The 144,179-nt window shown below is 32.0% G+C and overlaps 10 protein-coding genes across 24 annotated transcripts; 6 read left to right on the top strand and 4 right to left on the bottom strand.

Annotated features, from left to right (window-relative positions):
* The first annotated feature begins 1,852 nt into the window (after positions 1-1,852).
* Positions 1,853-9,656, top strand: LOC148604678 (mitochondrial ornithine transporter 1-like). Of its 5 annotated transcripts, XR_015915756.1 has the most exons (8): positions 1,853-1,927; positions 2,455-2,623; positions 3,837-4,245; positions 4,799-4,971; positions 5,346-5,507; positions 6,243-6,386; positions 6,817-7,867; positions 8,266-9,656. XR_015915756.1 is itself a non-coding variant. In XM_088547488.1 (7 exons), the coding sequence occupies exons 2-6, from the start codon at positions 2,482-2,484 to the stop codon at positions 6,368-6,370; spliced, it is 1,014 nt and encodes a 337-aa protein (XP_088403614.1). In that variant the 5' UTR covers positions 1,853-1,927; positions 2,455-2,481; the 3' UTR covers positions 6,371-6,386; positions 6,817-8,286. The 5 variants fall into 5 exon arrangements, 4 of the variants coding, with proteins under 4 accessions (XP_088403614.1, XP_088403615.1, XP_088403616.1 ...); XM_088547488.1 differs by having other exon boundaries at positions 6,817-8,286; XM_088547489.1 differs by having other exon boundaries at positions 1,863-1,977; positions 6,817-8,286.
* Positions 9,657-10,758: 1,102 nt separating this feature from the next.
* LOC148604677 (uncharacterized) lies at positions 10,759-17,996 on the bottom strand. Of its 2 annotated transcripts, none has more exons than XM_088547485.1 (2): positions 17,894-17,996; positions 10,759-16,224 (listed from the first exon to the last, which is right to left on the bottom strand). In XM_088547485.1, the coding sequence occupies exon 2, from the start codon at positions 16,214-16,216 to the stop codon at positions 14,576-14,578; it is 1,641 nt and encodes a 546-aa protein (XP_088403611.1). In that variant the 5' UTR covers positions 16,217-16,224; positions 17,894-17,996; the 3' UTR covers positions 10,759-14,575. The 2 variants fall into 2 exon arrangements, with proteins under 2 accessions (XP_088403611.1, XP_088403612.1); XM_088547486.1 differs by having other exon boundaries at positions 17,847-17,985.
* Positions 17,997-19,928: 1,932 nt separating this feature from the next.
* On the top strand, positions 19,929-20,597 carry LOC148604676 (uncharacterized). Its single transcript, XM_088550213.1, has one exon. It carries the CDS (start codon positions 19,929-19,931, stop codon positions 20,595-20,597), a length of 669 nt encoding a protein of 222 aa, XP_088406339.1.
* Positions 20,598-27,595: 6,998 nt separating this feature from the next.
* LOC148604675 (sodium channel and clathrin linker 1-like) lies at positions 27,596-48,342 on the bottom strand. Its single transcript, XM_088549130.1, has 20 exons — positions 48,155-48,342; positions 47,703-47,767; positions 47,082-47,134; positions 46,716-46,788; positions 46,138-46,329; positions 44,740-44,811; positions 44,241-44,291; positions 43,872-43,942; positions 43,441-43,531; positions 41,873-41,964; positions 37,465-37,551; positions 36,582-36,771; positions 36,038-36,109; positions 35,526-35,600; positions 34,884-35,032; positions 34,213-34,405; positions 32,432-32,568; positions 30,903-31,137; positions 29,412-29,500; positions 27,596-27,846 (listed from the first exon to the last, which is right to left on the bottom strand). The coding sequence occupies exons 1-20, from the start codon at positions 48,198-48,200 to the stop codon at positions 27,738-27,740; spliced, it is 2,142 nt and encodes a 713-aa protein (XP_088405256.1). The 5' UTR covers positions 48,201-48,342; the 3' UTR covers positions 27,596-27,737.
* Positions 48,343-48,492: 150 nt separating this feature from the next.
* LOC148604674 (coiled-coil domain-containing protein 22 homolog) lies at positions 48,493-63,583 on the top strand. Its single transcript, XM_088548993.1, has 16 exons — positions 48,493-48,566; positions 51,323-51,494; positions 52,006-52,138; positions 52,589-52,719; positions 52,989-53,073; positions 53,730-53,899; positions 54,255-54,461; positions 54,763-54,825; positions 55,356-55,595; positions 56,045-56,161; positions 56,789-56,890; positions 57,228-57,335; positions 58,584-58,679; positions 59,244-59,303; positions 59,598-59,672; positions 60,401-63,583. The coding sequence occupies exons 1-16, from the start codon at positions 48,517-48,519 to the stop codon at positions 60,515-60,517; spliced, it is 1,926 nt and encodes a 641-aa protein (XP_088405119.1). The 5' UTR covers positions 48,493-48,516; the 3' UTR covers positions 60,518-63,583.
* A 5,809-nt stretch (positions 63,584-69,392) lies between these two features.
* Positions 69,393-84,197, top strand: LOC148604673 (uncharacterized). Of its 2 annotated transcripts, XM_088548306.1 has the most exons (4): positions 69,393-69,665; positions 73,253-73,403; positions 78,513-79,173; positions 79,671-84,197. In XM_088548306.1, exons 3-4 carry the CDS (start codon positions 79,027-79,029, stop codon positions 81,915-81,917), a joined length of 2,394 nt encoding a protein of 797 aa, XP_088404432.1. In that variant the 5' UTR covers positions 69,393-69,665; positions 73,253-73,403; positions 78,513-79,026; the 3' UTR covers positions 81,918-84,197. The 2 variants fall into 2 exon arrangements, with proteins under 2 accessions (XP_088404432.1, XP_088404431.1); XM_088548305.1 differs by lacking the exon at positions 73,253-73,403.
* A 5,026-nt stretch (positions 84,198-89,223) lies between these two features.
* LOC148604672 (malignant T-cell-amplified sequence 1 homolog) lies at positions 89,224-95,798 on the bottom strand. 2 transcript variants are annotated; one of them, XM_088549636.1, is made up of 5 exons: positions 95,698-95,798; positions 93,925-94,077; positions 91,634-91,734; positions 90,935-91,136; positions 89,224-90,582 (listed from the first exon to the last, which is right to left on the bottom strand). In XM_088549636.1, exons 2-5 carry the CDS (start codon positions 94,059-94,061, stop codon positions 90,501-90,503), a joined length of 522 nt encoding a protein of 173 aa, XP_088405762.1. In that variant the 5' UTR covers positions 94,062-94,077; positions 95,698-95,798; the 3' UTR covers positions 89,224-90,500. The 2 variants fall into 2 exon arrangements, with proteins under 2 accessions (XP_088405762.1, XP_088405761.1); XM_088549635.1 differs by having other exon boundaries at positions 95,751-95,798.
* A 2,332-nt stretch (positions 95,799-98,130) lies between these two features.
* LOC148604671 (RWD domain-containing protein 2B-like) lies at positions 98,131-101,919 on the top strand. The gene is made up of 3 exons (XM_088549550.1): positions 98,131-98,336; positions 98,955-99,204; positions 100,845-101,919. The coding sequence occupies exons 2-3, from the start codon at positions 98,965-98,967 to the stop codon at positions 101,514-101,516; spliced, it is 912 nt and encodes a 303-aa protein (XP_088405676.1). The 5' UTR covers positions 98,131-98,336; positions 98,955-98,964; the 3' UTR covers positions 101,517-101,919.
* A 2,735-nt stretch (positions 101,920-104,654) lies between these two features.
* On the bottom strand, positions 104,655-123,444 carry LOC148604670 (SMAD family member 9-like). Of its 2 annotated transcripts, none has more exons than XM_088549547.1 (6): positions 123,276-123,444; positions 114,428-114,852; positions 111,901-112,101; positions 111,150-111,296; positions 110,317-110,541; positions 104,655-109,487 (listed from the first exon to the last, which is right to left on the bottom strand). In XM_088549547.1, the coding sequence occupies exons 2-6, from the start codon at positions 114,840-114,842 to the stop codon at positions 109,087-109,089; spliced, it is 1,389 nt and encodes a 462-aa protein (XP_088405673.1). In that variant the 5' UTR covers positions 114,843-114,852; positions 123,276-123,444; the 3' UTR covers positions 104,655-109,086. The 2 variants fall into 2 exon arrangements, with proteins under 2 accessions (XP_088405673.1, XP_088405674.1); XM_088549548.1 differs by lacking the exon at positions 123,276-123,444 and adding an exon at positions 117,390-118,119.
* A 127-nt stretch (positions 123,445-123,571) lies between these two features.
* On the top strand, positions 123,572-142,565 carry LOC148604669 (glutathione S-transferase C-terminal domain-containing protein-like). Of its 7 annotated transcripts, none has more exons than XM_088549540.1 (15): positions 123,629-123,731; positions 126,594-126,677; positions 127,920-128,292; positions 129,875-129,910; positions 130,259-130,329; positions 131,560-132,034; positions 132,344-132,564; positions 133,633-133,699; positions 133,962-134,058; positions 134,912-135,024; positions 136,646-136,690; positions 137,130-137,219; positions 139,973-140,179; positions 141,841-141,904; positions 142,377-142,565. In XM_088549540.1, exons 3-15 carry the CDS (start codon positions 127,930-127,932, stop codon positions 142,532-142,534), a joined length of 2,007 nt encoding a protein of 668 aa, XP_088405666.1. In that variant the 5' UTR covers positions 123,629-123,731; positions 126,594-126,677; positions 127,920-127,929; the 3' UTR covers positions 142,535-142,565. The 7 variants fall into 7 exon arrangements, with proteins under 7 accessions (XP_088405671.1, XP_088405665.1, XP_088405668.1 ...); XM_088549541.1 differs by having other exon boundaries at positions 126,594-126,693; XM_088549546.1 differs by having other exon boundaries at positions 123,642-123,682; positions 126,594-126,693.
* The last annotated feature ends 1,614 nt before the right edge of the window (positions 142,566-144,179 follow it).

Raw genomic sequence — 144,179 nt, 5'->3', positions numbered from 1 at the left:
GCTTCTCTGGACTTTACCTTAACTTTAACCTGCAGAGGACTATATATCAGCATGATTCTACATATGTCAGCTCACAATCCTCAGAATGGCATGTGGGGTTAGCAGACTTGCAGTGCAGTACTGGTCACCAGAAGTGAAGGGTCTATAAATAGCATGGGAAATCCCAGTGTTTTCACAAGATAGGGGTATATTTAAAAATCATTATGGAGATTAGGCCTCACATCACAAGAAGCAAAATGCACCTATAAAATGTACAGAAATGTTTTTCCTTTCAGAAACTGTTTAAATTTTTTAAATAAGATGAGAACTTTTTTCACAGCACTATGAGGAACAGGGGTAATTTCTGCGTAGGACTATTTTTGCGTACGTTCCAAATGCTCATTGGTTGAATTGGTGGTCTGTAACCTTTATAAAGAGTCACTTTTTGTCTTAGAAAAAATAAATAACTATACAGGTTTCTTCCTACACACATACTGAATGCATTTGCAAAGTTTCAGTGAAATGTGACAAGCACTTTTTTAAATATTTGATTTTTAAATATAGGGTAACCAAGTTGTGCGAGCAAAAAAGTGACAATATTCTACCATACTTAAATGCATTAAATATTTGCAAAGAACTTTTTCTGACTTTTCAAATAAAAAATATCAATCACAACTTGTTTTTTAACAATATTAATGAAGAAATAGTTTTAAAAGTAATCATTTTCTGAGAAATTGGTCTATTTTTAAAAATTTATTTCTGACATGCCTCCCCCTTTTTCTTGATCACATGTCAAAAATCCTAAATCTTTAAATTTTCACAAAAGGTGATATATTTGGCTTTACATTTGTAAATACAGTGTTTTCACATTAAAACATGACCAGTAAAGGGCACCTAAAGCAAAAAAAGTTCTCAGTAATGGATTTTCCATGTTGCCATAGGGGAATGCTGATATGGCCTTAACCGCAGTAATGAAAGTGAGTTTTTCCTCATTTCTAACCTAATTTTTGCTCAAATCTACACAAAACTTGATTTCAAGTGCTTATTACCACCATATTTAGGTAAATATAGCCCTCAAAGTTTAATATTTGATATTTTTACTAAATTTTCTACACTTTTTACAAGATAGGACATGAAAATAAGCCAAAAAGACCAATTTTCCATAATTTGGACCTATAACTTAAAAAAATGCATATTTTGAAGGATTTTTGTAGTGTATTCCTCTCATGGCAAAGTTAACAAGATCTTCAAGTAGTTTAAAGCTATTTCAAGAAACTTTTCATTTTGCCATTGCTTCAACTTAAGGCTAAAAACCACCAATTCCACTTTCCATAGGCTTCTATGCTAATTTCACAATATTCAATGGCTTCTCTGGACTTTACCTTAACTTTAACCTGCAGAGGACTATATATCAGCATGATTCTACATATGTCAGCTCACAATCCTCAGAATGGCATGTGGGGTTAGCAGACTTGCAGTGCAGTACTGGTCACCAGAAGTGAAGGGTCTATAAATAGCATGGGAAATCCCAGTGTTTTCACAAGATAGGGGTATATTTAAAAATCATTATGGAGATTAGGCCTCACATCACAAGAAGCAAAATGCACCTATAAAATGTACAGAAATGTTTTTCCTTTCAGAAACTGTTTAAATTTTTTAAATAAGATGAGAACTTTTTTCACAGCACTATGAGGAACAGGGGTAATTTCTGCGTAGGACTATTTTTGCGTACGTTCCAAATGCTCATTGGTTGAATTGGTGGTCTGTAACCTTAAAATGGAATATTGTTATTTCGTTCTTCACTTTTCGTTTCGCTGTTTGTAAAACCGGTCCTAAACGGAACGACCAATCAAAATAAAGGAATTTGGAGGTGTGTAGTTTCACTTTCTCAAGGACAAGGTCACCATTTTTGTAAACACATTGACTTTCAACTGACATGTGAATCTTGGTATCAGTTTACTTGTTTGAGTTATTTTTCTGCAGTTTAGAATTCTTTAAGTATGAAAGTGAAATGTCTGACGTTGTTTGTAAATACCGACACTTAAATACACTTTCGTTTTGCTTATTCGGTCGTGAACTATGATCTTGTCTTGCCTATTATCAGGAACAATCTAGTTCTAATCTAGATATATCTGGAACATGTGGCTCTTTTGACAAGCTTTGTTCTAATGTAGTATAATTGTTTGTTATTTTCATTTTGTTAATTGTTTTTATATTGTATATCGTTTTCAGGATAAAATTATTATTGACGAGAGAATCTTTGACATTTTTTACCACCTCTAGCATTGCTGGAATCTCGAATCTCTTACCTTAAGAAAATTTTGACAGGACGATTTCCTGCTTTAGAATTTTCTTCAGGCAAATTGTTTTGTCACTGGCCTGTTCCCGAGTGGTCAAGGGTTTATTGCTTGGTTGCAGAGGTATAATGGTGAGATCAATCATGGTCTTTCATTACAGTGGATTTTTATATTGTAGTGTTTTGTTCAGTGATATAGAAATACAATGCCTGAAGATCACCCAGTCCATATAGCAGTAGTAGAAACTGTCCCAATAGTAGATATACCAGATCCTACCCATGATGGACCTATATTTAAAAGAAATCCAGCTGCCGATGCTGTGATTGATTTTGTTGCTGGCTGTAATGGTATGACTTTAGAATGTTATATTAAAACAACACAGAAACCCTATTTTATGTCCCTGTCTGTACACAGGCATTGTAGTCTTCAAGCTATGTTGTCTGCCTGCCAGATTTTAACTGAGGTTGGCTATAACTTGTTCATATTTAATGGGAATGATTTGGAAGTTGCTGTTTACAACTTTTATCAAAGTGACTTAGTCACACATAGTAATTCATATCTCAAAAAAGCTATGGTAGCACACCAGTGTTCTTAATTCCACTTTTGTTTTTCATACATTAAATATTTTTATATAAAAAAATACCCTGGTGTGATATGGTTCATTATAAGTTATTTATAAGACAGCATTTCTTACATTTAAGATAAACTATGATGAAAAATGTTAATCCAAACTTTGACTGTTCACCATATCTTTTTTCGTGTAAATTGAATTTCACTGACCCTCTATAGAATACTTTGCTTAATAATAACCATACTTGTCCCATTAAAATCAGTTCAGGGTCTAATGAATATTTTAACCATGTAAGTTCTTTATTGATAAAATCGACTTGTGGTAAGCACAGAACCCACACTCATACAATATGGCAGAGCTTGCTGAAGTTCCACAGACCTTTTGTACCATGCTTTGAGATTGCTTACGAACCATGATTTAAAAATTTCTTCTAGTTTAAATAGTAAGTGATTTAAGTAGCTCTCCAGATAAGAATCATGCAAAATATGATTCATGGTTGGAAAGCCAACATATTTTTATTTTTGATATTTTGTTAAGAATATTATAGTTAAAAGGAATTGATGTGGTTTTTCATATAACTCTTGTTCCTAAGGGATCAAAATTATATAGAATGTACTGTAGAATTCAAAATTAAGGGAGATAACTCAATAAATGAGACAAAAATACAATAGAAACTGTTGGATTTTCTATGTAGGTTATCTCCTAAGAGCAGAAAATTATACATTCTGTCATATAGACATATAAAGCAATGTAATAACAAAAATAAAAATGTGTAGCCTTTTTTGGGATGCAACACATATAACAGATTTTGCATGATTCTTACAAAGACTGTTACCAGTACTTAAATCTTTTAAGATTGATCTGGTCAATATCAGCATAGGCAAAGTTGGTGAAAAAGCTTAATGCAAACTTTTATTATGTGTCTTGGAAAATAAAAACATATTTTTAGTTGTCTTTTGTTGTTGTTAAGTTATTTTTCATGAATTCAGGTGGGATTGCTAATGTGATTGTTGGACAGTCACTGGATACAGTCAAGGTCAAAATGCAGACATTTCCTGACCTCTACAAGAATGCATTTGATTGCTTCTTCAAAACATTCAAACAGGATGGCATTAGAGGTCTATATGCAGGAACTGTGCCAGCATTGACGGCTAACATTGCAGAGAACTCAGTATTATTTTGTTTTTATGGTGTGTGTCAAAAACTTGTTATGCTAGGATCTGGTAAAAAGGATATAAAACATTTGAATCCTTTTGAGAATGCCATTGCTGGCAGTGGGGCTGCATTCTTCTGTTCCTTTACACTGTGTCCAACAGAGTTGATAAAGTGTCGTCTGCAAGCAATGCGAGAAATGGCTACACAAGGAAAGCTAGAAGGAGGACTGGAAAGACTTAAGATGTAGGTTACTATAAAACTGTATTACAATGTAACCTGCAAATTTTGGCTAAATTTAGCATCAAATTGTTTTTTTTGTTGTTGTTATTTTGCAGTCATTAATAAACTGCACAAAATAAATACTCCAAATGTATATTGTATAATGTAACAACGGGAATTTGTCGTAAACTATTCAAATATAATCAGCTAAAAATTGGGTACTTTTGGACTTTCATAGCAAAAAGTTTGCAAATATTGCCAGTGGTAGGCATTCATCGGCGTAATAAAATATGATATGTTATAATAATTTTCTACCCTACATGATTTTACATGTATTTAATGCTATTAAAGTAGAGAGCACAAGACAATGACTAGATGAAAAACAAAAGCACTGCTCAAACTTTAAAATGTGGGTTTAGGAAGACATGTAGTGAATGACAAATCTTACTTGTTGAACTTATATACAAAACAAAATTGTGTTGTTCAGCAGGATAGGGATTTTGAATAGACCTTGCTCATGTTTTAATGTTTCTTTTCCTTCCACACTCAGTTAAGATCAAAGAAATACATTTTGCAGTGGTCCATTTGGTTTGACCAAGGAAATTGTCAAGGCTGAAGGTATTCCAGGTTTATTTAAAGGTTTGACCAGTACAATGGCCAGAGAAATTCCTGGTTATTTCTTCTTCTTTGGAGGTTATGAGGCTAGCAGGCATTTTCTGACTCCCCCAGGCAAAACTAAAGATGACATTGGTAAGAAAATATATTGGGAGTTTTGAAAAGCAGGCTGAAATTAAATAGATATCCATAATGAATTTATTACAAGATGTATACCATTATTATAGCTTGGTAATAGTCAGATAATTCATGTTTCCTATTCAAAGCCAAATTCATTTACATTCTTTTAATAATAATCATATTTTACTGCTTTATTTTATAATGGTGATTTAATATATTTTGAATGTATTATACATGTATTTTGTGATTCCTTTAATTTTTTATATGAAAGTTGACCTAACTTTAGATAAATTTGTAAGAAATCAATATGATATTCTTAACTCAAAGAAAAATAAAGAGCCATATTTGCTTCCAGATGCTGATAAATACTTCTTTTGTATTCACTTAAGGTACATTAAGAACTATGCTATCAGGTGGTATAGGAGGTGTGGCTCTGTGGACAGCAATTTTCCCCACAGATGTTGTAAAATCTCGAATCCAGGTGGAGAGTACAGTGGGAAAACCAGCTCCTGCCTTTTTTAAGACACTGACACAGATTTATAAGGAGGAAGGTTGGTATATTTGTCTCGTTACTACAGCTATTCCATTATAACATATGAGGTATAAGGGACACTTTTAAATTAAAAGAGTTGTATAGACTTAGCATTGCTTCTATGGGCGAGTCCACTGCCAAAAAAGTCTTCCCATGTACCTCTTTATGTTTTAATAGAACAGCCCTTATACATGTACATTTAAGGATGTCAATAACTGTAAGTGATGTTTCACAATAGATTTACTGTAAATCAGCATATGTTTCACTGGTTTACATTTGTTATTTTGCATCTTTAATGTGTCTTACTGGCTAGTTTGAAGCTGTATATTTCCATGACTAATGATTTAGAATGAGTTGAATCTTTTCATGTGTTAAGATTCTTAATATTTGTTTTCATTATATTTTATTTTTTAAAGACAAAAATTAGCAAAATTAGATCATTAAAAAAATATGTCTGGTTTAAATGTGCTAATCTAATTTTGCACTGTTTTTTTTTTCAAAGGATCACTTTTATGCAATTAATTGACATGTTGAAAATTTGATGAAGATTGATCTAGCAAATGTATTATGAAAAGAATCAGCATTTAGCTTATACATGTAGATAAAGGTGACCCAAGGTGGTCTGGAGAGTCTGACATCTATTTTTTGAAAGGCACTCATGATAGATTCCTCATATTTCATGTAAAAAGATGATGAAAACAATTCTAATAAAAGTTGACAAAATTAGTTTACATTTATTATTGTATGTTACTAGGTATAAGAGCCTTATACAAAGGATTAGGACCATGCTTGCTCAGAACTTTCCCTTCATCGGGGGCACTGTTCCTGGCTGTAGAAGTTACCAAAGATGTTATGTATAATGTTTATGACAAAGTTGTTTGATGGTCAGTTATTTAGGGTAAGTTTGTATAATTGTTTTAATTTTCATAATTATACTTAACAGTTCTTTTCCTTTATACTTTAGAACTGTAAAGAAATCATGTTAAGTACATTTATAAGCTCATCTCATTAGATATAGATGTAAGCACTTTTAGCACACACTTGCTAAAGTATAATAGCAACTTCACTAAAATCTAGGAACATTGACAAAATGAGCCGGTAGGGAAACAGCAAATGCCCATTCAATGTATGATTAAATGTATAAATTTAATGTTTGGTATAATGTATTTATAAATTTTAGGTTTGATAAAATGTATGAAAATTAATGAAATCTAGAAAATGAAGCTCTGTATATTTTACTGTAATGCTTCTGTTGCACTACAATAGCTTTTAAACTTATGGACTCTATAGAAACTGATGTGGATTCTCATTTTTTTTTTATTTTTCAGTGCATCTCAACCAGCCTGTATGTGACAAAAAGGGATTTACAATGTAACAGAATCTCATGTTGAAAAATTGGGGTTGATACTCTTTTTAAACCCAGTTTCTTTTGTTTTGTTTCGTTTTTGTTCAATTTTTAAAACACTAATGCCATTCTGATATATCAGAAGTTGAATTTGAGATACGTAGGAAGTTTTTGTAGAATTAGGACCTTTAAAATGAATCTCAAAATCTCAACTCAGGTTCATAGTAAAGTGATTAATTAATTAAATATTTTACTTACTTGAGTGAGTAAGTGATAGGTTAATTTCTTTTCGACCTGAGAGGCATTAATTACACACTTTAAGATGATGTGAGCCTTAGTTTTTAGTAGAGGTTGGAAGAAATTTTAAAGAGAAATTTAATGTAACTCAGAATTGGATGATGCATGGTTATGTCATTTTTTCATTTTATTTATACAATATTTAAATCATTGTTTTGATTGCATATTTTAATAAATGTATACATAGACAATGACAGTGCACTGACTTGACATAAAACGGATACATTTATATGGATGAGGCTTAGGACCAGGGAAAAATGCAAAGCTGTGATGAGCATTTTCACTGGTTTGAGCCAGTTTTGTATATCAAAATACTCTACTATCGTCTTTATACTGCAACAAAATTTGAAACAAAAAAGTGTCACCGTATAGATTGTAAAGGGGGGATGTATTTGATATAGTTATTATGTAGATCGTATGCATATATGATCCGTACTTGAATTTGATAGATTATTAGTTGTTTATAATCTAGAAGGGGGATGTTTTGTTTATATGTTATCAATCACTCATCATATCATTCGTCATTCATTCATATTCATCATGACGTACATGTATTTGTAATCATCATGACGTACATTTAATCAATACGACATGAACTATATTTTGACTTTATACAGTATCGACATTCCCGCGCCACGGGCACTGCATGTCTTACTAACAAAATATTATAAAATCAATAACAATTGAAAATTTGCTCACTCCACAATAGTCGACGGAGGACGCAAGTCGCCGTTCAGGTACGAATATTTATTGATTAAGAAATTTATTTCATTTCTAAAATATTTTATTTGGAAACTTTATCATTCAATGAGATAAAGTTTAATAAGATTGATAGTAAGTAAATTGGATAAACGTTTTAGCTATTTGGAATTCATATAGTTTCAATTTGACAATAATCATTATTCTTTAGTTTAATAATATTTCATTTCAATTTCCGTAATTCATTTTCACAAATTTATGCAAAGTTAAAATTCGTATAGTTCATTCATTTCATGTTAGTTTATCATTCAATATCGGCAAATGATAGTTTTTGTGCATCGATACTCCGTAAATACACATTTATGGAATGTGTAGATCTTGTGCATTATTTTCAGGTTACGCTGTATTTGGCAAACATGTATATGTTTATTTTCAGACAAATAAAGTTAAATTACCAGGACGACTTTTTATGCAGCCATAATACAAATATTTTGCCGATGTCCCGGCCCTTGTATTTTGACCTGCGACAAAAGGATGTTTTGAGCAGGAATGTTTTTGATTTGAAGCAGACAACATCTTTTCAACATAAAAACATTGTAACATTTGTGACGTCTCTACAGAAAGTTCTATTCAGTCAGTGATCATATATCACTTGTAAATATATGCTCAAATAGAACAGTTGCAGTATCAAAATATTTTCACAGTATTTCTCAGCAACTGCTGCTTGCTGTTTGGTATTCATGGAACAGCAATCAAGTACCCATGTTGATCTTACAGGTTTCAGAAATTAGGCTCACCAACTTTGTTAAGCAATTTGGTTTATATTTGTGAAACAGTCAACATTTCACCACTTTTCTCAGCAACTGCAGGTTCTGCCTCTCAATATTATTTATTCAACTTCAATTATAGCTTACTGATTTCAGATCTGTGGCTTCTCAATAATTCTGTTTAAAGTATTGTGCATTTTTCAAACATTTGTGTTAAGTGGCAACATTTTTCTCAACATCAATGGATGCTTGTTTTTTTTTTTCAGCATCAAATTTGAAGTGTTCATTTACATGTTTTTTTTTAATTTATCATTTAGCACAATTGTCTTGAGAAGACAAAATGCAACTTAGAATGCTAAAAACTGTCAAGGACTATTGGTCTAATTGGAGCAGTAGCTCACAAATCTGTTCTTTTCTAGTGCATTTTATGACCAATCAATTTACTCTCTCGATAGATATTGGAATTAGTTTTATATACAGATTTTTTTGTAACACCTGTACCTCAAATTGTGGAGATTCACAACATAAAGGAATTTTATATGAATATTCAAGATTTAACAATCTTGAATTTGCAGGATAATTTTATTGATGAAATTGTGATCTTATGTTTTGTAGTGATTTTTTTTTTTGTATACCTTCATGTTGACATCATTATAATGGTGTACTACTGTTTTATTAGTACACATGTTTAAATAGTAAGTCAAAAACTCTTTAGGTACAATGTTTGATTTGATGATAGAAAGTTCTCAGTAGGGCTTCAATTTTTTTGTTCCTCAATAATTGGACTAGTGGAAGGGGCCATACATACTATGTGGTCTTGGGCAGGTGTTGATTTCAAAATCATATTTATCTTTCATTTTATAGATGTGTGAAGTGTTTTTTTTCATTTATACAAAAACTATTTGTTATCAGTATATAATGAGACTGTAGGGTAATTTCCTTAATGAGAATTATAGACTTTGATGTCATCTAAAACTATAAAGCAGTACATGTACTACTATGAATTTGTTTGATTGTAAAAGACAAAGTGATTTTTATTTGATTAAAATCACCAATTTTTTATCGTTATTTTTTGCTATTAAGTTTTTGAGTCAGTGGAGAACATGTACCATGCTTTTGAAAGATGAACTCATTTTAAACTGTTCAATGGATTTTTATCAGATTCTTTTATGAAGTTAAGCATCACATTTACATGTAGTCGTGTGCAAGAGGGGATAACTTGTGTTCAATGTTGATATTGAAGGATTTCATATAGTGAGCGGCTCACAGTATTTTGAAGTATACACACACCTTGAAATGATTTATTTAACAAAGTTTAATGTTTCCAGCCTTTCATATTGTTGTACTTTACAACTTTAGTAGCCACATGAAAACTAGAAGAAATTGCCCTACTGACCATAATTTTTTAAATAAGATGTTAGGCTCACATAAAGTTCATGCATGACAAACCCTAATCACACACAAACATGTACTTTATATCAAATTTCAAATATCCAAATGCAAGATTCTCAATATAACACTGATGATACATTATGCAACATTTGAAAAAAAAAAAAATAAACAGATGTCTGGCAAGTAGAGGTAAATGTGTTGGCTGTGACCTGATCTTCATTATCTATCATACATTACACAGGAAAAAATTAATGTTATAAAACATATGGAAACTGATGTTTAAGACCAGCATGGTAATAATGTATTTTTTTTTTCATTAGTCAGAGGCATGTGTTTCATGGTGGTCATAAACATAAGAAAAACATACCTTTTTCAGATGTTATAAGAACATAAACTGCATTTTTTTCTGTGTTGCTGCAAGTATAATTCAAATAACTTCCATGAAATGTTTCAATTTAGCAGACAGAAATTGATGGGACTACACAACAGCAGTAAAACTTCATGCCTCTGCACCAATTAATAGGGCATTATAATTTTTTTCTAACAAAACACACTGATATAGAGAAAAGTGCCATCTAAACTGATTTCTTTCCAGAAACTATTCACATTACATTTTCAGTTAGCAAGCATCTGACTTCATTTTATTATTTTTTTTTAAAGTCTATTAGTCTACACCAATTACACAACCTGCTAAGCAGAACCAATCTAAATTACAATACTGAGAATCCATCTGGTTATATATATTCAACCTATCATAATAAGAAGACAAATTTAATCTCAAAACTGTTAAAACTTTAATAAAATCTGTTGCATATATACAGTTCTGTGTATCACAATATAAAATGGCAAGACCCATTCAAAAACATGAATAAGTTAATCTACATCTCTTATCATTCACCCTCCATTTCATCAAGACTGTAAGCATGTGCCAAAAATAACTTATAACAATCTATATTTTCACATTAATCCTTATAGTGGGATGTTACAACAGTTATTGTTCTTAGGCTCATTGGGGACATAACATTGTTTCAGTTCTCCATTTGTAACTGTTTCTAGGAGGTTAAACTGAGTACATTGGTGAAATAGATAAATAGCAAAATAAAAAATAAAATGTGTTTGAAATAAAGCATTATCTTTTCCAAGACTTATGCCCTGTAATATTTTTAATTGTTTATTTGTTTTTTTAAACATATTTTAATGAACCAGTATATCCCCAAGATCTATAATGGTGTAAAAATCAGACAAATCTGAGCACATGACATTTTGTATCATCCCACCTTCGAACGTAAGATTTAAAAAGGGAAATCTTACACATACATGTATAAAATTTTGTTTTTGTTGAAAATAATTCAAAATTCAGTTAAAGGCATTATCTGTACACAGCTCAACCTCAGATACATAAATAATGGGTTCTAAATTACTTTGACAAATTAAAAATCACAAGTTTCATTTCAGTTTCAAAAAAAAAATGTCACCCATACAGTTTTAACAATATTAAAAAAAAATGCATCTTGAAGCTTTAAAAAAATAAATATAGCATTATATTAAGATGTTTTATTATTGTGAGTATTTCTGCACATGAATAGCAGTCTTGCGTGAAATTAATCATTACATAAAAACCTATGGCTGACCACAAATGCAGCTAACCACATGTTGTCAATGTGGTAAATCTAGTGTAAATCTTAAGTGTGCAAAATTGCAAAACTACAAAATAAATAATAAATAACGGGACTAGTTAAAATGCACCTAAATCAATGTTATTTAAATCACAAATTTGATTCATATACGTAACTACTTACTGTAAATTCAGAAATCACTAGTAAAGTAGCTTTTTGGCTAAATTAAATGTTAAAATTGTTACAACAAATTGACATTCAAACAAGTTGAAGGACTCCATAGATTTCTGAATTAACAGTTTTACAATACATGTACTTTATTAATTCCCTAATAAACAAAAGAACAAATAAGAGAAAATACTACAAAGCATATTAAGAAAAAAGCTCCTGTAATTTAAAGTTTACTTTTTAAAAAGACATGTATGAAATGTTACAAAAATGTAAATATTTGTAGTACATGAATAATGAAAAGAGAAACTTGCTTATCATGGATTTTGAAACAAAAGCATTTGTTCACAGTCAGAGTGGATTTCAAGCATTTTTTTTTGGTCATTTAAATTCACTACTACTGTATCAGTGAACAGACTCATTCCTGAACCAAGTTAATACAGATTTTAATGTAGCCTCAATAACCAAGGATCTACATGTTAAGATTAGAGTCTGGCTACTATCACTGACTGATTTTAATTTTACTGAAACTGATTTGACAGGAAGCATAAAACAAAATGCAGAATACCAAAATCAGACTAAATGGAAATAAATTTACTGTGAAGAAACCTTAAATGGTTCATTTCACAAGAGAAACATTATGAGAAATGAGAATGGAATTGACCATCTTTAGAAATAAAAATCATAATTTCTTTATACACCTCAAACATTTCTTTATGTTGTATTCTGCAACATTCAATAATAAACTAGTAATTTGTAACTGTGGCAAGGCAATAATATAAGCTTTGGCAAAAATCTATGTTAAAAGTAATATTAACTTTGACCTTTGATCTACTGACATAAACATCAAAACTTTCATCTATGTAATTCTACCAAGGCAAGCTTAAGTTAAACTTACATCTGTGCAATTTATAATTTTAATAATAAAACTACCACGACAAACTTCAGTTATCAAGCAACCACCCTTTTTCAATAAAGACAAGGGAATTTAAACTTGATAAAGTTTCCATAATGATTCTATCATTATAGTGCTTCATTTTAGTTCCAAGGGTTTGTTCAGAGATGTCCATTACAGCAACATATTTTAAATGTTTTAAAATTGTATCAAGGGGAGGTAACTTATGAAATATTCCTCAGAGAAACAGGTTTTTACATAAAAATATATCAAAATGATACCACCCAATGCACCTCTTTTTAGACAAACATTTTGATATGCATTTTGATAATACAGGAAAACATAGAGTACTAAAATAAAGGTCAAAAGACTTTAAAGTCTAGTGAAAGCACTGCATTCTATTTTGTTCATTTATGCAATTACCAACTTTCACAATACATGTACCTTATATAATTATAATACATGTACCTTGTACAATTACAATACATGTAAATTGTGGCCAAACACTTACATATAGATTCTAATTAATATAATCTCTATATAAGCTTATATTATCAAAAGTATGAAAACAATACAAAAATGTGAATAACACAGGTCAACACACACACATCTAACAAACACAATAACAAAATAAATTATAAATAGTGAAAACATGCTAAATAAAAAAATCTAACAAAAATGCAAATACTAAATCACATAACAACCTTTGTTTAATCAGATCAGAGGAATAGTATTAATTTTTCAGACCTACTAACAGTTTTTAATTTGGACTTTCATTACATATAGTTTTGTGACATCATCTTGAAAACAAAAAAATCTGTAACTACAAAAATGATAAATCTCTCTTGATTTAATCGCATCTCTCTTATTCAAAATTTCACTTTTTAACACATGAATTCAACATTTATCTGACATTAAATTGTTGTGGTAATGAACATACATGTGTACATGTACTTTAATAATAGCACCTTAGAAGAATGATACAATGTAATGATGTCACATATATAAACAGTCTTAAAAATTATTTTTTATAAACTTTTCATCATAAACATTCAATCATGACTGAATATATGAGATCAGTTAAAAGTTTATAGGCATGATTTTATGGCAAAAATGAGCAGACAATGACAGGCTTGTAGGTTCCAACACAAATTATATGTACTGTAGATATATGTAGGTCTGTAAAATCTTAGGCAAGTTTTTTTTATATAAAAAAATCTTGAGTTTCATTAAAAAAAAGTTTTTCCTCAAATCTTCAATTTCAAGTGATCTGATTGGTCAAAATCTAAATTTGAGATTTGTTATGAAAGAGGGCACATGTCTCCTAAGAAGAGTACAGCAAAATAATGGTAGACACTTATTCCAAAGATTCTCCAATTATTGATATTTGAAGGAGTGTATTTAAAATTAAACACCCATACATACATGTACATCTACAAGTACCTGTATAGGTGTAACCTTCAAGGTAAAATATGGTAACATAGGATAAGCATATATATAACTATTGGGTACTTTACCAAGAAAAATCACAAATTTATCTTATATTACAAATGGTACTAAATGCAGAACAGTGAGTGGGACCAAAATGATACCCCTCTTTCATAGGACTGGTTAAACAAAATGATAAATCTTTCTGGAAGAAATTTGGGGCAATAGTTTCTTTTTTTTAATATGTGGTGGGCATTTTTGTTAAAGATAAGGTCATATGTAATGAACATTTCAGACTTTGGGAAAATAAAAAAAAATAGCTCTTCCTTATGTGTAGATATGTTCATGTACATGGAACACACAGCTTTCTATTCTCAAAGGACTTTTGTAACAAATGTTTTAATTACCTACAATGTACAAATTAAGAGATGGCACAAGATTATATGACCTTTGGTCTAGATGAGCTGTAACAAGTGATTTTCAGCATGGTGTTGACATCTCATATGTTGTCTTCACACCATGAGTTTTTAACAAATGGCGACATCTACTGTCAGATCGAGTGAAGACTTTAAGACAAATATGACATTTGTATTGGCCTTCTCCACCTCCACCACAAATGGTCTTTTCATGTCGAGATCTTGTACACTTTAGAGTGAAACCCTTTCCACAATGCCGGCAAAAGTATTTCTTTTCCTTATCTGGACTGAAACTAATACTTACAGTCTTAGAACTTTGTTCAGAGTCAAGTGGTGACAAATTAGGCAAGTCAGGCAGCTGATCCTTAAGTCCTTTCTTGATTATCAAACTACTGACTTTCTTTGCTCCTTTACTCTGATTCAGCCTATGTTGTACCAGGTCAGGTGTATAGGGTGAAGAGTGTGTCATGCTAGCATTATGAAATCTTGGGGATATTTTGGACTGAAATTCTTTTGTTCCGTGGTCATAAGATTCAGCAGCTCTTTGTTTACAAAAATCTGCTATTTTAGACAAATCAATTTGTCCTATAGAAGGCCTCACTGTATAACCATCATCTGCACTTGTGACACTGTCATCATTAGAGTTCTTACTTGGGCTTTCTGAAGAAAAATCAACAACTTTTCCATCAATAGTGATAATTCTATCCTTTGCTTGGTGCTGTGAAAATTCAGTTTCATTGTCCATTTCATTTTCTAATGGTAATTGTATCCATTTTCTTTGAGGCTGGGTATCAGACTCAAGATATTTGTTCGCATTATCCTCTAATCTGTTGCCCTGGTCATGTCCATCTTTGCAATTTTCAGCAAGGGATGGTTCATCATCACAACCTTCAACTTTGACAATAACATAGCCATCCTGAAGCGACTCTGTATAACTTGGTTTCCCTTGAGACCTTTTTTCCAACGAATTTACAACAGTGGGACAAGAATTTAATCCAGATAAATCATGTTCATTATATAAATTAATTCCAGATTTTTCTTTAGACCTTTCATCTGAATGACATGGATTCACTCTAGATTGATCGTTCTGATGACACAGATTTGCTTTGGCAGGTTCAGCATTAGAAATTTCAGTGGCACTTGAAATGTCATTAGAAGAATCTGATGAAACCTCTGCTTCTTCAGCATTTTTGATTCGTTGCACAACTTTGAACATTTTTCTTTTTGATCTTGTAGGAGTCTTGTCTGTTGAGTTTGGATTCTTCTGACAGTCAGAATGTCTCATACTTTGGTTTTGTACATGCAAGTGAGGATTTCTTGACTTTAAAGTTGACTTAGTTTCATTGTATGAATTTTGCATGCTATGTCTGTCCATTTGTAAACCTGGATTTCTCTGACCAAAGAATAAGCCATGATATGGATCACTTTTACTCAGAGAAGAATCATAATCTTTAGGCACATCAGCTGCTTGAGAAATGTCTTGGTCAAATGAGCTAGCTCCAAAACTATTCAAGCAAACTCTTTCATGAATTTTGACAACATGCTGGTCTGGGCTGTTTGGGAAAGAAATACATATGATACCGTCCACTTCCAAGTTAGGAGCACATGCTGCATAATTTGTTTGACATAAATTAAGTATGGCTTTCTGAAGTAATGTGCTAACATGAGTCTGTCGAGACATTCTTTCAAAATAAGTCTGTTCCATTTTTATATCTGAAAAAGAGAAAGATTTACATATCCATGAAATGGATTGAGAATTTCTGTTATAATACGATCACATAATATAAGTCATGTACTCAAGTCAATGTAAGAACTCATATCCTAGACACAAACAGATACATTATCTAAATATCAATGTTCATATACATGTACATAACAGTTCTTGAAGTAATTTATTTTGCAAATCTTAATCAATCATTAAAAAGATGTATTGCCACCTATTCTTGCCCCAGTTTAAACTGCATTAACCCAGTGCAAATATTATATTCTTTTATTTCCAATCATAACTTGTGAAAAGCTTTTGTGCTTTCTCATACACAAACCAGAAATAAGTAAAGAAGTTTAAGGTGACATGCACTTTTAAGTTATACAAGTTTTTTTTTCTGTGAAAATTGTTTTCTGGCATAACTTATGAAAGCTTTCTGGATTTTCATGAATCTTGTACCAGTTAACCACTTTGGGTAAGAAAGGCACCATTTAATGATAGTGTCAGTAGGTTGAGGTTCAAGGTCACATGTACTTTTAAGATATACATTTTTTGTTGTGAGTTGGAGGACTTGGAGCAGTGCTCTCAAATAAAATTCATATGATGATTTCTGATCATATATAAAATCATAAAAACAGTCAAAATAATTTTATTTTCAAAACTACATATAGCAAACATTTTCATCCCGACATATACACCATACCTCCTCTCAATATATATAAACAAAATCAAATTTGTGGAAACGTGGTAATGTTCTATACTGATACAGGCATTTTCAAGTGAAAATATTAGATTAAACAATTCCCAAAATACTGATAAAACATCAATAATTTTCCTCAATTGACCTAAGGTGTCTTTTCCCAATTTAAAAACCCATGTAAAATCATTCATAAAATGGTAATGATGTGTACAACGATTACATCATTAAAGTGAGTCAGTTGATCAGAGTACTTCTCATTAAGAAACAGTGGATTGCCATAAAAAAATCTTAATAAATTTAATCTATGACTTTAAAATCACAGAGTGTTATTTCAGTTGCTGTGATGTTGTTACCCTTCAATAATTAATTGAAATGGTTCAAAAATTAACCCCCAAACACCAATTATTCTCTAATATTGCTTGTCAAAGTGCTTAATATTGTGTTTCTATTTAAAATTACACTACATTTAAAAAAAAAAAAACTTTCCCAATAGTGGATAAACAGGCACTCTTCGCTGATCCCAGAAATGTTATACCAATAAAATTACAAATATTTAGAATATCTTTTGCCAACTCCAACTGATGAAATTTGGCAAACATTTTTAATGAAAGAAATCAATTTAATTTAAAAGGGAAATGATAATTGCTTTTCTCACACTCATATTGAATTTAAACAAATTCTTTTTCCCCTCCAATTCCAAATGCTAAAGCAAAGTGTCATGTCTTATCTACTCACAGGACACACCGATCTATTATCAATTTTTAATACACCAAGTTTAATGAAATGTCAAAGGTAGTACATCTTTTAGAGAGCGAAAAAGAACTGCCAGAATATCAGTGACATTCTGATGTCTTGGGATAAATTTTCGGTTCAATACTGGATAATTGAATTGAAAGTACATAAATTAGTTTAAGTGAGTGTAATTAACACCTTTAATGGCTTGAACTTGTGTTCTCTTTCAAATTGTACACTCTTACGTTAGCACACAAAGGAATTAAACCATTTTCCTGCAAGAACCATAAAAGGAGATTTCACTCCAGGAACATCTTGGAACAGGAAGTAATCAACGACAACAGCGCCATCTCTAAAAAAGAAGAATAAAACCGATAACGGGAAACAAAGATTTTCCGAAAATAAACTATGGAAGCCTGTGGTAAACATTACAGGTTACAGACCACCAATTCAACCAATGAGCATTTGGAACGTACGCAAAAATAGTCCTACGCAGAAATTACCCCTGTTCCTCATAGTGCTGTGAAAAAAGTTCTCATCTTATTTTAAAAATTTAAACAGTTTCTGAAAGGAAAAACATTTCTGTACATTTTATAGGTGCATTTTGCTTCTTGTGATGTGAAGCCTAATCTCCATAATGATTTTTAAATATACCCCTATCTTGTGAAAACACTGGGATTTCCCATGCTATTTATAGACCCTTCACTTCCGGTGACCAGTACTGCACTGCAAGTCTGCTAACCCCACATGCCATTCTGAGGATTGTGAGCTGACATATGTAGAATCATGCTGATATATAGTCATCTGCAGGTTAAAGTTAAGGTAAAGTCCAGAGAAGCCATTGAATATTGTGAAATTAGCATAGAAGCCTATGGGAAGTGGAATTAGTGGTTTTTAGCCTACACAGAATGTTAGTGAGAATCTTTGACTGACTTTTTATTGCTAAAATGCATTCAATACCACATGCACCTTGGTCACAAATGGTTCTCATTATTTCTGTCTGATTCGTTAATCTGATCAAAAATCCCTTTTTGCCAGTTTCCGAGTCCATTTATTGAATAAAATCAGAAATATAAAGCTCATAAATATTCTCAAATAAGGCAATAGAGTATGTAAGTCTCGTCACGTGACTCCGTTATTTCATGAGAATGGGTCCTCATCTCCCATTCAAATGCATTGAGATTCGTCATTAATATAGCATTGAGTTCAATGTTAAACTGAAACTAGAACGGGACTTACCAACCCTATAAAAAGACGATGTCTACACCATCAATTCCCCCAAGTGCCAGCATATATTCAATACATGATGCTTGTAGTATAATTAAAGATAGAAGTTTCTTTAAATACACTTGTACGTGGGCTGAGATAACCCCCCCCCCCGTACACCCCCACTCATCAACTAAAATATTATTTTCTGGTACCCTTATTCCTCCCATTTACGAATGTTTTTGTCGCCAAAAATTAACTGAAGCATTTTTTTTTTGGCTACTTTTTATACCTCGTTTAGGAAAAAATCTATTTTAATTCTACGAACTTCTTCCTACAAAACAAAGAAAACTGTCATATGTATGTATCATCATGTAGCCCAATATCTCAGCTTTACAATGGTACCAAAAAAGTTCCATTTCAGTGGCGTATTTTTCAGTTACAAGCTGACAATAATAAGGTTTTGTTTTTGTTTTGTTTTTTTTTTTTTAAGGGAATTTTCAGAATTTATATTTCCTTCCATTTCACCTATAATTGGCATTTTTTTCAAATACAATATTTCAAATTAGCTTTTGTATATTCAAATATACAATTATACGGTTTGTTCCCGTTCTGCCCACTTTTTAAAAATTATATTCTCATTCTGCCCACTTGCAATAAATAAACAATCAGGTACAAGTTGTTGTTTTAGTAATTATAGTCTGTTTTTAATATTACATGCAGTTCTAATTATCTTTTTTATAATTTCAAATTTGTACATAGATGCATAAATATTTTTTTCTTTTATAACAAAATATCTTTTTTTTCGTTTTACATGCAGTTGTAATTTTCGACGACAATAACAACCAAGATATGCGCATTATTGCTTTTGCAACATCAGAAAATTTGATTAACTTGGCAAATGCCAACACCTTATACTGTGACGGAACTTTCTATACATGCCCGTCTTTATTCAAGCAGATATATACTATTCATGCCATGGTGAATGACCAAATGTATCCACTACTCTTCGCATTTTTACCAGGGAAAAGCACCGACATCTACTTCAGATTATTCACGCAACTCAAAACTACTATGGAACAACTTCAGCTACAACTTCAACCAACTTCAATTTTTATGGACTTCGAGACTGCCGCTCATAATGCAGCTACAAGTGTATTTCCAAATGTGACGATAAAAGGTTGTTTCTTTCATTTCACTGAAGCCGTATGGAGAAAAACCCAAGAGACAGATCTACAACCCGCATATAAGAACAACGTTGACATTCAACAACTTGTCAGAAGAGCTGCTGTGTTGCCACTCGTACCACTAGACCAAATTGAAGATGTCTGGTTCAATGCCTTGAATGAACTGGAAGACATCGATACACCTCCAGGAACTACTACATTTACCGATTACGTCACAACACAATGGGTAGAAGGTACTCCACAGTTATGGAACCACTTCAGCAATGACGGTCCTAGAACAACAAACCATTTAGAGGGGTGGTATAACAAATTGAAGAAAAAAGTCAACAACGCACATCCAAACATCTTCACCGTTATCCGTATGTTCAAAGATATTCAGGCTGCAAATGAGATCAAGCAAATCCAACACAACGCCGGTGGAACTATTCGACCAAAAACCAAGAAGTACCGTACAATTGACAGCAGATTAGTGCAGCTGAAAGAAAGACTCACACATGGTAACATTACAGTTATTCAATATGCTGACGCAGCATCACACCTTCTCCATTTAGAGTGATATGTGACATTGACTTCAGATACTATTTGTGACATTTAAGTTCTTTATATATGAAAGTCTAGTGCAGTATGTCTAATTGTATGTTTGTGCTACTTTATTTATTTCAATGGTATGCAATTTTGTTTAAATTGTTGGATATGAATACTTTTGTTACCTTGCCTAATTTAATTAATCATAAATGTATGTGCTTTATCAGTGCTTATTTCAAGTTTAATGTTGTTGAATAAATTATATATATTTCCACAAAGTTTCTTTTTCTCTTTTGACTTGAATTAAATTGATCAGTGGACAACAGGAAGCAGATACTTAATACAAAATTATGGAGTAAAAGCACATGAGACCACAATACAGAGTATATAGTTATTTTAACCGACATTTCCAAAAAAAACAAAACAGTTATACCAAACATAGCCATTTAAAATGACAAGAAAAACACATTGAGTTGCACATGAGACCACAATACAGAGTGTATACTTATTTTAATGAGCTGACATTTCCAAAAACAAAACAGTTATACCAAACATAGCCATTAAGAAAGACAAGAAAAAACACATTGAATTGCACTTAGACCACAATACAGAGTGTATACTTATTTCAATGAACTTATTCCAAAAAACAAAACAGTTATACTAAACATAGCCATTAAAAAGACTAGAAAAAATCACATTGAATTGCCAACAAACAGTAAAACAGACTATAGGTAATTATCTATTGTTCTCTAATTAGTGTCATTACATCTGCATTCCCATTCTGCCCACAATATTTTTACCTGTAAATTTCAAAAGTGGGCAGAACGGGAACACACCAATTATACAGTGTCTTTGCTTTGCAATGAGCTCAAGTAATAACTATTGGAACTTCTGCAAGTCCAATTAGGTGAAAAATTGCCACCCCACACATAAAAAGAATACCTATAAATATGAACTAAAATTTTTAGCACATAATCCATGTAAAAGAGACATGTTGGGTACTATTGTTTTAACTATAGATGTATTCAACATATCTGCTCATTTCAGGCGAGTTTTGTTTTCAGTTTCAAGCTGACAATAATGAGTTTATTCATAAAATTGGGAATTTTCGGATTATGATATTTTCTTTCATTTCGCTTGTAATGGGCAATGTTATCAAGTACCCTACTTCAAACTTTCGTGGCTTATTTATGTAGAAAATTAAATTGTCTATCGAATGATACCAAATTTGAGACTTTTGACCGAAAAATCGATAATAGCATTTTTCTCATTTTTTGATAAATTACGACTACGAAAATCCTCAAAATTTATCAAAAATACCCCAGAAGTATAAATTGTGATAATACTAAACAGAAAATACCAAATAAGCCATTTTTTACTGAATCATAAATACTTCAGGGGTTTTGACGTTGAAAAATATGTCAATTTAAGCGATATTTGGGCGGGGTAGGGTACATTTTTTTATTATTTTACCGCGAAACCCTAAGTGTTATCGCAACTTTCTTGGTACCATTGCAAAGATGAGACATTGGGCTACATGATGATACCTAAATTTGTTTTGCACATGCTATCCCAGGAAGGCTAAGATGCTCAAACAATTGAGTCAAAAAAATCTTGGCTTTTTGACCCATTGGGGTACAAATATAGGCTTATACTGAAAAAGAATCCGCGAATATTCTTTGGCGAAAAATTGATTCGGTAATGGGAGGTATAAAGGTACCTAAAAATCACCATGAAGTTGGTGAGTGGGGATGCACGGTGGACCCACCCAGCCCATGGACTACATGTCTATGAAGATAGTAAAGAAAGTGGAAAAAACGGAGATTGTTCCTCAGAGACAACTGCTACAGCATACCCTATCCAATGGTGAAAAGGTGTACTTGATTACTATAGCTTTATATCTGTAGGTGGGATTCATAGGGAACGGGCCCGACGCCATTAAAAAAAAAAGATTTTTTTGCATCAATCTTAAAATATGATTATTATAAATTCTACGCCCCAAAATGTTCCATGCTTCGCTTCGCTCGATTGTATTCGTTAAGACAGTATTTTTCATAGCTGATTAAATTCCAAAAGTCATGTACTGTTTATTTATTGTTTGAATTTATGCACCCGTGAATTGCAAAAATATGGATTAATGAAAATCGTCTCCAAATTAATGTTTCTATAAACATCAAGTCAAATCAAATGAACCAAGTCGGCAAGTCGGTTGGCAAGTTAAGTAACAAAACAACATAAGCTCTGAAAGGGCTTTTATAATAGACATTAAATGAATTATATGTGTACAGTGTATGCATACATTTTGACAGTAATGAAATGAAATATAGACAATTAAAAATATGATGAAGACAAATAAACGTGTATACATAAAAGCGCTATTGGCTGACGAAATAGCAATGCTATATATATGGCATGCCGTATTTATATTCATTCCAATTCGTAGATATTTTATATAATTTAAAGTAGATATCGTCTTTTTTATAAGAAATATAATAAGATATATAAGATATCTCATAAAGTTTATGAAATATCTTGTAAACTTTCTTTTATAAGATATCTCATAAGATGGCTTATACCAAAAACGTTAATAAGATACCTTATAAACTACATAAGATATCTTATTAGCAAAATTATATAACTTATATCTTTTATTATATATCTCATAAACTTTATTAGATATCTTATAAAAAAACAAAAGATATCTTCTAAATTATACAAGATAATAAACATAAAAACGGTGTGCCATATATATATGAGCAAGCCAGTAGTGACATGGGTAAACATTACAGCATAAATAAAAGCAAAAGATTGAAGCAAAACCAAAAAAAAGAGAAAAAAAAAAACAGCAAATAATGTGTCCGATCATGAATTAACAAATTAAGTTTTACAGGGCAACGCAGGCTAAGCTTGTAATATCAATTGTATCATTGAACTCTTTGATTTAAATTCGCCATTCTGATTACGAATGACATTCAAAAATAACACCAAAATGCATGCGGCATCGTAGCAGTGAGCCAGTTTGTATACTATTCAGGTTCGTTGTCAGTTTCCATGGAAAACATAGATGAATGGAAGCAAAAGTGTCCGACATCCTGCAGAATCGACGTCCAGGTCTATATTGTTAGTCCAAACTACAGTAGCTGAAATAAAGCCTAGCTATCCTTAGCTGCATGTATGTCTCAACTCAACTATCTCTTTGAGTAGCTATATATCTCTTGTGCTAACAATATTGCAAAGACACATTGGACTGTGTAATCATAATCTCTAGTTTCTGGGGATCTGATTCCAGAAAATCGTAAAATCTATGAATAAAATTTCAACAGTAAAATATATGCACTTTTAAGTTCCATAAGCATCTACAACCCTATTATCCGCGATAGCGTATAATCAAGGGACACGCAGGAAACAAATATTATCTCACAGCGAGTCTTGCCACAAGTTAACTATCTCTCGCCGGGAGAAGAAACTGACCTATAAGAAACCTTAACAAGAAATTTCAAAGTCAATGGACCGTGACTGCGGGGGCATATGTGTGAAATAGATATGACACTTATGAATGATATTGTATGTTTATGTTTACACGGACCTATATTCAGAAACCTTAACATGATATAAAAATCTCACAGAAAAAGTCATCAATAGATCGCAACTGTGAAGGCATTTGATAGATATGGAATTGTTGTGATGCCAATGCATCTGCATACCAAATATGTTTGAACTAAGCACAAGTATATTATTCGAAGGTGACACTTTATAACAAGTCAAAAAATGTTTTGAATATTTTGAATTCATTAGTTATTATATACATTCAAAAGAAGTCAGTTTGCAATTTTTGAATATTTTTCTGTTCTTTTTCGTTTATGGTTAATTGGAGTCACCTTTTTTTGGGGGGGTTATGATTTTGTTCGTTTGACGTTCAATTTGTTATAGTTTGTCAGGTTTTTTTTTTATTTTGTTTTATTTTGTTGTTCTAAAGTCACCAACGTTGAGAGCAGGTCTAGTGGCCACTCGACTCCTTCCGAATGCAGTGGCGAGTCCAGAGAATCACCTAAGAGGGGACACAAAATATAATTGATAAACACATTTAAATGCACTCATTTTCACACAAAAATACCCTATATACTTTCAGAAGTTTTGCAAATTGATAATGGGGCGTGGATGCCCCTATTATTTGTCTGCATGACGCTAAGGGGGTACATACTTTGTGTAATCTGTAACTCAAAACGTATTAAACCAATACTACTAGTATTCAAGCTTTGCACAGTGTTCGTATCCATATTAGAGATGTGAACTTAGTCTTGCTGTTGTGGAGAAAATTGAACTTATTATAAGTAAGGGGGTTTTTAACGTCCTTGACCACCCTGTCAGGTCTCGCACGGACGGGAACTTATTATATATTGTCGGCATCTTTTATATATTCATCATTGTCACCTTATGTTCCAAATGGTACATTTTGTGTTATGTGTAACTTATAAAATATTTAACCAAAATTATTACTTTGCAGTGCTTATACACATATGGAAAATATGCACTTCATGATATGGACAAAGTTGACATTTTTTTAACAATTGACCTCAGCCATTTTCAGCAGTATATTTAGTATGCTAACATTAGTTCATTACTTTAGGAATTTTGTAAACCATACTGAAGTTTTTTTTTTTAACTCGTTTTATCATATTGAAGATACCTGTATGCTCCGCGGAGATAGCATTTTAGAGCATCATTTATGCCTCTCCTGGATGTATTTTATCTAAAAAAAAAAAAAAAAAAAAAAAATTGGCAAAATTAAGTGCAGGCAAAAGCTTTTTTGCCTAACGGCAGCTACACGCCTGCCATTTATCAGTATAGTCTGAAGGTTTATAAAATCGGAAGTTTCCATGGCCAAAACATAAATTTTCCTGATTTTCGATAGATAGTGGGTATTTGCTTTGGTGATTCAGATCTGCATCATTTAAAGTTATTATTCTGGATTACCCGTGAAAAGCTGAGCATCATAATTTTCGAGAAAATTATAGGCAGACTTATAAATAAAACTAATACATAAAAATTTTGTATTTACATTTTCAAGTACCGGTAATCCATTCCTGATAATACAAATACTATAAACATGAAAACTAGAATAAAACTTTGACAGTCATTCTATGAACTGATCAAAGTTGAGAATTAATAGTGGATCATATAAGTTGTTACTAAAATTTACATGTATCATTGATGCTTGGGCTCAAAAATAAATGTTTATTCACCTCGCAAATTCAAATGGTCTTACTAAATAGAAGAATTGGACATTATACCCACCAGCACTTGTTTCTATCAATGAACGGTTTATACTATCAAATATGAATAACAGCTATAATTATTCATATTAGATAGTAACCTGCCATTGTTAGTGCCTGTGATTATATATTTACATATTTTTCTACTGGTTTATGGATGTAGTAATTTCATCATTTGCATGTATATTCTCTGAGTGTTGAGTATGAACAATGTGTTTTGCAAATTCAATTTACACAATGGTACTTATTGGTAACTTGATCAGAATATGATCACCACTTACAATCTATCATTCTAATCAGGCAACAACACTGTATGACTTTGTAAGTCGGTCTAAGAGCTCAAAAGAGCTCATGTTCGTCTTATAATTGTTAATCTGTGTATATTCGATGCAGACTTTAAATAAAAACTTTCATGATAAACAAATTGGCTGTTTACATTTCATATGTCAATTCTAAAATTGGCTATTGTATAGGTTGAAACAGTAAGGAAAACTTAGTAACACATTCAGTTTGTAAACATGAAGTTTTCTGATAAATGGGGGTTGACTGGTATATGAACAAGGGTACATACATTGTACTTGTAAGAAGTAGAATTGGGCATATCCATGATTTTGGGATTTGGGGGGGGGGGGGTATTAATGGCCAAGTAAAGCGAGGCAAGAAAATTGGGGGGGGGGAGGGGGGGTACAATTTGTGAAAAATCAAGATTTCATGCAAAAACTTTTTTCCCCAATTTGAGGGGGAATGTACCTCTGTTTATATATACTTATACCAGAAACACAAAACTGCTGTTCCTCTTACTTATGTAGTTTTTATTGATGTCTTATACATAGAAAATATATCAAAATACAAATATAGGTGGACGGACTCTGATATCTGTAAAATCATAGCACTCTTTGATATGTCAGTAATTCAGTTATTTCAATTATAAGATAAATTCTACACAATACTATAAAGTACTTTCATTTGAGGGTATAAATTTTCAGAAATATTTCAGTTAGCTACATTTATAATTGAATTCTTGTATTTTAATAGAGTATCATCACTTCTTAGTTAATCTTTCATTCTTTACTTAGCAGTTTCAGTTCATTTTTATACTGAACAATAAAAATCACAAATATTAAGTAGTTGTTTTTGTAAGAATCATGCAAAATCTGAAAAATGTGATACACCCCAAAAAAAGGCTACATGTTTTTGTTTTTGCAATTAAGTTGTTTTATGGGTCTATACTATTAAATGAGTAATTATTCATTCTAATCTGCCTGCTCTTAGGAGATAATCAACATTGAAAATCCAATAGATTCTATTGTATTTGAGTTTCATTTACAGAGTTATCTCCCTTAATTTTGAAATCTACAGTGCATTCTGTATAGTTTTTTCACCTAAGAACACGGGTTATATGAAAAACTGAATGTTAATTTCTGTAAATTATGGCAATTCAAACAAAATATCAAAAATAAAAATATGTAGGCTTTTTACCCATGAATCACATTTTGCATGATTCTTAGCTGGAGAGGTAATTAAGATCCCACAAACAATAATACTTAGACAATATTTTGATATGAACAGCCACAGCTTGAACTAATTACAATGCATGTATAATTAAGTAACCATTGAAATTTCATACTCAAACAATACATGTATTTGTCTACATGACAATTAATGTCGATCGAAGTTTTCAAAATTGGCAGAAGGCAAATCTTAAACAATCATATTAGCTGTGTTGTGTTCTGAGTATTTATACCAAGAATGATGTTGATAGTATGTATGGATATGTTTAATGGTTCTTTTGGAGAACCAACAAACCATCTAATGTTTTGTTTCCCTTCACTGATCAGATTCAGGGCAGCAGTGACTTGATTCCTGAGATGTTAATTGAACAGTATATGTTACATTTGTCATCTATCAGAAAATGAGTCTTCTTTGTTTCCATTAAGATAGGATGAATTATGTAGCTTAGATTTGGGACTAGATGTTAAATCTCCCAGCATTAAGGCATCAGCATTTCTGAAAAAAAAAAAATCATTAATTGGTTGATACCACAAACAAGCTATAAACAGTTAAACAAACTGCTGTAGAAGACACAAATCCTCTCCATTAAAACAAAGACCTTTTGACCTTGGACCTGGGGAATTAAAAGGAAGCCTTGCAGTATGTAACAAGTTTGGTAAAACAAACATTCAATTATGACAACATCTGAATGTTCAAAAAGATGGACAGACAGAATGGAAGCCTTACAATATCCCTGACACAACTTCATAGGCTTAGCTACAATGTTAAATGTTACAAGAGGATAATGTGTTTATTTTTTTATGTACATAGTGGAAGTATTATTCCTGATTGGTCATCCACTTACAGGCAGAATGAAATGATGTTTGAGTAAACATGATAATTATTCTGTTATTAATGTTTATATTCATATGACATCATCAATCAGTATAAATTTTCATCTTATAACTGTGTAAGGGATTTCCATGATTAAAATTATACAGATGGAGAGATTAAAAAGGTAGTAAAGCCAACTTGGATTCCCGTGTTACCACAAAAACAAATTCTACTGAAAAAAATTGTAGCTCATAGTACAACAATCCAAACTTTCCTTATAATCATAACAAGAATTAAATGAAAAATGTACCATAGAATTCAATTTGAATTATCAAACATACTCACCCTCACATTTTAACTACAGGGTCTCTTAAGAATCGGGCAGTGGATGATAAGTCTATGTTTTGTGTCAACTTCCTTAATAGTGTACATACATGCAGTGTGTCTCATGCACTGATAATGAACATTTCAAAGACAGATAATTCTGTCAAAAATATCATTTTATTAACATTCTATAGAAAAATTGGTAAAATAGTATTGTCAGATCAGTGGGATTTTGATATGCATGTTTCTGATTTACTTCTATTTTGCCTGACTCTTACAGAAATTTACACTTATTATTGTGTTTACAACAAATAGACTATTTATATGATAACATGAGTTAGTTAATATGTGAGTAGGACAAAATATACATGTGAATACACCGAAAGAGAGAATCACCCTGAATTTCAAATTGACCATTGATGCTTCCAACCTTTACTGCTAAAATGAAATATTAATATAAGAAATCATTAAAAAAAATTGTAAAGTATTTAGGCATCAATGAAATAAATGGACAAATTTAAAGTTCAGTTAGTAATTTCATAGATAATACATGTGCTTAAGTCAATGACTTTGTGGTTTCAGAAAATGATTTTTTGTCTCAATTATGCTGATTCTAAGTTCATGAATTGAAGTTATGGAAAGTGAAAAGGGGTTAAACCTACGTGTAAAAAGCAAAAAGACATTTAACAAAAGTGGACTAACAAAAGTAAAACCAACATGATGATGTTATGAAAAAAATCATTACATAGAGCTCATATGTTATAGATTAAGATTGTGAGGTAGGAAACCTCATAAAGCAATGATTTCATAAGACAATGGTTTGAGGATTTAATCAGTAGATTTTGAATAAGATAGTAGAATTTCAAGGATCAATAACTGTTATCATATAAAATCTTCTAAAATATTCCCTTCATCACACTTACCTATTTGATCTTGTTGATGCATTTAATTCAAGCAATAAACTTTTCCTTTCATTCTGCATCTGTCTCTCTCTCATAGAATGTCTAGCAAGCTGTGAAAATAATGTTGGAATCAAAAACCAATAAATCATATCAGAAATTTATTTGTTTGAAAATTAGATTCTTACCAATGTATATCATAATAGAAAGTACAAGTAACTAAAAAACCAATACACAGATAATTTTTTTTATTATTAAGAAAAGACTTATGTAAGTTTTACCCTTCTTATATGTGTATATAAGAGAATAAAGGCAGATTCAAAATGTCTTTGTAAACAAAGAAACTAAATTTAAATTTGACCAGAGTAGATGTCATCACCTTTTTAGTTGTAAACTGTTTTCCAACTTACCTGTATCTATCACTGTTTTTCATTTAAAGATTATTTAGCGTCTATGTGTTATCTTGGTGTTAAGATATGACTTGCCACATCTTTCACTTTTGCATGTTTACATGAGCATGGAGTCTAGCTAAAATGCTGGTTAATTTACTACAGTATAACCTGTTTTGATGCCTCTGAAGCAGAGGGAGCATACAGTCTAGCTAAGTGTATATGTTATATGTCAATAATACATTTTCAGTGGAATTATTGATAAGAATCTTGAAACAACTGATGTTTCAGTATCATTATGATTTTTGACAAATAAATCTGTATACAAAGTCTCATAGAATATTATTTCTAGAAAGTGTCATTCCAGAAATTGTTATTACTTTCAAAAAGAATACTCTCTGATATAAAAATATCAAATATATATTTGTGTTAGAAACCACTAGTTCACAAGGTTCTTTTTCAAACAACAAGTTATATAGATATAAAATTACAACTTCATTAATCTTTATTCATTTGAGATCAAGTTTGGAAAATGTCTCCAAGTGTTCATATATACTGTACAATGATAAAACCTAGTTAAGCACTTGTTTCTATTCTACAGCAGTACCTGTTTTGATGCCTCTGAGGCATAGAGAGAGCAGGGAGTCTAGCTAAAACACTTGTTTCTATTCTACAGCAGTACCTGTTTTGATGCCTCTGAGGCATAGAGAGAGCAGGGAGTCTAGCTAAAACACTTGTTTCTATTCTACAGCAGTACCTGTTTTGATGCCTCTGAGGCATAGAGAGAGCAGAGAGTCTAGCTAAAACACTTGTTTCTATTCTACAGCAGTACCTGTTTTGATGCCTCTGAGGCATAGAGAGAGCAGGGAGTCTAGCTAAAATACTTGTTTCTATTCTACAGCAGTACCTGTTTTGATGCCTCTGGGGCATAGAGCAGGGAGTCTAGCTAAAACACTTGTTTCTATTCTACAGCAGTACCTGTTTTGATGCCTCTGGTGCATATAGAGAGCAGGGAGTCTAGCTAAAATACGTGTTTCTATTCTACAGCAGTACCTGTTTTGATGCCTCTGATGCATAGAGAGAGCATGGAGTCCAGCTAAAACTGGTTCCTATTCTACAGCATTACCTGTTTTGATGCCTCCGAGGCTCGGCTTTCAGAGTCTCTGACTCTTTCCTCCATCCTTCTGATATTTTTAGCATAGTCTGTAATCATTCTCTCTGCTTCAAGTGTCTTTTCTTGACTCTCCCTTAACAATGATGTCAGTTCATCATTTCGCTTTTTAACATGACTAAGTTCTGATCTCACATCTTTTAATTTCTGTTCAAATTTTTCTGTAATTGTCTGACATTCTTCTTTCCATCTAAAAATAACATTATGAACACACTGCCAATGTACCATTGTGATCATCCAAATTTTCAGACATTTGTTAAGAAACATTATTAATTCCCCTCCCCAACAAAAAAAAAAAAAGAAAAACCTAATAAGACAAGAATGCTACGCGTAGCCATATGTCCCCGCCGCTGTAGAAAGAGTTGAATTACAAATGTTTGACACTTCTATAAATAGCAGATTCAAAACTTATGTGCTTTCACAAGTCCATGTGGCAATTCAAGGTTAATGTATCTTAATGAATCAAATTAAGTTAGGTTAAGAATTCTTTTTACAAGAAAAAAAAATCCACAAAAAAAGAAAGTGAAAAATGAACAAAGTCCCATAACTCCCATAAAACTTGTCGAATCATAATAGCGGTTAAGTATGGTCAACTACATATGGTGGCAAACAATCCTACAAAATTTGGTCAAATTCCGTTCAGCAGTTTCTGAGGAGTTGCGGCCGCAAGGTGTTGCCATGCGAATAATGTGAAAAATGAACAAAGTCCCATAACTCCCATAAAACTTGTTGAATCAAAATAGCGGTTAATTATGGTCAACTACATATGGTGACAAACAATCCTACAAAATTTTGTCAAATTCCGTTCAGCCGTTTCTGAGGAGTTGCATCCACAAGCTTCAGACGCACGGACAGACACCAGCATTTCTATGTCCCCGCTCCGCATTGAGGGGGGGAAAATGAACATGTAACAGGACTTTATGTATTATTTTTAATTTCATGTCACTTTCGACATTTATATTCAGTTTAACTTCTGTTTTCTTCAAGTAAACATGGCAGCCCAGTCAAAAAAAAAAGAAAAAATAGTGATAGATTTGCCATAAATTTGAAAAAAAATCTGTATTCAAATCTCAAAAAAATTAAGTAGCAGTCTTTATTAAAATCAGACAGAAGTTGATTCCTTCACGTCAAATACTCACTAAACTCATTTTTATTTCTTATTTAGGGCAGTTACAGACCTCATACCAGTCTTAGTTTTTCCTTTGGTTGTGCACTTGAAGACAAAAAATTATATAGATTGTACACGTAATTTGAAATTTCCAAGAGTTATCATTCTTGATTTGGTTTGTTTTGGTTGAATTAAGTAAGAGGTTAATGTATGATTATCTCAATACACATCTGATTACCGAAAGGACCATCCTAATGTGAAAATATAAAATATGTAGAACAAAAAAAGCATCATTAGTTTGGTGAGGTTTTTCTACACCATGAATCACTTTCTTAATATCCCAGAAAACTAATTGGCACACCCAATGTATACTTACCTAGCACACATTCTCTGTTGTCCTGTCAACAAATTTCTCAATTCATTAACAGTTTGTCGACTAGCATCCTCTGAACACTGTAGTCTAGTTTCATAGTCTAATAATCTCTGCTGTTGTTCATGTTCAAATATGGTCATCTGAAGTTAAAATACTTCAGTTTAAAACATTGGAAAACTATTGTTGATAAAAATATAAAACAGATTCAAAGACTGAAAAATACTATTCAGGTGATATACATGTGAATCAAGCTTCATATGAAATTAATGTGATTTTCAGATGACACCCATCTGAAAGTAATGAGAAATACATGTAATTTTGCCTATTAATGGTTTTATGATTAGATTAAGATTTGCACCAAGGTACATGTAAATTAAAACAAACATAATAAGTTATGACTTTTAAGATATTTATTAATTCGATCCTCTAAGGGGATGACCATTTCATTCTGACAGGGGGGCACATTTTGAAGGGTCAAAATATTTATTTTTGAAATTTTGTGGGTCAGCAAATTTATTTTCAACCACATCAGAGCAAGATTACTTATTTCCATTTCACTGTATGAAGTTTCTGGACTGAAGTCAGACAATTATTGATTTTCTAGGAAATGTAAGGCAGAATCTTTACTAACAACTTTTTTCTGGTCCCCCCATCAGAATCAAATGGTTGTCTCCTAAAGACATGCCCAGAAATCTATAATTTCACCCTTCCAGACTGGTGTAAAATCATTCAACAAATGAAATATCATTGTCAACATTTGACTGATTTTTTATATTATAAAACCTAAAACAACAGGTATTTACTTGTACAAAAGTTTGCAATGGCACATTTCATGTTAAACGAGAAATCTCTTAGCAATGTCTCACTTGTAATATCCCCGTTTGTTTTCATCAAACAGAAAGCAGATGTCATATGAGTATGAAAATGCAGTCCATGATCTGATATACCCATATGAAGCTTTGCATAAAATATTTTACAGAAGCTGAGAAATCTGCTATGGAATGATGAACACCGATCAAACAGGCATCGAGTGGGAGTATAATGATAATAGAAGAACAGCATTCCAATGTCCCCCATGAAAAAAAAATATGTGGAAAACTTAAAATCACTGAAATTTTCATAGTCCAAGGTCATACATTTCATAAAAATAAATCAACTGTAACCAAAGTCAAACTAAACCTATAACTTCTCATAGTTTAATTCTCAAAAGATAAAATCAATTGGTAAAAGCATAACAAAAAAAGTGTGAAAACTGTAAATTCACTGGAATTTTCTGAGTCCATGAGCCATAATGTCTGTAAAAATCATTCAATCGTAACTAAAGTCAAACTTAATCTGTAACTTCGTAATATGTCCACATACCAAAAACAAACTTATTTGGTAAAAGCATAACAAAAAAAAGTGCAGAAAACCGACAAACGGACGGACGCCTGGCATTTCCATGTTCCCTTGGGACGCGTCGCGGGGCACAGCAAAGACTAATGTGTGCAAATGATGAATACCCCGGCATTCATTTTCAAGTTAGCCTATTTTAGCCAACTACTTTGTGAATGTATAAGCCTAAAATATAGTGTCAGCAAAACTGATTTTTAATACTATGATAAATATAGTAACTTTAAAAACCATAAATTTAATGTGTTTATTTGACAGAATCCATTAAAATCAGCAACCAAGAAAATAAATATTAACTGTATATCTTGGTTGTGGAAAAAAGTTTAGTCTCTAGTTTTCTTTCTAATGGGAATTTAACAAAGTGTTCTCAAAATTGAAGAACAATACCATACCTCTTTCTGACATTTTCTTAAAGCCGCCTCCTTTTCTTTCTCGGCTGACTGCATGCGTTTCTTTAATTCATCATTATCCTTCTGAAGTCTCATCCTATCATCATTAAGAAATTCAAATTCTTGTTCCATACCCGACATCCTCTCTTTCAATTGTGCCAACTGTACATCTGTTTGACTTGATATCTGTTGGTTGCTAGTTTACAAAGAAATATGAGTATTTTTCTTTATTTTTTCTACATTTGCCGTTCTATTTTGTTTGTTTGTTTGTTGGGGTTTAATGCCCAAGCAGCAATATTTCAGCTATATTCAGGCGATTAACATGAAGTGGATGATAAAATGAACATGAAATGATAATGAAATGAAAAATGGGATGGGACACAATGATAATGGGGTCAAGCAATTTTGATTGCCACTGGAAATAGGGAGAGGTGGGTAGGATCGGGCAATTTAGCCTCCTTTCTAGTAAATGGTGGTTAAATAAATGCCTGACAAAACCTGGGCTTTCACTCTAATCCAATGCAATATATGGAAATATAGAGAATGTGTTCTTTATGATGAACAGACAGACAAAAAAAACATGGCTTTGTCAGACAAAAGGGAAGATATAATTTTCTTTTTTGCCCAGTCAAATAGAAATAATATGTTCTTCCATGGTAAGGACAAGGACTTACTTCATGTTAGCCTTCTTCAATTCACTCTGTAATGTTTCAACTTTGACCTCAAGGTCATCTCTTGACCTTTCAGCTGCAATCGCTCTCCTATTCATATCTTCAAAAGATGCTTTGTCTTTAGCTACAGATACTTTTTGCTCATGATGGAACTGAAAAAGAGCAACAACTTTTAATTAAACATAATTATAATATAGATAGTAATAATTCATTGAATGTTTTCTGTGTAAAAAATAAATGGATAATTCACACTGTGAAATAAATTTGGTAAATTCACTCTAGGAATTTCTCCCACCAAAACATCACAACAGGAATATCAATCCTCAGATCAGAAAATTTAAAATTCATGTTGAAAATGGTAATAAATCATGTCAAAAAAGCTTGAAAATTTAATTTGTGGGCTGAACAAGTTCTGCACACTCATTAAATCTTGGTGTTCTTCAGCACTCATGTTCATAATTTGGTTATTTACTCTCCAATTCGTTATCCTACTAAAATATTGTTAATTAAGTCCTAAAATTTGTATTCTTATCCTTGAGTATATAGCCAACATTATAACACTGAAATTTAAAACTCTTCTATTCATTGTATACAACTATGACAGGACAATTATTGCAAAATTTGTTTAAAAATACATTAACTAACCTTTTCTAGCTCAGACTCGACATTTCTTTTGTCTCTGATGGCTCTCTGTACCTGTTCCCTCAAATCTGCACTATCCTGAGAATTAATTATATTACTATAATGCAAATTTTATTTTATATTTCTTTGCTAACAAAATCAGTTTGTTAGTAGCAGTTTAAGCAAATTGCAAATTCCTTTTGTATTTTAAGTTACTGAATCTAACAACAAAAACTTCCTCAATTCAATGCATGAATTTATACATATCAAGAAGCATAAATTCCAAGAAAACGTCAATATTACAATCATTTCAGAAGAATGTTTAATTTTCTGTTTTTCATCTATATACCTAAATAATAAACTTTATATAGAATTACTTGTGGAATGAAAATCTGGAATGAGCTTCGGAAAATAAACATAAATAAAACATAATATCTTAATATATATTTTAAATCCATAAAAATAGAGCAATTGAATGGGTTTTGCTGTCTAAAATAATCTACCATCAGGTAAGAAGTTAATAAATATAAAGTTACCATTTCAAAAGTATTGAGTTCTTCTGTTAGTTTAGTTATTCTTTCATTGCACTGGTTTCTGACAATGTCAACCTACAAAAGTACAAAATGAAAATAGTGAGTTAACATTTAACAGGGGAAATGGATTACATATAGAGATACACATGTTCATGGTGTTTACATATGATTACCTATCAGGTACTCATGTCATAATTGTTCAATGATTGTTAAAATATCCCTTTGTTGTGTTTTCTATAAAAAATTAATCCGTACATAAAGACCATCTGTTTAATGAGACAGTGATTACTCTCCCTTCGTAGGTCACTTAGGACAGGTTTGATTTTATATGTAAAATAAAGTCCCAAGTACAACTTCCTAAATTAAATTGGTCACAATTCAACAGCTGCAGTCACTTTGGGTCCAAAGACATTCTAAAGGTACTTCGCCTACCAAGACATTCTACAGTTATTTTGGGTACCAAGACATTCTACAGTTGTTTTGGGTACCAAGACATTCAACAGTCATTTTGGATACCAAGACGTTCTACAATTACTTGAGTACCTACTTCCTGTCTTGTTTTCATTCCAGCTTCATTAATAAGTTTACTAATGGCATCCTGAAGTTTGTCAGCCTCCTCTTCTCTCTGTTTTAATTCTATCTCTGCCTGTTCTTTCTCCATCATAGCTTTCTCTACCATCTGGACAGCATCTCTGACCTGGGATACAGCATCTAATTCTCTTTTCTCTAAATCTGCACTAAAATACATAGCATAACAATATATATCAGATACAGATGACAGGGCCCATCGTATTAAAAGTCCTAAATTCAAACTTAAGTCTTATCATTCTTTGCAAGTTAAGGTCTACAAAATAGCATTTGTTATAAGTTCCTGTGATTATGGTGACCAGATTCTACCCTTCTAAAATCATATAAATATGGAATCATGCCATTAATTAATAAACACTTTTATCAAGCATACAGGAGCTGAGCTAAGAACCACCTAAAATGGCCCGGATATTTAAGAAGAAATTACAAGATGCTGTATATTCCATAGAGATTGAGTTGAAATATTTTTTTTAGTTAAAAGCAGCCACTCTCACATAATTTAAAAATGACATTTGCCATTTCAAAATATTCAAAGTAAAATATTTCTGGGTGAAAAATGGCACCATACACCAAATGAAGATAATATACCATAAAAATGGATCAGCCCAAGTTAAGGGAGTTTTAGTTCATGTCTTTTGATAACTTTTAAACCAAAACAAAACAGACCACACTGAAAAAGATACTCTGACCCACTCTCTGCCTATGGGAAAAAAGCTAATTTTCCAAAAAAAGTCTGTAGCACATGTATTCAAATCATAATTATATGGAAAATGTAATATGACCTACATAGCATCCATAGCCCCCTCCTAAAAATCATATGGTTTACACATTACAAAACTTACTGTCTTGTTCTGGATTCTTTAATGATGGCTTCCATACCAGCTTTATCTGTCTTAGTTTCTTCTAGCTCTCTCGTCACTTGAGATAATCTACAAACATACCAATAATTTCATATGTTTTTATTTATAAACATTATGATTTACTTTTTCATGCCATGATAAGCTTTTTTCTATTCCATGGCACATCTCCAATTCATAATTATTTTCATTAGTTATAAGCTTGCAAGAAATCGAAAGAAACTCCAATAATTAGGACTCTATACAACAACTGGTCCAAAACACATGATTAAAATCTACATTACTTCTGTTTCTTACCATGACAAATAAATACCAGATTCAGCAATATCTTTCAGAAATGAATACTAGTAGATTATAATATGAAACTACAATAAAGAGGTCTTGGCCAAAGGCCTTCCACTGGTTTTACATATTTCCCTATCTAAATCTACATGGTCATTTCTTCAACATCCTGTTCGCCATTAACTCCATAGAGACATTATGACATAATTCCATTGTAAATGTCCCCAGTGCCATTATGACGTCATACCTCTGTTGCTGTCAACATGCTGACATTATGATGTCACAACATTGTTGATGTCACAATAACTGCACTTTTGTTGAAGATAAAGAAATAACTTTTGATCATCATGTTATTCCTAATGTGAATTCTTTGTGAAGGAAAATTGGAATGTAAATTATCTTCTTTTCCATATGTTTTCCTGTCTTGGTTTTGAAATGATGCCCTGCTAGATATGTAAAATTTAATTTTACTCATACATTGTTGGTGTTTTGAAGCTGTATTTGCTTTTAATATACATTATCATATTACTAATGACTGGAAGAACTTATTTATAAATTATTTATTTTTTAAAGCCAACATGTATAACACTATTAATTCAGCATAAATACAGAATACACCATAAAACATATCACCAATTGTGTTGGTTTTTGTTGTGAAATAAGTGTTGTAGGTAGAAGTGAAAAGAGAAATTGTTAATAAAAAAGAGATGAAATGATGAAGATACTGAGCTCTGAATAAAAATTTTATATGAAACATAGTAACTAAGAAATTTATTTATTTAACATATTTGCACCTGATGAAGGGTATAGATGTATCAAGATAAAAACTCATAACTATGCCAAAGTTGGTTATTGTTTTCTACACACTTATTTTTCACAGCAATCATTCTCTCTAAATTATACCTATACTTCAGCTTCTCTTTAAGGCCTGATAAAACTAATTGTGATTCAAAATATTTTGTACAGTAAATGTAATGTTTGATCCATTGTAATACATTGTTCTGTTGGTTACCTTTGCAAACATAATGAAAGATTCCCAGTAAGAAACTTACATTAGTAAAAGGAATGCTGACATCGTTTTCTCGAAACCATACATTTGTTTCCTCTATAACTAATGTAGGACATGTTCAAATTCCCATAACAAATGCACAATTGTTTCACTTTCATTTTAACAAAGAAACACAAAAAGGGTTGGAGACCTTATTAATCTTATATAAAAACTTGTTTGTGGCTAAAATTCTATGATTAATTCTGTATCGTAACCAGTGTAACTTGAAATTCTTTTTAATAATAAAAGGAATTATATTGACCTTTTTCCAATCTATATGGTTGTTTACATCTAATATAATTTCCCACTTGACATTTCCAGTAGAAATACAATCATGAACACTACAATAAAGAGCTGCGCTTTAAGCACATGATATACCACTTGCCCTCTTAACTTGTCCTTACGCTTTTAATGATTTTATATGATCAACTGGAAATACTGTGGGCCCTATCAAATATCCCCCCACCCCACCCCCCCCACCCCCCCCAAAAAAAAAAAAAAAAAGTAAATAAAAAATACACAAAAAAATTGGCACCACCAAGGCTACCTCAAGTTTAACTAAGTTTGTTGTCTTGATTTTTCACCCATACATTTGTATCTTCTTCAACACTTTTCTGACAAGGTTACCAAGTACCTTTTATATTTATTAGTTGATCATCATAACAAATGGTCCGTTCAACAATTTTTCAAGAAATAAAATTTCCTTGGTCATTTCCACCTCTTTTTTTGAGTAAAACTTCATAATATGGAAACATGAAATTTGACATTTATATATATTGAAAGGCAGCTTACTTCAATAGATATGAACAATTCACCAAAGTTTCATAAATGTTGGTGGAAGTGCTTTTGAGTAATTGTGTGAAAACTTGAAAATTCCCCTGTTTAAAGTATAAAAATTCAGAACACGGAAATAATAAATCTGAAATTTTTAAAAATCAAAAGGGAACTTAGATTATTAGATATGAACAATTCACCAAAGTTTCGTAAAATTAGGTGAAAGTGTTGTAGAGTTCTTGTCCGAAAACTTGAAAATCCCCCTTTTTTTAAGTAAAAAAGTTCATAACAGGGAAACATAAAATCTAAAATTTATAAAAATCGAAAGGGAGCTTACCTCAATAGATATGAACAATTCACCAAAGTTTCATAAAAGTTGGTGAAAGTGTTTTTGAGTTATTGCCCGAAGTGTGGATGACAAACGGACGGACAACGGTATACTATAATACGTCCCATCTTAAACGGGCATATAAAAATACATCATATTTTGCCTTTCAAGGGCAATAACTCAACAAGAAGTCTTCTGACAGTTTTGACCCAATGAAACTTTTGTAGGTCTTATCATGAGGATCATTTCATCAAACAAAAGTTTTTTTCTATTATAGTTTTCAAGATATTGGCTGAAAACTACCAAAAAAAACCATCATATTTTGTCTTTCAAGGTCAATAACTCTAATCAAGGAGTTGTCCAACAACTTTCAGGGGGCTTTTTTATGCCTTAAGATCATTTCATTAATTGAAATTTTTTATAATTGTTTTCACAATAATGGCTGAAAACTTAAAAGAAAGTCCAATTTTTCCTTTCAAGACCAACAACTCTAACATGGAGTTGCCCAAAATTTTTTATCCAATACATACTGTATTAAAGCTCTTCAAGCTAAAGGAGGAAGATAACATTTATTTTCCAATATCTCTTATGGTTTTTGAGATATATGTAAAGATATATGTAAAAATTGGTGACTTGACCCCTGTGGTCTAAAAATTGCAATAGCAGCCATGTTTTACTCTTAATCTATCTACTTGATTCAATTTTCAAAGTAAATACCTTAAGGATGCTGGTGACCAAGTTTGGTAATAATCCAATGAGCTGAGTGGTTTCCCCGAGGAGAAGATTTTAAAAGAAAAGTTAACGACAGATGACAATGACAGACGCCAAGTGAAGACAGAAAGATGAATGAACTGAAAACTATAGGAACCTGCATCAGTGATGCAGGGTTATAAGGCCAAGAAAAAAATATGTATCTGTTTAAGGTTACAGTATTTTAGTGTGTATTATGTGCACATATTTACATAGTATTTTTTTCCAGAATATGGGGGTGTGTATTTTGCATAAATATATAAGAATTAGCCACAAAATGAAAGATTTTGGAACGAAAAAAGACATTGCGTAATGTAAACAAACAAACAAACAAACCAACACTGAAATGCAACTGAAAGAAATTTGATCTGATCATCAAATATCTTTAAGAATTGAATTGTTAGTGATATTTTCTTCAAAATTAAATCATGTTCAAATGTCTTAATAACATGTTTCAAAAAAAGATTGTACAATATTTCCTTCTTATAAAACATGGATTGTTTCTTACAATTTTCTTTCTTTAAAGTATGTTTTTAAACAATAAATTGTGAAATTTAAGTTACAACAAATACAGGAAATGTCCAATTTTCTTGACTTTCAATTTTGTTTTTTAAGCCATTTCATACATCCTAGGTCAATTTTATCAAGCATTGAAATTGAAATTATCCATTTCATGTAGCTACTGATCTTTACATGATGTTTTAGTCTGCACATAACTCTCTTCCCTTCATATTTTCGTAGGAAATACCACATCAATGTAAATAAATTAACCGATCAAGTGGAAAGTTTTGATCCTTTGTATAACAAAATTTTACAGTAAGCTAAGTCTAAAAAACTTTTTTTTCACATGTTTAGACCTTCAAAATTGCACTGCGCACAATACATAAATGTGTATTAAACACACCAAAATATGGTACATTGGAGGAAAAAATAGGGTAGTTTAGGTACTAGGCAGGTATGTAGGTATGTTAAATTGTTTTATAAAGACACTTATGAGATGATTTCTTGACTTTAATAGTGCTCAACTTAAAAAAATATATATAGTTAAGCAACATTTCTAACAAAATACCATTAAAATGTGCTAGGGTAGGCAGAAAAATTAAGGAAGGTTAGGTTACCTTAAAAAGTTTTTTCTCTGGCCTAATTAAATACGAAAGTTTATAATTATTGAAGATTTCTGTTCTACAATAAAGCAATAAAAATATACTTACTTGTGATTACTTTCATCTAACAGTCTTTTCATTTCTTGTAAGTGACTATCTGATACGCCTTCTTTCATTATGATATCAGCAATGTCTTGATCCTAAAAAAGACATTTATTCAATTAACCATTGATAGAAAACAGAACATACAAGATATTGTACACTATGTGTTTTTTACATTTTGGCAAGTAAGTATTACTTTTTTTGTATTTCAAACTTCGTATGTAACATGAATAAAAATTAGAAAAAAATATTAATAATGCCTAAACGGACCACTTGGTATAATTTGTCAAAATTTTGTCAACATTATAATGATACTCTATGAAGTAATTAAATAGACTATGACTTCAAAATATTTGATGATATAGAACTAAATACAGAACATGAGGCAAAATGTGTATCTGGACTGTAAGTCTTGTAAAAAATATACTAATTTCATTGAGGTAAGGTCTACTTGTATTAACTTAATTTGGATAATTAGCAATCTAATTAAAATTAGACCTATCAATTGTTCCATTCAGTCACTGCATGTAGGATGTAACAACACTCCCTTCTACTGAATGGAATAAAAGATAGATCTAACAACACTCCCTTCTACTGAATAAAGATTTTAATTAGATTAGATTTTTAGCTGCCTTCCTGATTGAATTGCTGTTGCCATCCTTATATCATTTTCCTTACTACCAACATTGGCATGAATTTATACCAAGTTCTTTATAGATGTAGGCCAGTTATTAATCATATGACAATAAGAAAATGATTGAAAAAAAAAACAAAAAAAAACATGCACTTTTTTACTATTTTAACACTGAAAAAATATTCTGAAGATTTAAAGAAGTAGTATTTAATCCATAAAGTAGTTAAGTACCACTTCAGATAGGTAAGGGTGATTCATGGTGTAGAAAAACTCACCAAACAAAAGATGTTTTTATGGTCTACATATGCTATACTGTTATGTAACAATTTTTATTTCTGTACTCAAATCTGTATGTTTGAGAAAACCATACATTCATCTCCCACTAAAATCAACCAAATCAAACCAAATCAAGAACGATAACTCTTGGAAAGAATAAATTTTACATACAATCTATGTATTTTTTTATTTCAATAGTGAAAACAACCATATGACAGAGTAATCAAGGGAACCAATATTACAGCGGTAATCAAAAGAATGTAATCCAGGAATAAAGACCCGACATGGAAAACAGGCATACACAACAAAGAACATAAGTAACTAAAATCATACATACAAAGTAACAAAACCAAATGAGCAACTAGGACTCCACTAAAAACTGGGAGCATGGACTAGGTACACCGGTAGGGTAAGCGTCCTCTGCTTTTCTAGAAACACCCGCCGAGTTGCTCATAAAAAGTCAAGTCCAGGGTAGACAAACGAGGAAAGGTAAACTATGACCCGTTGAATAAATCAGTTTTCATGGTGCTGATGGATACATCATAACGATCCACGACAGTGAGGTCTGTAACTGTTTCTTGTATTAGAAATAAAATTGGATAAGGTGGGTTTTTGATATGCATGAATCACTTCCTGTCTACTACTTAATATAAAGCAGACAAACCTTCCATTGTAACTTTTGCTCTAGGTCTTTATTCTCTCTCTTCAGATCTCTTAACTCTGTATTAGCTTTATCCAACTCTTGTTTTGCCAATCTAAAATTAACATTTCTTGAATTAGTAACTTTCATTCAAAACAGAAAAAATGCTGACTCTATGGAACAATAAAAGTTTGAAGAATACACAGAAGTTTAGGTGTTTTAAAAATATACATGAGGGGGTCAATAATCCACCATAAGTATTTTTTTCCTTTCAGGTTATCATCATGAAATCACATTAATGGGAAATAAATAAACAACTTGTATCAAAATATCAAATAACTGTAGCAAGTAGCTGCAGAGAGAACAGACATGTAAAAGGTGTGATAAATGGACAGACTGTAGTGGGAAAACAGTATATCTCATTGGAAATAATTGTAAGAAGTTTGACATAATACCTGCTGTCTGTCTGTAGCTCCTCTATCTCTCTGTTTAGTACTGCTACTGATTCTTGATACTCTGACTGCATCTGTAAACAACAGGGGGAAATAATTCATTAACAACATTAGATTGAGACTGGAAGATGACCTTAAAAGGAGCAAGTGCTTAGATATTAATAAATTTTAAACAGAGGAGGTAAGTTAAGTTTCAATTTGTCAAATATAAACAGAGGCTACTGAGCAAAATTTTTATTTCATTAAACAGCATACTTTTGCTTGAACATAATAATGTATTACTTGTGCAAAATATGGAGCAAAATTAAAAAGAAATTTAAAATCAACTTGCTACTAGCTCATAGAAAGTTTGTACAAGCATCATTTATTTACCCTGGTAGCTTGATCTTCTACAACTCTCCATTGATGGCTGTCTTTTTCATTCTGAAATTAGCAACAATAATTTTTATCAAACTTAAAAAAAAACACAACAGATTCAGTTATAACATTTTCAAAGAATAAAGAAACAAAATGGCACACACTAATGATAGTTTCAAATCTGAAAAAAAAAAACACAAAACATGTAGCACTTTGTTACCACTTAAATTATTCAAAAAAGTTTAATTGTAAAATTTTCATTGGTCAGCGGTTCAAATTTACTTTCAAGAGTAAAAAGTCTAGGACTTCAATTTTCAAATCAATGGTCCACTTGAGCAAAATCTAAAGTCCACACTAAAGTGTCAGTTAAAAGATTGAAGGTCCAGCATCTAAGGTATACAAAATTTCAAAGGTCTTAGAAGTGGGAGTCCTGTACCTCAGACAACCACTAATCAGAACCTATGCCTGTACTTGTCTAGAAATAAGATAATGTAAAACAGTTAATTAAAATAACCTGTAATTCTTTCTGTAATCTATCTATCTCCATCTCAGCTTCCCTCCATCTATCTATGGATGCCTCCTTTTCCTACAAATGATATGTCATATGGGTAATTTCATAATATCAATAGACAGATATTTGTCTATTTAAGGTGCAGCACAACACACACATATATATATTTAACATTTTTTTTAAATAATACATTGATAAAAATATATATTAACCATAAATATACTAAATACACCAGCAATATCCATGGCTGATGTTTTTCTGTGTGTAGCTCTTTCTTTCTCCTTACTAAACCATGTATATATGCTAAGTTTTTTCAAAATGGTTAAAGGGGGCTATAATTAAGGGGAAAACATCAATATTGGCTACTGTGACTTATCTAAAGCTTGACTGTATACAATGCTTAAATTAAAAATTGAAATTAATATGATGGGTAACTCTATAGATACCTTACACTGTATTACAAGTAGATGTATCAACTAATTTCAAACTAATAAAGTGAGGAAGAAAATAATTTTAAAGCTTACCGTATTTTGGTGTATAATGTACATTTATGTATTGTGCGCAGTTCAATTTTAAAGGTCAAAGCGTGTGAAAAAAGTTTTATTAGAAAAAGATTGCAGTAGAATTTTGTACGACAAAAGGTCAATATTTTGCACTTTATCAGTCAATTTATTTACCTTGATCAAGTATTTTCTACATAAATGTAAAGGAACCAAACTTCTATTCACACTTAAACATCATGTAAAGATCAGTAGCAACATAAATTGGATAATTTTAATTTCGAAGCTTGAAATGAATGACAATGGATGCATGAAATGGCTTATAAAACAAAATAAAAAATTGTGTATATCGGACATTTCCGGTTTCGGTTGTTACTCAAATTTCGTAATTTTTTTCATTTTAAAACATACTTTAAAGAAAGAAAATTGTTAGAAACAATCAACACAAGTTTCAAAATAATCAATTTCAACTGCAAAAGCATCCAATAAGGAGGGTTTGACAAGAAAGGACTTTGTTACTCTTTGGTTTTAAGTTGTTTCATTTTAATCTCTCACCGTGTTTTATAAGAAAGAAATATTGTACAACCTATGCCTAAAACATGTCATAAAGACATTTAAACTTGATTTGAAGACAAAATCATTTAAAATTCAACACTAAGATTTATTTGATGATTATATAAACTTTCTTTCAGTAACATTTCACTTATGGTTTGTTTGTTTACATTACATAATCTCTTTTCTCTTACAAAAATCTTTTATTTCTTGGCCAAATCTTATATATTGATGTATAATATGCACCCCATGATCTGGAAATTATTTCTATGTAAAAATATGCACATTATATATATGGTAATCACCAAAAACTGAAAAATATGCTACAAGTTTGCTTCACTTGATATACCTGTAAAGCTGTTTCAACCTGCATTTGAAGATTACTGATGACTTGCTCCTGGTCTGTTACTGGTTGAAAATCTCCCTCTACATCCAAATCTGACCCAATCTGATTCTCTAATCTATCCTTCATATCCTGTACCAGTCTACCATTCTCTGTCATTAACCGCTCTAATTCTGGTTTTAGTTTGTTTAGTTCTTTCTGAAATATTAACAGCAAAAATATCATCAAAACAAAAATTTCTACATTAGCACTATGTTTCATTCATTATAAAAATCTAATGAGGTTGTAAAAAAATGAAGTTATGTAGTTAATGCCATTAGTGGCCATGAGCTGACCTTTTTCATCCATGTGGTGTTGTTTTCTCTCTGACATAATCACTACTTTCATTCTCATAATAGCAACCCTAAAACTAACTACAAAGGATTATTTTTTCAGACATATGATTCCCTGGAAAGGTTGGTCAATGACAGCAAAAAGAAAAAAATTATGTTTTTTTAACTTAAACTATTTTTGTTCTGATTAATAAAAACTCAAAATATATTCCCCAATCTTTTTTTTCAGAATCCCATGAAATCAATATGTACCCTCAAAATCTCCTTTTCCTCCAACAAAACCAGGAACTGTTGGTCATATTCTGCTATCAATGGTGATAGAACACTACAACAAAAACAATCACATATGATAAAAGATAATGAGTTTAAAAATTGCAGCAAGACTAAAAAATTTCATACAATAAGTTGAAATAAAATAAAATACATATACACATGTATATGATTAGGCTTTGTAATTCAGTTAGATCTGTATTAGAATATTTGTTCAACATGTTCCTTTGCTACTTCCCAATTTTCTTTTTTTAATCTTAATTGACAGATTTTTAAAGTTCTCTAAGAATCTTTTTATTAGCTGGATTTTCAAGTGGGTGTCTTTCATTGTAGAACATAATACTAAACCTTTTATCTGTCAACCATGGAGCAACAGGACCACCATCTTGACCTTCACCTTGCTAAAATATCAGACAAATACTGTCAATTTGGAAATAACTGAGACGCTTTTTTATTGTTTTTTTTTTTTCAGAAATATGATAAGGTTTTAATAGTAAAAGATGTAATTTTACAATTAAAAGTATTTAAGATATGAACACATTCACTTAAAATAGCAAAAATCAAAATACCATTTTTTCAATAAAATGAAAAAAAGTTACAATAATGATGACTGACTTGAGTATTAGTATTGATTTTTTTACAATAAAAAGGGAAATCTCAATGAGTTGAAAGTAGAAACAGTTTTTTTTTTCTTTTAGAAGAAGGTTCAAGGGTGGTAAACATGAAGTAAAGAAGGGAGAGAAGAGTCTCTTGGTATAAATGTCCTGCCAATATTTGCTTCAAATAAAATTTAAGCTGTATCAAATGCATTTATATGACATATATGCACATACAATGTATATCTATCTATCTATCTATCTTCAAATTTCTGCACTCCGTCATTATACTGACTATTACGTTCTGTTTATACAAAGGGTACTGACAGAATACAATAAAACATTGAGGTACCCTGCATGTATATATACATACTTCTCCTGTAGCACTCTCAGCAGACACATTTCTGTACTTTTGAAGTTGTTCGCTTAATCTCTTCACTGAAAAGGACAGTTACATGAAGTGTCAGTTAAATCTATGTTATGCTTCAGGATTAAATACAGAAACATTTTTATATGGTTAACACAACAAGTTTCACAGCAAACTCTGGTGGCATCATTCTAACTGAATTGCCAACTGAAATTCATATGAACACCCAGAGATGGTTGAATTTCTTAACTGGTCCATTCTCCTGTTCGTCATACAGTGTCAGAATATAATTAACAACAACTGATTAAGATCATGAGAAAAGGGGTTTACAAAAAAAACTATCCTTCTACGGGATCAGTTTTTCGTTGGCATGTTATCCTATATGCTGACATTTGGGCCGAAAAGACCACAGCAGTATTACAGTCACAGGTCTGAACTTGTGACCCGCCTGAACTTACCCTGATCTTTCAAAAAGTCTACTTCTTCATCATCCATCGACGCCATACTTAAATGAAAATATTATGATATGACAATTTTTATCTTGTACTCAAACAATGCGTCCTGATTGGTGAGAAAAATGTCAAAACATAAAGGTTTTTGTGCTTCTAGTGCTGGTTGTCCTCCATATTTGTTTACATACAGCTCCGAAGTTAATTGAGAAAAATAATAAAACTTTTTTCATAAGATTTTTTATCATTATTAAAAATCCGCTTTAATTAATAAAAGATTACTATAAATAGAGTATGCAGAGCAATATTGAAAGAACATTTTTAGTAATAGTTTCCCCTCTATTTTTAGATTGGTCACATGACAGTACAAGATGGAGGAGGTGGATAAAATAGTTATCCACTCTTTAAATGCGATCGGATGGTAATATATCGATTAAGATGTTTGTTTTATTAATTGTGCATGCTTTAAATAGCATTCTGTAAAAACAGGCGTCTGGGTATTTGTCTGGAGTCAATACATCATCTAATCTTTCAGACTTTCTTTGCATTAACTTGATGATTTTAGCCTGATTTTAGGCTAATGTCTTAAGGCTATAAGGGATGGAGCTATTTGTACTCAAATAGCATTTAATTGCGTTGATAATACATAGCTTTGTTATAATTAGGAGTCTCGACCAAAGGGAATATTGAATAGTCCCTATTACACTCAATGTACATCTGCATTAAAACTTCAAAACTGCATACATAATTTCCTAAATTAGTAAAATATGTCACTTCCCACAGAATAGTTTGGAGCCATTCATGTTTCAAAGCAACTACATACAAAAAAGAATATTGGACATGTCTTAAGCTCTGTCTGTTATAAATCTGATTCAGCATCTTTAAACATTTTCATGTAAACTGCAGAACATGCTTATTATACACTTCTGCGAGTAAAACTCTTGTTCTACCCTACCTCTCAGAAGTATATGGCACACATGCTAATTGACTACCCTGCAGTAGTCATAGAAAGGATATTTTGCTTGCCAAATGGTGACGTAATTTCATGTGCTGAAAAAATGTTCCCATTGGATCACTGTATCTCATAAAAAACCTCCCAAAATTTATCCTACCACCTAAGGTGTCATACCACTCTTTTTGGTCTCCATTACTTTCTGTGTTAAATTCAGCTATTTGTGAGGCTCAAATTATTTTTTACATCAGTACAGGTGGTGCTGAAAGGGTTTCATTATGATGGTTACCCATTACCTTAAACTCTCTTAAAAATACCACATACCTTATGTGCTTTCAAGTTCTAAGAAAGAATGGTAAAGTGAAAGTAGACAGTGCAGAAATCACTACTTTCGTTCTGAAATTTGGCCATGTCAAGAGGCCAGAGTCTTTGTTCAGAAATTGTTTATCCTACACTGATTAAAGAAAATGAACTTTTAAATTACTGCTGATTCATTCAGCTTTTTCAGATGAAACAAAATTTGTATATCTCTACTAAACTTGGAGAATGATAGGGTGCAATAATGGGACTACTTCGTGTCATTTGAACTACTTTCTTGTATGTGCTGGTGACTAGTTCCCGAAATAGTGGTATTACACCCCAAGAGGAGACCATTGAAAGTGTAAAAATATTGAGAAAAGGCTGATACACATATCTTCTTAGCAAATACAATCTTACCAATTATTGATATTATATTGTATAGGTAAAAAATGCACCACATTCCTTGAATGTTTAATGAACACAAATCTACTATATGTAAGTAACTTCATGTAAAACTTTCAGAATGAGCCAGTAATAAAGGTCACAAAACTGCAATTAAGATGTCAGGATAGGCTAAGAATGCATGATTTTGCACATTTTACCAGAGAGTTTCTTGAAGCTTTTAGCCACCCTCAGACCCTAGAAAAATTTGAAAATGGCAGAAAATCACATGAAAATTTTGTGTCTGTTTCTTATTTTCTTGTTGTTGGGAAAACTTGATTAATGCAATGTATGCGATTTCAAGGTTTACCTTTGGACCATAGTTGGAGCACACTGTGAATGAATATAGAAAATGTGTTAGTGCTTTTGTTTAAATTAGTAGTGTTACAATGGGACCTGTGGTATAATGGTAACAGAGTTCAAATGTATACTATGATAAATTTCTTTGTTGAACATCTTCTGATGAATTGGGTCAATAGTAAGTTCAGGTGAATGAGTTTATGCCTAAATTTTGTATCTATAATCTTCTGTTGTCATCCTCAGATGTTAACTTTTCTTTAAAATTATTTTCCTCTAAACATAGGTTTTTTTTTTATAATATTGATTTAAGGAATGATGAGTTTACATTGCACTTAAACATTACTTGATCATGATGTACATGCATGAGATGTTCAATATATCAACTAGAGATAATGACTGTTGAACTTGATAGAGTCTTCTAGGTTCAAGTTGCAAAAAACTTTTTCAAGGAGAACTTGATCCCAACACAGAACATATGATCTCAGTTGTTTTGGATGTTTTCTGACTACTCTGGTTTTATCCATTTCAAAGCCTAGATATATATTGCCCAGTGACCCACACTTTTCTTGTCATAATTTCATTAAACACACCTTAAAATGTTATTTGAGAAGTTTTTATGAAATCCTTTTTATTTCTTCAGGGTTTTTAGTAGACAAAACCTACTAAGACACAGCCAATATAAAATCAAGAGAAATCCTTTTCTTGCCAAAATTTCAAATACTTATATCTCAAAAATGAGCACACTGACTCACCAATTTTTTCACTTCTGTTGTTCAAAAATGAAATCTTAAAAGATTTCACAATCCTTTGTAATCCTTTTTATTCTTAAACTGAGCAGAGAACATCCTTAATGACCCAATGTGGAGAAAGTTGCCTAGTAACATTAAGGCATTTTGTATTTTGAAGATATTAAACTTGATTGTAAATGATAGTGAGATTAATGTTCCATGCATGTATCAAAGTAATTTCACAATTATTCAATTATTTATGCCATAGTACAGTGAAACATATCTAATCCAAACCATGAGTTAACCAGACATTTCTTGAAGTCCCTTTATTTCAGTTACAGTGCATTTTTTAAACCAACCTTTTAGTCCCCCTGGAGCTTGCCTTAAATGGTTTAACTGTATGATGTAGTATATTATACATCAACATTTTTTGTATATATGTACATGTATTTTTAGTGACCTTGATGAAGAAATTCAGAGTTTGAAACAATTCAGCACTGAATTAATTGTGTCCTCAGCTGTTCGTTGTCTGAAAATAATTAACAATGATGTTGATCTTCCAAACTCATTACCAAGTGGTATGTCAGCTAGATTCAGGATGGGAACCAGTCTTGCATCCATTATTCAGGTAAAATCTTTGTTGGACAAACATTTCTCATTATAACTCTAGTAATTAACAACATATACGTAACATCTAAAGAATTAATGTTTTTACATTTGTAATTGTAATCAATTTAATGTTGTTTTTTTTTTAAAACAAGACGCTAATCATTTATCTCTTTAATATATATATATATAAAACTCTGGTAGTGAAATGAATCTGGCGACATCTGTATGTTTAAAGAAGTTAGTCTTCATTTCTAAGGGCATAAAAATGACAGTGGTGACCTTTTATATTATCTTATCTTAAAATACAAGAAACTTGTGATGGCATTTTTCTGCCATAATTCTATTCTGTTGTAACTATCTTGAAAGTGATAAACATTGTACAAATATTTTCTAGAATTCAGATTTAAAAAAAATCTTATTGCAATCTGCCAGTTAAATTGATTTATGTTTTATTAAAATAAATAAAAAAAATTATGAAATTCAATTTAAGTTTTCTCATATTTGTATAGTTATTCTCATTATGGTTGTAGGAGCTTGGATACAAAGGTGAAATTGGTTATCAGACATTCCTGTACTCTAGTGAGACAGAAATACGAAAGGTTTTCATGTTCCTTATTGACAAGTTACCTAAAGACACAGTAGAAACAACAGATGAACCACTGGGTAGGTGGTAATCACTTTTGCTTCTTTTTTTCTGTTTTATTTGTTTTCAAGAATAGTCATGATTTTACAAATACCCTCTACAAAACCACCTGACTAAGGTTTGTATTTTAGTTATACAATTTATTTTTTAGAAATTTATGTGAAATTCAAACTTGATTTGCAGGTAGTAAAAAAGGCTAATGAACAGAGGTATAGCCATTTCAATTTTGCTTAATACATGTAGTGATGTACATGTATATGTTGATGCCAAGATTTTTATATAATTGTAAAATATTTGACAAAATTCTACTTCCATCTTCATGTAAATGTAAAATTTCAATTTCTGAGATGAAGTAGAATTCAATGTAAAAACTGAACTAAGGATTATATCACATTGAACTGATACTATTTGGTTTACATGGGAAATGTATCAAATTTTCTTCTTTAATATCTGTCTCTGTTTCTTTAAAGGTGCATCTGCATTGTTACAAAGAGCAATAGCAGCCTCCGTTGCTCGGCATTTAGATTCCCCTTGGGTACCTCCTTATCTGAAAAATAAAAGTATAACATGGAGGGGAAAGCCCCCTGTTTGGCAGAGAGAGGTAAGGCAGTAATAATAAACTAATGTTAGACGAAATATTGATGGATATATAAATAAAATTTGATGAGTTGTATTTTTATTACTACAAGTACAGGTACATTTTTGCTCTCTAAAAATTAAAAATAATTAATTGAATTAAACTAAATTCAATTACTAATTTTCCAACGAAGATGAATATCAAGGAACAATCAACACTTTGCAAAAAAAGATTATCTCATTTTATTCGGTCTTAAAACAGAAATTTTTATTCTACATGATCGTCTACTTCAGGGTGCTAAGTCTGCTTGTAAATATCATTCATGTCATGTTCGTACACCTCATGGAATGGGAGATCTCTCAAAAAAGATTTCTAAAGGTAAAATTGTGTATTGTATGATTCTGTATTTTGTTTAAAGTATGTGACATTTATAGAATTTATTAAGGGTATTAAGATATGGAATAATATTAACAACAAGTCAATCTTCTAGTGTTTTGTGTTAAATTTCTAAATACTTCAATCAAGATAAACTCTACAATTCAACAGAATATAATGGATCAATTTGTGATTTATTTGGGACCAAATGGTCAATTTCATAACAAATGTAAGTGTAAAATTTGTTGTGTATATGATGTCACAATGCTACTTCCTGTTATGACATTCAACCAGTTCTACAATTATGTCTTTTTGTTTAAGAAATCAACTACATTTATAAAACAAAATCAAATCATTTATTTTATCATTTTACATCATTAAACTAGTGTTTATGAATTTTGTTTGCACTTCCATTAGAATGCAACAAAGTTACAAAAATTTTCAACTTATCAATATCCAAAAACTAAATAGTACCCTGGCTTAGTATTATTTTAAAAACAAATAAAGCTACATGTAACCAGAAGTAACCAGAATTGTTTTTTCTATGCAAAAAGTAGTTAGAAAGCAAATTGATGTAAAAATGATGTTTGATAAACACATGAAAAAATATTTGTGTTTAGATGTATTATCTTATACTGTTTATGTTGATTGCATTGTAGAAGTAAAGTCCTACTACTCAGAAAGTCTTCCATTTGTTACCAATCAAACAATTCATCATTGTGATACTGCCCCCTCTGTGATGGAAGACATGGCTATGGAACTAACAGCACAACAGGAATGGGAAAATGAATGGAATCAAGTTGGTCTTCCTTCACGGTTGTCTGAACAGGTAAATATTGTAAAATTAAAGTGGTCTTTTTTCATAGTTGTCTGGACATGTAAATAATATTCAGATGAATCATGTTGGTCTTCCTTCACATTTGTCTAGATAGATTAATTTTATTGTGGCTGAATAAAAAAAAGCTTTACCTTTGTCCTCTGTCAAACAGATTTTTTATGTTTTTTTTTGTTTTTTTTTTAATCTTTTGATATTGAATAATTATTCCCAAGTGATTTTGATTTTGAATTTTCCTATCTCTTAAAAAATGGTTGATATCTTGAAAAAGAAATGTTTGAAACATACAAAATTACAGATTCAAGCATATAAGCTTTCACTTGTAATGTTAATTCAACTCTCCTCATAGGACTACAGAGCTAGAAAGAGACAGAAAATACAAAAGAGATTGAAAGATAACTTACGAGCTGATGTTCAAAGGAGTGGAGATCTTGCATCTTCACGATCTGCTATGGATCTACAACAGATGATTGATGCCATGAGTAACCGATCAGCTGGTACTGCTAAAACAAAGGGGTCAAGGTTCACTCATACGGAACAACTTATATATGCAAAGGTTTGTTATTTTTCTAAAAGTTAAGATATGCATCTGAATTTTATGTAATGACCAGTAATTTTTAACCTAGAATGGACTTCTTTTGTTTCCTATGTCAGGAAAATAACAATTCATATGCTTATGACTTAACTGCTAAATACTGAAGTCAATTTTATGGAAATTCATAAGTGTAAAATTTAGTTAAGATATGATTTCATTAAAGAAAATATTGTTGTGATATAATAACTAACAACTTGTTTTTCACCTACAATTTTTTTTATTTTCAATCTGTTACTTGAAGTAATTTCTTTCATTTCCTCAGGATGAAGAAAAAACATTGTCACAAATTCAGAAACCAGAAGTAGAGAAAGGCCACACTGAGGAGGTCAGTATTTAGTTCATAGAAACTTAATACTGTGGTTTATTTAAATTCTTTAGTAGGATTTTTTGTTTTGCCATATATAGAAAAAGGAAATTACAAATATTATTTGGCTTCTTCTTTCAAAGCAAAACATTCAACTCTTGAAATCAGTGATATGTGCGTATCATATTCAATTTCACAAAAGCCTGTCAAGTTTTCATTTGAAACAGAATGAAATCAGCCCAAGTTACTTTGATACTTACATGAGATTGATGTAAAATGATGAATACAAATGTTCCAATGATTATTAAGAGTTGTGTCCCTTACCCTTCAGTGCCCCACCTTAAGATATAACATCAGGAAACAGCAATGACCAACTTTTAATTAAGGTATATTCTATCGGTTTATTTAACTTTTAGACTTTCCAAATATTTTATGCATGTACATATTGAGTTAGCTCCTTCGATCCCATTTTCTGTCCCATTAAAAGCATTTTTTAATCCAGTGGAAAAATCTAAGAATTGTGGTCATTTATGACTTTTCTTATACTGTAGGAGCTTCAAAAACAAAGGGAAGAAGAAATAGAAAAGATTAAGACTGAATATAACAATTTAATATCACAAATAGACAATTTAGATCTTGATTCTAAAAAGATCAATGCTTCTATTAAACAAATGGAAGAACAAATGTCAACTTTAGCCCAACAAAATCAGGATAAAGAGGAATCGTACAAAGTCAAGAAACGGACGTTAGATTTGTTGCCAGATGCTGAGAACAATATCACCAAGTTACAGGTAAAAACATAATGATATTGCTTAGTTTCAGGTTAAAAGAGAGGACTATAAGTTAAGCTACAAGAGAACATTAGTGTAAAGTTACTGGTAAGAAATGTGATAAAATATTCCTTTCAAAAACAGCACTGAAATATCAATGCTAATCATACAAGTATCAGGATGGATGCATTTCTTTAGTAACATAATATCAGACAACTGAGAATGGAATGTCAATGAAATCAGAAAATGTTCAGATTCACAGTTATGCTCTTATTAATCAGAATAGTATTAATAGATATACTGGTACATGTATTTGAATACTGTCAAGTCTATTTTTAGGTTAATTAATCTCCATGTAAGATGTCCATTGGAAATATTAATGCATAAATGCAGCTGAACAAGTCATTGTGAAATCTGATGCTGATCTTTTAAATCATTATAAAGCTGTACAATATATGGGTTTTATTTAGTCTGTAGTGGATGGCAGTGCACATAGACTAGTGACTTTAGCTAACCAATGGGAGAAACACAGGGCACCACTGATAGACCAGTTTAGAGAACTTAAGGACCTTAACTCCAAAAAAGAGGTATGACTTCAATGTTATGAAGCAATGGGTCTGCATAAGCATTCTGAATCTAGATGGTCGTGAAAATTATGTCAGATGAATATAAGTTACCAGCTATTAAAGAAATTCCATGACCATCGAAAAGTGGTAAAGTTTATGCCTTAAGGAAGATTGAATGTTTAGATGGTTATTTATAATCTTTTTTTTTCACTAGAATCAAAATAATTGGTGGAATAATAAATACTAAAAATAAATTAGGTTAGGGATATGAGAAAACAGATACATTAGAAAAAACATCTCCATTATTCATTAATATTACTTTAGTAGATTAAGAATGTAAAAGACTAGTGAAATAATGTATATTTTTTGTATGCACTTTTCCCAACTGTCTTTGGCAAATTTATCCCAGCTACTAGCCCACCATAAATTCAATCTTTTTTGTTAATAAGTAACCAGAATGTGACTGAATTTCCACAATGAATCATTTATTTTCTAGAATTGAGCATAGGTCTTGTGGTTAAAGGCACAGTCTGTTACTAATGTACCTTGGTATGAAAAAAATTTTGTCCAATTATCATTAACACATTAACATTATCTAAAGGCATTGTTTATGTTTGTATGCTAAGGGACATTTATCTATTTTAACAGTATGAGGCTGAGAAGAAATTAGAAGAGATAAAAGCATTCCGTTCAAAAATGAAAGAAGTGGCAGATGATGCCAGGAACAAAGAGGAGTTACAGAAACAATTGGTAAATTGCCGATATCCATTACAGTGAAACCTTTGTAAACAATTTTTTTGTCGTTGAAATTTCAGATTTCCGTCGTGTTTTCTTTTTTTCTAATTTTTGCATTTATCTGAAAGTTTCTAAAAAAAAACTTTTAAATGTATGAACCCCAGAACATGGAGATATATACCTGTTTCACATTCTAACCATTTATTTATAAACTGTTGAGTTTCTTGACTTGTTCAGTAAAGTTTAATAATAATTTTTTTATCGTTTTCAGTATAAAATGACTTGAAAAGGCTCAAATATAACCTGTAGAAGAAATATGGTAATGCATTTTACTTTTTTGTTTACATTGTAGGTAGCAGAGTATGAAAGAATGACTAAAGATGTAAATAGATCAGCATATACTAAAAGAATCATGGAAATTGTATTAAATATCAAAAAGCAGAAAGATGGGATAAATAAGGTAAAAAAATGTGTGATATTAATCTTTGAATTTTAGGACCAACCACTTACAGTCGAACCTAGCTGTGTCGAACTCAGAAGAGTCAAAATCTCGGATAACTCAAAGTAATTTGACAGTCCCTGCAAAAATCCCCTTACTCCAATACAATTTTACCTTTGATGACACGAACTTGAATGAATCACAACCTCAGATAACTTGAGATTTTCAATCAGTCCCTTCGATAGGTCTTAAAAGGTAATTAACTCGGATGTCTTGAAGTCAAATAATTGGTGAGCAATCTGATTGCTTTATTACAAATCATGACAGAAGTTTGTTTTAACAATGTTTAATGTGGCATTTGTAATTATTTGTTGACACCTTTATTTTTAATATGACTGTATTAAAACGAAATAGCTTGTGTAGTAAAAGGAACAAATTTGAAATTTGATTAATCACACTTTGGAATTCCCATCTATAGTGGTATCTGATTTTACTGATAAATTTTATTTGTTGAAATGATATCTGATCATTTAACTACAGGCCAAACAGACTGTAGCAACTGAAGTGTTTCAACGACTATATTCATTTCACCAGTGAATCTGAAATACTTATGTATTTCACATGTTTTGCTGATACTCCTGATTTTTATACATTTTTAAAGCAAAATGTTATGTACTAAAAACATTTTGGATGAATAAAGATATGCAAGAATTTTCCCTGTCAATGTTGCATTTAAAACATAACTGATATACAACACACCAAAATTGTCTCTGATACAATATGCAGAGCATCATGATCTGATCAAAGTACTCTGGTAAGTGAATTACTTGACCTGAAATCATTTTAAAGCAGATAAAACTGATATATTTCCGGGTTATTCTTGATTGCTGATGACTCAATCCTTGGATAATTTGAACTTTTTTGCCTGTGTATTGTGGGGATTAAAAATCAATAGGACAGGAAACCCATGTGCCAGAGATCATTTATGGCATTGTACAAGTTAATTGGCTCGATCTATAGCAGTAAACAAATGACCGCATGACCCCATAAGTGTCTGAAGCTAATCAATAATTATGACATTGCTTACAAGATTTTTGATAAGTCTCCCCCACATTGGTCACAAATTAGTTTTAGGGAGATGCCAATCTGATTTTAATTTCTTCTGAGCCAATCAAAACTGACTATGGTTAAAGGTAATTTAACCCGGACCAAATCGTAAACATGGCTATTTATGAAGAAGATCAGGGAATCTATTCCATATTATTTTAGGTATTGGTTGATACTAGATCTGTACAGAAAGAGATAAACATGCTGTCAGGTAAACTGGACAGAACATTTACTGTAACTGATGAACTTATTTTCAGGGTAGGTATATGTATAGAATTATACTTTTTCTCATTTCTATAGTGATAGAAATACTAATGTGTCAGTCCATCTGGTCACACTTGTGGATGCAACTTCATGAAACACATTCACATTTTGTAGGATTGTCAGTCACTATTTGTTGTATATCATATTGCATTGCAATTTTGATTGGACAAATTTTACAGGAGTTATGGGACTTTTGCACTTCAACATTTTTGGCAGCTATGGGGGACATATGGCTACGAGTGGTTTGTTATTATACTGCCTTGCTTAAAAGCATGAGGTTTATAGTGCAGTGCCTATTTTGTAGTTCCATCTAAATGATTTTTGGGGTTTCCTTTACGGTTTCACTTATTGAGCTTTTCTATTTATTGTAAAAGACCAGTTTAAAACTTTATTTTGAAGCCACAAAACTTGAAAAATGATTTGTCTAAAAATTTAAACGTAATAACTCCTATTGAACTCTTTACAGTCTTTTTGTCAAATATATTTTCACTTTATAAGATATTCTTTTTATGTATTAAAGTATTTGCTTCAATAATTGACTTATTGCTTGATAAACAGGATGCCAAGAAAGATGAATCAGTGAAGAAAGCTTACAGACATTTAGCAGCATTACATGAGGTATAACATACTGTTAAAGTGAAAAATGAAATCATAAAAATAAATTTAGACATTGACAGTTTATAGAAAGAACACACATGTGATGCTAAAGTGTCAAATAAAGGGTAATAACAAAATTACCAAACTGATAGACAAACTATAGGCAATAGTAAAAAGCAATATTGTAAACCATGAAATTTTTGCACCATCTTTTTTTTTTTGTGACTTTTGTGATCAGTCTTCTTTTGCGCAGTTTTAATTTCCCAATCTTTCCCCAAATTATAGTATATGTTTGCTTTTTGTTTTGTTTTGTAGAATTATGAACACCTAATCAAGATAGTAGAACAAACTGGTACCATAATGAGAGAAATCAGGGAGCTAGAGGACCAGGTAAGAACATAACCACATGCAGTGGTAAATCTAATTGTTTATAGTGCTTTTAAAATAGAATAAATAAGCTATTTACAATTATTTTCATGGCTGTCAAATTACTGGATCAAATATAACACAATGTGTTGTGGATTATAATAGAGTAATGAATATTTAGGAGGTCATATATATGTACTAATTTTTGCTGTAAATGTAAATAAGAGTTATTTATATATATTTTTATAGTTTATAAGAGTTATTTGAACGAAATACAAAAGCATACAAAATGTTCATCAAAAGGCTTAAAAAAGCCAGTTGATTTGTTCATAACTTGGACTACACTGAAAGTACTAGTGGAATAAAGTATGTGTGATAGTATACTGTATATGTATTAAGGATTACAGTAAATTGATCTGTTGTTGAAATTTACCAAATTAGTCATTTGGCAATGATAGGATTTTGCAATTTCTTACCATTGTAGTAAAAAGTGGGGAATGACAGTGCATAACCATTACCTATTTAATACATGTTTATTACATTTTGTATTTAAAAATTGATATTTCTTTCGATCTTGTCAGAATCTGGTAACATTTACTGATGTAGCCATTTTTTCTCCAATTTGCTGCTTTGCTTTCATATTTAACTCATATAGTTGATTTGTGATTCAAATATGAGTTTTCTTCATGCAATGGTTAATATAAAATTAACTTCATTGCTGAATATCAATATTCTTTTTTTACTTTTTGCAGATTGAACATGAGAGCAAGAGTAAAGTGTTAACAAACTTAGAGAAGATAACATCTGATTACCAACAAATGAAGAAAGAGAATGCAGGTTTAATGGCCAAACTAAAACAGAAATCTTGATACAAGCTACTTTATTCTATCACGTGCCAAAATATTTATCAAAAAATACAACAGATTTAGTTTGTTACATCTTTTCTTGCAAATAGACTTAGTCACCATTTGAGAATTAGTCAGAGTATTACTGTGTAGTAGACTACAAAGAAAACTAACTGAATAGGCCTTTTTTGCACTCCTGTTTTTATATTCAAGCAATGTGTCTAATACTGGGCATTACAAAAAACTTCAGGTCGTAAGTGTTACAACATTTCTTAATATTAATTTCCTCTATTTTATACAAATTGAATCAATTACCTTTGTATGTATGAGTGAAACAGTTGTTAAATTATGTTGAACTTGAAAGCTGATGTTAGATCTAAGAAGCAACCCAGATAATTTTGCCTTATGATTTTAACTTTGAAGAACTCTTCCCCAAATTTCAGCTAAATTTCACAATGGTATTATTGTTTTGAAAATATTTCCTTTAAATGCTACTTATCATTGCTTTGGAAATGTGTTGATGTCTGTTTTTAGGCTCTTAAATCTATTTTTAGAAACTTAAAAGAGATTTTTAAGGTGATTGAAAACCATTATCTTGGTTCTCAGGCCAATTTTCATTGGTCAGCAATTTTATTTTCCTAAAAAGGGATGGGGGTGCTTGTTAGAATTTTTGTATTTATTTCATTGATATACATGTATATAGTACTTATGCCCCCTAAAAAATGAGGGCAGGCCTGCAGTCCAAGAAGTTATATTTGTTTGGCCTATGGTTTCTTCTTGTTAAATCTACATTGTTAATATTGTTTTAGCATGTTTTGTATTGGTCTTACCATAAACTGTTTAAAGACATATGTGAATGGTAATGAGATCCAGGATTGTCAATGTTCTGATGACCAAAACAAGAGTTTGACAGACTTCGGCCAAAATAAAAAAATATCCTAGATTCTCATCCCCTCCTGTTTCAGTATTTTCACCCTCCCAGAAAAATTTTGTTTCGATTTTTTCCCCAATTTAGATAAATTTCTTTCAAATTGGTATCATTTTCACTTTAAAAAAATATAAAACTAAAACTCGCCTGTCCACCCCTAATTTTGAAAAATGTTGGATGTGAATTTAGGAATTTATTTATGATGGCCTTAACGTAGTCTGATATATCTTTGTAAAACAAAAAGTGTTTTTTGCGACTTATCCATACAAGATATCTGCTCCAGTGAAAGTCAAATCATGTGAATGAGAGGTAACTCTTATGTTTTGAAAATGGTGCATAGAGACAATAGTGTTGTGAATTCTGGTTAAACTTGTGAACAGGAGTTCAGTGGTGCTGTGTATTGGAGTTAACACTCAAAATAAAGATTTTAGCTTAGTTTTCTGTTGGAAATCAACTGTCAAATAAGTAGTACTTTATTATAATATGGAACAAGACCTAAATATAAATATAAATACTTTATATCTTCAGAACAATTTCATTTCTTACTTGTTGGCTATTAATTGATTTACTGAATACAGACTTGTTAGCCCGTACTGTCATTGCATGTTACAATCAATGTTAGGTCAGTGCATCTTTGTCTTCGTTGTTTTTTATTTGTATTCTCATCTGCACTACAGTGCTCACTATTTGTGTATTATTTTAATCAACTATTTCGTCTTTCTGTACTAAGAATGAAAAAAAAAATGGTTACCTCTTTTCCTTTGATTTGAAATTTTAATATTAACCTCTGATTAAAGAAGTATCAGTGAACAAAAATTTACTAATTTATGGTAAATAACATACTCATTTTAAAATTAGTATATTATTTACCATAAAAATAGATAACATTAGGATAACTATTTGGAAAGTGTGAATAACCATGCTGAAGAACACCCAAATTCAAAAACATGAACTTGTGGGCAGAACTTGTTCTGCATACAAGTTAAATCTTGAAGCATTGTTGGCAGTGATGATATTTTGATTATTCACAATACCCAATTGATTATCCTTTACATAGATTTTTTTCGTATTTTATCTCTATTTTCAACATGAATTTCAAATTCTGTGATTGGTGGATTGATACTACTATCCAAATGATAAACTGACTGTATGAATATCTAAGTATAGTGTATTATAATTTGTTGACAAGTAGGGACATTTTTAATATAGCATTTGATATGAAGAATTTTCAAGGTACTGCGGTATAAGTAATTTTATTCCAGTTTTCTATGGATTTGCTGTTAACATTTCTGAAGGCTGTAAGTCATTTATGCTACCTGTATATTTGTTTTCTTCAGAATTTGACACAGTACAAACTATATATAGTTCCCACTTTTACATGTATTTGCTATAAGCATTATTTTTAGACTATAAAGCATGAATGTTCCCTTATATCTTTTCCAAAACAGAGTATTTTCAGTTGACCTATATTAATCTGATTTTGTAAGAAAATGTATACTTCATGATTATAGTGCAATATACATCACTTGAGTAATGTTTGAGTTGTGGCCAGGAGGTGTGTAACAGTTGCCAACTTTTTCATTACTGCTTCAATATAGAATTTGATTTATTATTGTTTTGAACTTTTCTTTTTCGAAGATTTGTTATATCATCATAAAGTTTGGTGCACATGTGTGACCAGATTTTTACTGTGTATGTTTTTTTTTTCACTTCTTTTTGTGTATTGTCAATCTGTGCATAGGGTAATGTGTGGACTCATTCTTTTCGTCTGAACTTATAGCACATGTATTTGGATACATTAGGTTGTTACTTTCTTTTCTATTAAGAGATTCCTGGCAATAGTGTTGAATGCATTTTTATTTGTAAAAGATAAATGTTTATTATTTTGACCACAGGTACTTGGGTTTGGGATTTTTTTTTAGAAAGAAAAAAATTACGACATCATGAGTTTTAACAACAAATATTGCACTTATACTATCCATAAGAAGTTTTCTGATATATGTGAGTTGGCTGGTATCCATATACACATGATTTTGTAATTTTTTTCTTTTTAACCCAAAACATTTCTTGAAAAATAAAAAAAAAATTCCTGACCCCAAGTACCTGTGATTTTGGCTGTATAATCATTCCACATATTATGAATTAAAATGTTTTAATCTTCATACTTTTCTTTATTTATAACTGTGCACATGACCTTTGCATAATTTTGTTTCCAATTTAAATCTGAAGTATTACTTTTTCATTACTGGTATTTCCCATACAATTATTTACCACCAAAGTTTGATGTTATCATTGAGATTGTAAAATCAAGTCTGTTTTAAACTTCAAAGAAGTAGAGAAATAAGTACATTTATTTGGTAAAGTGTTTCTTAAACAATATGACCATGTTCCCAGCAATTATCTCCCCTTGAAAAGTCTTTTTAGAGTAAAAATTCTGAAATTCGGCCATATATGGATTTTGTCAAAATATATCTTAAAAGAAAGTAAAAGATAAAAAAATGTAGTATGTAAGATGTCATTTGGATGTAGGATATGTATACTTACAAGGGTGTCCATGCAAAACCCAGGTATCGGGTGGCACATGACAAATTTTATTTAAAAAAATTATTCATCCATTTCATATCGCAAATGCATCCCCTCTCAAATCTGAATGTTGGTTTTTGATTAACTGCAATGATTTAAGAGAAATAAATTGCATATAAAGCATTGAAATTCATTAAAAAAGGGAGATATTTCTTTTATTTTGTGTACAATTTTGTTGCTATCTTTAAACTTTAAAATCATTTTCTGAGTCATCCATTGTTGTTTTTTTAAATGAATTTTGTCACTACATGACATACATATGATATGAACATTACATTGGAACAAAAAATTCTGTGGAATAAAAGAACTGTGTTCCAATGACCCCCGTGAAAAAAATGGCGAAAAACTTTTAATTCACTGAACTAACTTCCGTAAAAATCATTCAACCGTAACCAGAGTTGAATGTAATCTGTAACTTCTCATAGACTACATACAAAATATAAAATCAATTGGTGAAGGCACTACAAAAAAAGTGCACAAAACTGTAAATTCACTGAAATTTTGTAAGTCCAAGAGCTGTAACTTCCATAAAAATTATTCGACTGTAACCAAAGTCGAAGTTTATCTGCAACTTCTCATAGTAAGACTACATACAAAAGATAAAATCGATAGGTGAAAGCACTACCAAAAAAAGTGCACAAAACTGTAAATTCACTGAAATTTTCTAAGTCCAAGGGCCGTAACTTCCATAAAAATCATTCAACCATAATCAAACTCAAACTTAATCTATAACTCTTCATAATAAGGCCACATACCAAAAACAAACTTATTTGGAAAAAGCATGACAAAAACAATGCGGAAAACGCGGACGGACGCCCGCAGGGGACAATAAAATTAAATTTAACATGTGTCACACATTTATCAAAGGAGCTGCCTATTTTCTACATGGACTGTCTCTTAAATACAACTTTGCAAGATGCACTTGAAAGCAGTATAAAAATACAAATTTTGTTGAGACAAGATTTTAATCGTCTTATCGGTAAAATGAACTGAACTAAAATATACTACATGCACTTGAAAGCAGTATAAAAATACAAATTTTGTTGAGACAAGATTTTAATCGTCTTATCGGTAAAATGAACTGAACTAAAATATACTACATGCACTAAAGAAAACAACTGATCCTTGACTTTTCCCTGCACATTATATAGATCTTAAACAAGAAGTTATCCATTCTCTTAATAATTGAACATTTTTTTAAAAGACTTGATCTTTCTGATTTCAATAGAGCCCATTACTATTAATGAAAGATCATCACTAGCCTTCATGGGAAAAAATTAGGAATTTTTTAGGGCAAAATTTAATGGTGTCAGTACCTTTTTTGCTCATTCATCCATAATTAAATTTTACATATTTTATTAAGCAGTTATTCTCATTTCTATTTTATCTTTCTATTATTTTTTTTAAGTTAGTGAACACAAATTGTTCAAGACAGTTCCATATAAAGATTAAACATATATTTTATTAAATACCATAACAGATCGGTGCTCCAACTTTGCTGATCTAAATATTGAACAAACATTTGTTGGCTGTCATGTGAAAGTGCAGGAATACTAAAAATATTGGGAGAATTTATTGCAAAATATGATAACTATTGAACCACTTTTTCAATTTTAAAAACAGTAATCATGGATAGTAAAGAGATATTTTCAACCTGCCAACTACATGTTTGTTCCCCACTAATATATACAAAGGTATTTCGGGGCTTGTATGTCTGTAGGGGACATGAGAAATGCAATGTTTTGATTGATAACATGCATATCCTTAACCACTGTCCCCCAATATCCCCTGCAGACAGACAGTACAACCAAACAATTGGTAGACAAAGATTTATACACTTCAATTATGACATGTCTTGTTGGTCTATATTGGACACGAGGAGGACAGCACAAATCATGCATATCCTAGAGAACCTTCCCTTGTGTCCACTGTCGCATATCTTTAACTACGTTCCTATTTAAAAATGTTTTGTTTTATAGTATGAGCAAATGAGTCTTTTCAGTCGACATAGTATACAAGAAGGAATATAATGATTCTAATGTAAACTGACAATACTCTCACAAAAGTCCTTTGATTACACATGAAAAGAAAAAAGGAAAACAATAATGACTATCTAAGACAGCTAGAATTCTGCTTCTCGTCACTGGATAAATTTAATGTTGAAAAAACTACAACTTCATTCTCTCAACTTAAAACAACATATTTTCTCTATTGTAAGACATCTCATATTGCCTGGACTACAAATATAAAAACTATACTTCTATTGTGCTACATGAAAACCATATAACATGTTATGTCTCTATATTATATTAGTGTGTAGTCATCTGATTGATATTAATGTAGAATGTAAATGCCCCATGAGGGACCATGATTGGAATTTTTTTAAAAAATTGAAATTCGGAATAAGGATAAAATTTTGTGTCCTGAAATTTTCGGTATAATTACTGACCTGACTTTTTATTTTTTATTCTAGCCTGTCCTGGATTTTTTTTTTCAATCCAGAATTTGATTTTTTTCTACCATTGGCATCCTGCCTTTTAAGCCCACCTGGCCAAAGAGCAATGTGAGCTACTGCCATCATAGTATATGTGTCCATCATCGTCATCCGTAAACTTTTTCAAACATCTTTCCTCTGAAACTACTCAACAGATTGTAACTTAACTTTGCATAAATGTTTCTTAGGGTATTTTTAACAATGCCTGCATGGGAATTTTTGAACCGGCCAAAAACATGGCCGCTGTCACTAAAAACAGACCATAGGGGTCAAATTCCAGAATTATGCAAATAACTCGAAAACAGTTGAGTTTAGCTAAAATCTGATGAGGGAGTAAAATTGTTCCGCTTGATGGGATTGACCTATTTTGAAATTTTCAGGAAGATCTGTTGATGACTGAATGAGTTATGGGTCCTCTGACAAATTATGTCATCTGACAAACATCATGGCCACTGTTACTAAAAATAGACCACAAGGGTCATTTGCAGAATTATGCAAATAACAGAAAAACTGTTGGGTTTAGCTACAATCTTGTAGGTAGTAAAATTGTTCAGCATGATCAGATCGACCTATGCTGAAATTTTCAGAAAGGTTGGTTGATGAATGAATTAGTTATGGGTCCTGAAATAGATTTTTTCCCAAATTTTATATTTCCAACTTGAAAAATCTTCTCTAAAACTACTGGGTGGATTAGAACAAAACTTTGCTTAAATGTTATGTAGAACATGTTTAACAATCTGTGTGTTGGGATTTGTGATCTTGTGAAAAACATGGCCACCATTTATAAAAAATAGACCATAGGAATTAAACTGCAGAATTATGAAAATAACTCGAAAACACGTTGGTTTAGCTAAAATCTGGCAGGGTGTAAAGTTGTTCAGCATGATGGGATTGACCTGTGCTGAATTTTTCAGGATAATCTGTTGACGAATGAATGAGTAATGGGTCCTGCAATGGATTTTTGTTTTAAATTTTCTCTTAGAAGGTTGTAGGATGGATTGTAAATAACATAGTATGAATGTTTGTTAGGATAACCTTAACAATTTTTTATCTGTCGAAAATTTGGCCACCACTACTAAAAATTGACAACTTTTTGAAATTTCTTGAAAACTGAAAAGTTTAGCCTACTTTTCAAGGGGAAAAATTTATCATCATGGTGAGACCAACCTATGTTGAAATTTTCATAAAGATGACTGTTGCTCTTTGTTAGAGTTTTGCCCTTGAAGAGTGAAAAAAATATTATTAGAGGTTTATTTAATAATATGAAAACCGAGTTGATAACTACAATGCTCTGTATTGATTAAATGGTTCCTGTGACAATAGTACAATAAGGTCAAGAGTCCAGCTTTAGAAAGCTATAATTTAGACCAGGTGAGCAATTCAGGCTCTCTAGAGCTTCTAGTTATTTTACCCAATTGTTCATCATGAATTTTATTTTAACCATACATCATCATGCTGCCTTTTTATTTCAAATTTGATCTTATCAATTGCATTTTAGTATCATTTACAGAGTTAGGGGACGCCCATTAGATTCCTACAGGGAGGTGGGTAGGCTAGCAGATTTTGAAAATAAATAATCTGTTTCTGATTATGTAGGAAATAAATAATCTGACCTCATCATCCAGAAAATAAATAGTGCAACTTTCCAAATTGTTAGAAAATAAATATTCTGACCTTGGCTAATAAATTGATAATAAATATTCTGACCTGTGCAAAACCTTGAAAAAAAATTTTGCTCGCTATGCTCGCCATAGTTTCATAAATTAGAAAATTATACATGTTTAAATACTGACACCACAAGTTTAATATAACACCCTAACAGTGTTTTCATTAGGAACAGGCTGGAGGGCAATTTGAATGCTTTAAACACCTGTCTGGCCAGTTCAAGTGGAAAAATTACATATCATTTAATTAAGAATTAATAAATTTGTCCTGTTCAAATTTTTATTTGACCTTTTAGGAGAAAAAATAGTGAAAACTCTGCCCTAATAGTCACCAGGAGCAATATTAAATACAAAAATGACATAAATGGCTTTACTGGGGTAATGTGTAGTTGAATATTGCAATTGTTAATGTATATTTCATTCATATACATACATATGCCAGTCTGTCCCCTAAAAAGTCCCTTGCAATATTTCCCGCTAAATTTGGGACATATTTCAGGTCCAGGAATGCCACCAGTCGGATAAAGTTCAGACTAAGTCTTGTAATATAGAGAATGAACTCCATTTAATAATGTCTTTAATAATAAACATAAAAGTAACAAATGCTGTGATACATGTATTAGAATCCGAACCACATATTTTGGTAACAGATATGCACATTTATTACTTTACTAAATTTTGATAGAAAAAAATAGACCCTTTTATAGTATGAAAATAGATAATCTTGCCAAGGTTATGATAAAAATAAATAATCTAACTTGCACCAGGCTGGAAATAAAATTTCTGAAAAAAAAAATTTGCCTCCTCACTGAGAATCTAATGGTCATCTCCTTAAATCTCCTTTATTTTTTAATTCTACGGCACATTCTATATAAAAAAAACAAGGGTTATGTGAAAAGTCCCATGCTACTTTCTGTTTACTATAACATTTTAAAAAAATATCGAAAACAAAAATATGTAGACTTTCCAGTCATGTATTCATCACATTTTGCATTATTCTTATCCGATGTATACAGTAATATCTAAAGTGGGTCCAGGGGCTCATCCTCCCCTTTCTTACATGAAAATATTAAATGGGTTACCTTAAAACTTTCAACTTTTCAAAAAATTTATGAGTTCTCTATTTTTTTCATTGTTTATTACTGAACATTCATAAACTTTTTGTTCGTTTCGTTAAAACCCCCTGACCGATTTTGTAAATTGTTTAACCGCCTACATCAAACTTCCGGGATATTTGTTTACATTTTTGCAAACGGTACATTTCGTTTTAAATTACGATATGAATGAATTAGAAGAATATGTGCAATTAATAATAATGTATCTCGGATATAATAGATCTGCAATGATTGACTGCTCGCACTGTACGAAGGTGGTATCAAGGTTGATGTTCGGGGTCACGCGTCCAAAGGTCACAGACGGTAGCTGAGATCAAGGTCGTTCGATTCAAGGTTCAACAGTCGGCTGGTGAAAGTCGCCATATTCATTAGGAATGAAACGTGAAATGTAAGTCCCTTTTCGTTTTGTCATTTAAGGGTTTTCAAATAAGAATAATATGTTTAGATAGGTTTCCATAGAAACACACTAAAACAGGTGTCAGTCCAATCCAGACATGTTGTTGGTACACTTTCCCAGTTTAAACACAGATGTTAAATTCGTGTATCACATGAACATACATGTATCTAGCATTTTAATATGTTTAACATGAACTGTCACTGTGATCCTTTTGACGATCTGTTGAACTCTCATTATACTCAATTTATAGGCAAACGTTTGAGTCATGGTATGTGGCCAGTGTTTAATGTATTTGAATAGGTTTTATCCTCATTCAAGCAAAATTAGCAATTGGTTAAGGCAGCAGTTGAACTTACTGCAAACAGGTTTCTAATCGTAGTTTTTAGGAGAAAACAATGAGTTTGTCAGACAATTTTATGAACCAATAAAAACAATTCATTATAAATAAGAACTTTATGGCATTGACTTAAGAGTGCATTCATGATATTCCGGCCTTCCTGCTCTAAAATAAATGTTTTGTCCTGGAACTAAATAATCTAAACACAGAAAATTTGTAACCTCCCCCACCCCTATGAAATCTAATAGTAAGGCCATATTGAAAAAGATGTGTTTCCTAATTCACTCCCTATTTTTAGCTAAAAATAGTGAACCAATAACTCAGCCATAAGTTTTTCTGTCATGTTTCAATAAACACTGTTAATGTCGGAATGTTTCGCCCATAGATTCAATGTTAGAAATAGTAAAATAAAAAAAATAACAAGTGATTAACTAAGAGTTTTGTACATACTGCATCCATGCATGTTATTATAAATCTAATGTGTACCCTGTGTAATAGTTTCTAAATGTTTATGTTGTGATGTGCATTTTTACATTTAATTTAAAAAGCAGTCACAGAAAACTAATCATTGAGGAACTTTTTGTCAAAAAATTTCAGTCAAAGGTCAATATTTGAAGGAGTGACAGTAGTAATCTATATAGTGTAGCAGGTTTACAGTGAAGAAAATAAAAATAAATTAAATGTATGTTCCGATGGGTCAACCTGGATGTACTAGAAATACTGAGAGCAAGCTCACAAAGACCATAATACCTGCTTCAGTTAGACTTAAATGTAAGACCATCAATTTGGATGATCTCCCTTTGGACTCCTTCAACAGTAATTATATTCCTTCATACACATCTACATATGATACTCAACCTTCAAATAAAATATTATCAAAATTCCTTGAGCGGTTTCAGGAGGAGTTGTGCTTCAAGGTTTTAACATGTAAAGCCCTTAGGTAATATGGATTATTTCCCTTTAGAGTCCTTAAACAGTAATTATGTTTCTTCATGCACATCAATATGTGATGCCCAACCTTTCTATAAAATAACATCGAAGTCCCTTGAGTAGTAAAGGGGCAGTTGCGCTTACAAGGTTTTTTAAACATGTAAAACCCTGTATTGAATTATCTCCCTTAGGAGTTATCCAATTGTAATTATATTCCTACATTACAGATCTCTATATCTTATCAAACCTTCCTATAAAATAACATCAAAATCCCTTGAGCGGTTTTAAGAGGTATTGTGCTTACAAGGTTTTAACATCTAAAACCCGTTATTTGGAATATCTCCCTTTGATGTCCTCTGACAGTTATTCTAAGCCTTCATGCACATCTACATATGATACCCAACCTTCCTATAAAATTTCATCTAAATTCCTTGAACAGTTTAGGAGGAGTTGCTCTTTCAAGGAATGTGTATGGACAGATGACCAGATGGACAAACAGACAGGGTGATTCCTATATACCTGCGCCCCCCCCCCCCCCCCAAAAAAAAAAAAAAAAAAAAAAAAAAAAAAAAAGAGAAAAAAAAGGTAGGGTGGGGTATCATGATCCTGACCCAGGAAGGTCATGAAGCCAAATACCCTGCTCAAAATTAGGAAAAGTTCTTGTTCTGAAAGGCATTTGTGCTAAGCCAGCAGCATTTATTAAATTTATTATCCTCATTGGTTCACAATACAAGGATCACCACATGTTAAAAATCAAGGGTGGGGGATAATGGTTTCAGATTTTATTTTTGTGTGCAATGTTGATGTGTCGTGTTATCTCTCTTTCATTGTTGGAAATTATAGAATACAACATGGAAATCAAATATAATTTGTTTATTAATGTACATATACATGTATACAATGTACAAATACAAATATTTTATTTAGCTCTAACACAGTTACAATACGTGGTTTTGGCCAATATTAAAATTACATGAATTGAACATATTGAACATGTGTTATATATAATGTATAGTAGTTACAAATGTAGCTTACTGAATTGAAGTTATAAAGGGTTATGAAAGTATAACAACTTAAGAACACTATATCATGTACAATAGTGAATACACTATCAAGAGCACCAAAAGTCAGTATGGTACACTTGATTTGGCTAATTGTCTCTGCCTTCTGGGTTGGTGTATTCTTCTGTTACTGATCTTTCTCCAAACTGTTGCAGCCCTTGTTAAGTCATTGCTGTCTGGGCTCTGTGTTTTGTGTTTTTGTCATTGAATATTTGGAAGTTGTGCATTTTATTTTTTATATGACCACAAAAAATTGGCATTCATAAAATGATATGACACTGTCATCATCTGAAGACACTTTTTTTTTGATAACATGAATATTAGTTGGTTAACCAAAAAAGGGATTTGGGGGTTATGGTTCTATCGTTTTGTGAAAAGGAGCTAAATGTAAGCATTTTATAGAAATAAAATATGTAACTCCAGTCAAAGCATGTGGAGTCTATGATTTGCTCTACAATATTTAGGGGTTAATTCTGGGGGTAAGACAAACTGTTTAGATATGAGAGGCAAGAAACAAGCATTTTTTTATGTCCAGACAATAACTTGACTGTAAGTAATTGGATCTTTTTAAATATGGACCACAAGGTGCCATACCACCAAAACAAGGCTTGGATCAGCTTTAGGGAGTATGACATTAACCAATTAGGAATAAAGGACCAAAGAGGGGCTAGAAATAAGATTTTTCTTTCTGATTTCTGGATGATAACTTGAGTAAAATGGGATGGACCTCCTTGACATTCTACCACAATGTACTATACCTCCAAAGGAAGATTGGGGCTGTTTTTGAGGTTGTGACTGGAACTATTTAGAAATTCTTATTATTAACATATCAAATGTCTAATCTCAATCAAAAATCAAAGTCAAAGCTGTATCAAAATTGAATGGGCTTTAGATACTTGCCAAACTGTTCATTGTTTGACCTTTGCACTCATCACAAGCTGTGCCCTGGGAAGCATTTTATTTGTTCATCAATTTGTCTGTTTATCAATCAGTACATGTACAAATGTAAACCATTTGAGAGAACCGGTTTAGGTTGTGAATCAACCTCGTGCAAATTTTAAAGTTCTATAAGAATAATTAAGTGAAGGTCTGACATCTCATATAAAATATATTGCTCTTCAGAGACTGAAAGTGTTATAGTTTTTAGGTTTGGCTTTTATCTTCTTTAAATAAGAATGATAGAGGCTAGAAACATTCAATTATTGAAGCTGAATGTTATGAAGATATCTTGAATATTTCCTTTGTTTCAGATTTGCTTGACAACTCCTGATAAGAGTTATTGGTCTGTATCTATCTTGAAAACCAATATAAATAGATATTAATGGGTTGATCATCATGATTAGATCTACGATACTGAGTATCTGCTGGTTCGGAGTTGTACAATGCAAAGATGTTCATGAAGTAACTAACATGATTATAGATTAAAGGCGATGGATTTTCATAATGTCTACAATTAATTTTCTGTAGTTTTTACTTTTATATAATACATGAATAATTATTTCATCTTGAACTTGACACAACTTCCCAACAAAGTTCAAGACTTATTTTGAAACTGGTGGCTTTGATTTACATATTTTTTTTGTATTTTGTTCTTTTTAGCTCACCTGGCCAAAGGCCATGTGAGCTTTTGCCATCACTTGGCGTCCGTCGTCCGTCCGTCCGCCGTCCGTAAACTTTTACATTTCAATCTTCTTCTCTGAAACCACAGGGCCAAATAAAACCAAACTTGACACAAATGTTCACTGGTATGAGGGGATGAAAGTTTGTGATTTTGGTGCCGATCGGAAATTCAAGATGGCCGCCACCGAGGATCTTAGTTTAACATTGGACCCTATGGGAGAAACATGTAAAAATCTTCTTCTCGGAAACCACTTGACCAAATTAAACAAAACTTGACACAAATGTTCACTGATATGAGCGAATGAAAGTTTGTGATTTTGGTGCCAATCGGAAATTCAAAATGGCCACCACCGAGGATCTTAGTTTAACATTGGACCGTATGGGAAAAACATGTAAACATCTTCTTCTCGGAAACCACTTGACCAAATTAAACAAAACTTGACACTATTAAATGTTCACTGATATGAGGGGATGAAAGTTTGTGATTTTGGTGGCGATCAGAAATTCAAGATGGCCGCCACCGAGGATCTTAGTTTAACATTGGACCCTACGGGAAAAACATGTAAAAATCTTCTTCTCGGAAACCGCTTGACCAAATTAAACAAAACTTGACACAAATGTTCACTTTTATGAAGGGATGTAAGTTTGTGATTTTGGTGCCAATCGGAAATTCAAAATGGCCGCCACCGAGGATCTTACTTTAACATTGGACCCTATGAGAAAAACATGTAAAAATCTTTTTCTCGGAAACCACTTGACCAAATGAAACAAAACTGGAAACAAATGATCGTTGGCATGAGGAGATGAAAGCTTGTGATTCTTTTGCCATTTCAAAATGGCTGCCACTGTGGATCTTAACTTAACCAAAGTTTCCGCTCGAGAAAATATGCATCTAGAGGTCGCCACATGATCTTCAACAAGTGGGAAATTTCCTCCATGTAGCAAGCTCTAAATTGCCCCAATAAAAACAAAGTGGATAAATCAGTGAACACAATACTGAGGGGGGGCTGGAGGGGGTCTGATCCCGGAATCCCGACTTTATTTTTACTAAATCCCGAAATCCCGAACAACAAAGGAACTTAAAAACTGCTAAAATCCCGATTCCCGGTGGATTTATTTCCGGAAATCCCGGGCTTAATTCTCAGAAATCCTGAAATCCTGAGCTTAAAAACCTCTGATCCCAGCATCCCGAAAAAGGTCCGGCCCTTCCTCAATACTATATCAGTTTATCATTTATGGTAAGAAACTAAAATGTTTTAAAAAAAGACAACTACATGCCAGTGACTATATTTCCTGCCTTGGGACAGGCGCAAACAATATGCAGCGGGGTTAAACTAGTTTTGTTGGATCCAAACCCTCCCCCTCTATACGGTCAAAGGCTAAAATAAATACAAAGTTAGACACACAGTAAAAATCAACCTGAAATACATCCAATTCATTAGAAAAGTACCTCAACAATTATTAACAATAACATAGAAGACAAACAAATGAGGTATAAACAATGAATGCTTGCAGTTACTGAAAGCAAGCTCAGGACACAAATAAGGATGACAAATCTTCAAGCCTCCCAACACAAAAAATATCAGTTACAAAACTTCCAAAGGATTTAGAACTGCAACATCATAGACTATGTTGGTCTAGCAAGAAGTTGTGCAATGACTAAAATGCTAAAATATGAATGATTAAGTTATAATGTAATGATCTAATAAGAGTATCAATATTTTTTCCTACAAAGACAAGATTTAATGATCTGACAACAATGTCGAATTTATATCCTTTATGAATCAGTCTATTTAAATAATTCTTAAGATTTGATGGACATTGTTTGCATTTATGTGCCTTGTAAACTATATTTCCATACAAAACTGGATGTGAAATGCCTAGTTTAATAAGATTAGTTTTTTAGCAAAGTAATCATGTTGGAGGCTAAGAAACGCTGTGTTTTGCAGAAATTTCATGGATTCCGCAAAACAATGGCAATTTCTGCATTTTTAAAGGCCTGGTTCCGGATTTTAGTATGTTGGGGTTGCAAACTATGCATTATGTCCCCTTTCCAACCTGTCCCATGCAATAATTCCTGTTTACCAATGCTTTAAATTGCAAGAAAATCTTCATCTAAGGAAAATTCCTTGTAAATTTACGCAAAATTATATGAAATATTTAGCAAGTAATTAAACCAGGTGAGCGATACAGGCACACGTGTGCCTCTGGTTTCTTTCACTCATTTATTGTTCATATTTTCTGTACTCTTTTGCCTACTGATTTTGACTGGTAGCAATTTTATGCTGCCCATTTGCCAGAAATAATAAATTGTAATGGAAGCAGGAAGTTTAGTAGATTATAAAATCTTGTTTAACCCACCTTTCATTTTGAAATGTGGGTACCAAGTCAGGACTGTTTTTGTGGTTTTCAATTTTCCTATTTTTATATGACCATAAATTTTGATGTGACATATTATGGTTTTCTGCTGTCCCTCTGTCTGCCATTAAAACTTTGTTCAATAACTTCAAAACACTAAAAGCCATTTGAATAAAACTTTGGTCAGTTTAACATATTGATGGAAGAAAGCCCCTTTAATTTGCATTAATTTGAGTTTTTTAGTCATGGGACTTTTTGCATTTAAAAAAGAGGGTATTTTTTTTGTGTTTTCAAACTTCAGCTGAAAAATGCTTTTAGAAAATGGCATGAAACTCTAGGATATTCTTTGTTTCCATGGTCATAGGCTCTGTTGTGTTTTCTATAAAATTTTGATTCTACATTTCAACTTTTGGCACTTGTTCATGAAAAAGTGGGGTGGTTTTTCAGTTTTCACACTTTAACTGAAAAATGCTCTGAGCAAATGCTTGGATATGTTCTTTGTACCTGTTGTTATAGGCTTCTGAATGTTTTCTATAAAGTTTCAATTTCATGTTTTGATTTTTGGCTTTTTTTCATAAAAAGCAGGGTTGTTTATCCGTTTTCGGGCTCCAACTGTAAAATGCTTTCAGCCTAGGCCACAAAACTCCGAGATATTCTTTGTATCCATGGTCACAGGCACTCTTTTGTTTTCTATAAAAATTCAGATTTCATGTTTTTTATTTATGGCACTATTCATGAAAAAGCTGGGTAGTTTTTCAGATTAGGCACTAACTGAAAAAATACTTTCAGCAAATGCCACAAAACTTTAAACTATTTCTTGAATCCATTTTCAAAAGCTTCCTTTTGTTTTCTATAAAGTTTCAATTTCATGTTTTGTATTTTGTATTATTCCATGAAAAGTGGAGACTGGTTTTTCAGTTTTCACACTTAAACTGAAAAACACTTTCAGCAAATGCCAAAAAAAACTTTGAGCTATTCTTTGTATCCATTGTCACAGGCTTCCATATTTTTTCTATGAAGTTTCAAATTCATGTTTTAATATTTGGCACTTTTTCATAAAAAGGCAGGATTGTTTTTCTGTTTTCTCACTCTAACAAAAAAATTCTTTCAGCAGATGCCACAAAACTTTTAAGATATTCTCAGAATCCATAGTCAAGACTCCCTTTCTATAAAATTTTGATTTTGGCATTTTTTTTTTTTAAAATGCAGAGTGGTTTATCTGTTTTCGTGCTCGGATATGGACGTATCACGTACTCGTGGTTCAGCTCTTTATTACCCTGATATTGCCATTTTTATAATACAGACTTTCCTTTTGACTACTGCCTAGATTTTATAAGTTTGGTAGTTTTGATATTACCCTTCATCTCCGTGTATAACTGACCATTTTTAGTTGTGTGCAATAGTAAATTTACGAGTAATTTATTTTGGGAATATCTTGCAAATAAAATGTTGTTATTAAAGCCTAGTATATTTAATTTGAAAACAAAATCTTGATATATTTCTTTCTGAAAGTACTACATCTTTTCCAACTAAGATGACTTTCAAGTCATGGAAAAAGCCCCTCTCTTTTCAGTTTAAATGGCTAACTAAAAGTAGGGCTCAGATTAGAGATTATCGAGAAAGTAAGAACGATAGAGATGGAATCAGTTACTTGAAAAAAGAAAGGGAGAGGGTCTGATGCTTTAATATTAAATTGACTCCTGAAGAAAAAGTAAAAAGAAACAAGAAATCTCTTGTGAGGAGATTCAGAGCAAGACAGAAACTAAACAAGGAGGTAGTTAATGTCTTGAAATGAAAATTAAATTTTGGAATTAAAAAGTTGTTAATCAGTATAGGTAAACAGTTTTATTAGATAGCCGAGTCATATACTGTGAGAAAACTTTTCAATGGAGAAATTATCAGGATTTTAACTGTCTTCTTGTTAAAAAATAAATCTGAAATGTAAGATTTCTTAAATATTGCTTAAAGTTCAACCACAAAAATGTTGCTATCAAATAATGGTATGGCGTTGTCCATCTTCTGTGTCATTGTCATCCTAAGACATTTGGTTTTTGTGTGATTCTTTCAATAGTGAATCTTGATGAATTTACAACAATGTACCATAATTTGGAGTAATAGTCCAACCATAGGGACAAAAAACAAGCATTTTATCAAAAATAAGTACCAATATTTAATAATTATTTAACCTAGATAACACAGGTTTACAATACATTTGTGTACCAGAACTTTGTAACTGGTATGATGGATTGGATACAACTATTCCAAGTTATCTACATGTATATAAAGTGAATCCTGTCTTATGTGACCTTCCAAGGGAGAGCTAAATCCAGGTCACATAAGACAGTTGGTCTTTATATTCAGGGTAATTTTACATAGACTGCACTACATAGGGATATTTTAAACAGTCTTTTGGGATAGGTTATTGATCACTACAGATGGTCACTAAGACAAATTTGGACATGTATGTTAAATAAACTTTTTCTTTAAAAAAGTAAAATTGTAATGACTAATGAGTTTTTTTTATAATTACAGAAATCAGAACAACATCCAAACTAGTTATCCCAAGTAACAACAATTAGCAACTTAAATCGATATTGGAATAGCCATTATCAACCATCAAACTGATATTGACTGATCAATCAAATAACAGTCATTATCAACCATCAAACTGATATTGACTGATTAATCAAACAACAGTCATTATCAACCAACAAACTTATATTGACTGATCAATTTAAACAACAATCATTATCAACCAACAAACTTATATTGACTGATCAATTTAAACAACAGTCATCATTATATAAACTGTCACCGATATTAAAAGATCATTCACAGATACAGTTCTTATTAGGTACTCAGGATTTACCAAATTTACTGAATGTGAGTTTATAGAAACTGATGAATTGGATGTCATTTTGGAGGGTAGCCACAAGAAATTTCTGATGAAACAGATACAACACAGTTATGGTTCTGTGAGGAGTGTGAAATAGCTTTCAACAAAGAGAAACTATTTAAAAAACATGTCAAAACAATACATGATGAGATGATAAGTTGCATATATCCTGAGTGTAACTATCAAGTCCTAGAAAGCCAAACACCTAAATTGTATCAGCATATCAAAGCTTCACATAAAACTGGTCACGATAGAAGAAAATCTAAACAGACTAAAAGTACTCCTGAAGTCAATATGGTTTGTATACTTTTATTGGTTAAGCCACATTTAAGATAATACATGTACATGTACTTATTGTATATGTATCTCTATGATAACAGTGATTTGTTTTCTTATGAAAACAGAGAAGGTTGGATGAACATAAATGAATTTATGAAAGTTAGCATCCACAAAAATAAGAATGTTTACAATGCATTAAAGCAGCATCATACATGTATGTCTGTAAGTTTGACAATAGTATACATAAAATCGTGTGTAAATTTCTTCAAAATAAATAACAGCAAACTAAGTTAATTCAGATTCAAAGCTTTCAAAATTGTCAACTGCCAGAATATTTTACCAATATTGAATATAGAAGACTAAAAAAATATTCTTCTTTGTAGATGTAGAATTAAATGTGTTACAGAGACTAAAAGAAATATTTTATAGTTTAAAAAAAATAAATTACTTCATGTCAGAAATGGGAATAGCAACCACAAAATGTAACATGTTTTAATTTTATATTTTACTTTCAGAAGAAAATCAACAAGGAAAAGATAAGTACAATGATGCGAAGTTCAGTGCTGAGCTTGTGTAAAGAGAACTATAGTTGTGCAATAGAAGTAGATGGTCTTATCTGTATCTCTGTATTAAACTCTCCTGAGCAGCATGTTGTCAAAATCCATGACTTGCTGACTGAAAATGGTCAGTTCATCAATGCAATGTCAATCAGTTCATTGAAAACTCAGTCAACCAACAACACAGTAAATTCCCCATCAGCAAATACAGCATCGAATATACCAAGTTCAAAAGCAGGAAATTCACCACAACCCGTTTTAGTCGTTCAGAACTCTGCAACAACTAGTCAAACACCTACCAGTACTTCAACCCTAAGGCAGGCAATAGCTAGAGACAAATCAAACAATACTGATGAGAATATTTCACGATTTCCATTCCTAGTTCAAACTTTAAAAGAATCTCAAAGGAATCAAAATAGAGCAGCCAGTGCTAGTCCAACAATCCCCAGTCACGGGCAACATAATATCCTTAGTCTTGGGCAGCATAATACCCCCTGTCACGGGCAACAAAGTATCGCCCACCATGGGCATCAGAGTAGGTCTTTATATGGTAACTTGCCAACTGATCCTCCCTTGGTAGATAATGATAGACCAGCTTCTAGTTTACTGAAAATGCTTTCATCTCAAAAGCAACATCTTCAACCACAACCAAATGTCCCATCAAAACAAAGCAGTGAAACAGGACAAGTCCAAACCACTATGACACCAAAGCAATATGATGATGGACAAGTTCAAGTACCAGTACAAGAAACCAATGATTCAGGCAATTTAATTATGAATATAAAAGAGGAGCCAGTTGATGAAGCCATGCATGTTCAACAGGAAACTAGTACAGAGAATTCTAGTACAGGCAACCTTGTGATAGAACAACCTGATCCTGTTAAGAAAGAACCTGAATGGAATGCTGGTGAATATGGAGGAAATATGGCCTCTAATCAAGTTGTGATGGTTGAAAAGTCAAACGAAATATCCTCTGCTGGTAATAAGGATTCCACTGTGAAACAGAAGGAAGGAAATGACTCCACAGATGAAGCAGATAGAAAAAAGTCTATTTTAGCAAATATTTTAGAAGGGAAAGAAGAAACATATTCAAAAAGAAGGGAAGCAGTTGGAAATTTTGCTCCTGCAAATAGTTCAAAGGACACTTGTGATGAACCAGACAGTTCTCTACTTTATCGCCTTCCTTATACCGACTTCAAAGATTTGTTTCCTGCTTCAAGCAATATAGCAGACAGAAAGAGAAGTGGGAATCATGGAAAACCACAGGGGAAGAGGGGCAAATCTGAACTTGATAAGATAATGAGGAAAATGCTTGATGATAGAAAGTCCTCTCAGACAAAAAAGCAGCCCCCAAGAAAAAAGAAAAAGACTGTGTATTATGAAGAGTTTGATAGCATGAGCTCAGATTGTGAAGATGGAGATTCTTTAGATTTGCTAAGTGAAAAGGAAGAAGATGACATTTATGTTCCAACTGGTTATGAGCGATCCGAGTTGGGTGTTAGTAAAGGAACTGACCCAGATTTTTCTATGTCCCTACGCACTAAGACAATAAAGAAGACAACAAAAAGAGCTGTTGCTGTTAAATCCACAACGAAACAATTGCGTCCAAGAGAGCTAAGATATATTTGTTATCACTGCCATCTCAGATTCCATGACAGTGAGGAGCGGGACAAACATGAAGAAAATAGTTGTACTGCAGAACATGGACTGATTGAATGTGAGGTATGCAAAGGTTTTTTTGCAAATTCCTCCTCTAAAAATAAACATATGTTTGAGATACATAGTATCTTACCAGAGGAACAAAAAGAAGAAATTCAAGCTACAAGGAAAGGAGCAGCCAGTGAGTTTAAAACAATAGAACAAAATCCTTTTGAATTTGAAACATTGCGTAGCTCATGCAACGGTAATGGAGATAGACTTCAGTTTGATGTTGAGGCCTCTGCATTTGAAGATGAAAATTCACTGGAGTTAGTGACCAAATTCATAGTTCCATACTCAGTACAGAATGACCAAAACTTCATCAAATGCCCTTTGTGTCTAAACATGTTTTCCGACAAGGCTACAAAAGACCAGCATCTACAGATTAAACATAGAATTGCCAATCAGATTGATAATGGTGATGGTACTATATCGTTACAAGTTAGAGAGCATCAACCATCCAGTATACCACCTGTTTATGTCAAATATGAACAAGCTGATGACTAAAGCATGTAGGACTATCTGCATTACATAAAGAGCATGTCTATCTTTCTGTCTGTTACACTACAGGGGTATCTTTGTACATTTATTTAACTGAACAAAAAACTGTTTTTATCTACTAAGTACAAGATGTGCTCATGTTTAGCTTTATAATTCCTTACAAAGGATTTGGCTAAATATGTAGGAGTTATGGGATTTTTTTTTAATGAGCTTTTTCATAGTTATGTAGTTGCATCTCCTCGGAAACCACTTGGCATATTTTTTCCATATTTGTAGGGAATTATTGATGTACGTATTTACCACCATTTTGATAGAAAACTTTTGTAGGAGTTATGGGACTTCATTGACTATTTTCAATATTTCTCAGTGGTAGTTCTTGTTAATGCATCTCTAAAAGCATTTGAGATATTCCTTCCATATTTGGTAGAATGTATTGTAGCGAAGTGTCTGCTGTCATAGTGCTTCATCATACTTGGACTGTTATCAATGTTGCTCAGCTGTAGAAATCTTGTGTATGAATCTTCTTTGATATTTCTTGGCTATTTCTCTATATCTTTCTTTTTTTTATCTATTTCTCTTAAATCTTGACTATAGTGTGAAGAAGTGTAAATGTATACTACTTTTTGGTGAAACAAATTTTGTACAAGTTTAAGGACACAGGCAATCATGAATCTCATTAGTTGTGGGGACAACATATGGCTTATGTATCAGTCTTGTTTATGAGGCTTCTTTGCCTTTGAAGTATTTCAGTATAGCTGTTTCTAAAAACTAGTCATGTCCCACAACAACAGTGGTTCACTCAAAAAACATCCCTGACTTTTCTGTTATTCTACTTACTGTGAAAGTACCATTGTTCGTGGGGTACCAATTTTCATGTTTTTCGTAAATATGTCAAACCACAAAATTTGGTTCCCAATGAGTAGTAGATTATCATTGATGTGTATACTGAAAATTTCAAAAACACAAATTCAAAAATCCACAAACTTGTGTTTCTTCACTGATCATTGAAAATTAGTATCCACAAATGAAATTACTTTCACAGTATATGGTTCTGTAAAAAAATTTTTAAGTCACTTTTTTTGAATGTATTGGAACAAGGTGTGATTTAAAGTAAATTATACAAATACTTTCTATTGCAAAAGAAAAGATATCTTCCATTCACAGTGCATTCTATATAAACTTTATATCTTATGAATAGGTTAATACCTAAAAATGGTAGCAAGATGATTATTTTTTTGTTTAACTGTATCTCAATCCAAAACTTCAATGAAATTTTGGGATTTCTTCTACCCTGCCCAGTTCTTATAAATTGCTGTACATGTGTTTCTAGGTATATTGTAATTTGTATTGTAATGATTAGAAGATGGTTAAATCTGTTACTTGTAATTATGACAGGACAATTATTTATGTGATGCAGTATAAATAGTGTGATTAGGGGACAACCATTAAATTCTGGAGAGGGACTTGGCAAACTTTGTGTGGTCAGAATATTTGTTTTTGAAATATTGCTGGTCAGAAAATTTATTTTCAACCACATTGGGGCAAGTTCATTAATTCCATTTCACTGAAGTATCTGGACTAGGGTCAGGATATTTAATTTAAAAAAAAAATTTCCCAAATCCTCCCCCCCCCCCCACTCCAAGAACGAAGGGTTTTCCCTTAGATTATTATGTTGTAACTGATCTATCGTTAGTTAATATTATTCTAACAAGACTTTGTTACATGCACTGTGTGGACAAATCTGTGATAAAAGATGAATTATTATGACTAATGTCATCAATGAAAGATTATCAATCAAAATATGTTAACATTTCCAAATCAAAATACAAAATAATTCACTATTTACTTTCTTCAGAAAAGCAAAAATCATATGAGTTTATCATTTTTATTGTCAGGAAATGTGTAAATACATGTACTAGCTCATTACATTCCACATTAGTCATATCAAATTACCTCCCTTTAGACATCAAATTCAGAATGAATATAGTTATTGATATGAATGAAACTGTTTGATAAATGCTTGTTAGAAGTAAAGGTATAAGATAAATGCTTTGTTAGAAATAAAGGTATAAGATTTGTATTACCTATTCCAATTCTAATGGTGAACAAATGACGTAGAAAAAAACATTAAATTTGGAAGGCATTGGAACACATAGTCTGTCAAGTGATACTGGGTCTCATTGGCAGATTTAAGGAGAAGGTTTCCTTCATTTTTCAGAAATAGAATAAGCATAATTAGGACAAAAAATTATTATTATTTATGTAGAAATACAAAGTAGAAGTCTTTTCTTGCTCAATAGTTGTTTTTAAATGCCTGTAAAAAATTTGTGGTCGAATAATGCTATTGGGCTGTCGTCGTCTATATACACTTGGTTTTTGTGCAATAACATGACAATGAGTTGGTTTTTATAACAAGGTTCGAAACAGCAAAAGATTGGTATTGATTTTGGGGGTTATGGCTCCAACCATTTTAGAATTTGGGGCCTTAAACAAGCGTTTTATAAAATTTTACTAAATAAATCCAGTAAAAGCATAGGACTGTGTATGATGTTGTTCCACAGTATTCTTTACCACAATGGTGAGACTTGTATTGATTTTTGGGGTTAAGACTTGAACTTTTTGGAAATTAGGGGCCAAAAGAAGATGGGCAGAAACATGCATTTTCCTGATGTTCAGACAATAACTTCAGTATTAGTGAGTGGATCACTTTGAAATTGTTTAACAAGGCTCCATACCATCAAAGAAAGGCTGGGATTGATCTTGGGGGTAAACTCTTGAACTCTGTTGAAATAAGGGGGTTTGAAACAAGCATTTTTCTTTTGTTTGGACAATAACTTGAGTAAAAAGGAATGGACCTCATATAAGATTTACTACGAGATACCACCAATTTTCCAAGTAAGAAAAAGGGGTAATAAATAGATGTATAATTTATTTTTTTTTTTTGATTTCTGGATCAAAATTTTGGTAAAAGCAAATGAATCACTTTGAAATTGTATCAAATATCTAATAATCAAAATTCAACGCTGTATCAAGTTTGAATTGTTTGTACTGCTCAGGGTTTGACATTTGCAGTCGTATTAAGCTGTGCCCTGTGAAGCATTTTGTAATTTTTTTTTAAATGGAAAATGCCTAATGAACAAAAAGTTTATTGCAAGTGGTCTTTTAAAAAAAAGTTAATATTCCAAAGGAATACATTGTTATGTGAACAGTATGGTGAAAACTATGAATGTTTAAAGTTCTACTTGTTTTAATTGTTAATAGAAATTAATCATGTTGATATAACCTTGTTTTCTTCATATTTTTTGGTGCATATAATGTACAATAAATATTGTAAAGAAATAAATCAGTTTATATCTTTTTTTTCTGAAAAAAATCACAGGTTAATAAACTGGCCACACAGCCTTATGACAGATACATTTAATTATAGAATTTTCAGTAATGAATTGTTATATTGTGGCAAAGTGAAATCTTACACACAGATTAACTAAATGAGTTTATTCACTATGCTACAGGGAGTATATACTTATACATTCAGTTAATACTTTTCATGTCAGTATTCTGTTGGAGTCTAAAATTAATAAATTAATAAATGAATTGAGACGCACTCATTTGCTATTTTATATCAATCCATTTAATTAATTATTTGGTAGCATATATTTTAAAGTGTTTCATTAGACGTTACTTGTGAATTTCTAACACCATTAGAACATGACATCTCAGAGACATACTCTGAATAAAGGTTGATTATTGGGGTTTAATGCCCAAGCAGCAATATTTCAGCTTTATCCAGACCACAGTGAAAATACCTCTGCAAGTTTTAATGCCTTTTCCTGTGATGCATGATGACCCAGTTCAGGCATTAGATGAATTAAGGCTATGGGTAAGCTAATAATGTGTTTAGACCTACTATATTATTTGCAAGACTACTGGTCGATTTTTTTCCTTTCTATATATACCCAGTGCAATAGGGTTAAGGTAGTATATTGTTTTTGATTGGTCTGTCCATTAGTCTATGCTGTGTATCTGTATCAATGGGGAATGTGATCCTGCTCACTGCCGTCCTTTTTTTTTTCCTTTTATCAAAAGGCCTGGATTTCATCACAAATCTCAAATTTTTCCTCAAATCCTTGGACGTTACCCCAAATCTTCAATTTCAAATAATTTGATTGGTCTAAATTTGAATTGAGGAAAATCTCAGTTTGAGATTCTTTATGAAACCTTGTCTTTAAATCATTACCAAATATTCCATTGTCTGACACGAACTCAAAAACAATCATTTTTTTCTGGTTTTCCACATTACAACTTGAGCAATGTATGGTACTACAATGTTCCATATCACAGAAGAAAAGTTCAATTTGCTATTAACATGTATAAAGAAAAGTTTTAAAAAAGACAAAATATTTTAATAGTGGGTAGGCACGGACCATTTTTTTCTCGAGAGGGGGCCTGGGATTTTACATGGAGTTAGAAAAAAAATATCACGCAAATAATTAATTTTTGGCAACTGCAGCCTGAGTTCAAATTTTTATTTGTAAATCTACATTGTTAAGTAATGGGGAATATTGAATTGTAATATTTTTTTTTCTGTCCATGGTTGAGTAAATTTTTTTTATTAACACTCCATTCTATTTTCTGTCCTGAAGACCTTTCTGATCAGACAATCATATTTCATCTTTCATGATTTTGAAAGCATTCAAAATCCCAAGGATTCTGAAGAGGTCATCAGAACAGAGTAGAAAATCATACATGCAGTGACAGAATGGAACAATTGATAGGTCTAATGAACAACCATAGTACAACCATGGATCGTTATGGTGTATCCATCAGCACCATGAAAACTGATTTATTCAACGGGTCATAGTTTTCCTTTCCTTGTTTGTCTACCCCGGACTTGACTTTTTATGACCAACTCAGCGGGTTTTTCTACCGGTGCACCTGGTCCAAGCTCCCAGTTTGTAGTATAGTCCGAGTTGCTCATTTACTTTTGTTACTTGGTATGTATGATTTTAGTTACTTTATGTTCTTTGTTGTGTATGTCTGTTTTCCATGTCTGGTCTTTGCCCCTGGATTACATTCTTTTGATTACCGCTATAACCTTGGTTCCCTTGATTACTCTTACACATTATAATTGGTTGATTGATTATGGTTTAACATTCTATGCATTTAAGGAAGAGAATGATAGACCAATTGAACAGACCCTGCTTTGTACTAGTCTGACACACTGAGCTGGATGTTTATTGTGCTAGCTGAAAGAAACAACAGCCTGCTGGTAGGCATTCCACCCCACTCAGATACATTATTCTTTATACTTAGAGCCAACCTGTCGCCACTATATCCTTAAATACCACATGCTTGTAATAGAAGCAGTGACTACCAATTTTGAAGTCTGATGTGAATTGGCTGGGGATCAAACCCACATTAACCTCCCATACTGGAGGCAAGCACACTACCTTTAGATCACCAAGGTGGTTTTGTAGTACATACCGGTAAATATGAAAAAACATTAGACTTTAGATTAACCAATGAAAAAGATTTTGAACCACAAGCAATAAATTGGAATTAAATGAACAATGAACATTTCATATGCAGCTAAGAACTTGATGAACTTTTCCACAGTGAGCAAAGAGATGCCACAAATCATGTGTTAGGTAATTTTCCAGTGGTACAGCATCTTCACAATATCAGGGTGCCGGTGTACACAAGTGGACACAGGATCTCTGAAATTGTGAGGACCGTAATTCTGAGTTTATCTTGTTGTATATGGACATGCATATATAACTGATAGGCTAAGGATACAGGTTTTGTACATGATAGCTGACCTAAGAGAGCAATCCTAGGGTAAAGTTTTGGACAACTTGAGGAGGAAATTAGCAGGTGGGATCGAGTGCAAATGGCTGTTCTCATATCCGAACATGCAAAATCTCAAAAACTCCAGAAAATAAATTAAAAGAAGTATACAAACCTTTAAAATATTATGATAAACAACTGTTTCAAGTTTGAAGAGAACCAGACAATTTGTTCTTGCAAGGCAGAAAAAAAATTCTCCTTTCATGAAAAATATGAAAATGTCATTAACTCAAGAAAAAAAAAACTTGAAAAGCAATACAGACCTTCAAAAAATAAAAACAAACATCTGTGCAAAGTAAGAAATAAATCCAACCAGGGGTTTTCAAGACATAGTGTGACATGTAGAGTCATGACCTTCCTTCTTTTTCTTTAATAAAGTCCCATAACTGAAACTTAAACTCCAATTTTCTCCAAAAGTATTCATACCATAAGATCATTATAACAAACAAATGGGCAAAGTTTGAAGTATATCAAAGGAATTGTTCTGAAGTTACTATGGTGCAATATGTTAACGACAGGAATACGGACGGAAGGATAGATATTTGCAGACCATGTTGTGTAAGGTTTGACAGACATATGAAAAGGACACCATGTTTTCATTAGATAAAAAACAGAACTTGCATGAAACAGTCATTACTACATATAAAAAAATGGGCTTTATGGAACATAAAGTGATACCCTGCCACATAACGGTGAAAAAGAGGGGATGGGAAAATTTTCAAAATGGCCTAACTTGAAAACTACAATTTGGATTTTGCTGAACTTTGAACTAAACCTATATTTTATGGTACTAAACAACTGTGTTTCAAAATATTCATTGATCCATTCATAAGGTATAATCTGGAAACTGTCAAGGGATGGACAGACAGACAGGATAGACAACATTTCAAAGGGTATCACATCACACCCCACAACTTTGTGTATAAGTTATTGAACTGGAAAAATCCAAGGTATTAGTTATTGTCATGTATTAAATACGTAACCTCATTTACCATTTGAACTGATGCCTACACTGGTGAAATCAACTGACTGAAGAAAGGAGACAATTCAAGTTAACTCGAGTCAGGATCACACACAATATTAATGTACAAAAAATCAATCTCTTTTCAGTTTATTTCATGTAGTATAGGGATATGACCAGCTATGTGTCCTATAAGTACAAAGGAGTATACAGATTGTGACAAGAGCACAGGCACTTGTCTCAGAAAAAATTACCCCTATACCTTATTATAATAAGGTATATGGGTCAATTTTTTTCTGAGACAAGCTCCTGTGGACAGGGGTCAAGGTAACCAGCTGCTACATACTTTCCATTTTTTACCCAATAACAGTGGTATGTAAAGCATCAAGTAGATCAAACTTTAAAAATTAGAACAGGGACAATCAGAGGCTAATGACAGATATAGTATTTTCCAGAACTTTCTAGACATGCTGAAAAACACTTAAAAAAAAAATCAAGACAAAATTTCCAGTCATTTAGTTTTTCATTATTAAATCCAATAATTTGATTATAAGTTACAACTACAATAAATATCAAATACATGTATCCATAAGCAAAAATATTGATTTAAGCTGTTTGACAAATTTGCATGTTTTACTTATTGTATTGTTCATCAGAGGTTACAGCATTTACACTCCATTTAAGTCAGAATTTTAAAATTGTTCACATCAAGTATATTAATACATGTAAGTAATGAACTTGAAAAAAAAATCTATCCATGTATAATTACATGGTATTCTTATTGGCTTAATATCATACGACCAAGAATTTTTAATTTATGAATTTATATTGGAGGTGTGTATTTTACCCAAATAGTCATTTAGCAAAAAGAACCATAAGAATTTCAATTCTAAAGATTCATAACTGCTTTATAATACAAATTGGATGATAAACCAATGAAAGTACCTTTATACATTAAAAAAAAACAAAAATATTGCAAAGAAATCACTACTATATCATCTAAAAATTGTCATTGTATGAATAGCAACCTAATAAAAAATTCATCTCCTGGTTTTCTGATATGTTGCAGGACATAAAAGAAAACAACCTGGAGCAGCTTTTAATTAGATTGCACAAATTGGTAATTGTAAGAAAACTAATAAAGACAAATCATTACAAAGCATTGCACCAATAATGCACCTTAACATGTTTGATGAGAGAAAAATTAGTGTTCAGGAATAAAACAAAGCATGTAATTCCTCATGTAACTATTTAAATGCTATTTACACTGCTTCCATGGAAACTCCTCTTTCACTAACCAATTTGAAAACAGTAACTAATAAAACAGCCATAAAAAGTAACACCAGTCCAAACATATAAAGAAATTTAGAGTTAAGTTTCTTTGTGATTTAAGAACTACTTTAAAACTACTGTCGTTTGACTCAAATTATTTTAAATGAATTTTCCACTTGTACAGTAAGGTGTTTTATTTTTGACTAAACAAACTCAAACACAAAAATTAATGTATCTTAACATAACGCCAGCTCTGAAGGGATACTCTATACACTGACAAATGGGAGATAACTCATGTAAACTTAAAATAACTATATATAACTGTCCACAGTTGTGACAAATTCTAGATAGCTTTTAATTATCAATGCACAATAAGAGAAACATTTCAAGGCCAATGACAGTTACTCAGAAAAATAAATATTTGAATGTCTGTAATTTACTCCCTTGACTGCGGACTATCACAGACATGTAAACACAATTTGACAGATCTATAAATAACTACAAATATTCTATCTAACATGTTTCATGTTCCATAGTCCATCGTTCAAATAATGTATATTTTCTACTCCAATGCCTTTATTCTTCTCTAATCTAAAACAGAAACAAAATAAACATTGATACATGTACATACAATTAATTTATTCATTAGTCAAGGAGTTAGTTTCCCTCAGCCAATGATAGAACTTGCAAATTACATTTTAACTACCTGGCTGTGATGAACTTTCTGCATGGCGCTAATTATTTTCTGAATTTTCAATTATTCCATGTAAAAAATCTTATTCTCATTCTGCAAAGTGTTTTAATTGAAATGCTTCTCTTTAAGAAAAATTTACAATGTAACATAAAAGCTTGGCAGCATGTGTGGCATGTACTCAGTTCTTCATGAGAGTACTTGTCTCATAAAATTTTTCATAAATCTTTGCTTTACTACACATCAACTTACATTTCTTCTGTTGACATAACTAATTTTCCTACAGCTAGAGCATTTTCTTTGCCTTCAGCCATTATAGCTGCAACTTTCCCACTCTCCAACTTACTCATCTTGGCACCAGGGGACGTCAAACCTGGGCACATTATATTAGCTCCACTCAGTACAAATCTAATAGCTCCTTTATCTACTTGCATGTGTGGTAGAATAAATGGGTCTGAAACAGTCAAGTTTTATAGTGTTAAGTCCATAATTAACTAAGACATATAAAGTGGTCTTGTGTCTTATATAAAGTTAGACTAATTTTCTTCATATTTTTCCAATCACACTTACTCATCAAGCCAAATAATCTTTTCTTGGAAATTATTTTTTGTTATTAAATTCTACTTTCTGTTCAGGTGACCTTCAGAATTTCAAATGAATATTGTTTACAAAATAATAAAAGCTGAAATCGTATTGGCTAATTAAAATGTTATCTGATAATAATGTAGAATGAAATGTCGTCAGAAAATACATGTAGAAATTGAATGGAAAAACTGGTAAGCCTAATGCTGTGAATGCACTGTGAAAGGGTTGCAGTACAGAAATTTAGTTAACTCTGTCAGTTGCAATATTAATCATGTTACTGTACGTCCATTTTAGGATATTATGACAATTAACATTTTTAATGGCAATTAAACTCTCCAGGATTAAAATTAATACCATTTTACTTACATTTATGTAACAACCTAAGAGTAGGCATATATGGACCATCTCTTTGTTTGAAGAAAATAGGTTCCCCCTGAGAATTGGCTAATATCTCTATGTGCTCATGACTACAATAGAAATATCATCAAAGTACAATGAAATAGAGTTGTTTATATAAACATGAGTCACAAGTACTTGTCCAAAACAATAAAAAGCTTCCCGTTGTGCAGCATGATATAACCACAGTGGTTAAACATTTGGGGCACGTGTGGACATGTTAATTTTGAATACACTTAAGTATAGGGTCTTACAATTCAATGCACACAACACCTGGTTTGAACACTATACAGCACAAAACTTGAAATTTCAATTAAGAGTTTCCAAAGCAGACCAAAAATTGTAAAAAAAAATTTGGGGTGTGACCCCTTTGACCCCTTATGGCTTATAACTAAAAAAAACCTTATAGATCACTGAATACTCATTGAAAAATGCTGGCCATGGTTTTCATAAGGAATGCAATCACCCATAAGTATTTTTTTTGTAAATTGGTGTATTTTTTAAACAAGAAACTTAAACCTGAGTAATGAATCAGTCATTTTCTGTTAGTAGTGTATAAAATACACAATATCTTCATATAAGAAGTTTAACACCTGGGTATGTATCTAGTTATTAGGGACAATGCATCTGCAATGTCCTACATATGAATACTACAAAGGATACCCTGAAACTTGAATCAATGACTCAAAATTGTTCTGTCAGAATTGACATATTTAAGAAATGATGTTTTTAGTTCGGAAGTGATTGTTTTAACTTTAAACCCAGACAAACATGTATGTCCATACCAACTGGAATATATAAGTTTAAGATGTCTCACATATTTCCGTTGGTTGAGACTTCAGCAATATAACATAGCAGTGAGTTATCAACTAAGTCAAATTTGAGTACAAATAGCTCTGTCCTTCATAGACAAACCCTAAAATAAGATATTATAATATACTCCTGCAATGTGAGAAATTAGATGTAGAATTCCTCTCCTCAATACTCCAATTTCAGAATTCATGATGGCACCAAATCAGAAAATAGCTTGGTAGCCAACCTCTAGAATTGCATGGGAATCGTAGAATTATAAGGAAAATAGAGAAAGACAATGTAACTTTAAATGAAGTAAATGATCATATATAATTTAATACAAGAAATAACATGACACATCAACATCACAACCAAAAATAAAATTTGACACTATGCCCTCCTCCCCACTTTTAATTTTCAACTCGTGGTGACCCCTGATAAATGTCTCTCAGAAAAATCAGAAAGTAACTCATCGTAATTGTTTTAAGTAGCACTCAAGCTAAGAATCATGATAAATGTGATTCATGGGTAAAAAGCCTACATATTTTTATTTTTGATATTTTGTTTGAATTGCCATAGTAAACAGAATAACTCATATAACTCGTGTTCTTAGGAGATAATAAGTATATAGAATGCACTATAGATTTGAAAATTAAGGGAGACAACTCTGTAAATGACACTCAAATACAATAGAATCTATTGGATTTTCAATGTTGATTATCTCCTAAGAGCAGGCAGATTTTAATGAATAATTACGCATTTCATAGTATTGACCCATAAAACAACTTAATCACAAAAATAAAAATATGTAGCCTTTTTTGGGGTGTATCACATTTTTCAGATTTTGCATGATTCTTACAAAGACAGCAACTTAAATATTTATACAAAACATATAGGACACTAACACTCCAGCAAAAAAAAATGGAAATCTGTATTAAGTGTAGGTACTGCTTATGTTTTTGACATTCTAATTATTCTGGTTAATGAGAAAGAGATATCATGTTTCATAAGAAAGCGAAATTATTAATAAAAACTAAACTAATTAAATAATTGCTTTTACTCTTTTTACATTTACTTAAGCAACACATTTTGTAGAAGGAAAACTTTATTTTCATTTTGCTGTGGTTTAGACCAAATTTCTAGCAGTATTTACTGTTATCTACCTTATTTACAAGAAAAAAAAAATTTATCTGTCTGCATTCATTTCATGGTGATATTTGCCTTGGTAATCCATGAGCATTTCCTGATACAAAAAAGTATCAGTAACAATCAAAATAAAAATATTTTTTCTCAGTCACTCCCCTTCTATGAACAGACTTCAGAGGAGTGACATAGAAGGTTTAATATAATTGTTTTGGCCAACAACCTAAGTTTTTGTTTTGACTATATTTGATAGTACCTAAATTAAATACATGATTATGCACATGAACATTAAAAATGACTTCGAAATTAAAATCACTGCATATTACCATTTGACTATCTTTAAATCTCCTTTCTTTGGTATTATGCTGTCTAGATAGGATTCTATGGCAGGATAGTTCTCTAATACTGACTGTCGGATACTTTTCTGTACAGAGGACTTGGGGTTGTTAACCCCTGATACCATTTCCTTCTCGTCAAATCTAAAATTGCAACATTATTTGTAAACATAGACAAACTTAAGTGAATACAAATGCAGAACATGCTCACAATTTTATCTTCTAGCAATCAAATAGAACAAAAACAAATGTCTCAGCAAAAAATCTAATTCAACATGTTCCTTTTTCAAGGGAATGCACTTTTAATGCCAAGTAGTTAATTTCTTGTTTATTTGCAGTCATATTTAATGTAAAATTATCAACATAAACTATTATCAGCTGTAAATACAATGTACATGATGTACTTTGCAAAATTTAAAACACTGATATAAAATTTTTGGCCAGTTAATCAGCTGTGAAGCTGATTAATCAATTGTAAATTGGAAATTGGAAAAATCAGAAATAAATATACAGCAAAGAAATAATTGTAACTGTAAAGTCCAGATCAAAAAAAGAAGAAAACTACAACATAGATCTGTAACTAAGACATTAAGATTTTATAAAGAAAAAGTATGTTCAGTCTAGTCAATCTTGAAAGCCAAATATTTGTGACAATCTGTGTTAAATTGACTCTTTCATAAAGTGCATTGAAATAATAGGATATTGTCAGTGTTTCTATCAAAGAAGTTTTGTCTTGACAGAAAAGATTTTCAATGGTGTAAATGGTTCAGACATTACAAATGTATTTAAAGGGCCAATCTGTAGTTGTAAACTAGATATCAATCTTTATTTGTAAACTAAATATTTCCCAGAAAAGAACAGGTACATTTCATCCATTTACCATGAAAGATTTCATGGTAATATATACTTGTGTTGTAAATGGTACCTCAGGTTACCTGTACTATAATTGCGTATTTTCTTTTAATGTCCACAAACTGTTTTCTTAAATACCTATGTTTGATGTTTAATATGCTCCAGAGCTGGAGAAGTCCCAAAATGGTAAAATGAAAATAAAAGATTCGGTATAGTGTGGGTAAAAAAAAAATCATGTAAGATGGCTTAAAAGGTTTTCGGAACAAGCATTTACTGTAACTCCTGTGATTTCATAACCTTACGAGGAAACATGTGAAACCTAAGACTAATATTTGGTTGAATCAAGAAGCTTTGAGACTAATTTGAGGAATGAACTTCAGGAGTATTTAAGGTTTCACCTTTCTCATATTCATATGAAACTTTGGTATTAATTAATCAGTTTCATAAATTAATTTTATCAATTTGGAATCAGATAAAACTGTTCAGTTGTTTACTTCAAGCCTTCAATACTTGAATATACGAATCAATTACAGCAGTAATGCCCATAGTATATTTGTACTTAAGTAAATCTGATTATCCAACTGTTGTTAGAAAATGTGTACATGGTGCTGTGCTAAAGAAAACTTTGTGATTAGTTACATTCTAAATACTTAAAACACAATCCAGAACATGGCAAATGATGGCATCTTTTTGTTTTTAAATTTAATTTAACAAAGTTAACATATTTTTTTAAATGTATTTGCGCTATATTTTTTAAACCAACAAAATTGTCTATCAGACCAACAAGCAGTCTGCCCAAATGGGCCTGAACGATAAGTGTATTAGTATTCCGCGTTTTACTTTTAGACTGATCTCAGAAATTTACACATAAGAAATTCAAACAGCCATGCTTATCATCACTAATATAAACACCCTTAAAAGTGGTTTGTCTGCTTTATATTGCTTAAAATCTGACTAAAACCAACTTTTTAAACATTTTCTAGGTAGTTTTATCTTCACATGCAACTTCCGGTGGGAGTAATTGAAGGCCAATGACGGAGGAAAATTCATTTCCGATTTTTACATTTACGCTCAGGCTAATCACAAATCTAAAGAATAATTATTTATAATAATTTCTACATATGAAATACTTCAAAATCTGTATTGAATGCGGAACTTTTTACCTTCTTATGTAACCAGAAAATACCAGTTTGTTAAGATACAAGTGTTATAAATGGACATTTTTATTGAAGTTCTTGTATAGAAGTTGCTTTCGAGTTTTTTTCGGGTTTGTTTTGTTTTGTTTTGTTTTGTTTTTGTTTGTTTGTTTTTGGTTTTTTAATAACCTTCATGTCCTTTAAAGTGGAAGAGTTGTAAGACACGTACAGTTTATTGAATGTTGTAGTGGAGATGAGATTTTTATCATGGCATATTTATTTCAGTAGAAAAAAAGATACATAGAAAATTTCTTCATGGAATTGATATAGACCAGAATATTACTTTTTCCACATCCAAGAACTGTTCTTTTTTTAAACCCAAATTTCTAAAATGAATAATAAAAATAGAGTATCCGTGTTCTCCAAGTCCAAACGAGTCCGCACACGTATCGAGAATCTATACATCGCATCTTCCCCCAAAGGATTCTGCACGTAGACTTGGTATACATTATAAAGCCGAACGGCCTCATATCTTAACATGCTCTTAGAAATCAATGGGAAGAGAAAACTCGTGGCAAAACTATACAACAAATGCGACGACTTTCGTATCGTCATCTTTCCTTTCATCTGCTCATGACAACATCCCTTCAGTTCCTGCGAATGGACTTTACACGTCACAAATCATACGTTATGCATGAGGTAGTAAAAACTACGCACATATTTTTTTTTTTAAGTTTTAGACAACAAAATTAAGTCACCACTATGAGTTTTGTGGTCGTCAACATGAACAAGTTAACAACTGTCATTCATTTTTATTTTACTTAAATACAAATTTATGTAAAATTTATTGCCGTGTAAAATATTTAAAAAAAAATTGTATGGATGAAATATACTGTGGCCGTGATAACTATGGTCGGTGTGATAGTATGGCTGAAACGACTTGCATCGGTGAACAGAGGGGCTTGCTCCCACTATTAGTTAATGCATTGGGGCTGCATATTTGATAGTAGGAGCCAGCCGATTCCGATTGGTGGTTTTTACGGTCTTGACTATCCTTACGGATCTCGCACGACCCCCCCCCCCCCACTTATGGACATCATTATTTACCTGGGAAGGGGGCTGGTCATTTTGAAATCAAACATATCAACTTTTCTGGATCCCCCATGATATTTCACTATTTTTTATCCCCCCCTTAAAAACATTAATAACAAATGTGATCCCCCTCTATTAAACATGCCAAAATTTTAACAGTCAAAACACTGACCTTTGACACACGATAGACAATTGACAATAGACAATTTTATTTGCACAAACACATTTACAGTAAATGGTTATGGCATGAACAAAAACAGAACAATGTAATATACATTACATTTAATGTGTAGGATATGTAGGATGTGTAGGATATGTAGGATTTGCTTGAAGATGCAAAGTTCTCAAATGCTTCATTTAATAGAGATAAGGCAAGTAAACAGTAAAAGACACATTTTAATGATCCAAATGAATCTCACAAGTTATTCAAAAACTCGCTGCTTCTAATTTTTGAAGCAGAGGCAGTTGAGATGTTAATAAATTCTTACAATAAAAAATTGAAGTTTTCAATTCCAAAACTTCATACTTTGGAAAAGTGGGATCAAAATCAAGCAGAATCAGACACTGCTCTTGAAATTCATGATATATATAAGGAAATTGAAACGTCAAGAGATGAGTCAGCCACATTTGATTAAGCATTTAGGTCCTGATGGTTATGTTGGTGTATGAACTTGATTTTACCAGTAATACATGAAATACATAAATACATTATTGTACATGTATGTGACAATTAAATAAAATGTTTAATGGTGGTAAAATATGTTCTCATTTGACTGGTGTAATGTTCTGCTTAACTAAAATTTTGACCCCTCTTGAAATCTATGTGCAAAAAAAATGATCCCCTCTTTGAATTTATAGAAAAGTCTGAACCCACCTTTTCCACTTACAGAAAAAACTTGACCCCTGCATTTTGACCAGCTCCCCCTCCCAGGTAAAAAGTGATACGCCCCTTACGGGGATTGTGTTAGTAGATTTCTGTTAGTAGTTGGAGACAGCGAAGCCCAGCCTTCGGGATACCTGACCGAAGAACTCAGTCACAGTATGTCCTACTAGCGGCTGAGCTGCTCTGTTTACGCTCTGGTCTACTCCAAGACCTCATGTGGATCCACTCTATTTGGGAGTACATCAACGTGTAGAGTAGGGATTAGTAGGGAGCAAGCCCTGTGGTTTATTGAGCTGACAAGAAGGGTCGAATTACTGCTGTGGCGAATTGAGAAGTCAAGGTCATTCGACTTTCACTTTCCCTTTCTTCACACATTTCTTGCGTGTTGTTATGATTGATGACTAAATTGCATGACTTTGGAAGTTCAGTGAAAGCTACACGTAAGTTTTTTAAAACCTTAGTTGCATACTTGCATTATTTAAAATTATCAAGTAACTGTTCTTTGAGATTAAATTTCAAGCACTGAGTTCTGCTCCTAGATTTTATGATTGAATTGTATTGCAAGTTTCTTTTATCAGTAACAAGTGTCATTATAAGTGACTTATGCAATGTTTATGATGACCTAGCTAGGAACCCGTACCATATGGTTGTATACTAATGTGCTTCATATGTACTTACTGTTTTGTTCAATTAAGTATCAATTAAATTTATTATTATATAAATGTTATTTTCTCTGTGACAGAGAATGTGATATATTTATTTTACATTTAGTAATGTCTTTTATAGATTTTTTTTGGTTCCTTACATTGTCCAGTATGAGAGTATTTTTTTTTATTCAATCGTTTCTTTTTAGTTATTTATTAACAGCATAGAAACTTTGTTTTTAACCAAGGTGTATGGATATTCAACTATTGAATTATGCAATTATCAGATTTATTTGAAACACTTTAGTTTTTTAGGCTGATTTTGATATTTTCTGAACATACTCCTTTATCTTTCATGGTTACCTCTTTTGAGACATAAATGTAAGTGCAAGGTGTTCTACTTTTTTTTTTTAGTTTAAAACAAATGGACTCATTAACACACTTCGATGGTGAAGATTGTCAGATCTGCATACGAGAAATGCTAGACCTACAGCTGTCAGAGTTAGAGATGCTTCAAAGTATGTTCCCTAATTCTGATGAATTCAGTCTTGATGATCCTGTTGTTATGACTGAAATCAGAGAGTTTCTTGATGGGAAGATTGCTTACGATTATCTGAATGGCAGAATTGGATTTTGTATAAAACTATCACCTGGTGACCAAAAGGTGTGTTACACATTATGAAATTATGAAGTTCATTACATGGATTACTTGTTGCCCTTATCTTCAGTTTTTGTGTGTCATCTTTTTTCTTTTCACTCTTACTTGGTGATGGATCATTAAAAACGATGCAAAACATGGCAATAAATGAAATAATCGTGGAAAAACAATTAAGAGAAGTCAAAATCTAGTAGTATGGCGTACATCAATACGCCATACTACTAGATTTCGACTTTTCTTAATTGTTTTCCACAGTTAATTCATTTCTTAATTTTGATAAAAACACCCCCCCCCCTTGTTATTTACATTCAGATTCCTTATCATTGGCTTAGGTGTGCCTTTGATAAAGGTACAATCATCCACAGCTTACATGATTGAGCATCTGAATCTAAGTTTTGATCTTGAACTTCATTAGTTTTATGCTGAAGAAGGGATTTCGGTTATCAGAAATATTCAATGTAAATTTTACCATCTTTTGGTATGTTAAACATATTTAGACATTTATATATATAATTCCTCCATCACTGTATATGCAATTTCCAATGAATATTAGATTTCTATATATGCACTAATATAAAGAAGAAAAATACAATAGAAATCACTTATAAAATCAGTCAGTTAGGAATGAACTTTAGAACCAAAATTATTATAAATCTGAACGTTTAAATCTAGAACATACATTGTCTATGAATCAAAATCATATGTTAAACTGATAGTTCACTTAAGTAGCTGTCTTTGTAAGAATCATGCAAAATCTGAAAAATGCGATACACCCAAAAAAAGGCTACATATTTTTATTTTTGTAATTAAGTTGTTTTGTGGGTCTATACTATGAAATATGTAATTATTCATTCAAATCTTCCTGCTCTTAGGAGATAATCCACTTTGAAAATCCAGTAGATTCTATTGTATTTGAGCGCAATTTACTGAGTTATCTCCCTTAATTTTGAAAACTACAGTGCATTCCATATAATTTTTATCTCCTAAGAGCACGGGTTATATGAAAAACCACATGTTAATTTCTGTTTACTATGACATTTCAAACAATATATCAAAAATAAAAATATGTAGGCTTTTTACCCATGAATCACATTTTGCATGATCCTTAGCTGGAGTGCTACTTAAAAAATTGAGAAAGTGATTTATCTTTATCTGAGTGTTTGTAACAACAGAAGTATATTTTAGCAGTGTCTCGCAAGAGTTTGGCAGCAATATTTATAAAGTTACATGTATATTGATACTGTTATATTTCATACTCAACTCATTGGAATAGGGCTATTTTGCAAACACCTTGTTTGTCCGTTGGTTACACATTTTCTATGACAAATTTCTCTGGTTCTAATAGAGGGAATGATATTTGGGATATTGCTTTTGTATGATAACTTGTACCGTCATGACTGTCTCCGCTTCTCAGGTTCCTCATTTATCTACTTCCTGTTTACCATACAACAATTTTTTAGATGATGCATAAGTTTTACAGAATTGGTTGAATGGGGGTATTCTTAGCACAACCTAATGTGCAATATCTTGTTTATTGATATAATTTTCTGAGGTATGGTTGTTATAAACTATTTGAAGCAGTGCATACTGCACCTTAACAATGTTCAGTTTTCTTTCCTTTTTTTTAGCTTTCTTCTCTTTTACAGGTTACCATAGAAATGGTTTGTCTATTTCCACATGAATATCCTAGTGTTGCTCCTTGTGTTTTCACTCGTTGTGAGAAGATGGATAGAAGTAGACATAGTCAATTAAATGAAGATTTACAGCAATTCATTTTAGGGATAGAGAGAGGAGAAATCTGTATGTATTCAATTATTGAATGGATACAAGAAAATTTTGTCAGGTATTTGAAAAAAGAAGTGAAAATCAGGAAAAAGAAAGAAATGGACTATGACACAACTTTCACAAGGTTATGGATTTATAGTCATCATATTTTCAGTAAATTCAAAAGACGTGATATTATTGACTGGGCACATGAATTAAAACTGACAGGATTTAGCCTCCCTGGGAAGCCAGGTATTATCTGTGTAGAGGGATACAGCCAAGTTGTTGAAGACTATTGGTCCAGGTTACGGGCATTGAATTGGAAGAGAATTATGATAAAAGAGACTGAAAATATTGAGATGGGCAAAAATAGTATAAACGAGTTTAGAAAGTTTGATAAGTTTGAAGAAAAGGTTTTTGAAGTTAGGTCCGGAAAAGGACGTGAATACCACATGGATATGGGTGTGTTTAAAGATTTTCTTAACGATCATGGACTAGGACATATATTTGGCATTTATTTTGGTGTTGAAGGTAAAGGAACAGCTGTTACCTAGAATTTTGGTGTTGAAGGTAAAGGAACAGCTGTTACCATTTATTTTGGTGTTGAAGGTAAAGGAACAGTTGTTTCCATTTATTTTGGTGTTGAAGGTAAAGGAACAGCTGTTACCATTTATTTTGGTGTTGAAGGTAAAGGAACAGCTGTTACCTAGAATTTTGGTGTTGAAGGTAAAGGAACAGCTGTTACCTAGAATTTTGGTGTTGAAGGTAAAGGAACAGCTGTTACCTAGAATTTTTGGTGTTGAAGGTAAAGGAACAGCTGTTACCTAGAATTTTTGGTGTTGAAGGTAAAGGAACAGCTGTTACCTAGAATTTTGTTTGTATCCTTTTGTTGATATTTCTTTTCATGTTTTAGAGTTAAGTTTTTGTAGTTATATGAAATAAAATGTTTTGGGGTTACGAACTTGTTGAAAAATGGGTCACATTTATATTCAAATTAGCATTTTTTACATGTGTAATTTACATTCAACTCTTACATGTATGTCTTGTATATCAAATACATACTATTAAAGTATTGGGTCATTAATGTCATGCTGTCTGGTACAAAATACCAGGGTTTGACACTAACTTTATTTGTTTGGTGGCCAACAGGACTACTTCAGAGGCAAAACAGGTAGTTTGTCGCAGAGGGTAATGACGATTCTGTACTTAGATCTTATGAAAAATAGGCAAAATTTAGATTTTTCAAGTAGTCCTCTCCAAAATTAGGGTGACACAGAACTAACAGACTACTGTTGGTGTCAACCAATAATATAATACAGAGGCATCAAAAATAGGACATTTCAGAGACACCAAAACAGATCATACTAACAAGAAATTCCCTACATGTTTCAATGAATTAAACCAGATTGATGCATCATATTCAACTGTACAATAACCATGGTACATGTACAGTACTTCAAACATTGCAGGCAGTAATTTATTAGGATAATGATTTTGCAAATTTTACATGTTAATCTATATTGAACATTTAATTTGGAATATGATATTGTCTGCCTCAACCCATTGAACTATATGACCCATGTCATATATAAGCTAAATGTAATGGTTCCTCAAATGGCAAAACCCTCCTAAATCAATTTCAGCTTTACTTTGGGAGCTTTGGAACAATATTAAAGATTATAATTCATTCACTTTCACTCAAGGTTTTGTATGTTCATTAGAAAAATGCTTGTTTCTGGACCCTTTTTGTTACTTCTGAGTAATAACCATCAAGATCAATTGCAGCCTTCTTTTGTGGTATGACACCTGGTACAATTTCAAAGAGATCCATTCAAAATTAATCAATTTATTAGCTGGACATCATGAAAATGCTTTTTTTTGGCCTTTTATTCTTAATCATTTCATGTCATGAACCAAAAAATCAATCCCAGCCTTCTTTTAGTGGTACACCTTATCCTACAATTACAGAGAGATCCATTCCCATTTACTGAGGTTATTGTCCACGAAAATGCCAGTTTCTGGTTGGTTCAAGTTACATACCTCCAAATCAATCCCACGCTTCCTTTGTCATTAACCTAATAATGGTATCTTACAGTATAATTTCATTAAGATCTTGGAAGACAACAGCATCATGATTCCATTATATGACCACAATTTTCTGTTTGTCATATAAAAAATAGGAATGCAATGAATGATTTTTTTATAGAAATACCTCCCCAATTTGCTTATCTTAAACATCTCACTTAGAAGGAAAATATTTATATGGCTAAGATAAAAAATATTTGATATAGACAGTATAACTAATTTCACATACATACACTAAAGTTTCAAATGCACGGAGAACCTGCACAGAAAGTAATGTACTCTCACCAGTTCATTATCCAGATGATAGCAAAGGTGACTTAATGACCACTTAAAGCAATAAGACTTATTATTAACCAGTTGATTACATTTGCCTGGTTTATATAACAACATACTGTGCATTATTTTTCTTGCCAGTCTGTTATAGGGTTGCCTTCCTTGGGCTATTATTACAGACCTTAGATATATAACTGGTCCATGATGGAAAAACACATTCATTAACACCATGATAATGAATATTAGTGATTGGACTGCTACCATTCTAATTTGAATTTGATATTATTCTTGACTCCATGACCTAGTGATCGTCTTAATATATTCACATGTTCACTTAATACCATTCAGATAAGAGCTGTTTAAGTTCTGCAGAGTTTTCATGGCTTAAATTAGAATTATCTTGATGTATGATTTTGTATCAGTTAAGGAAGATATACATGTACTATTTCAGTTGTTGTAAAACTGGTTTCTTCTCTTCCTGATAATTAGACTTTAAAATGTGAGCAGTTGGATAGATATGTATCAATCTAAATTTACGAAGCACTTCAAACATCTTGATGTAACATAAGAGTCACAGAATCAGCATGGAGAAAAAAAACAGTAAGTAGCCAGGCACAATCCAAGAACCGGTGTGGTGAGTGTAGGCCCTATAAATTCAGAAATTTTACCTTTCCATGTCTGCCTTGAATTTCTTCAAACAAGGTCCCAACTAAATTATTTAAGGAATATAACTAATATCTGAGTATGAATTAATTTGAGATAGATACTGTATTCTGATTAAAATAATTTTGTTATATCTCAATGGATAAAAAAAATATTGGCACTTCGCACAATAAACAATATGCACATGGACAATTTTGTTATTTTTCAATAGACAAAATTTATATCATAGCCAATTCTTAAATATTATTTTGTATAAAGAACTTTGGTTTGATTTATTCAGAATAAATCGCAAAGCAGTTTATGTTATGCACAAATCAAACCGAAGTTCTTTATACATTCCTTATAATTAAATATTTTGGCAAAAACTTCGATAAATTCATAATTATTTCAACACACACGCCTTTTTCCAGACAGATTACTTCATTGGCAAAAGTAGTCCAGTTAAAAGGGGTGTGTTTAAAGTTCATGACCTGGTTCATTGACCAAGTGATGGGAATTTTGTTTTTTTTTTGTATCCAAGATCAAATAAAAACGAGGGCATCTTTTCCAACAATAAAAATGATCATATTATTCACAATAATTAAGTGGTTGAATGTCATTCTAAGTATAATTTGGGCAGTAGACATACAAATTAAGATATTATTCGAGTTAAGTAAAAAACAACCACTAAGTAATGTTATATGACTTTATAGTACAATTTACAGAATGGATGAATAATGAAATGATAACAGAATGATAATGTGTGTTAGCAATCATTTATTTGTTCGTCAAGATAGAACCAAAAATGATTACTGTTAAAATAGAACTTGTTGGATTTGTCCATTTTATTCTTAATTTAGAAAAAAAGCTACTTGCGTTTGAACTTCATCTAAATGCCACTACAGATGCCCTTCATTTATGGGTAATAGGATAATTAATAAGAAAGAGTGAATAACCAAAATATGATCAATCCTGCCAAGAATGCGTTAACATTTAACTTGTGAGCGGAAGTTGTTCCACGCAAGAGTTAAACCTCAATGCATACTTCGCACGAGTGATCATATTTTGGTTATTCACGATAACCAATTGATTATCCTATTTATTATATAGATTTCCTCCTGAACTCATTGCTATTTCAACATAAATTTTAGTTTTTGTGAATGGGGGATTGATATTTGTAATGTAACGTTTTCACAAGAGAAAGTGCAAGAATGAAATTACTGAATTTATTTCACAGTGTGAATTATCATTTTTTTTACACAGGGAAACATTCGGTAAATCACTGCTATCTATATAATAATATGTATTTAATCTGGACACCTACAGGCCATTTAACTTGGAGTTTAAACACAATCCTAATATCTGATATTCATTGTACTATTTAAAATGGAAACTAATAACTATCTCAGAAATGGGAAAAAAATCATACTGCAATAACCTTATCAAATTTTATAGACTATAAAGCAAAAATCATGCTCATAGCATAGCAAAAAAATCCAATCTCAAATAATTAAATTCAAAAACTTGTCACTTTTGGATGGACATTTGCCAACTTCAAACTAAATATACAGATACATGACAATCTGAATATCATATACAAATAAAGTGTGAGAATAAGTAACAATCAACAAAGGTAATTATACAAAAACTCAATCGACAGGATTTCAAACAAGACACAACATATCAACTACGACTTGTACATGGATTAAGAAAAAGTTTACCAGAATATCATTAGAGTTATCTCCCATTTACAAGTGCCCTTTTTAAGTGTATACTATTTAACAGGTAAAAACTTTCTAACTTATCAACAGAAATTTATAGAAAAGATTGGATCTAGACTGCAAAAATATTTGATATCTGATTTCCTTCAATCAATTTAAAATGTGATAGCAGTAATTCCATAATTCAAATTCTATTAGTATAGAAAAGATATAATAACATTGTTCAACAATTACAACCACTATTATTACACTGGGATAGACATATACTGACAATAAGACACAACACTTTGACATTCAAGTGACAAACAAGAAAAAAAACAACTTGTCAAGTTAAGGAAAAATTTAATCTATAAAAATGTTTTTTACTTGACTACATATACTTAGACAATAGAGGTTTGGTGGCCTGGTATTATGAGCAGTTAGTAATAGACAGAGAAACAGACTCTGTTCAACCAGTCTAACCTTTTACCGATAGCACCACAAATAAAATAAAGTACTCTGCAGGGCACAGCTTGATATCACTGCAGGGGTCTGATCCTGACTACTTGAGTGAGTATGAATGATGCCAATGCTGACAGCACCCTACTGTTACACAACAACCAATTTTGTTTGTGGTTATATAAAACACCAAACTCAGTATGTAAAGTCATGCTTATTCATTGCAGGTTTTTTACTTTACAACATACACTTGGTGGTCTTATTTGTCTTAAGAATAATTCTTTCTTAAAAAAAAAAAAAGAATGCCTATTGGAAAACAAAAATAACAGCAGTTGTAAAAAAAAAGAATTTTATCTAAAACGTTAAAAAAAAGCTGAAATACAAGTATAGCCGTATTTTAAGTAGATCTCTATTAAAATTAGATATAAATTCTAACATGTCACAAATAACAAATGTTTATAAACTTTTTAACAATAAACTCTGATTGGTGTTAACAAATAATATTTTGGCAATTTCACACCAACTTTGCGTAACACATACATGTATTAACATAAACCTCTTAGTTTACATTTGTAACTAATTTTTTTATAAACAAATAAATCAATATAAAAAGTTAGCACTAGACATTCTAATTGTAAAATTCAAAAATAATCACAGAATATAACAAATAAAAAAGCAAACTTTTTTTTTATCTTCTGTTTAAACCTAAAAAAAGGAGCAGATCTTCCTCCCTTGAAAAAAAAATTGTGTAACTGTTTTCCTCACAGTCAGATTATGTGCAACAGACAGTCCACAACTCATTTGTTTTCCTCTGGGTTAGTAGAGAGCTCATTGTTACTACTAAATTTTTCCACTGAAAAGGACTATCGGTGTTCACCATCTACCAAGTTGCAATCTTAATACAAAAAAGATCTTTTAACCTGATCAAATTTTGCAAGGCATCCAAAATAAAGGTATGGTCACCATTATCATTTTAGAAATGTATCTGATGAAGCAAACTTAACCTTACAATTCAGATCACCAAATAAGAACTACACTACTTTTCATACAAAATAAAATAAAATAAAATAAAAAATGAAAAAAAAAAATACATTTGCCAAAATTTTTCTTTAAAAATGTCATAAACACCTATTTTAATGTGGACAATTCAAAACTGGGGTAATAAACACAAACGATTCACAGAAAGAGTAAACTTTTCATTATAATTAATTCTAATGCAGAAACTTGTGATCATTTTTGTCTTTAAAAGAATTAACAATGGAATTCCATTCAGAACAGGATTAAATGTAGAACTTTACATACATCAATAGCACCTTTATTAGAAAACCTAAGTACATTAACTCCCCTTAATTGGAGAGTATACACATTGTACTACCATATGATATAAGAGGGGATTTCCCTAGTTACCACATAAAAGCAAAAAAAAAAAAATTAAGCTACAATTTCTTTCTCATAAACTGTCAAAAGAAGTCTTCATATGAATCTCAATGGTACCATCTCAATACCTACTGCATTCTAAAATATTTGAGCTCAGTTCATTGTAACTCTATCAAACAATTTCAGACCACTTGAGTAACAGCATTTAGAAACATGTCATATATAGATCTAAGATACTAAGGCTCAGTTGTACTACTGGTTAATAGCAGAAAAGATAGAAAATGAATATAAAAATCTAGACATTTATGAAAAACACATATGGTACACTTTCCTGTTCTGCAATACAACATTGTATCATACACAGAAAGCAAATTGCACACAAGTGTAAATTCTGGCTTAAAAAATTCTTGCATCTTTCAAAAAAGCAAATATTTACAAGCAAAGACTCTTTCATAAATAATGAAATGAATAGGAGAAAATATACAAATAAATGGCATATAAAAGGCTAAAAAAATATTGCAAAAAAGTTTGATCAAAATGAGATTTCATGGCAAAATGCATTGTCAAGTATCTATATGCATTACAAAATAGGAATCATGCACAGTAAATATTACAGAAACTTACATCTTTTGAAACACTTTCATTGAATAATAATAATTAGTTATCAAATCCTGTTATTTTCAAAAGTTACATGAACTACATTAAATGACATCAAAAATGATTAAAACAATAGATTCAAATATAAACATTATACACATATTTTTTGTTACAAATACTCCTTTGAAGTTTGTGCTCTTTGATTAAAATTGCTATTATAATCTCTCCTGCTAGATTACTGTACATTAAATGTTCATTTACTGAGATCATTACAATAATATTTATAGATTACACTTCTGATGTATGCTGTTTCTATGTGCTACCGCTACCATGTTTTCACTTTGACTATCATATAATGCATTTTTTTCCTCCAAAACAAAAAACTACTGTGATTTCAGTATTCTAAAAGGAATCCTTAAGAGTCAACAGACTGATAAATCCTAGAAGCTACATTACGACTTCCATATGAGCTCAAATTTATGTAGAATTTGAGCATCAGTTCTTATATACCAATTGACAGAAAACAAGCAAGTTTCATATAGCATGTGACCACTTGCATATTTAAGCATAGCATAATTAAAACAATACAACCATGAAGAGATAAACTAAAATTGTATGTGTTCAGATACAAATGTAGCACATAAAAAACGTTCTTGCCAAATTCTGACATAAAGCAAACTGGCAAGTCTGACTTATTTCATCAATACAGGAAAAATTGAAGGCAGTGAGCATAAATTACAGGATTTTAAATTCCAGATATCAGATTTTATTACCTAAAACTTTCATTTCTGATAGCACTGGCCATTACTACTGGTAAATTAACTCACTTAAAAACGAATGTTGGATGTTGTAGAAAGTTCTATTTTTAATGATGGGTTAGCTTTAATGAATATTAATTTGTTGCATTTCTTCTGCAGTAGGTTTATTGTTACCCTAAACGCTATCATGTTGAAACATTTAGTGAGATTTCTATACATACAATGAGTGTTAGTTATGACACAGATGAGATAGGGTTGTGGGGAGATCCCATCTGTGTAAGAACCTTATCTAACCATTGTAAAGGTCCATTTAAATGAATTTCTATCCAGCATGGAGTACTGGTAACATCCTGTCTGTGGTACTCTGCTCCCCAGCCCTTAACAAAACTCATACGGATCGTGCACATTTTTGTGAGTTCATACACAGCCTCAAAACCATGGTTGACTGACTGACTTAGAAGAGCTGCAAATTCTTGGTTGTTGAAGATCTTAAGGCTACATCCCGGTGGAATTTTACATACTGTTGTTGGATGAAATCCATGATGGTAATTACAGTTACGACTCTGTACAAATATGCTGCTGTCACTTAAACATTCAGCAAAGACCTCCCCTCCTACATAGTACAGGTGTACACCTGAGAATAAATTAAATTAAATTTAATAAAAAAAAAATCACACAAAAACATGGTACGGTAATTAGGAGAGAGTAAAAATTCTAATAAACAAAAAAAAAAAGTTCTTTGCATTGTAATCTTAAGGCCCAAAATTGATAACTCAATCATTGGTAATTGATAATGCTTCAAGCTTTTTTCAAATCAAGTAAAACTGCAGGTAAAAAAATAATGTCTTGTCAACAAAGCTAAACATTCTTCAGATGAAAGAATTCGACTCAGCATACTAAATATTGAAACATTCAGACTAACAGATGCTAAGAAATTAACATACTTATCAGACAAAGTGAATGCACATACTCTACAGGCTTTTTTTAGTTCAGGAGTTGTAACTTATAAGTTAACAAAACATGGGACAGAAATGGCTGGGTTACTATAAACAGAAAATTGAAGTGCCACAAACCCAAAATCATATCCCATAGTATTGGACCCCAGACTGAAGTTGTGGGCCAAGTATCTAGTGGCTATGATTTATAGTTGCTGTGAAAAATGTTTCAAAAATATTTCCCCTTCCAACAGACACTCTCCATTCTATATGAGGATAGGCACAAGTACAACCTGAGCAAAAATGTTGGTGAATGCTGATAAAAAAAAAAAAAAAATAAAACTTAAAATGTATACTTTTAATACATATTTGTCATATCAGTGCTGATAATTAAATGTAAAATTTTGAAAATGTTTTTTTTCATTAGATAATATAATGGAAAACATTAAAAATGGTTAGTTAGACCTAAAGAAGGACAGACTGGGAAATTCAAAGATCCCACTACATTAAAAGTCTTTGCCCACATACCTTTGCTGATATGTCGCCTAGTATTTTCAATGGTAGAGTTACGATTGACATTGGAGAGGAGACCTAGACAGAATCTGTCAGCATTGTTTGAAGGGTCAGTGAAACCATCAACCACAATGCTAGTCTGTGAAGCACGGAAAGCTTCACCAACACGGTTGTTAAGCTCATAGTACACAATTGTGCACCAAAACTGTGGCTCCTGGTAATTCACTGGTTGTAGATCCACTGAAAAGAAATTGATTTCCCTTAAAGGTACTGTAAAAAGCAATTGAATATCTCTAGAAATCTAAAATGGCTTTCGTCCTAATGTCAATTTAGGTCATTAATGTGTCTTTGTGTCATTATTTGACTTTTTAGTTCATTTTGAAGGAGTGTCATCCTTCTGTTACCGTGGATTTTATTACTTCTGTTGTTGGGGCCTTTCAGAGCTACCTTGAAGATGTTTTAACACTTGCTGAAGACCTTTTGGTGATCTCTGTATTTACTATTTATACAGGGGTTATATGATGGTGCATCTGCTGTATTTCACCACATCAGTTCCTTTTTCTATTCTCATAATATTCACATGTAAATGAAGGATAATGTTAACACGTATTTTCCATGTAAAAATCCTCCTCAATAGGAAAGAAGAGTCATGGATACATGCTTCACTACTTTCTGAAACATGACTTCCTTTGATTGAGAATAAGCAAACTTAGTTGGCAGGAGAAAAATGATTATCTCTTTTTTTTTTCTAAAACTGTATTTTTAACATTATAAGCAAATGCTCTCCATACTAATTATTTCCTCTATTTTTGAAGTATATAAAAGTTCAATCAATATTAGTCTGTTACCTCCAGAGGGCATTGTATCCATTGGTGTTGGTGGTGGTCTTCTTGGTTGGTTTCCATGGTTACTACAATGCTGTATATTTACTGTTTGTTGTTGGTTGTGTGGCTGGTTATCATCATGTGGCTGATAGGCAGGTGGTGGTGTGCCAGCTGATGATAAAAACAATTTTTTTATAATATTTTCTGCAAATTTCAGATCAACAAGTAAAAAATGGTGAATTATTCAAGGCAGATATAAAGATAGTAACAGACATTTCCATTTTCTGGTGGTCAATTCAGTGAATATCAAGTGATGCAATCATAATACAATTTCTTTTTGAGACATCATGGTTTTAGAACATCAACCACAGTGCCCATTAAGAAATCCTTAATCTACTGCTTATAATCATGTAATGCATTATATTTATGTCAACACATACTTATTGGCTTCTTTTATATGATGGACCTTTACATGATGATTGAGGTATATGTATTTTGGATGATTCACCGAAAAGAATGAACCAAAATATAACCACAATCACAGGTGTCAAATGTGTAGTTTTACAAGTGTTTTGACATTTAGCTCTAATTACTGGCACTAGTGAAAATATATATTACCAACACTAATGATCAGCCATTTCAACATTAAAAGAATATTAAATCATCAGTGATTTACAAAAAAAAATTACCAAATTAAATGCTTTGCAAAACAGTGTGACAGTGTAAAAGAAACATAAACTTTGATAATTAGATATATCACTGACATCCATATTACCTGGCAGACCATAGGGACTCCCTGGACCAGAACTAGCTGGTGAGTGTGGTCCCTGCTGTGACTGTTGGTGAAACCCATTGGGATCAAAGCTAACATTCTGCGGCATAGCAGGCTCTGGTGACTGCTGAAACGGTGGTAATGAACTTTGACCTGGTCCTGAAGGATACTCACTATATCGTGGGACTAACACAGGTGGAAGTACTATAACGTAAAAATATAAAAACACTTTAAGAAGACATAGGTAAAGAATAAAGATACTCTAGGTCAGAAACTAGAACAGACTAATAAGACAGGGTCCTGTTCCTAATGAAGTGTTTACAAAAAATCATAATCCATTTTAAGCTATTAATTGAAAATACACATATAACCATTACATAATTTGAGTTGACTACTATCCATACATTTTACAGTTTTGCACTACAAGAACTAATACAGCATAAAAATGGTGTCTACAAATATTTTTTCAAAATTCAAATATTAAAAAAAAATACAAAATTTCAGTAAAGCATTATACCACATTCAGTTTTTATGAGATTTTGCATTCACAAAAATTGTTGACAAACAGACAGACAAAGTGAAAACTATTAGGCACCTGCATTGGTGATGTGGGGTCCTACTAATTACTGCTTGTACACAAAATATTTAGCTTACAGAAAATTTTTTATACTTTAGATCACTTATAGGCTAACATCTTACTCAACTAATATGGATGACAATCATTTGTATAGAAATCAAAAGGGTGTTATGAACAATGATGTAGCCACTTATCATTCCTGTACAACACAACTGCTTTGTTCCAATTCATATATACAAGAGAAGAAATAAGTGGTCAATATACATGTACCCATATGTTTTTGGTTTATTATAACATACATGTAGATTTAACAGCAGCCTATATATAGATTTATTATCATATTAAATCTACATGTTCAGGGCATCAATGCTACTAATGTTCATTACTTTCAGGTGCATTTAATAATCAGCCCTTATCATCTAATTAACTCCTGTTTTAATGATCCTTTGCCAAACATTGCACCTTTTTTTAATCTTGATGCACATGTGCATGGATTATGAAAAGAAAGTGTGTTAATTTGTTTCCTTTAATACATGTAATTAATTAGGTACTGTAACCTCATCAGTTGATGGTTAGAACTAACAGATAAAAGCCAGTTTTTAATTGGAGACACTCAGACAGATTGAGTTTTCCAACATCAATAGACAATTTAATTTATAATATATACATGTAAACTGATTCTAGTAATTTGGTAATTCTGCAGGTAATTCCTGCAATAACAAATTTAAGCATGGTAACATACGGTCATGTTTGTTAAATGAGATTTTTTGTGAGTACCTAAATATTTTCTTTGGTCTCCTCTAAAATAATCACTCCCCATGCACAAACTTTTTAAATTTATAAAATCTTTCTATTCACATAAATATCTTCTTGTGAACAGCTTCATAAATCTTCCTAAACTGCCTTTGGTTGTGTAATTTTGCTAAGATTTGACACCCTGTGGTAATGCATACATGTATATAATCCTGCAAGATTGCACCCTTCAGTTTCATAACCCTGCAAGACTGCACCCTTCAGTTTCATAATCCTGCAAGACTGCACCCTTCAGATTCATAATCCTGCAAGACTGCACCCTTCAGATTCATAACCCTGCAAGACTGCACCCTTCAGATTCATAACCCTGCAAGACTGCACCCTTCAGTTTCATAATCCTGCAACACTGCACCCTTCGGTTTCATAATCCTGCAACACTACACCCTTCGGTTTCATAATCCTGCAAGACTGCACCCTTCAGTTTCATAACTCTGCAAGACTGCACCCTTCAGTTTATTAATACTAATAGACCTCTCAGTTATATAGTCCTGCTCAGCTGATCCCTCAGTTATATAGTCCTGCTCGGCTGACCCCTCAGTTATATAGTCCTGCTCAGCTGATCCCTCAGTTATATAGTCCTGCTCGGCTGATCCCTCAGTTATATAGTCCTGCTCGGCTGACCCCTCAATTATATAGTCCTGCTCAGCTGATCCCTCAGTTATATAGTCCTGCTCAGCTGACCCCTCAGTTATATAGTCCTGCTCGGCTGACCCCTCAGTTATATAGTCCTGCTCAGCTGATCCCTCAGTTATATAGTCCTGCTCAGCTGATCCCTCAGTTATATAGTCCTGCTCGGCTGACCCCTCAGTTATATAGTCCTGCTCAGCTGACCTCTCAGTTATATAGTCTTGCTCAGCTGACCTCTCAGTTATATAGTCCTGCTCAGCTGATCCCTCAGTTATAGTCCTGTTCAGCTGACCCCTCAGTTATATAGTCCTGCTCAGCTAACCCCTCAGTTATATAGTCCTGCTCAGCTGATCCCTCAGTTATATATAATCCTGCTAGTCAGCACCACTCAGTTTTTTATTTCCTATGTATTGTCTTTTGGACATTTTCCTAAAACCTCTGCCTAACTATATATGAGTACTATTAAATTTAATCTTGAACTATCTGACTTGAGTTTGAAATAATATATATTACCTGGACTTTCAACTCTTTTGTAATGGTAAGGATTTATGCAGACCTCTTTCTGTTTAGCACTAAATGGATAATCACAACATTCTAACGGCTTCAGTTCATGATGACTCTGTAGATCTGGCCATCGCCACACTCGACAATAAATAACATGTGGAAGTCCCTTACGATGAGATACCTGTAATCTTCCATCTAGAGATCTAGGAATGGTAACACATTTACTTGGCTGGCCAGGACAGCTCAGGGCTTTTTCTAAGTCTTCTAAAGCACCTTTCTTTTTCTTAAGTTTCTTGACAAGCGAGTCAACAGCTTTCTCTGCCCATTTCTCTTCCTCATCCCCCTGTTTCCATCCCAGCAATCTTTTGACTGCTGGACTCGTGAAGGAGAATAAGCTGTTTAAGCTTGAGATTGGTGAGGACATCCCTTATAACCTATGAAAATATAAAACATACATTATAAAAATACCTAAGAACTGGCGAAAAGATAAAAAAATAACCAATGTAATTGTACCTTGTATCTTAATTTTAATACATATGAAATCTCCATACAACTGAATATATACATGTACTGTGCATGTTATATGTGAAAAGAGAAATGTTTATACATGGTTACATGTAGGAGTTGAGTCAATCCAAGTCATGCTTGTAACATGAACTTTGTTTATGATCTGCTATTTTCTACTAGGATCACATCATTGTAATACAGAAATACAACCATCTTAAAAGTGTTATTGCCACAACATGAACATTCAACCTTTTAGATCTTGTATGAACTGAAAATCATCAGGAAGATCAAATTAATAAATGAATACTAACTTTAACACTAATGCTTTTCCTTGGTACATCTACTATTAATCTGAACATAATTCAAGTACAAGTTCTAAGTACACATGTATTTCATAGTTCAAAAGTCATTGTCATGACAGTGATAATTTTTATTTGATAATTTTTATTTAGATCTTTGAGAATTCTTTAAGCAAATAAACAGAGTAATACTTAAACATTGCTTTGCTCTTTCATGATAAAACCATCATTGTAAGTTGATATTCTTTTAAATGTTACATAGATATGCAAAGATGTGAAATATAATATTGAAGTTCAATTAAATGGGCACCTGTTGTGTATTACATGAAAACATCCAGGTGTACAATACCTGATGAATGTTTCAGGTGCATACCTATCACTCACACTCTACAGCCTTCTCATTTACAAACTTAGAATTTAAAATTTTATGACTATAATATTTCAATTTGTCATTTGATTTTTAAATTTAATTATGGCTGTGACAATAAGGTCACTTGAAACAAGACTATAAAAAATTATAAATTCTTATTACATTTGTACACGGACAATTGATACATGTACAGTGCCTGGTTTCATAAAAAATCTCCAACTGAGATTTTTCTCAAATCCTTCCTCAGCTTTTTACTCGAAAGTCATGTGAGTGGCTTCGAGTATTGTAAGTATAAGAATGACAAAAGGGCTTCCAGCAGATAACTTCACGGACGGAAATGCTGTCTTCAAATTAATGCGTGATTCTCTTTTAAACTTTAAATATTTCACCGATATCCCAAATAAATGATATCTCAAACATTTTTAAGTTTAATTTTCAGCTAAATATTGTCGAACTGGTAAATCAAGCCGCCAAACTATTTTTTGCCGCTTGGGCACGTAGCAATTTCATAGAAGACAGTTAAAAGCTATCCTGGTTCCCAGGACTACTGAATATTGCGATCGGGAACCAGTCGAGTTAAAAGCCAATACAATTTAATTGGCGTTATCTCTCTATGGGTGGTGTTGAATTTTAACTATGCCCCTTGAATGGTATTAAAATGAAAATCAATTTAACAAGAAGCGTCACAATTAACATCATCAGCTGCCCTTTATCAAGTTAAGGTCTCAAGAACGTAAACAAATGCAATAATCTTACTTTCACGATATTTGTGTACATCTTTGTTTTGTTTTGCTGCAGGTTGCAAGGGAAATGTGGGTTCAACACCGAAACATTCTCAAACCTTAGCCCATGTCATTTCTGGAACTCTAGCACATTGCTTAAAAAATAAACATCGGGAACCTATCTTGCAGGTTGCACGCCAAGCAACTTCTGAGTTTCAGCACCTTTGGGGCTTTGATTATGAAACCTAGGACAGTCCATGTTTCAGTATTGTTAAAGTGTTTGTCAGAAATCAACGGTTTTTTTGTGATCCAGTTAACATGTATACAGAGTTCTCTTAGGCTTTTAAAACCGTGCACAGGATTATTTTCATCACTGTACTGTCTGAAATAAATTTTGTTAGAAAGCACTATGACAAGTCAACTGATTAATCATTAGATGAAGCCACAAGAACTGCGCTATCCTGTACTTCTTTGTACTTAAATTTATCAGCAAGGCAACCAAAACAGATAGGAGAAACTTTTGCTCATTACTGACTTAATGATTTTTCATTTTTTTACACACATCAAACATTTTTAAAATACATTAAAACTTATTTATAGTGATGATGGATTGCCTTGAAGCAATTTACATGGTGGGAGGTCTAAAGATACACTGGAAGCATCACATGTTGACAACTATTGATCAATAAAAAACTAACTTGTCTATATCTATAAAAAGATTTATAAGTATAATTTATGGTGCAATGTGGTGAATGCACTGTCAACATAATAGTTCAAATATTGCCGTGCACTTTTACAAATGAACACATCAAGATTTACAAGTATGCACAAAGTTAATTATTTGTTTTATACTTCAGCAAGTGTCACTGAACTGTAAGAAGTTTTCAACATTCATGATATAAAACCAAATAATTGAAGAAATCTTTTAATAAGTGACTTTGTATGGCTTTCCCTAGAAGTCCCTCTATGTTCTTGTGAAGAAAATAATGCCATTACAGGAACCAAAATAAAATGGTAAATTGATAATCACTAACAAACAAAAAATGATGTCATGCTAATAAGTCACTTCTAACCTGTTTAATACTGAGTCAGGTTTCCAGTTTTTCCTCTTTAATTAAAGGCACTCATAACAGCTTTATTTGCTTTATAACCCCTGTAATTAATTAAACCTACAGCACATACTGCTACCAGGAAATAGTCAAAATGTGATAGTTAAACATTAAAGAATGATTCATTTTGTGATCAAGGTAGAAAATTACTTTCAAGGCTAAAAAGTAAAGTGTACTACTATACCAAAATTAAAGGTACGCCTAGTGACCTTGTACATTTGGGAAAATTATGGGTCAAATTATCAGATGCTATTATAGTTTGACTATTTCTTGGTTCAAGAAAGCATTTCAATGTGAGTAATACTTAAAGCAGAGGCGACTAGATAAGAAGACAGTTTATTGATATTCTTCCACCCTACTCGGCAAAAGCCAAGTAGTAAGTTTACATTTAGTTCATTAGAAGGGAAGAGAGGCACTGTGCTCTCTATTTTAGACTAACAAAGACACTGCTTTTTTATTCAGTTCAAACATTTCTTGAATTATATTGCCTTTAAGCTAGATTTTTTAAGCTCATACTTGGCTGTGTACATTATCAACAACAAATCATCTGGAATAAATATAACAATTTTTTTTTACTAAAGATTACATGTAAAAACAGCAAACATTTGATACCATTCTAACTACACTTTACATATATTTAAATAATTACTTACAATATTGTCCAGAATTTGTTTAACCCTCCAAATATATCCTTTTCAGTAACAAAGGTTGTTATGAATATAATTACTAGCTACTGTTGTGAAAGAAAAAAGAAAAAGTTTTAGATAATTCCCTGAATAGAGCCACTGACATGTCGTAAATTGTCACTTTCATTTTATCATATTTATAATGATGTGAAGATGACACAACAGAAATTACCATCAATTTTAAAGGTCTGATAAAAGTTTGATAAATTATTTCACTGTTGAACAAGCATACAAGATTTGTGTCAATTAGTACCTTTTTGTCTAGACATTAGGGCTCATATAATGTTTTATAGCATCAAGCTAAAAGGCTAAAATATAACCTGTTAATCTGATCTGGAGTGACCTCACCTGGGTCTGAAAGTCTTACATCATACAGAAGAATTAATTTTAAGAGTTTAATTTTAAAATGCTGGCAATCTCTACAACTCTACCTCTTTTAGAACAATGTTTAATGTATCTATATTGTATAATAACCAGATCCATTATATAATAAATATATGACAGCATTGATAAACATACAGGTGAACCAGTGCACTACATTCAGTATAAAACAATTTAAATGCCAATAAACCACTTTTTGTGCAGTGTGATTCTAATGAGTTTTAAAAGTGTGTCCACCCATAATCTAGTCACTTTATAAAGACAATGGATGCACATTATATACACATGAATTGAAATGGACAAGAACAGAAAACGGCAGACCCTATAAAAGATTATGAAAAAAGCAGTTGATTTTAACACCCCCCAAAAAAAATCTTTACCACAAATAAGGTTAGCAAACTCTTTCCAATACTCCAAATTGCAAATTTAAGTCCAGAATTCTAACAATTACACTTCATTATGTATATTCCAATCTTTCAACCCAATCGGCCAATGTAATTTGTTTTAACTGTAGGGATTCGTCATAAATGTTAACTAAAAGTTTTGTCCTTATAAAATTAGAACTGTTCTAATTAGACTGAGACTCATTTGAATACACATATGGAATTTTATGTAATTAATTTTCAATTCTTTTTTTTTAATTTTTGTCAAATAATACACTTATGCATATGCAATGGACAAAACCTATAGATACTGATGAAACCAGGTTTGTTTAGGTTGAGCAAATAAAACCCTTGGGTCATACACTTGCATTTTCATCCAAGTGGGGTTGTTGTCTCTTTGACACATTCACCATAGCCATGGTCATTATACTAGCTATATTAGAGAATATCAAAGGCTGTGTTATTTGACATACTGTTCTTTAGACTCTAAAATACAAGTACAAATACAAGTACCAGTACACAAAATTGGATTTTTTTTAAATAGAGATAAAGGTGACTGCAATAAGGTTTTTGTGAAAAATAAATCAGCTTTCAACTTCACCTTCATTTCAACATATACATGTAAATATCAGTAACTGAGTTGTTCGTGATTTAAATAGTACTGTCCAGACTGTCCTTCAGATGGAAAAATTAGTTTCTGTTCTAATTTTTGAGTTTTTTTTTTGCTACAGTATACATATTTCAGGGAATGCTCTAGCTTTCAAATTCTGTCACCTGAAAATTGGCAACTGCCAATTTTTACCCCTGATTTTCAGAAATTGGAACAAACATAGGTGGCGAAATAATCCACAGATGAGTTATTTTTCAATTCTTCAAAATAACCCTCATTCATGACATATATGTATTCAAGAATCACTCTTGATACATGTATAAGGCAGGTTTTAGCTGATGTCTTAGCCAGTAAGTCAATTCATATGCAAAATTATGTAGCAAGTGTTTTATTTAATCTGGGACTTTTTATTACTAAATTTTTTATTTATAAGTCTTCAACAATCTTAATTCTCTTTATTCAAAGAATAAAATTTTTAGCAAAGTACCATGACAGATTAATTGTGCGCCTTTTTTTGTTCTCTTCTTTTCTTAAACTTCTGCTTGATATCCGAATATTAAGACTTAATTTAGGTCAAGTATACCTTATTTCCTTACTTAGATTTGGGGAATCCACTTTCTATTGGTTTACCGATTTTCCTGCCAAAAAAGTCACACAGCCAATTAGAAAAGTGTAAACAGAAGTCCTCCATTTGCTTTTATCAATTCTTGCATTTACGAGTGTTTTATACATTTCCTGATGGGATTATCATTGTTAATTGGATGTAATACATTAATTTACATGTAAAAAGTTAATATGTTTCAGAATATACCACATCATATTGTTTAACAGGGCTCACAAGCTTGTATGTAGCCACCTGCACATTTACATTTGACCAAATGATGTGAATTTTGATTGGCTCAATAATATATCTACATCTGACTGACACCTCCCATGAAAATTTATTTGAAGAGATACTAATTTAATGAATTGCAAGTCAGGGTCACCTACTGACATAGTCTAATTACCTTTGATTGGGTTTGGTCAATTAGCTGTGACCAGGTGTAATTTGGAGTATAAACCCATTGCAGACAAACTTCCTGCCAATTTTAATATACAAAACCTACAATGTAGGTGTCAAGAATTTGTTGCCAGATCAAATAAAAAATTGCAAATAGAACATTGGTGAAACCCAGCTCAATCCCTGGAAGTTCTTGGTAAAAGTCCACCTCTAATATGCAGGTTTATATTGTATGACTACGAGTACCTGAATAGCAGGCGTGCAGTAGTGACAGCTAAAAACTCAAAATTACTATGTAAACAGAATCGATTTACAAGGAAGCAACTAAATGTAATGTAACTATGACTACAGCCCACAATCAAGACAAAACATTTTCCAAATAGATATACATTGTACATTTAGGCAGCAAGCTAGAATAGAAGAAGAGATTCTTGATCTTAGTATTAACTAGAGACTCTAAGAGAGCCTGAATTGCTCACTTGGTCAAAAATAGTAATTTTAGCTTTCTAAAGCTGAACTCGTAAAGGAGAAGACTATGTTATTGTGCAAGTCATAAATATTGAAACTAAATGTAATGTGTTTAATGTTCATGAAAATAAAATTGAAACGAAATTGTTTCCTTTTCTTAACTAATTAATCGTTATTTATATTACGGGAATTTGAATTATCTGCGCCAATGAGTGCCACCATGATCGGTTGAGCTGTGATGTCATGAAGTCAGTTTGTAAAGTGAAAGTAAAAAGGTTATTGATTTTGATGTCCGAAGAAAGCGTAAATTTGGGACTTTTCCCCAATAATTTTTAACCCAAATTACAGATGAAAGAGACTGAGGCGAAATGTGTAAGCAAATGTCGGACAACATTCACGAACAACAGGATTTGCAGCCAGAAGACTAGTAGATGTACATGTACAAAAATGTATATCTGAGGAAAATCTAATGGCTACTTCTGAAGAATGTTCGATTTGACAATCAAAAAACTTTTTGGATATTTCTCTTTTATTACTTGTGCAATCATAAGCTTGATAAGACAGCATGTTACGGTGATAAGATAAACAGGATCCTAGAATTTATTTACAGAATATTTTTGTTTACATATTACATGCAGTGCTTGCACATCAGTACCAAACCAACTAAGTGACGTCACAAGCTAATCAGAAGCTACTGGTAAAAATAAAAAAAGTCTGTTTAAGATCTTCCTTCAAATAGAAGAGTCCTGCAAGATGGCTATCCACGTATATTTCAACGATTATTAATTTTGCATAGCCTTGAACATTTTACAAAAGTGCATTTTGCATTATAGGTTATTTATTTTTGTTTACATGGGTATCATTTTTCATAAGAGCTTAACTTAACTTTTCCTTTAAACCTACTGTACTAATGTCACAAGAATCATTTCATCAATAGAGTGCATCTTAGTTATCCAACCCATTTTCATATAGAAGAAATCTCTCATAGTCATTTTTTGAAGTTACTGCCATTGAAAAGTCAAAAAATGACTCTTCAATGGCAATAACTTAAACTAAGATAAACAGATCTTTATGAAAATTTCAGCATAGGTCCTCCTACCATGCTGATTAATTTTACCGTCACTTGTGACAATTTTGCTTAACTCATTGGTTAACCAATTACTACCACAAATCCACAATTTTAAAAACAGCAACCATGTTTTTCAACAGATCAAAAATCTCAATGCACTAAAGGATTCATGCTATGTTTGATTACAATCCATCCTACTAGAAGTGTCACAGGAGAAGAGTTTCAAAAGTTGGATATATAAAATTTGGGAAAAAATTCATTTCGGGACCCATACAACTTTCATCTGTCAACAAGTCTTTCTGAAAATTTCGACATAGGTCCAACTCATCATGCTGAACAATTTTTAATGTAGGCTCTGCCAGATTTTTAGTGAAACCCACTTGTCTCAGAGTTATTTGCATAACTGCAATTAGAGCATTATAGCCTATTTTGAGTAACAACGGCCATGTTTTTTGCCAAATCAAAAATTCCTACGCAAAGATTGTTAAAGATGTTCTACGAAACATTCATGCTAAATTTTGTTTCAATCCATCCAGTAGCTTCAGAGGAGAAGATTTTCAAAGTTGGAATTGTATAAAAATCAATTTCAGGACTTAGGTCCAGCCTATCATGCTGAACAATTTTACTCCCTTCAGATTTCAACCATTTTTGGAAAAGTCAAGAAAGTAAGCCTTTACCCCTGGTTTTTCACTGCATACCAAAAGGCAGTGTTACAGTGAAACTTAAGGTTTCCTTAATGTACTTGAAACATTTTCCCATTTAGTTGAATCTACATTGTATATGTATGTTTACCTATCGAGTAAACAAAAACAAAACTTGTTACCTGAACTGTTTCATAACTTTAAAATTGCTTTTCAAAACAAAACACTGTCCTTTGATCTATGAAAATCAAGGACGAGTGTTAAAACTAACTACAAGTTCACAATGAGTGGGTCACTAAAACACAATTTGACCACACCTGTTATAGTGAAAGGGATTGCCAACAAGTACGACTCCGTGACACCGCATCACGGTACTGTGAAGTACCAAGTATATTTGAATTTAACACTTTGAAAGGACTGGGCTAAGCTACAGCAAGGTGCTATCAAAATCTTCGTATGTTTAACAGAATAAAGATATATTTAGTACTTCCAATTTCAAATATAAAGATACATCATGCAGTAAAAAACGTGCTAAAATATTGACTATAACTTGAAAAGATATGCAAGGTCTTCGATTTGAATCTATTTCCCCTCATTCACAATCGTCAATACCTGATATGATATCTGATGTCCAGCCAATCAATATGTAATAACTCCAATTAGTAGCCGGTCATTAATCAATCGATCAATTTGCGATAATTTAACACCAATTTCAACAATATTGTCTTTGGCGACAGAATGACTGAGAACCAACTCACCAACAAATCAGCGTAAGAATTATTACTCATCCGGAAGTTCATTGCTGCTTCCTGTTTTCTATGGTTTTGGTGAAAATCGTTAAAATGTGAATTAAAAAAGAAAATATTGAATAATCAAATTAAATGAATAGAAACTGTCAATGGAAACATTTCACATTAGCGAAAAACAAAATATTTCCTTCAAACCATTATGGACTACTTTATAGCGGAAGGTTGTTTGTAATGGTGTAAGTTGCGGGCACTGGCGACAGATTGACTGCTGTGTGTAAATCTAATCCAGACATGGCAAATATGTAACCCTGTGTTGTAGGTCAGAATTAGAATTCTGTTCAGAACGGCACGGTTTACTTATTTCACTTGTTCTATTTAAATCGGAATGCCATACTTCTGAACAAAGTTGATAAATAAATTTTCACAAAAACATCTCTGCAAAAGCAAATTACCTCCCCTGTTCTGTTGTTTTCCTTCTTGTCTTGGTTGTCAGTCTTGGATTGATTTTTCCATTGACTTCTGAATAGCACATATTGTCGTCGAATAAATGAATGAAGCGAAACGTGAGAACAAATGCAATTTTATTGTTGTGTTCTGTCAGAACTAGAGTCTAGAGTCTAAATCACAACAAGAAAAACAGGCTTTGCAAGAAACATAACTATACAAACATATCTGTATAGACTTATTCCCAACATTCTCTGGGTCATCAAAAGTGAACAGAGATAAATACATGTAGAGATGAATTAAAATCTTTAAGAATCTTCTTTTTTCTGTATCGCTGTCAATCATGGACTTCCCTGGCCTTCTAAGGGCTTCTTGAATTGGACTTTTTCCATCTCGTGTTAATCTTCTTTCTGTTCATCAAGTTTTGCCAACAGTCTTGTTACAGCTCCCCTGTTACTGATTGTCTTGCTTGCAGTTTACATTCATAATTTTCCCATTGATCAAAATACAAAAAAATGTCTACAATAAACTAATGAAGTGAAAAGTGTGAACAAGTACTAATTTATTGTCGTGTATTGTCAGAACTAAATGTTATTTTAATAAGATAATGTCATGAAAAGCAGGCATAGTGGGAAACATAATTCCCAACTCATATCTTAAGATTTTAAAAAAATATATCAAAATTTAATATGGCATAGTCATAGAAACTTTATTTAAAGCTCCATTAACTGTCATTTTCATAAATTTTGATTCTGTTGAAATATGCCTTAACTTTGTTTCTTTATTTCTAGTAAATCGGTGTTCATTCCAGAAAATTGCTAAAGGGGGACAGGGGCCCCCTAGACAGCAAAACCCGATCATTTTCAGAATAAGGGGGCCAATAGGGCAGTATGATAAGCGTCATTTTAAGATAATAGGAGAGATTCAACCAACAAATAAGTGTACCTCAGATTTGTATACACTTCATAGTTTCATTTTAGGTGAGAAGTAACAGAGGTACATGAAACTCCAAATGAATAAAAAGAAATATTAGTATACATGTATGTTGTTTTTTTTTATTATGGCATTGTGTTGATTCAAATTGTAATTCAATTTGATATTGCAGCTAAAGTTCGAATCTTTCTGTTCTTATCTGGATCGTATCAAACATGGCCTAGGCCCATGTACAATAAACAGTTTCATCTTCACTCAAAATTTTCGAGGTTCCCCATCCATGTCCATTTGTTTTCAGACAGTCAGCTCATCTGAAATTAACTGGGTCCCATCAATAGGATCAAGGGAAACAATCATGTCTCTGCACACCGCCTGCAGTTTCCCTCAATCATTTTGACCTGAGGAAAGTTACAACTTTTGTTTCTCATGTTTACTATGAAACAGTCAAGGTCATTGGCATTTTTAAATAACATATACGTGTCCAGACACAGAACAGAAAAAAATATGGAAATTCAGAGATCAATCTACGGAATACTGTGCACCCGCTGGACCCACATGCCATACTTTTTGTGTGCCATGCATAAAATGTCTGTGCCAATGGCGCAAGTGTGCAGGTCTGGAATGAACACTGCTAAATTGTACTTTTCCTGTATAATTTCAATTGATATCCACAAATAAAATGCATTAAATGCATGATATAGGTGTCGATACATTTATTGTTTTGCAAGATAGAAAGTCAACCTAGATGAATTTGTATGCATGTGACTTCTGATGACCATAATTCACGCATAGGGGTGTAACGATTCATTTTTTCTCAAACCATACATATTGCGATATTAGATATGTTTGAGGGTATATATCACGATACATTTTAAGAATTTTGGCATGATATGCACAATTTTATTGACTTATAAAGCATTGTTTACAATCTGCCATTTTAATTTCTAAAAATGTGCCAAAACCTACCCAACGATCCAGATCTCGTATAAGTATTCAAACGAAATTATCTTGGTAATTTATGATATGTTACGTTGCAAATTAGTTGTTTATTGTCAAAATAAAAATGAGCAAGAAGCAAATGATAAACATTTTCTTGTTTCATGATGATGAATCTGTTGAAATATAGTTTTATTTTTAAAATATAAGTTTAGAAATGGAGTACTTATTTTGTTACTGTAAAATACATGAAAAACTTCAATGGGAGGGAATATTAAAAAATGGAAAAGTTTTTGATAAATTTAAAAACAAATGAAAAGATATTTGAAGAAAGAAAAAGAAAGGCAGAAGATAGTCAAATCCAAGAGAAAACAGATAGTACAGACAAAAAATTTGGCTGGATGAATTTCTATTTGGCTAGCAAGATCAATATTCCGCTAGCCAGAATGGAAAGTTGGGAAAAAAATGGTTTCCCACACTGCATAGGGGGCCGCGACGTACCGTGAACTAAATCGTCCCAAAAATACAGTGATTTATGTACATACGGTGAATCGTTTTCCCTTTATTTGCACATGTGCTGCAAGGGTCGATTCTTTTTTATAAAAATCTGATTGCAAAGCCAAAGTGGTTAATCAACGGCAAGGAAGATCAGTGAGTTGTAAAAGAAAAAAGTTTGAATATAACGCAAGGATCCTTTTGTAATTTAAGTATTGTGATATAATATGGCACAAATATAGTCAGTATTTGTCATTATTTATTTGAAAACTAATCAAGAAATAGATCAAATGAAATGTAAACAAGACACATGTTTATCTGTGTATCCGTTATTGTTATTTTTTTACCCAAGGTGAAAGTATTTTTAACTCAGGTGAATGTCCTGCTGGCAATCTTAGGAAGTAATGGCGAAAAATAATTAGATCAGAGCTATCAATCTTCTGAACAAGTTTGGCAGCTAATGCAGCTTTAAGGTGGTTATAACACAATTTTTCCTTATAATAATTTACTTTTACAATGTATGTCTTATAGAGGACATAGACTTGTGGACACTATTGATGAAGATAATCTATTTTTCCATTATTGTGATACTGAACTCTCCTTCAACCACAAGCTTACTTGTATAACAAGTTAAAATTTTATTGTTTCTCAGACTGAAAGGTTATTTGGAGACAAATCTGTAATCATTTGGAAGTCTAATAAGATCTGATACTAATTTTTTAACTTTAAAAATTGAAGATCTGCAACACAGTTTACCATATGAAAAGAGATTTTAAATACATATCTCTCATTGTTTTCAAGAGAGTGAAAAAAAATTCTGTAAACACCTGCTTGAAAAGTGATCGCTATATACATATAGTGGTCTTGCAGTCCATTGTTCTATCTGGTCATCCCTCCCTAGTTTTAATCTGCAACTGGAATTTTGAGGGAACTTTTACATATTCTTTGCCACTTGATGCCATTGTGCACCTATTAAGATTCCCCATTTGAATGACTTTTTATGGTTTCCTAATCTTTGAAAAACATTGATGTTGTCATTGGTCAACCAATAGGGGGATCAACTCCTCTAAAACCACCAAATGCAGTTTGATGGAACTGTCACATAATCTTTATCACATGATACCATTGGGTACCTCCCATTTTGTTTTAGCAGTCCTTTTTCATAATTATGAAATGCTAGCCATTTTAGCAAGTTTTTTTTAAGGGCATACATTGTAGGACAACGTGGTCAGTGGTCTCATTAGGAAAAGCAAGAACAGTAAACATTTTTCTTGGAAACTTTTAACTATTTTCACTTCTATATGTAGGTAAATGGTCTAAAATATGTTATTTAGGTGTAATCAAGGGACTTACCACAGCTCCTATAAATCAAGTATGTAAATTTGAAATCTACCACTACCATTGCTTCAAAACGACAGTAAACCAGTCTGTTGAATTTGGAGAGTTATATCCCTTTCCTTTTAAAGTTAAGGAAGTCTTGCTCATACTCCTTGGTTAAGACTTCATCCATAATGCCATTTATTTGAGCACAAATAGAACCAACCTTCATATGTAAATCCTGAATACTGGTTTTTATATGCCCTTCTTAAGATTGGATGTATTATGGTATATCAGTGCCATTGCAGTCTCCTTTTTATACATGTACATTGTTTACATGTCATTTTCTATACTATGATGTACTACATGTATATATTTTTAGATTTTTCACCATGACAATAAGTGTTGTTCATTTATATGGATATCAGAAGTTAACTGACCAGGAGGAGTCATCTATACAGGTACCTCTCTCCTCAGCTGCCTTGCTTTTCACCATACAGTACTGTGGACCAGATTTGTTTCAGCTAAAATTTTCTTCTAAGGGGCTAAACAAAGAAGATTGTTTCAGGATAAGTGGAGATAGTCTAAAGAACATTAAACATGAGTTTGACACTAAGGAAGAACAGGATTGTATGTTACCTGTAATAAGACAGACCAATGATGTATGGATACGATCAGGGCTATGTGGTACCATCAGATATATTGTAGCTCAGGCACATAAAGTTAAACCTAATGAGAATCTTGATGATTTATTGGTAAGTAGGTACATCTATAACATTAACAGCAGATTTTTTTTGAGCTGCTTTTATTGGTTATTAGACTGAATCTTTTTTAAAGTCACTTATAGCAAAAAATGAAAAAAAAAATGTCTGAAAGATAATGCACAGCATGAATTCAATGTGTAAAATATCTAAGTTTTCTTTTCCTTTCGGTTTTTCAACTCATTAGTTGATGAAAGAGAAACTTTTGATTATAAATGCTTGTTTCTTACTGTTTATGTGACCGGGAGACAACTATTTGTATTCTTGACAATCTCTTTCTGATCAAGGACCTTTCAAATTCCATTTACCTAGGTCCTGGTCCTTCAAGTCCTTTCATAGATATTTTATTGATGACTTACATGTACATGTATATGTAGTTATTCTTATGTGGACCATTGAAATGACTATTTGAAAAGTCCAGGATCTTCTACTCTTTAAAGTTACCAGTACATGTAATTTGAACCCCCTGTTTTCATCATGTTAGATATTAGCTTTTAAGCTTTTGTTCTATTACCATTAGTTTTTATACAGGTCCATTTTTTATTCTACAATGTGCATAGTATTTTATAGTAATTTACAGTGGTAGTTGCTTTATGTGTTCCAAGTACTTCCTGTCATTGTTAGTAATTTACAATGTAATTACCAAATAGGTGATAAGTGTGTCCACTTAACATAATTACTCAAATATTTTTATGAACAGATGTCTAAGTTACTTATTGATACTTGTACATGTAAGTTTTTTATTCTGGTAATACAGCATGTATTTATAGAATTTCAAACCACATTAAGTGAGCCACGACATATTTCTGCACCAGACAGCTAACCTTTAAAATTACGAAGTTTTGTCAGAGAAATTAACTGATTAGAGTGGGGAGGAATTATTTTTTTCAAGAATAAATGTGTATTCAGTTTTAAATCTTTAATGAAATAATAAATGTAGCGGTAATGGAATGGCAAGCATAGTACATTGTTTATTTATAATTTCATTTAAAAAGAAAATGCGTAGGGTTCATACACTTGTAAGAAGTTATTTTGAAAAGGTTGAATGGAGTTATCTAGGGAAGTATAGGCAGATTGGACCAGCCAAACTTGACTTATCAGTATCATGATATTGGAGTGGATAAAGGATGAATGCAGTCCTTTTTTGCCCTTTATAAATTACCAAATGAGATATAGCCCCACTCAATCAGTCAATGGTAAATTGGAATCACCTTGTACACTTGTCTGAATTTCTTCATAATTATCTCCCCCCTCCCAATAAATGGATTGATTTCAAATTTTTTGTGTGGCATACCAGTACATTGTTAGTGATTTTTGGTGCTGTTTGATCTGAACCCCCTTTTTCATGGGACTTAGCCATTTTTTTTACTATTTAGAAAAATAGAGAAAATTGTTTCAGAAATACGGTCTTTGCCATATAAAAAAAAAAAAAATTAAATGAATTTGTATAGAAATCATTGGCTTATTAGCCAAACTCTGCAAGCCCACCAGCATTTTTACCAGCCATGGTTGATGTGCTAGGGGTAAATTTTGAAGACTAAATACATGTGCATGATATTGACAATTTTTTTTACAGGGGTTTAGAGGTGGAAGTCTGAAAGCCTGTGCTGAGGTAAATATGTACAATAAAATTGTCCTCTTCTGAGTAGATGCTATTTTAAATTCAATGTTTTATATAACAAATAGTTTTTTTTTACATTTTTGACCATATGGCAGAATATTTCCTTCTAAAAAGTATGAGATCCTTATTTCTGGTTTCATCCATGTAACTTTTTTAATGACATGATGTACATATACATTTGTAGTTTTCTTCAATTGGGCCCTTAATTTGAAACTTGATTTGGACCTTCTACTATTTAACCCCTACTAATGTTCATTGATAGCTGCTTTAACATTCTACAATGTAAGATATACATTGTATTTGTGCTATTTGTGGTACATTTTTATCTTCTACTTTCAGGTATCTGGATGGACTAAGTTATGTGAAGTAGAGCTGCCAGAATCAATAACTCAACTTGTACAAAAAATCAAGCAAGTATAAAGTGTATTAAGGTCCAATAAAATCAAAGAGCTATAATTTTTGAAGAAGCTCATGTTCAAAGTTTGCATAAAATAAAAATCAGGCTCATTTTTTGACTATTTTTTGATAAAAAACTGCCAGAACATATACAATGTACAGATGTACAAGTCAGTGATTACCTTGGGAAAATAGTCACTAAGTTTTGTAAATGAAACCATGCACTTTTTCATTTAAAATTTACTATGTGTTTCTATGAATTGTTTTTAGCAAATTGATAGAATGGTGGAAAAGTGTTTGAAACAGTAATTTTCCGTCTTCTACAAAGAGTAAAACATTTCTTAAGTCTAATTTCTCCTGCTGACCTGTGTTACCTTAAACTGTTCATGGACAACATTCATTTGTCATTGGATTACAGAGCATTAAATTGAAAGCCAAAAATTATGTTGAAATGGGCATAAATGCAATTGAAAACTATTTACATAGTCATACATGCATATTTTTATCTAAAAAGAATGTCACAGAAGACATGATCTGGCATATTGTGGTTTCAGTAAAAATGAAGTGTTTTCAGTGTGGTAGATATGAGTTACATGGAAACATGTCATCATACTTTTTTTTCAATCACAAAAATAGTATGAACTAAGTTATTGTGATAAATACTACTGAATACTCCATTTAATGGCAGACCCGCATTTTACCATGAAATGTGCATTGAACTCAAAACAAGATAAAGCTTTCTACTAAATGGATAATTTTCTAAAATTTGCCTTCTACCATGGAAAGTGCAATGGTCAAAGTCATTGCAGCAGAAGTGTATTTGTTTTCTTACAGAAATCTATATACATGAAATAAGTTTTCTTGCACCAAAATTTAACAGGATGTAAAAATTAGATTAAGCGAAATTTTTGCTACTAAAAATTCATCACTATGAGTGTTAAGTATGGTATTTAATATTTATAAATGAAGAAAAAAAAAGCAGAAAATGTCAAATTTAATGCTTTGGGTTGAACACCACTGCCTGATGCTCTCACACAAAACCTTTTACACCACTACCTGGTGCTCTCACACAGAACCTTTTACACCACTATCTCGTGCTCTCACACAGAACCTTTTACACAACTACCAGGTGCTCTCACACAAAACCTTTTACACCACTACCTGGTGCTCTCACACAGAACCTTTTACACCACTACCTGGTGCTCTCACACAAAACCTTTTAAAAAATAACAGTATCATTTCAGGTCACAGAAATCAGAAAATTTGTCATTACCTGAGGATGTTATGAAGCTGGAATGGCATTTTTTAAAACCTCCCAAAATACACAATGATGATAAGATGAAAAGACCTATTCTTAGGAGCATTCAAAGAGAAGGAGATACACTTAAAACAGAGGCAGATGTCAATGAATTTATATACCACAGGGAGATTCCAAATCCTCATGGTGTAACCAAGTTCTATGTCAATGTTAATGCAGCACCTAAACCACCAAAGTTTAAGCCAAATAAACCTAACAGAAAAAATATGAATGTAAACAATTCAAATTCTAATGATGAAAACTCAGGACAACCTATAAATGGAAACGATATTGTTAACAATTTGAAAAATCTTTTGAAGAAGATGACAATAGACAGTTTAGAATTTTCTCATCTTTACTCAGAGGGTATTACTATTACTGTGGCGGATCTTATCCTATATACTTATATCTATCACCTAATGGTATGTTCAACTTACTGGTAGATAAATTTATTTAGATTTCAAGATTAAGTGAGAAATACTTTACATGTTAATGAACAATGACTATTTTGTTGTTTTGGGGTTAGATGAAATTTACTGATTCTTAGCTGCAGATGAAATACAATTGAGGTTTCCTGATTTTTGATTTTATATTTTATACTTTCATGTCACAGGCTAGACAAAGTTTACATTATGTTCCACCAACTAATTATTGGAACTATATAGCTAATGATACAACTAAATATTTCCAAGATAAAAAAAGGAAATATATTTATTTAATAACAATTCTAGGAGAGTGTAGACTTCAAAATGCAAAATCTGCAGAAGCATTTGAAACAGATAGTCACATGGTTTGATCACATGACAGGCCTTCCCAGAATCCATCATACAGCTGTGAATTGTGGGTTTAGACTTGGCAGACTGGAACAGTACAGAAATACTAGCTGTGGTATGAAATTTACAGTGGCAGATGGATTGATAGACAAGATAAATGAAGATGAAATGGAATTAAGGTGAGAATAATAATGTAAAATCTAAACAATTTTCTCAGCCAAAATGAAGTTTGATTTATTTTAGTGAAACTTTTTTAAATTAATTTCATAGTGGATAAGGATATGCAGGTTCAGATAGATTTTTATTTAAAATTGTATCAAGCTAAACTTAATAACTTTTTCTTTGCCTAAAGACAATAATGACTCAGATTTATCAGTGCATTTTATTAAGTATACTTTCAGTTTTTATTTAAGAGGTAGACCTAGGGTAAGGGGCATAAATCTTAAAATCAGTGATATGTTTGTATCATATTCAATTTCACCTAAGCCTTTCAAGCTTTGACTTGAAACAGAATGAAATCAATCCAAGTTACTTTGATGCTTAGATATTGATATAAAGAGCCTGAATACAAACGTTCAAATGATTCTAAAGAGTTTCGTCCCTTACCCTAGGTCTACCTCCTTAATGTTACGTGATAAATCTAGATATAGAGATAACCGAACGAATTTTCATTATTATTGATAGCAGTGTAATAAAAATCAATAATTATGTGAAATAATTTTTGTTATTTCACTCTTGGACTTTCTGCCACTAAAACCCCACATTTTACTTTTGTAACATTTATTTTATTTGATGTCACTGATGATAAGAATTTCATTTCACTGATCATTTTAATTTAAAACAAAAATTATCTGAAAATAGAAGTAATTTCTTTTAGAAATTCAATACCATAAATAGGATAGTCAATTGGCTATCATGAATAACAAAATAAAATTTAAAAAAAAGAATATTTTGGATATATAACTTGTGTAAGGAACAAGTTAGTCATTTTTTGGTTATTAATTCTTTCCAATTACTTCAGGGAACACATTTAGAAATTTTTTCACTAGCTAAATTTAGCAAGTACTGAAAATTTACTACCACTAAATCTAAGTTTCCTGGGTTTCTTCTGAACCGAACTTATGACAGTTAATTTTATCACAGGGAAATAATTTTTAATAGCAAAATTTAATTTTAACTTGCATTTAGGGAGTATTTCCCCTTAAATTTGATCACTGTTACTTATCTATAAATGTTGTTTATTGTAGTCGTAGATGTCGAGGGAAATATAGGCCTATCAAACCTGATGTGTGGAGTGCTCTGGATAAAGTTGTGGTTGGTGATTACATGTACATGTTATTCATAATCTATACTATTTTATTGCATAATTTAAAAAAAATGAATTAATTTTCGTGAACTTTGTAAATAATTTAAGATACGCCAATACTTAAATTCATGGCTTCTAAAATTCTTTAAAATCTAAAAAAAAATCAGATTCATAAAAGGAATATCAGTTGTGACCTGTTCATCAGATATGTTTTACCCTTTTATTCTTTTTCTTTAGTTTTACTTATTCCTTATTTTTATTGAATCTTAGAAAGGCAATATTCAAATAAAAGCTGGAAGTCACCCCAGAGGAGACAACACACAAATCAGCTGGTCAGATGTTCCTGAAGGTGTAGATCCTGGATTAGGTAATTTAAAAGGAAGAGAAGAAAAATATGTACCTTTTAATCTGGGTCCAGTTTGATAAAAAAAATCTCAGTTTGAGATCTTTAAATTATTGACATTTCCACAAAGCTTCCCTTTTTAAGAAAGTGTAACATGTAAGCATAGCTTCAGATTGTCCTTCATTTTTTTATTTTTTAAAAATAACATTAGATGTGACCTAAAGTTCATCTGGCAGTCTTTTGGTACTCTTATGTGTATTAAGTGAAAATGAACTATTTCAAAGAAATAATGCTTACTTTAGACTTGGACATTTATGCTTTTCTTTCAAATTACACTTGGGCATTTTTGTAGTCCTCTCAATTTAGACCTTAAAGACATTTATACATTTCTCTTTGATTAAACTTGGGAATTCATATTGTTTTACTCTGCTACACAAAGTGACTTAGTATTATGGAATACCCTTCACAAAGTTGTGTGTCCTTTCCGTTCAACCATCCATCTGTCCCCTGAAGGTTTGTGTGTCCCTTCCGTCCAACCATCCATCTGTCCCCTGAAGGTTTGTGTGTGCCTTCCGATGATTTTGAAGGATCTTTTTCAAACTTTGTGTAGTTATTGCATAATACAAGATACAGATTAAATTCAAATTTCAGTTTGATCAGATTATCATAGTTATCAGTGAAAGAAATTAGCAGTAGACCTACTGACCAAGTCTATGTAAAATCAAGCAGGTCTATGATGAAATTGGCTCAAGTTGCTTTTAAATGTACATTGTCGTCTATGTAAAATTATGATGGTTCTATGTTGACAAAAAATTCAGTTTCTAACATCGAGTTATGGCCATTTAATGTTCCAAAAGATGCCATTTTTTTCTTCTAGAGCTCCCAAAAGAAAGGTTGAAGAGAAAATGCGAACAGTTAGAGAATCTAGTAACGGCAACAATTGAGTTGGCCAAACCTGGGGATGTAATTGTTGATTTCTGCAGTGGAGGGGTAGGATTACCTTACTGCAGATGAACTGTATATCTGAAACTTTCAGACCACTTCCTTCTGAATTCCAATTTATAAGTACATAAACCCCATGTTGATTTACAGATTATTACATGCTAATCCTTCAAGAATTTTTTAATATTAAACACTAATTATTTTGAAGATGAGCAGTAAGGTATGAAATTCTTCTAGTGTAATGAAAAAACAGTGTTTCAATGTTTCCCAACACAGTGTATGAAAATTTTTAAATTATGAAGGTGTGAGGGCTCTTTTAATGTATTACAGATGAAAATAATTAAGCAAGATTTTCTAAGTTTAAATGGCATTAACTGTCACAAAAATTATAGGTCAGTGGCTTCTTGCTAACTTATGTGAGTTGTTGCTGATCTCATCCTTTTGGATATACAATACATAAATAAATGCAGGTGTGAGAGTGTTTACAATGTTGTACAGGTGAAATAAATGAGATTTCCTAAGTTCAAACAGCAATAACACCTACAAAAATGGTTTGTCAGCACTTTCTTTTGAACTTGCCCAAGCTATTGATAGTAACAAATAAAGGTCTTCACTAGGTTGTACCTTGTCAGCACTTTGTTTTGAACTTGCCCAAGCTATTGGTAGTAACAAATAAAGGCCTTTACTAAGTTGTACCAATGTAAACCCCAACTTTCTGAATGTATGACCCCTACACCGTGTTTCCTGGGGGGACAATTAAATCAGATATTTCATATGTGAAAGAACTGTCCTGATTTTACTCTTGGACTTGGTCATCCTAAAACATCATTAAAATTGGCTGTTTCGTACTTGTTTTTACTACACTGATGGTCAGGGAGTTTTTACATTTTTTTTTTCAAATTACTCAAGATATCAATACAACAGTGATGAAATTTACAATATAGAAACTGTAATGAATTGGTAGTCATGATAAACAAAATATGATCAGTTGTACAGAGGAGAGCATTAGATGATCTTATTAACACAAGGAAAAGATTCTGCTCAATTTTTAAGTTGCCGTCTTTGTAAGAATCATGCAAAATTTGAAAAATGTGATACACCCCAAAAATGGCTACATATTTTTATTTTTGTAATTAAGTTATTTTATGGGTATATATTACGAAATGTGTAATTATTCATTCTGATCTGTCTGCTCTTAGGAGATAATCAACATTGAAAATCCAGTAAATTCTATTGTATATAAGTGTCGTTTACAGAGTTATCTCCCTTAATTTTTAAGTCTACAGTGCATTCTATATAATTTTTATCTCCTATGAGCACAGGTTTTAAGAAAAACTAAATATTAATTAATGTGTACTAAAGCATTTTAAGCAAAATATCAAAAATAAAAATATGCAGGCTTTCCATCCATGTATCACATTTTGCATCATTCTTAGCTGGAGTGATACTTAAATCTTTGCATTCATTACTCTTATGAACATATTTTGTTTGTTCACTCTTTCCAATTATTTATCCTATAATAATGTATTGACACTTTAATATAGATAATTAATTTCCTCAAATTGGACAATATTGGATAGGCTTATTTGAATACTCAACTATATCTCATGATTTCCTGTTTGTTGATTTAATTTATGATGAACATGTTTTTTTGGGGTTTTTTTTTCAGGGTCATCTTGGTATAGCAGTGGCATATTTCCTACCAGAATGTAATGTAAGTTTTTTGTTGCTTAAAGCTGTGAATAAACAAAAGCTTGCAATTTTAGCATATTTAGATACCTTGAAGAAGCTAAAGACATCCCTGTGGCACCTTGAGGAAATTAATTTCTTTCAAAAATGTTTGTCTGTTTATCGAATTGTAAAGATAATAGTTTTGCATAATTACACGTTTACTATATAATACGACTATACTGTTTTAAATATTTGTCATCCCCTTTTACGTGGTTTGGATTTTTATATGCATAGTTTATTGCCCAGTAATGTGGCTAGATATCATTTAAATGTATAATTTATCTGTTTTAAAGATTTTATATTCAGCATACTGCTTAGACATGATGAGTTGTTTTAATATTTTTTCAGCCAAAATTTCTTGCTAGAAGAAACTGCATTAGATCTGAAGTGACTACATATTTGTGACTTCTTGTATATTGTAGGTATACCTAATCGAAAACAAGGAGGAGTCATTGGTCAGAGCCAAACAGAGGATAGATAAATTACTGATGAAAAATATCAAGATATATCAGGTTTGTACATCCTATTTAATTTGGAGTTTGTGGCCCCTACTGTTTTAGAATAAGGGGCCAAAAAAGATAAAAATAGGTGCTTAATCATAACCATATAGAATAAGACAAGAGGAGGTATGGTGAATATGTCAGAGACAACAATGCAATTGGGATGAAAATATCAGCCCAAGACCATGCATTGGTCGTCAATGAAGAATTGAGTAGGCTGCAGCTGATCCCAAAACATCATTATACGCAGGGACAGCGAAAGGGTTGCCCCTATATACTCAATAACATAAAAATAAATTAAAGGTGAAAGCGAAAAAAGACATACAGAGGCCAGAAATTCCTGACTTGGTGCAGGTGCAAAAAATGCGGCAGAATTAAAGAACTTTGGCATGATCAGAGCCCTCCCCCTATAAAATCTGGCCATTGTAGAAAAAAATATTACATAATTAAACATCTAAAAATCAGAATGTTTGTTTTTCTATCTGTATTGATATTTCCTTTTTTCAATTGCGTTCTTTATTTAATTCTGTTTCTGAACAAATGTATCAAAGCAGATATTATGCATTTTGAACTGTTTTTGAGTTATTCCCTACTTGCGGAGCTCGGGATGCAGCCATATTTTATCCTGTTTTTGCAGAGTTACCTCCCGTAAGAGCAGGTGTAATTTCGAAGTCTCTCTAATCGATGTTCGAATTCGGGTGCAGAAAAAAGAGGTAACTCGAATGAAAATGGAATCTCCAGCAGGCAAACACAACGGTGTTTCTAAAATTTACAGGGTGTTTCATTTTGTTGGTAGGTTACATAAGGATGATTTTCATTTGTATCCTGGGTAAAGAAAATTTATGGCAGGGTCAGTAGAACGAGAAATTCCCTTTTGACTTTCGAGATTTTCTTAAGTATCGTCGATATTGGATGGAAAACCTTACGTGTTTCGAATAGACACCTGCTCCAAAGGGAGATAAATGTTGACAAAATGTTGGTCCGCAAGTCGGGAATAATGGGTCAAAGATTGATTTTTTAGCTCACCTGGCCAAAGGCCATGTGAGCTGTTGCCATCACTTGGCGTCCGTCGTCGTCGTTAACAATTATACAAAACTCTTCTCCTCTGAAACTACTTGACTAATTAGAACCAAACTTGGTATGAATGATCCTTGGGGTATTCTGCATAGAACTGATGTGGGGATTTTTGATTCGTCAAAAAACATGGCTGCCATTACTAAAAATAAAACATAGGGGTCAGACTTTATTTTTTTACGTATATCTCCTAAACGTTAGGTTTGGCTGAATTCTGAAATGGTAAAAGTGTTCAGCATGATGAGATCTATCCCTGGTCAAATTTTGTTTTTCATCTGTGAAGCCATGTTGGAGTTATTGCCCTTTTTCAACAATTTTTGCTATTTTTAATGTTATTTCTTTCCAAAATCTTCTCCTCTGACACTACTTGACCAATTGAAACCAAACTTGGTATGAATGTTCCTTGGGGTATCCTGCATAGAACTGATTTGGGGATTTTTGATTCATCAAAAAACATGGCCGCCATTACTAAAAATAGAACAGGGGTCAGACAGTAGTTTTTTACATATTTCTCCTAAACCATTAGGTTTAGCTGAATTCTGAAATGGTAAAAGTGTTCAGCATGATGAGATCTATCTCTGGTCAAATTTTGGTTTTAATCCGTTTAGGCATGTTGGAGTTATTGCCCTTTTTCAATGATTTTTGCTATTTTTAATGCTATTTCTTTCCAAAATCTCCTCTGACACTACATGACAAATTGAAACCAAACTTGGTATTAATGTTCCTTGGGGTATACTGCATAGAACTGATGTGGGGATTTTTGATTCGTTGAAAAAACATGGCCACCAATACTAAAAATAGAACATAGGGGTCAGACAGTAGTTTTTCGCATATATCTGCAAAACCGTTAGGGTTAGCCAAATTCTTTCAATAGCTGAAACAATCATTATTTTTAGGACTACAAAAGTCTTCAGGCATAAAAGTTGTCATACGCCTCCTTATAAGAGTTATTGCCCTTGACAGGGGAAAATGACAGGTTTATTTTTTACAGTTTTCAGCCGCTGTGTTGAAAACTGTGATAGATTTAAACTTTAATTTACTGAAATGATCCTTATGAAAAGTCCTATCAAAGTTTTCTTGAGTCAAAATTGTTGGACAACTTCTTGTTTAATTTATTGCCCTGGAAAAGCAAATTCAACCAGGTGAGCGATTCAGGCTTCTGGGAGCCTATAGTTTTTATTTTAGGCTCGATTTAAAAAAAATAATAATAATTTCTACATGTATTGAATTTCTTACGAAAATCAGATTACAGATATATGGTTTTCAAGTTATAAAGGATCATAGTGACCTACCCCAAAAAATCAACTTTTTTACTTTTGGTCTGATTTTGAAAATTTTTATTTGAATTTTAAATTTTTTCCAAACCAGTTGTGTCCACAATGATTTGTAAGTACCTATGCTTAAGTGTGTCAAAAACTAATGTAAACACTTGCCTCAACTGTTTGACCACTGTGGTTGTATCAAGGTAAGTTGAGCAAAGCTTTTTATTATGTTATTGATATGGCAATATAAAATGGGTAATGAGGCATCTTTCAAATAGATGAGAGAGGCCTGTGAACCAATTGACTTAGTGAGGCCTTGTATAGAAGCATTAAGCAAAGAATAGACTCAACATGTATGCATTCCAATCAAATAATTATTTAAAATGTCAAACAGTATGACTAAAATTTATTGTATTGTTCTATTTGTAGTGTAACCAGGATTATTTCTGTGGAAAGTTTGACATTGGAATGTGTCTACATGCCTGTGGGGTAGCTACAGATATGGTCATGAAGCAGTGTTTACAGAACCATGCATCCTTCGTTATCTGCCCTTGTTGCTATGGTGGTATTCAGAATACACATTTAGTAACCTATCCAACTAGTCAATATTACAAAGATGCAGGCATTGTGTACAAGGTAGATTTCCTTCATTTCCAAGTAGATGCAATACTGATTCCAGTCAAAAAGTACTGGTACCTTATATTTTGTCTTTTCTAGTGAAAGAACTAATATCATTTAGACTTGTCTTGGTTTTTTTCAGTAATTTTTTTTTAATGAAGTACATATGTACTTGAAAGTTTTATTTTCAAATCTTGGCAACATTTTTTGAGTCAGTCAAAAGGGAATGATGTGACATACAATTTACTTTTGGCAAGTCATAAATTATAAGTACTTATTAAACTATTTGAAAACTTTAAGAGGCTGTTCATTTAGAAATCAGGCAGTTCCTATGGTATGGATGGTACATGGTAAATTTTATTTTTGCTGAAGAAAGCAACCCAGTTTTGCACAAATGAAAGAGTTCACTCTCTTTTTCAATGCTTTCTGTAATATCAAATTATATAATATAATTTATTTCTCTGTTGCTGTAATTAAAAAACCAACATTCAACTTAAAGAAAGGATGCATTAGCAAAGATTTTTTTAAACTAAATTTGTCATGTGCCACCCACTGCCTGGTTTTTATGTGGACACCCTAAAAAATATTGACAATAAATGGGTGTGTACAATAAGCTTTCTCAGTAAATTATTTTTATAAACCAGAAAAATGTTGTGGTCGTATTTTTGCATAGTGCTGTCGTCATTGTCGTTGTCTGTGTTAACTTAAGAATTAGTTGGTTGATCATTATAAAATTTATACAAGATTCCCTACCACAAATGGAAAGGTGGTAGCAATTGTGGGGGTTATGACCTTCATTGTTTTTATAGGGGCCAAAAAGGAGCCTAATACAAGCAGTTCATGGAATTTTACTTTAATACCAATAAAAGATATTGTTCCATGATATTCTATACCACAATGGTTAAACTTGTATTGATTTTTAGAGTACAGAAATAAGGGGCCAAAAGGGGGGGGGCTAACATGCATTTTCCTGATGACAATAACTTGACTATTAATGAATGAATCTATTTGAAATTGTATTAAAAGGTGCCATGCAAGAGAAGGAAGACTGCAATTGATTTTAGGGGTAGTGACTTGAACAAGTAAGAATAAGGGACCACATTGGACCAGAAGCATTTTTTTTAAATTCTAGATGATAGCTTGTTGATTTTTGGTCTGATTTAGAAAAAAAATTAGATTCCTCGCAAAAAAATTCAAAGGGAACCATGCCCAAAAATACTTTTTCCTTTTTTTTTGTGCAGATTAAAAAAAAGTTTTTGGGATTCCGTATGAAAATACCATTCATTAATTACAGGAGCTTTAAGAAGTTTGCTTACCAATTTAGCCCTATCCTTTTCAGTTTTTGAAATAATGAGGTAGTGAGTGATCCATGAATGCACCCTGAAGAGGAACTTTGTACAATTGAATTTCAAAATATTGTGCAATATTGTGTTCAATGAGTTGTGTCCATAATGAACTATTAGTCGCTATGTTTAGTGTGTCAAAAACTAAAATTGTGTGAAAGTACACTTGCCTCAAGTGAAGAGAGAACTATGCAGTTGTATCGAGCTGCACTCAGCAAAGATTTTTATTTGTTTTAATTTCAATACATTAGAGTTTATTACAAATTAAAACTAAACATTTTGTTTATTTACTTAATACTTACTATGAATTTACAGCACACTTGATTTTATTTGTAGGATTTTCTGACATTAGGACATGCAGCAGACCAAACAGAATTCAATTTAGTGTTAGAGCAACAAGGTACTGTGTAATTTATCATTCTATTGAATAGTTCCTCCATCAAATCCTTCCTCAACTCAAATTTCAACCAATCAAATCACTTGAAATTGAAGATTTGAGGAAATGGAGTTTATCTTCTCTTGTTTAAATGGCGATCACCAGGGCAAAGTTGTTCAAAAGATTGATCAACTGGATAAGTATAGTACAATCAATACAAGTTACCCAGTGCCTTAAGTTCCGAACAACCAAGCCCTGATGACTGTCTTAGTTAACTGGACAATTGAGAAGACCTTCAACTTCTATTGAGCTATTTAATAGATATTGATAAAATAGTTAAATCTACCTCTCAATATTGTCCCATTATAAGTTCCTTCATTGTGTTCAGGCAGGGTGCTGTAAAATTGGTTCTGGGTTGTGTTAAGTGTTAGTTACTAATATTCTGAATTAATTATTGCCCTTGGAAATTAATAATTTTTTTTTTTTTTTTTTTCAGGAAAGTATTGTGCCAATCTGGTGGATACAGACCGAGCATTTCTAGCAGAAGAACAAGGCTATACAGTGACATTGTGTTCATTGAAACCATTGACTTGTACCCCAAAAAACAATCTTTTGATAGGAGTAGCTCCACAGAGGGGTATAGAACCATCATGACATTAGGAGACAATAAAAACTTTTTAATTCATTCTGCTTTATGTTTTGTTGAGAATATTCAGATGAATGTTCAGCATGTTCAGTGTCATAAAAAATAATCTAAAATTGAGATTTTCCTAAATTCCTTCCTCAACTCAAATTTTAACCAATCAGGTCACTTGAAACTGTAGATTTGAGGAATTTCTCATTTTGATTTTTTTTTATTAAACCCAGGCCTGATATCATTATTTGTTAACAATTGTCATTATGTCAAGATGCACCAGAAAAAAAAAACAGTCTCTTTCCCCTCGTGATTGGTTTTGTATTAGTTATTTCCATACCTGTTAACTCTCCCACATTAGGGAAAAGATTCCCTCAAAATCAATGAGAAATTTTAGAATTTCTCACATAAAAATCTAAGATTTGTGGGAGGTTTTTGGCGTATTTTCTGTAAAAAATACTTTATAGTCGAACTTCACTTGCTCAAACTCGGATGGCTCAAACACCCAGGATTTCTTTTAACACAATTCAAGGTACCACAATTTTCTCCTATATAATCAATATAAATAACCATGGATTTCTCGAACTGACTAGTCGGTCCATTCGGTAGGAAATCTTAGAGAATAACCATCATTAACTCGAACTTGTCAGCCATTTTGTCAGCTTGGATAAGTTTGTTTGTTTGTTGGGGTTTAACGTCCGAGCAGCAATATTTCAGCTATATTCAGACGATGAACATGAAATTGATAATAAAATGAACTTGATGAAATGAAAAAGGGATGGGACACAAGGACAATGGGGTCGACAAATTTTGATTGCCACTGGAAATAGGGAGAGGTGGGTAGGGTCAGGCAATTTAGCTTCCTGTGGCAAAGCCCTACAGTTCCTACTCCGGGAGAATACTACAGTAGGGTTCTTTAACGTGCGAGGAACGTGGCATCTTTCCCAACACGGTGCACCACTGTGGTTTGCGGTCAGGTTTTCCGTATTATAGCATGACAACCCCAGCATTTAACACGCCAAATGTACCCCATTCCACCACCTGGGGCACACATCCCAGTTGCTCTGTGGGCAGAGCGTCCTAGCCCCTGGCTAGGGTTCTGAGCACTATTTAGTCGCCTTTTACGACAAGCTTAGCGCTGCTCCAGGCCTATTCTTTTAACACCCAGACCTGCACAGGGCGTCAGCTTGGATAATAGAAGTTGTGAAAAACTGAAACCCTATTATTAGTCAGTGTCATTTTAGTTAATGACAGGTAATACTTAAGTCATCACTAATTAGGTAGTTTTGATTTTAACATAGTACTGATTAAAGTTTGAGAATGTTCCGAAGTCGGTATGATGAAAGCATGAAGGAAAATCAGATAAAAACAAATTATTGACCAAGGAACTCGAATTCTGAACTTTTTAAAAGCAAACACAGCATTTTTAAAGTCCACAAATCAACATAATCGTCCGAAAGCGTATGAAAATGATCCACGAACTAACACAACTTCGTAAGAAGTAAGCAATTTCTAACCATAAAGTCGAACTCGGAACGGTGACAAAAAAAAATCCAGAAATATTCGAACTTCAATTTCTCGAACTCCCGATAACACGAACTCATTTCAATGGTCCTTTGGAGTTCGAGCTACCCAGGTTTCACTGTAATTGAAGTTAGAAATTAA

Source organism: Perna viridis, chromosome 10 (assembly GCF_037379345.1).
Source record: "Perna viridis isolate PV_CMFRI_1.1 ecotype Kerala chromosome 10, ASM3737934v1, whole genome shotgun sequence".
Taxonomy (NCBI): domain Eukaryota; kingdom Metazoa; phylum Mollusca; class Bivalvia; order Mytilida; family Mytilidae; genus Perna; species Perna viridis.
Note: the sequence above shows the minus strand (reverse complement) of the source record. Positions and strands in the feature narration are given on the sequence as shown.

What these genes read in the sequence shown, in the direction of transcription:
- LOC148604678 (XM_088547488.1), top strand. Translation starts at nt 2,482, where the DNA reads ATGCCTGAAGATCACCCAGTCCATATAGCAGTAGTAGAAACTGTCCCA. An exon ending in TTTTGTTGCTGGCTGTAATG is followed by an intron (nt 2,624 to 3,836) that starts GTATGACTTTAG and finishes TCATGAATTCAG; the next exon opens with GTGGGATTGCTAATGTGATT. An exon ending in GGACTGGAAAGACTTAAGAT is followed by an intron (nt 4,246 to 4,798) that starts GTAGGTTACTAT and finishes TACATTTTGCAG; the next exon opens with TGGTCCATTTGGTTTGACCA.
- LOC148604677 (XM_088547485.1), bottom strand. Translation starts at nt 16,216, where the DNA reads ATGGAACAGACTTATTTTGAAAGAATGTCTCGACAGACTCATGTTAGC.
- LOC148604676 (XM_088550213.1), top strand. Translation starts at nt 19,929, where the DNA reads ATGGAACAACTTCAGCTACAACTTCAACCAACTTCAATTTTTATGGAC.
- LOC148604675 (XM_088549130.1), bottom strand. Translation starts at nt 48,200, where the DNA reads ATGGCGTCGATGGATGATGAAGAAGTAGACTTTTTGAAAGATCAGG. An exon ending in GAATGAAAACAAGACAGGAA is followed by an intron (nt 36,110 to 36,581) that starts GTAGGTACTCAA and finishes GTACTTTTGTAG; the next exon opens with GTTGACATTGTCAGAAACCA. An exon ending in TAAGAAAATGTCAGAAAGAG is followed by an intron (nt 32,569 to 34,212) that starts GTATGGTATTGT and finishes TTTTAACTTCAG; the next exon opens with ATGACCATATTTGAACATGA.
- LOC148604674 (XM_088548993.1), top strand. Translation starts at nt 48,517, where the DNA reads ATGGAGGAGGTGGATAAAATAGTTATCCACTCTTTAAATGCGATCGGA. An exon ending in CTGATGAACTTATTTTCAGG is followed by an intron (nt 58,680 to 59,243) that starts GTAGGTATATGT and finishes CTTGATAAACAG; the next exon opens with GATGCCAAGAAAGATGAATC. An exon ending in TCAGGGAGCTAGAGGACCAG is followed by an intron (nt 59,673 to 60,400) that starts GTAAGAACATAA and finishes TACTTTTTGCAG; the next exon opens with ATTGAACATGAGAGCAAGAG.
- LOC148604673 (XM_088548305.1), top strand. Translation starts at nt 79,027, where the DNA reads ATGATAAGTTGCATATATCCTGAGTGTAACTATCAAGTCCTAGAAAGC. An exon ending in GTACTCCTGAAGTCAATATG is followed by an intron (nt 79,174 to 79,670) that starts GTTTGTATACTT and finishes TTTTACTTTCAG; the next exon opens with AAGAAAATCAACAAGGAAAA.
- LOC148604672 (XM_088549635.1), bottom strand. An exon ending in GATTTAAAGATAGTCAAATG is followed by an intron (nt 91,735 to 93,924) that starts GTAATATGCAGT and finishes TTTCTATTGTAG; the next exon opens with TCATGAGCACATAGAGATAT. An exon ending in GTTATGTCAACAGAAGAAAT is followed by an intron (nt 90,583 to 90,934) that starts GTAAGTTGATGT and finishes TTTCTGTTTTAG; the next exon opens with ATTAGAGAAGAATAAAGGCA.
- LOC148604671 (XM_088549550.1), top strand. Translation starts at nt 98,965, where the DNA reads ATGGACTCATTAACACACTTCGATGGTGAAGATTGTCAGATCTGCATA. An exon ending in TATCACCTGGTGACCAAAAG is followed by an intron (nt 99,205 to 100,844) that starts GTGTGTTACACA and finishes TCTCTTTTACAG; the next exon opens with GTTACCATAGAAATGGTTTG.
- LOC148604670 (XM_088549547.1), bottom strand. Translation starts at nt 114,842, where the DNA reads ATGTCCTCACCAATCTCAAGCTTAAACAGCTTATTCTCCTTCACGAGT. An exon ending in GGATACAATGCCCTCTGGAG is followed by an intron (nt 110,542 to 111,149) that starts GTAACAGACTAA and finishes ATTTCTTTTCAG; the next exon opens with TGGATCTACAACCAGTGAAT. An exon ending in TAGGCGACATATCAGCAAAG is followed by an intron (nt 109,488 to 110,316) that starts GTATGTGGGCAA and finishes ATTTATTCTCAG; the next exon opens with GTGTACACCTGTACTATGTA.
- LOC148604669 (XM_088549545.1), top strand. Translation starts at nt 127,930, where the DNA reads ATGACAATAAGTGTTGTTCATTTATATGGATATCAGAAGTTAACTGAC. An exon ending in GTGCTCTGGATAAAGTTGTG is followed by an intron (nt 133,700 to 133,961) that starts GTTGGTGATTAC and finishes ATTGAATCTTAG; the next exon opens with AAAGGCAATATTCAAATAAA. An exon ending in AAAATATCAAGATATATCAG is followed by an intron (nt 137,220 to 139,972) that starts GTTTGTACATCC and finishes TTCTATTTGTAG; the next exon opens with TGTAACCAGGATTATTTCTG.